We start from the raw sequence: 144,179 nt of genomic DNA, 5'->3' as shown, positions 1-144,179 counted from the left end.
ACCGACCGGGAAAAAGACACGCGTGTGACGTCGTGTTTTACGTGACTTCGGATAGTTAGAATGAGTCTCTAAAGTCACGCTAAACTTTAAGAACAACACGCAGCCCACGCAGGTACGCTAGTTATTTTTATAGCGCTGCTCTTTTCCTTCAATAAACAGACCAGACGGTCCAGTTCGACTGCAGGCGCGCTAACCGGCGCTAAAAGTAGCTAACGGAGCGAACTGGTAAACGGTGCCTGGACTCCGGTGTCGCGGCACGCAAACTTGACGTCATGGGCGTCTTTTTCCGGTCAGTCGTCGCTCATTAACATGCGCTAATGTGTGTTAACGCGCGTTAGCGCACGTTAACCCATTGCACAGCGCTAGTTTTAGCGGTTTAATTTCGTGACAAGGAGTAGCTCGAGGTCGAGAGGCCACTGTGGTGTCTCTGGTCCTTTACTGTAGGAGAGATTGTGTACACCAGTAAACGATCCAGTAATATCCAAAACATATCACTTTATTTAATAGTATATGAGGGAAAACGAATATTAAAAGGATAAAAATCGTGATTCTCAGCTGAAAAGATGTCGTCAAAATCTTGTTTAACTGTCTTTTTATTGTTCTGATGAAGGCACTCGAGGGTTAGGCCTCGTGGGATGTGATGGACCTGCAGGACTCTCTGCATCTCACGACCGGGTGGAGGACGCCGCCGCGGCCGTAATCTCAAAGCCGTTCAAACATCTATACAGTATTCTACAGTTGTGTCTTTGTTTTGTGTGTCTCTCAGATCCGTGGACTTTGGGACGATCGCAGCGATCAATCGCCACAACGCGATTTCCCGGAAATTTTCTCCGGTCGTGGGGCGGGATGAGTTCTGGATCGCGTGGCGAGGTCTCACTGGTGTCTGTAGCCGGCAGATTTCTTCCCGCTGACCATGTAGAGAGGTGGGATGCGGCCCGTGCAGGTCGACGGGTCGCAGAGGCCGGTCGGTCCCGCGGGTCCGCGCGAGCCGGGTGTTCCCGGGACGCCGGGACCTCCCGTCTCGCCGCGCGCTCCGTTTTTGCCGTCTATGCCGACGCCGTTAGCGCCCGGTGCACCTGGGATCGCGACACAAGGTAAAGAATTAGCATTGTTTGTTTTTGTTTTTTAGCTATAAAAGCTTCAGACGGTCTTACCTGGTGCACCAGGTGAGCCCGGGCTGCCTTTGACTCCGACGCCGTCCTCTCCCTTGTCTCCCTGGTCTCCCTTTTCCCCGGCCTCACCTACAAAAACAGGAGAATGTACAAATCAATGCCTTCACATTTATGGAAATTGAATTTAAGGAAGATAATAACTCATATTTTGATTCAGCGTTGTTTAATGTATAATTTATTGGATGATGTTATGCATGTGTGAATCCCTTCTAGTTCTAAATGCTAAAGCTAGCAGCATTAGCGATTTGAAAAAGCTCACTTACCCTTCTTTCCATGTGCACCTGGAAGTCCATAGTAGCCAGGAGGGCCTTTAGGGCCCGCGAGCCCTGGGGTTCCTGGTGCTCCTGCATCTCCAGCTGGTCCCGGGGGTCCAGGAGGTCCTGCCGCTCCACGGGAACCAGGGGCACCAAGCGCCGCCGGTCTCCTCAGCATCTCTTTCTTAAACTCGGCCAGTTGTTCTTTGTGGAAAATTATACATTTTGTACAATTTAAACAACAGCGTGTTGCAGTGCATGCTGGGTAATATGCGAGTCATCTGTCTTTATCATGGGTTAAATATGAGTTAATTTATATGATCACACACCTTCAACCACGGCTGAGCACATTTCCCGAAGTTTGTCATCGCTCACTTTTGGACCCTGTGTTCAGGAAGATTCATACAATTATAGATAGATAGATAGATAGATAGATAGATAGATAGATAGATAGATAGATAGATAGATAGATAGATAAAATGAAAGCTTGTAAGCTAAAACATAGATAGACTTTTCTAGCTAAAAGATAGCTTGCTAGCTAAAAGATAGATAGTTTGCTAGTAAAATAGATAGATATATAGATAGATAGATTACTCGCTACAAGATAGAAAGATAGCTTACTAGCTGAACGATAGATAGCTTGCTAGCTAAAAAAAAGATAGATAGATAGATAGATAGATAGATAGATAGATAGATAGATAGATAGATAGATAGATAGTTTACTCGCTAAAAGATAGAAAGAAGATAGATGGAAACTTTTCAAGCTAAAAGATAGATAGATAGAAAGCTTGCTAGTTGAACGATAGATAGCTTGCTAGCTAAAAGATAGATAGAAAGTTTGCAAGCTAAAAGATAGATAGCTTGCTAGCTAAAGATAGATAGTTTGCTAGTAAAAGATATCAAGATAGCTTCCTAGCTAAAAGATAGATAGAAAGTTTGCAAGCTAAAATATAGATAGCTTGCTGGGAGAAGATAGAAAGATAACTTGCTAGCTAAAAGATAGATAGATAGCTTGCTAGCTAAAAGATAGATAGATAGTTTACTTGCTAAAAGATAGATAGATAGCTTGCTAGCTGAACGATAGATAGCTTGCTAGCTGATAGATAGATAGAAAGTTTGCAAGCTAAAAGATAGATAGCTTGCTAGCTAAAGATAGATAGTTTGCTAGTAAAAGATATCAAGATAGCTTCCTAGCTAAAAGATAGATAGAAAGTTTGCAAGCTAAAATATAGATAGCTTGCTAGGAGAAGATAGAAAGATAACTTGCTAGCTAAAAGATAGATAGATAGCTTGCTAGCTGAACGATAGATAGCTTGCTAGCTGATAGATAGATAGATAGATAGATAGATAGATAGATAGATAGATAGATAGATAGATAGATAGATAGATAGATAGATACTCACAGGTAGACCTCTGGGACCCGGGGTTCCAGGAAGTCCTTGTTCTCCCTCCAGACCTGGAGCTCCCATTGGTCCGCCCAAACCCTCGTGACCGGTCTGACCTGGTCTGCCGTCGATCCCCGATGCTCCTCTTTGACCTTTGTCTCCGCGCTGTTGGAAAAAGAAAATCCAAGAATAAATCGTTGGCGGTTCCATCGTGACACCACACACACACACACACACACACACACACAGGTCTGATTAGACCGCTTTAAAGTCAACGCTGTTGGGACACAGTCGATCTGTTAATACCTCTCCTCTGATTCCAGGTATTCCAGGAGGGCCCTGCAACACACACACAAACACACACATTATTACTTGACCTTTGTTCAAAAACAACAACAAACGTGAATCCGTGTCAACAAACATGATGTGGATCCACAAACCTGGTCTCCCTTCACACCAGGATCTCCGGCGACACCTGGGTCTCCCTGTTCATGCGAATAAACACAGTGAGAGACTGAGACGTTTAAAAACAAATGTTTATTCATGATGGATTATTACGGTTCTTACCTGGTTTCCCTTCACTCCCTCAGGTCCCTCAGGTCCCAGATCTCCTTTGTGTCCAGTGTGACCTTTGATTCCTCGCTCACCAGTTTGACCTCTTTCTCCTTTGTCGCCCTGTGAAGACGGAAACGTTGTTGGTGTCATTTGATCCCGTCATCGGTCATTTTTGAAGGTATTCTGTTCTTCTCTTCTTCTTCCAGTTAATGGTTTGTTGCACCACTTAGGGTGAATTCCAATTCCTTGCTTAACCCTCAATCTCAAAAATGCAAGTACCGATTCTCAGGAAAATTAAGTTGAGGGCCAAGTTTAAGGGCTGTATCGCCCTCAATAGTGAGATTTTTTTCCCGAGACCACCCTTGGGAGCGAGGGCTACCCAGAATGCATTGCGTGTTTCGACATAACAAAGACGGCGTCGAAAGCAGCGAAACGAGTACGATACAAATGAAGTATTTTCTTTGTTAATAGAGATATAAAAATGATGAAAATCCATATTATGGATTACTGACGTCATTGTTGCGTAACATTTATTTTTATTTTACGATCTTTTGTCAATAGATCTTATAACTAACTGACAACCTAATAACTTGACCGACAAACGGATCGTTTGGAGTTGACAGACTGGACGCAGCTTTGGCGTTATTCTGCCCCCTACAGTCTGAAGACGTATCTGCATTTAAGGGGTGTCCCATTTCTAAGTGACAAAATAACCCTCAACACTTGGTTTTGAGGCCATTTAAGATTGAGGGTTAAGATAGGAATTGGAATTGGGCCTAATTATGTCTCTGCCCTATTTGTCTCTCACTTGTGTCCTGATAAAAACTCTCATATTCAGTATATATACAGTCACTTTGAAACCTCAATATTTGCCAGTTTACCAGTATATAATTTACATCGTGTTCCAGTAGAACACTGATTTTTTACATTTGCCTGTTTTAAGCGCTGATTTAATGTCCTTAAAAAACCCTTTTGCATATTCATATCACGTATATCAAGTACTTTTTACTTTCACTTTTAAGTCCATCTCACCTGGATGCCTTGAGGACCTGCAACCCCCACTGGGCCCTGTTTTCCCGTTTCTCCCTGGAAAGTAATCATAGATAAGAGTTAAAGGTGCATTATGTGATAAATATAAATCAATATAAAATATAAAATCCTCTTAATATGTCACAGAGACTCGGGAATATGTTAATATTACATAATATGATAGATAATGTTCATATAACAAACTGAACTCACCAACAACAACAGTACAAACAAAATATTTGCATAAAAAAAAAAAAAAATATTTTGCAGACTGCAAATCCTAAAAAAACCCTTATGTTTTGAAATCACGTTTTGGCGTCACGTGGCGCCACCTACCGCCGTCTACCAATCATCGCAGTCAGTAGAGTCTCAGCTGCCGAGCAACCCACGGGTTGCCAGTTACGTCAGAAAAAAACGAAACCTAAAAGACTTCGGTGTTTTGAATTTGAACGTAGTGACCGCTTTTGGCCACATTCTTACATATGGCGCCTTTAACTCTTGAACCTAGTAACGTCAACTATATAAATAAATATGATGTATAACTTACAGTTGCTCCTTTAATTCCTTGTTTTCCATCTTCTCCATCTTTTCCAGCCTCACCCTGTTAGGAAACATAACATATATATATATAGTTATTCGGTAGAAGCGTCTAAACAGCTGAGCACATACAGAATGTAATAAATGTAATATTATTCATACAGTCTTTCCAGGAAGTCCTACAGGTCCCACAGGTCCCTCAGCACCAGCATCACCCTGTAAAACCACAACAAAGACACACATCATACACTGTAGTGAGTGAGTCATTAAATAAGCTCATTAAATAAGACATGATTCCAATCACCTTTGCACCAGCGGCTCCTGCGACTCCTTGTTTCCCCGGCAGACCCTGGAAATAATAATAATAATAATAACACAGCACATTAAAAATAAGAAATCAAAAATAATGACGTGTCACTGTGGCTCCACACTGCACTGAAACGTCTAATATTCTCTCGTGTCGGCGTTTCATTAAAGATGATTTGCTCCCTTTTTTAATGTCACTTAAAACACTCAATTCAATATGTTTTGTTGTTTTTTTTGTTGCTCAGACGATAAAATACTCCATTTTTTTTCTGAGAAATCTGAAATGACGTGAAACACTAATCTATGTGATCACAGCAGCTAAACGAGCTAACCGCTAATAGCTGAGCAACAATAATATCCACAATATCATTAAAAGACACAGGAGTCAAGATAGATAGATAGATAGATAGATAGATAGATAGATAGATAGATAGATAGATAGATAGATAGATAGATAGATAGATAGATAGATAGATAGATAGATAGATAAAATAAAAGCTTGCTAGCTAAAATAAAGATAGCTTGATAGCTAGCTGATAGATAGATAAAATTAAAGCTTGCTAGCTAAAAAATAGAGATAGAAGGCTTGCTTGCTAAGACAGATAGATAGATAGATAGATAGATAGATAGATAGATAGATAGATAGATAGATAGATAGATAGATAGATAGATAGATAGATAGATAGCTGAACGATAGATAGCTTGCTAGTTAAAAGATAGATGGATAGATTGTTTACTCACTAAAAGATAGAAAGATAGCTTGCTAGCTGAACGATAGATAGCTTGCTAGTTAATAGATAGATAGATAAAATGAAAGCTTGCTAGCTAAAATAGATAAATTGCTTGCTAACCTAAAATATAGATCGATAGCTTGCTCGCTATAGATAGATAGATAGATAGATAGATAGATAGATAGATAGATAGATAGATAGATAGATAGATAGATAGATAGATAGATAGATAGATAAAAAAGAAAGCTTGCTAGCTAAAATATAGATAAATTGCTTGCTAGCTAAGCCATAGATAGATAGCTTGCTAGCTAAATGATAGATAAATAGATAGATAGATAGATAGATAGATAGATAGATAGATAGATAGAGAGCTTGCTCGCTAAAAATGATATATAGCTTGCTAGCTAAAATATAGATAGACAGCTTGTTAGCTAAAAGATAGATAGATAGATAGATAGATAGATAGATAGATAGATAGATAGATAGATAGATAGATAGATAGATAGATAGATAGATTTAAAGATACTTCACTAGATAGATAGATAGATAGATAGATAGATAGATAGATAGATAGATAGATAGATAGATAGATAGATAGATAGATAGATAGATAGATAGATAGATAGATATAAAGATAGATAGATAGATAGATTTAAAGATACTTCACTAGATAGATAGATAGATAGATAGATAGATAGATAGATAGATAGATAGATAGATAGATAGATAGATAGATAGAGCTAAATGCTAAGAGTTAAGCAACAGTACCATCCAGTATATCATTAAAAACCACAGGAGTCAACTTGCCGCAAAATAATCTACGTATGTAGCGTGAACGTCTGTTTTAAAAAAGCCACGGAAATTCACGTATTTTAAAGATTTATTCAGTCTTTTCTTCCGATGCACAAACGTATCAAAATACACAGTTTATATCAACACTGACGAGGAGTTTTAAAAGTTTTTCTCCTGAAGAAAAGACCAAGGATAAGGATATAAATAAAAAAGAAGCTTTCTCTATCTCAGCAGCTTTACTCGCACTGGATTTTCTCTTCCTGCTGCTTTGACTTTATATGTGTGTGTGTGTGTGTGTGTGTTATCACTCTTTGAAGCTACAGAGAAATAATAAAAGACTTTTTCTCTTCTTTCTCCTTCAGCAGCTTCAAAGACTGAGATCTGTCCTCTGTTCATCTTCATGACTCAACCCATAACAGTAACATAGTGAAACAGTCCATAATATGTTATTTATTCACTGATGATGAAATAGAATAGAATATAAATTGACTTACGGGAATACCCACAATCCCTCTGACGCCGGAGGTTCCAGGCGCTCCAGATTCTCCCTGTGGAGCAAATTCACAGTTTATATATATATATATATATATGTGTGTGTGTTAGTGTGATATTAAAGAGATAACGGTCAATGTAAAGTGAATAAATAAGTACAATTATTTATAATGTTGATACGGCGAGTTCTCGGAGGAATTTTGACGACTTCTCACTTCATTTATCGAGTCGGTAAACGCGTTTCCGAAGAGTTAAAGGTCATTTTTTGGTAAGTTTGTTCCCATTTACTGCAAAGAATGAAAACTTATTGACTTAAATTCAGTGAATTTATCCAAACACACCATTTTTTGGGGATTTATTTACTTTTATATATTTACTACCCTAGAACACTATCGCTCAAATTCACCAACGCCGGGTGATTTTTACCCGAGATAATAAATACACCCAATAAAAAGTACTTGAAAATCATACATATATCAAAACGTGACAAAATAAATGAAAGAAAAGCATCATGAGGGGACAAATATAAAATTACCCCAAAATGACTGGAAAATTAGGAATTTGGGAACAAAAAAATTCAAAAAAATAATAATAATAATGAAGATGAAAAATTGGTTTTCATGAAAATCACATACATTTATTTGCAATGGTGTTCTAGGGTTAATAATAATTTAACTTTGACAGTTACGACCAATCGAAAGTGAGTTAAATCACAACTGTCATGACTTTAAAACGGGATTGTTTTGTTTTGCAACTGGAAGTTTTATGTTTATGGAGGATATAAATTATGGAATGTACCATCTATACCATTGGTTCGCAAAGTGCGGCCCGCGGGCCAATGGCGGCCCACAGAAACATTTCTGGCGGCCCCCCGCGATGAATTATAGTTGATAGTTTTAATCCAGGAGCGACTAAGCTTGTTAAATGTTTGTTGGACATTACTGGATACAGACCAATAAGTGTAAACAAAAATACTGGGTATTTACCTGGTTTTCTATATGGTGAATTTTAGTGTATTATTGTGTTATAAGCAGGTAGCTACAGCCCCCAATTAAATTAAATTAAATTAAATTGAATTAAATTAAATTAAATTAAATTAAATTAAATTAAATTAAATTAAATTAAATTAAATTCTGGGTATTTACCTGGTTTCTATATGGTGAATTTTAGTGTATTATTGTGTTATAAGCTGGTAATAAGCAGGTAGCTACAGCCCCCATTACTAGCTATTTACCCAGTAAATATATGGTAACAGAAATGTGTTACTTGGTATTAACCTGTAATTAGAAGGTGAGAACAATGGCCAAAATACTGGGTAATTACCCTGTAAATTATAAAGAGTTATTATATTAACGCTTAAATTACATTATATTAGCGCTTATATTACTTAACGCTTAACTGTAGAACTGCAATCTGGTCATTAAAATTATTACAAATGGGATTTCTTTCTGTTTTTTTTTTCCTTTGGCGGCCCTCAGTCCAATGTTGTGTTCCTAAATTGGCCCCTCAGGTATCAGAACTTTGAGAACCCCTGATCTCTACGTATGTATGCTTTTACAGTATAAGTGCGGTCACCTTAGCACCGTCGACTCCAGGAAGTCCGTTCACGCCGTTTTTGCCGGATTCTCCCTGTGAAGTCGCATCGTTCAGTCACATGATTGTAAACAACAACGACGATGATGATGTTTAAGAACATAAACGTCGTCAGGTCACTCACCGCGTCTCCTTTGTCACCTTTAAGTCCCTGTTCACCTTGTGCTCCCACAGCTCCCTGATCAAAAACAACAACAGCAGCCATTCTTACACCTGAAACTGCTTGTTTTTGCTATAATCTATATATATATATATATATATATATGTCCTTATATACAAGTGGAACTCACGTCGTCGCCCTTCTCTCCCTCCAAACCCTGACGTCCACGGATCCCCTCTGAGCCCTGACAGAGTGGAGTGGATTATACCGACAACGTTATTCAGAAAATGACCTCTGTCTCTTACGTCCCTTAATTTAATTTTAAAAATTAATTTAGAGTCAGGACTCACAGGAGCTCCAGGTGGTCCAGTTGGACCGGGGACACCGTTGAAACCAGGAGGCCCCTGTAAAGAAAGATGTAAATATACATCATTATATCCGCGAGAAATGCGGATATTATGGAATCGGTCTCGTGCGTCCGCAGATTTTAGCCGTTAACGCGATAACTGTAAAAGCATTTGAGATTAAATTTTGGGTCACATACCCCCTGTAGATGATCCCTATTGATTTTGAGCTGTCTACCATTATTATTAATTAGTTAATTAATTAATTAATGATATAAAAAACCATATTTTCGCCTGTATCTTCCAAAGTATTGCAGGTATTGGCTTCAAATTTTGCATGGGCATCACATACCACCTGAGAATTATCCCTATCTTTGTAGCTTTATATATTAATTAGCTAATTAATTAATTTATTATGCTAAAAAACACATTTTCGGGCTTTATCTTCCAGACTGATGGAGATATTGCCTTCAAATTTTGTACAATGATTCATGTAACAACTATCTACAAGTACAATCATTATTACTTTGGCTAGGATTGGTAATAGTTATAATAAGTTAACTTATTAGTGAACACAGAAAAACTAGTTCTTTATTGTTGAGCTCATTTGGACACATTGAGGTTATCATGGGTTTATTTAGCACTTATTCATAATATTTATTACATTATAATATAAATTTAAGCCTCCATTTCTTTATAAATGCATTGAATGGAAAGTTTGAACATATTGTAGCTTTTTCATGAAATGTAATAAACATAGTGTTTGCTTTTTCATGACATTTGGACACTTTGAAGATATGGCAGGTGTGGTTAGCATTTTAATATTCATAATATTTAACAAGGTATAATAGGTTAACTAGTTTTATTAAAAAACTAGAGAGAAATGTATGAGTTATCAGGTATTCAATATGTGTTCAATATGGAGTTTATATGGATACTTTGAACATGTATAAAGTGTAGTCAGCATTATATCATAATATTTAACAGTTATTTTGTTGAATTTATCAATAATTAATTAAAACGGTTAGTGGCAGGTGCGAGTGCGTATACTTTGGGTATGTTGGAAAGTTGAGGAGTCTTAACGTGATTGAACTCACTCTGTCGCCCTTCTCTCCAGAGCTTCCAGTCAGTCCAATGGGCCCTCGTTGACCCTGCAGAAAAGCCAGTAAGTATATGTATATATATATTATATTATAATAATAATAATAATAATAATGTACAATGAGTTTTCTTACATCATCTCCGATGCGACCTGTCGGTCCCTCGGCGCCTTTCGCTCCATCTTCCCCCTGTGGGAAAAAAAAACACACACAAACAGGAATAGAATGATCCAATTAACGAGGAAGAGGAACGATCGCATTAAGCCGCTAACGAGGTTTCATTTAAAGCAATTACCGCATGGGCGTCGATCTCGTTCTATACATGTACAACGCTCACAGTGTCTCACGTACCTTATCTCCGGGCACGCCGTCTTTGCCGGGCTCACCGGGCTGACCTATGTGACCCTGAAGGCAACAGCGAGTGTGCAGTTAGCCACTGTTTTATTTAAAGGTGCATTATGTAATAAATCATAAAATCCTCCTAATATGTCACAGAGACTCAGGAATAATGTTCATATAACAAACTGAACTCACCAACAACAACAGTACAGACAAAAATATTTGCATTAAAAAAACCATTTTGCAGACTGCAAATCGTGTTTTGGCGTCATGTGGCGCCACCTACCGCCGTCTACCAATCGTTGCAGTCGGTTAGAGTCTCAGCTGCCGAGCAACCACGGGTTGCCAGTTACGTCAGAAAACGAAAACCTAAAAGACCTCGGTGTTTTGATGTATTTGAATGTAGTAACCGTTTTTGGCCACATTCTTACATATGGCGCCTTTAACTATAGCAACAAATGGAACATAGGTAAACATTTTATCACACTTGGACACAACTTGTGGTTCAATCAAGGTGGACATTATCTTCAATCTGCAGCTACTTCCACTCGGTAACGCTTTCTTTTACAGTCCCCTAATTACCATGTATTTACCTGGTAAATTCATGCTAACACAAAAGTGTTACTGGGTAATTACCAATGGTAACAAGAAAGTAAATGGAGTGAAACTCTTGCCAAAACACTGGGCATTTACCTGGTAACTATGTAGTAAATTATAGTGTGTTGTTGTGTAATAACTGCTGTTAATAAGAAGGTATGTACAGCGAAACTATGGCCTAAATGCTGGGTATTTACCTGGTATCTATATGGTAAATTTTAGTGTATTATTGAGTTATAAACTGGTAATAAGCAGGTACCTACAGTCCCCTAATTACTAGCTATTTACCCAAGGGGTAACCTAACCCTAACCCAAACTATGGCCTAAATGCTGGGTATTTACCTGGTATCTATATGGTAAATTTTAGTGTATTATTGAGTTATAAACTGGTAATAAGCAGATACCTTCAGTCCCCTAATTACTAGCTATTTACCCAAGGGGTAACCTAACCCTAACCCAAGCTATGGCATAAATGCTGCGTATTTACCTGGTATCTATATGGTAAATTTTAGTGTATTATTGGGTTATAAACTGGTAATAAGCAGGTAGCTACAGTCCCCTAATTACTAGCTATTTACCCAAGGGGTAACCTAACCCTAACCCAAACTATGTGTGTAACAACATGGTAATTACATGGAAACAAGCTTGGCTTTCTTTTACAGTACAGTTTTACTTTACTTTCCGAGTACATTGCCGTGCATTACGCAGTATTTTTGGCAACGGTTTCACTGTATTTACTTTCTTATTACCATTGGTAACACTTTTGTGTTACCATGAATTTACCGGGTAAATTACCTGGTAATTAGGGGACTGTAACAGAAAGCGTTACCGCAACTCTAAATGTGGCTAAAACATGGATGGATTTTACAGAAAGCGTTATTTTCTAACCTTCATCCCCGGTTGTCCGGCGATCCCCCGAGGTCCAACAGGACAGGCGGCAGGACACTGGATACACGGACATTACATCACATCACAGAATTAACGTCTTTAACGGTCAGGGACTCATTTGGGTAAGAGATCCGCTGTCGCCACTCCAAGTTCGCCATTTTTTTAACGCATGCAGGAAACGTTTGGCAGCGCGATAAGACGATAAGACGGTAATAAAAACACTCACAGGGTCCCCACTTCCCTCATTGCTGGCACCAGGCGGTCCCTAAAAAGACATCGAGAAAAAAAACAGCCACCACCGAGAGTTTAGATCATCCACCGACGCAGAAGTAGCATGCAAATAGGTTTTCCACACAGGAATATGAGGCTGAAATGGAACTACGGAGTGTCAGAGAAGGTCATGCAGAACTGAAGTGATGGTACAGTTTGTCTAGAGCAGCCATTCTCAACCTTGGGGTCGCGAGATGATTTCTGGGGGTCGCCAAATTATTTTGGAAAAATATTTTTTTAAAAAACCAAAAAAAATTTTTAGACCGCCATCTGGAGATACATCCGTGACAGCGGAGAGTTTTTCCCATTTTTTTTTACCCCACATTTTCATTATTAGCGCTGCTTCGATGGTCAATATTGGACAGTACAGCCATGTTTTTGAGCTTAAAATGAATTAGTACAGTGAAGAATAGTTTCCACCCCCCGCAAAAAAAAAAAACTAGACAAAATTTGACACCAAACCTCGACGGTCAACTCTCAAAATGCCGTGTGATTCCCGTCCCTAGTTAGCGTTTCATTTCGTTAAAATTGAAAAGGAAAGTTTGCGTTATTTGTTTACATTTTAACCGGCTCAACTACCGGCAATACGATGGGATGTAGCGACAATTGCCGCGGACGGCCGTGCATGTTAAATTTTGGGGGTCGCGACTCAAAAAGGTTGAGAACCACTGGTCTAGAGGATGTTTTTGGTGCATCGAATGTGTACAACGCGGTGTCATCTGCATATACTGTAACCACAAGTTATCAGTATTTGTTGCAGCAAACGACACGAATGGAAACATTATTCCGAGAAGGTCATGCAGAACTTAGCGATGGCACAGTTTGTCCACAGGATGTATTTTTGGGTGCATCGCATGTGCACAACGCGGTGTCATCTGCATATACTGTAACCACACGTTATCAGTATTTGTTGCAGAAAACGACACGAACGGAAACGTTAAAGATTGGAAAATTAGACTCTGTTAACGGACGGTTGGGATGCAACCAATTCGGTGTCTTACCACAGGCCCCGGGGGGCCCGGTGGGCCCGACGGCCCCGAGGAGCCCGGCGTCCCTCTGGGTCCAGGTAGACCCTGTAGGAGGTCGGTAGAGCTAGTATCAGAGTCATTTTTTAGACAGAAAAACACTTTACTGGTGTAGCGCAGCACTTTTTTTGTCAGTACTACGCCAATCTTAGCGACATATTATATGGAAAAATCCTTAAAATCCTCTCATATCTGAGAAGTTTGATGTTGTTACAGCTGTAAAAAAGTACGAAAGGTACAAAAATGATGTCCTAAATGTGACAAAATAGAACAGTAATGTCTGATATGGTGGGAAAACAACTCTAACCTCAGGCCCGATGTTTCCTTCGTCTCCTGGGATTCCCGGTTTTCCAGGTGATCCCTGACACACACACACACACACACACACACACACACACACACACACACACACACAGTCAATATAAGGTGTTTTGCGGACGACCAACGCGTGAATCTGAGTAGATGAGCAGAACCCTGCAGACGTACGGCAGCTCCTTCACTCGCTGGTCCCTGTGAAACGAGAGGCAGAGACGCATATTTCAGTGTTGGTTTTCGTCACCGTCGCAAACTCACAAACTCACAAACTCAGTGTGTTGCTTTAACACTTACAGCAGGACCTGCGGGGCCTGGAAAACCCGGAAGACCCTGAAAAAAACAAATACATGAATTCATGTTTTCTACAAGTCTCTCTGTGTGTGTGTGAGTGTGAAGTGATGTCAGTGTTTACTCACTCTCTCTCCGACAAGTCCGCGGGGACCCATCGGGCCAAGGGCTCCCTGCAGACGACGACAACACAACATTAAAGCCACTTACTAACACTCGTTCGCACAGACACACACACACTATTACAAAATTTGAATGTTGAAATGAAAGGACGTCTCGTACGGGAACTCCTGGTAGACCCGGCAGGCCTCGCTGTCCGGGAAGACCGATCTCGCCCTGCTCGCCTTTGCCGCCCTGAGGAAACAGAGGGAAAAACAACAAGCTTTATCATCTTCCTGTATCCGTTCGCTTCCGCTCTCTGTTGCTAAGAGACACAAAAAGGGCAGCGGCGGCGAGCGTTTAATCGATGGAAGCGAAGGAAGGTAGGCCGAGCTTCTGCTGTTCCTCGGTGTCCGAATGCGTGGAAGAGACGAGAGTGCAGATGATGAATGGAAGAGCGAGATACAGGAGATGCAGCTGTTTAAAGTTGCACGTCTATTATTTCTAACGCCGTGTCTGCACTTCAGTTAGCATCTTCTTGAATGTAGCACACATGTCGCTAACTTTCTCAAGCTGTAATTATACGTTTTTTTTAACTAAATCCAGGAAGCACTCTCGCCTGAGTTTAGACAGGGTATCTGCGGGGTCTTAAAATGTCTTAAATTCTCCTAAAATCTCACAAAAGGACCTTAAATACAATTTTGAAAGATCTTAAAAATCTACGCTTTGAAATGTTTTTTATGTCTGTTTTTGAGGATGCGATAACAACAACAATAACTACAACACGGAACTAAAGTAGGCCACTTGTGCTGCCCGGGGAGAATTTATCGAGCACCACTAGCTAGCGTGCTGTGCGCGCGCGACGCCGCGGTGTGTTACAGCTTAGCTTAGCTTAGCATAGCGGCGGAGAAAACTTAACGAAAGCCCACAGCTTAAGCCGAATTGCAAGTTCAACGATTTGTGGCTCCAATTTTCCTTCATGACTTTTGTACTTTTTTTCCAGTATGGATGTGAAATGGGTCTTAAATTGTATTCAGTATGGACTTGAAAAAAGTCTTAAAAAGTCTGAAATTTGACTTGTTGAAACCTGCAGAGACCCTGATAGAAGACCCAAGTTTCTTCTCCAGTTTTCCAGTTTGCTCCCACAATTCCAAAAAACATCCAGGTAAGAGTGAATGGTTGTTGTGTATCTCTGGAGACCTGTCCAGGATGTGACCACAATCCGTATGTGGAGGATCAAGTGGTCGAAGATGAATGAATGAATGAATGAATTAACTAAATCCAGAAGAGATACATCAAAATCTTCATCTGTGTTTTTGCAAATCACAATAGAGATAAACTAGAAAAGCACTCGGAGAGCGCAGACCTCCGCCAAGGCAGCTCAGTGCCTACAAAATAGCGATAAAAAAAAACGCCGAAAATGTAATCACTTGTTCCCGGTCCCATTGCGGACATTTCCTGAAAATTTCGTCCAAATCCGTCCGTGACTTTTCGAGTTAACGTATACAAAATCAAAAATCTGTCACTTTTCAAACATCATTTCCTGTTTTAATTTGTACCACGCCTTCCACTTCCTGTTTGTTGCATTGCTTGGTCCTGGCCCCTTATTTCCCCACTGAGAAACCCCTTACAAACAAGAGAGAGCGTGATCAGGCTTTTGTTTGTTTCCTTCAGTCGCTCATGAATCCGTACGTTTTCTGGACTCTTTCCTCCGTCGATGACTGAACTGTGAGTAAAAAAATCACTTTGTTCACCTGAGCTTCATGTGCAGTTATGAAGGTAACTTCAGATTTAACTGAATCATGTCAGCAGTTCTAATGTTGACCAACGACTCATCACCACTTCAGTTCAGAATCACATGTGACCAATAAAACATAAACATAAACATAAAGCCTCAAACATGATACAGTTTCTATAATATCAAAGTTAACTGACACAAACATATTAAAACTACCTAACTTTTGGTCGTAAAAATAGTTAATTTTCAGCCAAAAAGGCAAAACTAATCAGTCAGTACTTCAATATAATACAATATTTCTACTTGTGTTTATTTTATAAATCATGTGGAGGATAAAGTGTTTTATTACATGTATGTATGTTTGTATGAATGTATGTATATATACGCATGTACGTATATGTGTGTATAAATATATATATGTATGTATGCGTATATGTATGTGTATATATATATGTATGTGTATATGTATATGTATATATATATGTATGTGTATATGTATATATATATATGTATGTGTATATGTATATGTATATATATATGTATGTGTATATGTATATATATATATGTATGTATGCGTATATGTATGCGTATATATGTATGTGTATATGTATATATATGTATGTATGCGTATATGTATGTGTATATATATATGTATGTATGTGTATATGTTTATATATGTATGTGTATATGTATATATATGTATGTATGCGTATATGTATGTGTATATATATGTATGTATGTATGTGTATATGTTTATATATGTATGTATGTGTATATGTTTATATATGTATGTGTATATGTATATATGTATGTATGCGTATATGTATGTGTATATATATATGTATATGTATGTGTATATATATATATGTATGTGTATATATATATGTATGTATGCGTATATGTATGTGTATATGTATATATATATGTATGTGTATATGTTTATATATGTATGTGTATATGGATATATATGTATATGTATATATATATATATATTTATGTGTATATGTATGTGTATATATATATATATGTGTGTATATGTATGTATGTGTGTACTGTGTATATATATATATGTGTGTATATATGTGTATCTGATATATATATATATATATAAATGTGTATATTTATATATATATAAATGTGTATATTTATATATATATAAATGTGTATATTTATATATATATAAATGTGTATATTTATATATATATATAAATGTGTATTTATATAGTTTGTTGAAAATTTAACATTGTGTTGATGATTGTGAACATGTGCGGTGTAGATTTTTTTTTTTAAAAAGTCAAAGTATTTCAGTTTCCTCCCCAAAACCAAACAGGAAGTAGCAATATATTGACTCGCCACAAGTGGGCGCCATTGCCCAAAAAAAAGCATTCAGTTTGTAAATGTAAATCTAATTTGTATGAAAATGAGCCAATTTACAATGTCAATACAAGCTTTTCCTCGAGAGTTCAGTTGAACGTGATGTTACATTTGAATGATGTTCCGTAACGGAGAGGAAAATGTAGCCTTCAGCGACGTAAAGACTGAAAATAGACGATAGAATACGACATATACGAAGTTTGATTGACAGCTGCTGTCGTCCAATACGAGGCCACGTCGTGAATCCTGAGGCTTTTCAATATTTGTCGTATTTGAACATAACCGTGAAATTAATCGTTCCAGTGTGTGTGTGTGTGTGTGTGTGTATTATGGGATGGATGGCAAAACAAACCCACGACACTGCAGCGAATACAGAGACGGAGAAGATTATTTTATGGGCTTCAGACTTACTGGAGAACCTGTGCTGCCAGGAGAACCCGGGAGACCCTGGAGAGACGGGAACACAACGGTCACACTTTAGTCTGAGAAAGACTTTTGTTTAAAAGAAGAAGAAGAATTAGAATAAAAGAGCAGATACTCACGTCTCTTCCATCCCTGCCGTCCTCTCCAGGGTCTCCTTGAGGGCCCTCGGGTCCAGGGGCTCCTGGGGGGCCTTGGATTGATTTTTCAGGCTGAGAAAGAAAACGTCACTGTCAGCAAATACCACAAAAACTACTTTGATGTTCTTCTAAATCATGGTTCGTATTTGGCTCAACTGATTCACAGCGTATGAAGAGAATTGAACCACCACCGTAAATGAGATGTAAAACAAAGCCAAAGCACCGGCTTCAAATCACACAGCAATAAGAACAAAAGGTAGAGAAGAATGAATAAATACCTCAGCGTTGGCAAACATCTGAAGAAGCAAGAGAAACACAGGTCAGATCAAAGCAGAGTTAGTGAGAGTCGTCACAGCAACCAAACGCCAACCAAACGCCAACGTTCACCAGCAGAAGCAGAGTGATTCATGCCGTCATCTCCACCATCGGCCCAGAGTGAACAGAGGAAAGTGCACCAGCACAGGAAGTGGTTCAGTCCACTGTGGTTTTTAAATGTGATTTGAGACAGAAAAAGAAAAATCCACTCCTGATTCATTCAGACTTTAAATCACACGCTGAGTGAGATGAGAGAGGGATTATATCGTTAATCTCTGCAGAGACACGAGTTCACGCGCTTTTCAGCCCCTGACCTTCAAAATAAGAGACTCTCGATCCACACGTCATCTTTATCTCATACTTTTGACTTTTGACTTTTTAATCTCATAATTTCGATTTTTAATCTCATAATTTTGACTTTTTATCTCATAATTTCAACTTTTAATCTCATAATTTGACTTTTTATCTCATAATTTAAATTTTTAATCTCATACTTTGACTTTGTATCTCATAATTTTGACTTTTAATCTCATAATTTTGACTTTTAATCTCATAATTTTGACTTTTAATCTCATAAATTTGATTTTTTTATCTCATAATTTTTACTTTTATCTCATAAATGACTTTATCTCATAATATTGATTTTTTTTAATCTCATAATTATGACTATTTATCTCATGATTTCCAGTGAATCTAATAATTTCGACTTTTTATTTCATAATTTAAATTTATTATGTCATAATTATGACTTTATCTCATAATTATGACTTTTTAACTCCTAACGATGGCTTTTTAATCTCATAATTTCAATTTTTTTAATCTCATAAAAAAAGAGATTAACTTTTGCTCATAATTTAGACTTTTGACTTTTTATCTTATCATTTCGACTTTTTATCTCATAATTTCAATTTTTAATCTAATAATTTCGATTTTTAATCTCATAATTTGACTTTTTATCTGATAATTAAAAAAAAAAAAATTATCTCATAATTATGACTTTTTATACTTTTTATCTCATAATTTTTCCTTCCTTTGAGGACATTTCCATTATCAGAGCTGTTTTTCCTCTCTTATTACCCTTCCATACTTCTGCCTCCAAGAAAAAACGACCTTAACTCTTAATGAGAAGATTTCATGAGTATAGTTTTTGGATGAATCTGATCGTCTGAACGTTTACAGAAGCTCCAGCTCAGCATTAATTTTATCTTCCCTGTTTTTCTCTTATCTCCATGTTAGCGAGGCTCCATCCTCGCTGATAAAAAAAAACCCGTAGACCACAAACGCCTGCTGAGCAGATCTGAGATCAGATGTTGTTGCTGTACCTCAGTGGCCGGCAGCTCACTGCAGCTCTCTCTCTGCGCTCGCTTTGGGTCGCAGTGAATCAACATCCACTGAAGCTCAAACTGCAAAAGAAGACACAGAGAAAAGTCGTTGTTTTTCTTATTCTGCAGGGATTAGCTTAGGCGTCTCTTCTGCGTCCTCTCTTACCACGACTGAAGTGTCGGGATCGGCGTCCAGTCGGCCGATCAGAGTGTCCCCCTCGGTGTTGACGGGACCTTTGCCCTTGATGGGCCTCCGGTCCACGGGCTGACAGTCCACGTACAGCGTGACCTTCTCGTGCTCCACGCCGATCATCACCTTGTGCCAGCGGGTGTTGAAGAGCACCGAGAGGCCCGGGAAGGTGACGGTCTGCAGGTCGCCGTCGGCGCCCATGAGGAAGTACTCCAGCGCCTGCTGCTCGCCGTTCAGCCTCAGGCCGGCCTGCCTGTTGCCGTCCTCGTCCACGATCTGCCAGACGTTCCACACCTTGTTGACGGTGCTCTTGATCATGCGGAAGGTCACCATGAAGGAGTACTCGTCGGGGAAGCCGCGAGGGAAGTTGAGCCTGAGCGGGGAAAATGGACGTTTAGTTTTTTTGACTGATTCCAGAGGTCAAAGACGTCCCTGAACCTGCAGAACTTCAAAGAGAGACGAAGATCTCGTAGGTTTTCAAACAGACGAGGCCGTAAAAATGAAAGAGCGCATAAATCACTCTTTCATTTTTCACAAGCGTGTTCCTCGTGGCTTCTTAATGAGGCAGCTTCTCGGTAGGTGGTGCCTTCACAGATACAGCTGGACCTCTTGTAAACGATCAAGGTGAAGTCATTAAAAACAAAGAAAAAGAAAGAAAGAGTTTCCTGTAGCCTAGTAAAATAAATATAGACCACGCCCTCACTAGGGTTAAGAAACTCTTAAATATGTGCTGTTTTTGCCCTTCAGAATAAAAGAGAACGAGTGCAGCTTTTTATTTAAAAAATAAAGTACCTTGGGTTTGCTTGTTAGTAGAGATAAGTTTGCTATTCTTTTTTTACACTTTCATTTCTGTATTTTCTGCTTTTGGACTTGTTCAGTTCTTCCAAAAAAGTGGGTGTGACCCATTAGGGAACCCAAAAAAACACAAATCAAAAAAATGCAAACACAACTCAAAAAACGCAAAACAAAAACGCAACTCAAAATGCAAATCAAAAAACAAGAATTGCATATCAAAAAACGCAAATCAAAAAACGCAAATCAAACACCGCAAACACAACTCAAAAAACGCAAAACAAAAAAAACGCAACTCAAAACGCAAAACGCAACTCAAAAAACACAAATCGAAAAACAAAAATTGCAAATCAAAAAACGCAAATCAAACAACGCAACTCAAAAAACACAAAACGCAAATCAAAAAACGCAAGCACAAATCACAAAAAATAAATGCAAATCAAACTAACCCAAAAAAGTGGGTGTGACCCATTAGGGAATTATTATGGTGGCCCTGAGGTGCAAAAACGCAAATCGCAAAACACAAAACGCAAATCTAAAAAAACACAAATCAAAAAAATGCAAACACAACTCAAAAAATGCAAAACAAAAACGCAACTCAAAAAACGCAAACGCAAATCAAAAAACAAAAACGCAACTCAAACAATGCATCTCAAAAAACGCAAATCACAAAACGCAAAACAAAAATTGCAAATCACAAAACGCAACTCATAAAACACAACTCAAAAAACGCAAATCACAAAACGCAAATCAAAAAAACACAAATCAAAAAAATGCAAACACAACTAAAACATGCAAAACAAAAATGCAACTCAAAAAACTCAAATCACAAAACGCAAAACGAACGCAAACGCAACTCAAGAACTGTAAATCACAAAACAAAAACTGCAAGTCAAAAACGCAAGCACAAATCACAAAAAATTAATGCAAATCAAAAAAACACAAAATAAGCAATTTTTTGGGGGATTTGTGTTTTGCGTTTAGTGATTTGCGTTTTTTGTTTTGCATTAGTGTTTTGCGCATCAGGGCCACCGTAAATCATGGTTCGTTCCGCACTGAACCACATGACCACAGCTCATCTCTAATATCAAGAGAACGTCAGAGAGAGAATTGAATGGCTGCCTAAGCTCCTCCCACAAACGCTCAAAAATACTTCTACTCTCCTTTTGTTTCTCAGAAAATGTCAAATACGCTCAGACACGTTTTTTTCTTCTTCTTTGCACCAATTACACGCTGCTGCTGCTGCTGCTGCTGCTGCTGCTGCTGCTGTCGTCCACACAGAAAACACCTGTGACAGACCTGTAATAATCATAATAATAATAATAATAATAACGCAACACCTGCTCGTCCACACACACACACACACGTGTGTGTTTATTACATATCACACACTCACATGGTCGGAATTTGGAAGTTGGCCTCGCGGTCGAGGCGGTAGGCGACCTGCAGAGGAGTGGAACCGTCCACTTTCCTCACGCCTTTCAGAGAAACCACGTCCAGCTGGATCTGCGTGATCAGATCGAAGCCTGCGAACGTGAAGAGAATCACAAACGTTAGCCGCTTCACGTCTGACCTGCAGCTTCGTGGCGAAGCAGAGAACAACGACACGTGAGCAGCGGTTTGAGCAAATTACAAATCTTGCTGAGCTCGATAAACGGAGAACGTCCATAAAAGCTGGAGTGGAACCCGTTTTATTTGCCTGGTTTTGAAATCTAAAGGTGTGTGTATAGGCGTTAATGCAGCAGCCCCCACCCTGTTCAAGATAATTAAACTGCACATCTACGGCTGTTTTCCCTTTAGCGTTGTGGTTTTTCTAACCGCTGCCTCTTAAAGCGTCCGAGGCTTTTAACGATCGTTTCCCAGGAGCTCGAGCTTTGACGCTTTTGTTTTTCTCGTACCTGGAAGGTCGTCTTGTCCGCTTCTGACGGTCGGGCAGACGCTGTCGCCGTCCAGTCGGTTCAGGTCCAGCTCTGATGAGACCAAAAACAAAAACAACGTCATTTCACGAATCACGAACAAAGAACTTTTAATGAATAAGTGAGCGAATGAGTCTCGCGACGCACCGCGGAGCGTTCGCAAACGTTCGCTTTATGACTTTTACGAGGCTCGAGTTGCAGAAATGTAATCCATCATCCGTAACCAAGTGTTTTTACTGCCGAGTTTCAGCGGGGAAAAAAGAGCGCAATCTGCAGTCTGACCACCGGGTGTCACCGTTCCTCACACACTAGACCTTAAACATGCTCCTTTGTGTCGTCGATTGATTATAAAACAAAGGATGACGTTACTAAGCGACTGATGTAAGGGTGAAGTCGTCAGAAACGAGGTCAGTATGGCTTTAGCTTAGCATTTTTGCTTCTTAGCATTTATGATTTATCAAGATGGACGTTTCATTTTGAAGGAAACTATGGCACGGACTATATCAAACTCCATTTTTTATAAATATATGTATTATTTTGATAATCGATTAATGTCTTGTTATTATTTTCTCGATTAATCGGTCGGTAAAATGTCAGAAAATGTCGAAATTACGATGTTCTTCAGCGTCTTATTTCGTCCATGATCCAAAAATTATTGAGTTTGAATGATTTCTTTGTCAAATGGAGCAAAGAAACTAGAGAATATTCACATTTCAGAAGCTGAAAAATCACAGAAACTGGTTTTAATTCTTTAGAAAAAACACTAAAAACAATTAATCGATTATCAAAATAGTCGACGATTCATTTAGTAATCGATTAATCGAGTAATCGTTGCCGCCCGAATAGACTTGTTTCATTTGAATCTGGATAAAAATCTAAAAGATTCTTATGTTTTATGTCATGCTTTTATTATTTTTAAAGGACCAAAGTGTGGGAATTAGTGACATCTAGTGGTGAAGTTGCGTAGTGTAACTAAATACCCAAGAGTCCATTCTTCTGAATTGTTCTGGTGATAACAAATGAATAAAACACAATTAAAAGTGTAAACCTACTATATACTATTTCTTTCCCATGTGCCACAAGAGGGCGCTACGCTCAGGCTGAGCAGATAAAAAAAAGCCTAAGTCTATCTGAAAACTCCTGAGTCGGCTCGTTCACAGCGAACAGCAGCCACATCTGGAAGCCGTTTCCTCGCAGAAGTTGCTGAGAGATGAGATCCAGCCGCGAGACGCGGTCTTTATAATCTCTATAATCTCTATAATCCCCGTATTTACCGCCGCTAAACGCTCGTCCCACTGAGCGCACGCCGACCACAGGTCGTTAAAGCGTGAGTGTGCGGATACCGCGGTGTAGACATCACGTGTCGTGTCGTGTTGTGTGAAAGGTCGTAGGTCACCGTCGTCTTCAGCTAATCGGATTTAATCCGTCATTAAATCAGATTAAAAGGACCAAAGTGTTGGATTTAGTGACATCTAGTGGTGAAGTTGCGTATTGCAACCAGCTGAAGACCCCTAGACGCCGCACTTCTGAATTGTCAAGGTGATAATAAATGATAAATAAAACTCAATAATACTCTTGCAATTTAATTTCTGTTGCCGGATTTCCCCCTAAAAATCCGTAATTAACACGGCGATAAAGACGGTCAACGTTAGCGTTAGCGTTAGCGTTAGCATGTGCTGGAGGCGACTTACGTCCGAGCGCTGGAGCGATGAGGACGAGGAGGACGAAGGACATCGTTGGACGCCGAGGCTTCATTCTGTGGGTGAGAATCGTGGAGAGAATCATCAGTCGCTCATGCGTCAAATCCTCCCTGACAGTTTCCTCAGGAGTCGGAATCGATAGAAAGTCGTCTCGACTGAAGAGACGCTGCTTTATTATTGTTATTATTGTTATTATTATCATGTTTTTGGACATTTGGACAGAAAATACGCGAATATGAATATTTATTGTGTAAATCTGTCATTTCTGAGGCAGACCGACCATTTTCAAGGCCAAACATTTGCATGAAACATGTTGTGGCATCTGCTCGACATCTGCTACACAATACAAAACCACATTTGTGTGTGTGTGTGTGTGTGTGTGTGTGGGTGTGTGTGCGCTGACTAAACCTAACCACATTCATAACCAGGAAATGGTTATTATAATAATAATAATAATAGAAATAATAACCGCACTTATTTCCGTTAAATCCGTTGTCTCTAAACCTTTAAAAATAGAAAGAGATGATTGACTTTTCTGCACTGAAGCTTCAAAACATCGCAGATTCACGTCTGTAGACGCGATAATAACTCAAAAAATAGCGCTAATTATGACCCTTTTCCATCCATGGGCCTAGTTCGCCTCGGGTTTTGTTGGTTTCCCGCTAGAAAAATAGTACCTAGTCAATGTGGGCGGAGTCATCACGGCAGCACGGCTGCATGAAACTGTCGTGACTACGGTTTACGCGCAACTGACGAGTGACTTGTGAAGCAGTTGTTTTAATATTAACATTAGCGTTCGAGTGCGAATTTGCTATTATTATTATTATTACGCGGAATAATAATAATCGCGTTTTTCAGGCCTTTCCAAAGCCCCAAAACTCACGGATTTTTGCAACCGCATCAGATCCGGTGAACGATTACATCTTTGGGGAAAAAGTGTGGGAAATTGGAAGTGGGAGGGGCTAAAAACGGATGCAAAAAAAAGTGCTAGTAGGTCGTCTCCTGTCGGAATTTCACGTACATGAACGAAACTTGGTAAACGCGTTCATTAGGTCGAGCTGTTGATAAAAGTCGATGACGACTGTCCTGTGAATCCTACAGGAAAGCCGCCATCTTGGATTGAACCGCGAAAACGGAGGCTAATTTGCGCCAGTGCTACGAAATCTATCTCGTCCTACGGTTTTTGAGCGAAATAAATAATAGAAGACGATATTCAATATTCGCCGTAACGGAAGAATTTTCAATTAAAACTATTTGTTCGGTACTGTCACGAAAAACACCAGACTCCTGTGTGAAATATTGAGATTGAAGACATTTCCCTGCTAAATGTCGGAGATTAACTCACGTTTTTTTAGGATTCTTAAGTCTTTTTAACTCGTCTACATCTGGCTATGATTCTTATCTCGGTAGTTATGAAACAACACGTATAAATATTGCATATTCGTCCAAAAACAGGAGCCACACTCAACCGTTTACTGTGAATATCTAACCAACGACGATTATGCGAACAGGACCGAGGTGTTTGCTTTGTCTGAGGAGAGAGTGTTTGAGAGATGAGTTGTTGATGTCCTTCACTTTAAAGCAGCGTCTTCACAGTCTCTGAATTCTCTGCATTGCTGCACAATGTTGTTATTTTGGGGACGTAGAATATAAACCATGTCTCGTTTAAGGCCGAACACAACATGAGGGGGAAAATCAGATTTGCAGATTCACAGGATGATATTTTGTTTACTGAGCATTCATTTGTGCACAGATTAATCCAAATTAACGTCCAAATTATGAGTCACGGATCGTTTGCCTGACCTTTGGAACTAGGAGTAGCTTTTATTTTGGATTTTTTGTTCGTAGAAATTAAGAAATGCTTACATTTTTCCGACTTGAAGGAATTAATCTGAACCATAATAGTCCCAACAGACAATTTAACCAAACATACAGCTCATAATAATCTGAATTTAAGTCAAAGATTAGATTAGTTTTTTTTGACATGATTAAAGATGCACTGGCTGAAGGAGAAATTGAAAGTGGTGATTTTTTTTAAAAACAAACCTCATCACACGTGTGTGTTATATAATGTGAAATCTGACTATAAGCCATTTAATTTCAGTTAATCCTGAAAGCAGGTCAGGATTAAGTCCTGTGTTGTCCTGAGAATAATCTGCTGTTGCTCTGCTCCTTTGGTTTATTTGGCACAAATGTATGTGATATATTAATTATTAATATTACATTAGTATAATAAATTATATTCTCCTCCACGTTGATGTAAATATGATCAAATATGCGTCAATAATTCAGTTTTAAAGGTGTTTCAGAGACAAAGAGAGAAAATATCTATCACGTAATCAATCAATCCCATAATGACACGTAATCCACACACAGCACGTGTGATGATGATGATGATGATGATGATGATGATGGGATTTTCCCCTCATGTCGTGATGATGTTTGATCTCTTCTCTCTTTCATTTTGTCTCTCAAACACTTTGAGACGAGTCAGGTTCACTGAAGCAGATCAAACGTAAAGGACAAAGGTTTTTGACGCAGACGCCGTTCTCGAATACGAGTTTGTTGACGTAGAGACGTCGCCGGAAGCCATGTTGTTATTTAAAAATAATCTCACTTTGTTTGAAAAAGATCCATAAATCCAGATTATTAGATAAAGAAACTGGGATATTAACCTGGTCAAAATGCAAAACTATTTCACGAAAAAACACCAGACTCCTGTGTTAAATATTGAGATTTAAGGCGTTTCGCTCACAATCGTTGGAGATTAAACCACGTTTTTAGAGGATTATTAAGTCTTTTTAAGTCGTCTACAGTTCGGCTTTGTTCGGCTATGATTCTTGTAATCTCACAAGTTTAGAAACAACGTGTGTATAATCTGCATATTCGTCTATTATAATCTGTTCAGACACAGTCATTGAATAAGAGTTCGTTGACGTAGAGACGTCTCTGGAAACCGTGTGTTATTTAAAATAATCCCACTTTGTTTAAAAAGAGCATGATCTGAGCTAACGCATCCATAAATCCAGATTATTAGACAGAGATTAAGCGATGAAGATGATGAGATATTTACCTGCTCAAAATGTAAAACTATTTCACGAAAAAACACCAGACTCCTGTGTTAAATATTGAGATTTAAGACGTTTCGCTCACAATCGTTGGAGATTAAACCACGTTTTTGGAGGATTCTTAAGTCATTTTAAGTCGTCTACACTTCGGCTTTGTTCGGCTATGATTTTGAATATGAGTTTATTGATGTAGAGCAGTCTCTGGCAGCCATGGTGTTTAAAAAGATCCTGAAATGAACTAACCGTGCATCCTTAGATCCAGATTATTAGATGAAAAGGACAGAGATTAAGCGATGAAGATGATGAGATATTTACCTGCTCAAAATGTAAAACTACATTTGTTCAGCACTCTCACGAAAAACACCAGACTCCTGTGTGAAATATTGAGATTTAAGGCATTTCGCTCACAATCGTTGGAGATTAAACCACGTTTTTAGAGGATTCTTAAGTCTTTTTAACTCGTCTGCAGTTCGGCTTTGTTTGGCTATGATTCACGCGTAAATACGCTGTATGTTTGTCTCTTATAATGAGTTCTCAGCAGCTCTCTGGAAGCCACGGTGTTGTCGTTTAAAGTCGTCTCGCTTTGTTTAAAAAAGGTCACGATCTGACCCATGAATCCAGATTATTAGATGAAGAAGAAGACGAGATATTTACCTGGTCAAAGTGGTCCAGCGAGAGGCCATGACTGACTCAGATGAGATGCTGTGGTGAGGTTGAAGGTGCGAGCGCAGGAGCTGAAGGAGCCACGGCAGTGAAAAGTCGGTCAGTCTTTACCTGAGCATGTTGACGACTGACTGACCGGGATCAGCAGCAGCAGCAGAAGCAGAAGAAGAAGCAGCAGCGTTTTCTGAGGACACATAAAAGTAGTTTCGTTGTGCTCTCATTGGCTCAGGAGTTCCTCAGGAGGCGGCGACGACGGCTACAACTACTTCTTTTTCTTTTTATTACCGACACTTAAAACCAGCGCAGAAGCCCACGGGCGCTCAGTGTTTTAACTGAGCCTCCTAATGACACGTTCTCCGAGCGCAGGGCGATGAAAAAAATCACAAGTCGACGTGAATTTGGAGCTTGTTATTAGCTGAAGAAGAAGAAGAAGAGCCTCAGGCAGACGTGTTGTTTATGCTCCTGTTATATAATCTGTGTGTTTAGAGGAGGGAGATATTCTAAAATATATATATAAATATATATTATGTGTGTGACTTTGACGTTTCTCACCTTCTAATCCCACCGTCTGTCACCGCTGTGTCGGTTCTTGTGAAGTGAAGACGGGAACAAAGCAGAGTTATTAGAGTTTAGAGAGGAAACGTATGATTATTTTCATCATCGATCAATCGTTTGGTTCAGAAAATGTTAAAAAGAGGTTAATCAGTGTTTCCGAGATACTATTTGTTTTTCAGAAGAAAGTCAGCTCACTGTCAAAGTGCATCAGTGGACTATATCTTGAATTTCAAATATGCAAATATTTCCAACTGATCCTTATTCAGGGCGATGCCGACTATTATGAAGGTAAATTTCAAGTCATTCCGAGATACTTTTTGTTTTTGAGAAGAAATTCAGCTCACTGTCAAAGTGCATCAGAGCAAATGGATCATTTCCTGATTTTCCAAAATTCATGAAAATTATTCCTTAAGACATTTGCAAATATTTTTAACTGATCCTTGTTCAGGGCGATGCCGACTATTATGAAGGTAAATTTCAAGTCTTTATAAGATACTTTTTGTTTTTCAGAAGAAATTCAGCTCACTGTCAAAGTGCATCAGAGCAAATGGATCATTTCCTGATTTTCCAAAATTCATGAAAATTATTCCTTAAGACATTTGCAAATATTTTTAACTGATCCTTGTTCAGGGCGATGCCGACTATTATGAAGGTAAATTTCAAGTCTTTATAAGATACTTTTTGTTTTTCAGAAGAAAGTCAGCTCACTGTCAAAGTGCATCAGAGCAAATGGATCATTTCCTGATTTTCCAAAATTCATGAATATTATTCCTTAAGACATTTGCAAATATTTCCAACTGATCCTTGTTCAGGGCGATGCCGACTATTATGATGGTAAATTTCAAGTCATTCCGAGATACTTTTTGTTTTTGAGAAGAAATTCAGCTCACTGTCAAAGTGCATCAGTGGACTATTTCTTGAATTTCAAAAATTCAAGAAAATTATTCCTTAAGAGATATGCAAATATTTTCAACTGATCCTTATTCAGGGCGATGCCGACTATTATGGTGGTAAATTTCAAGTCATTCCGAGATACTTTTTGTTTTTGAGAAGAAATTCAGCTCACTGTCAAAGTGCATCAGAGCAAATGGATCATTTCCTGATTTTCCAAAATTCATGAAAATTATTCCTTAAGACATTTGCAAATATTTTCAACTGATCCTTGTTCAGGGTGATGCCGACTATTATGAAGGTAAATTTCAAGTCATTCCGAGATACTTTTTGTTTTTGAGAAGAAACTCAGCTCACTGTCAAAGTGCATCAGGGAAAATGGATCATTTCCTGATTTTCAAAAATTCATGAAAATTATTCCTTAAGAGATTTGCAAATATTTTCAACTGATCCTTATTCAGGGCAATGCCGACTATTATGATGGTAAATTTCAAGCCATTCCGAAATACTTTTTGTCTTTGAGAAGAAACTCAGCTCATTGTCATTTGCATCAGGGAAAATGGATCATTTCCTGATTTTCAAAAATTCATGAAAATTATTCCTTAAGACGTTTGCAAATATTTTCAACTGATCCTTGTTCAGGGCGATGCCGACTATTATGATGGTAAATGTCAAGTCTTTCTGAGATACTTTTTGTTTTTCAGAAGAAAGTCAGCTCACTGTCAAAGTGCAACAGAGCAAAATAGACTATATCTTGAATTTCAAAAATTCCTGAAAATTAATCCTTAAGAGCTTTGCAAATATTTTCAACTGATCCTTGTTCAGGGCGATGCCGACTATTATGATGGTAAATTTCAAGTCATTCCGAGATACTTTTTGTTTTTGAGAAGAAACTCAGCTCACTGTCAAAGTGCATCAGTGGAATATTTCTTGAATTTCAAAAATTCATGAAAATTAATCCTTAAGATAGTCAACAAAAAGCTAAGACTAAAACTAAAACTAGCAGTGAAAAAAACAATTTAGTTACCTAAAAATAAATATGGCAATTCAAAATAAATAAATAAATAAAACAAAGTAAAAACTACAACCAGGAAAGCAAAATTCACTAAAACTAAACTGAATTGTAGATCAAGTTCAGCTTCGTTTTAATTGTCTGCCTGGATTACTGCCTGTGTGAATGAATTAAAGGATTATAATCCATAATTTGGTGTCACACATTATTTCGTCCATTTCAGCGTCTACAAGTCGATGCTTTCTCTCAATAGCTGAATAAAAACTAAACTGAAAGTAAAATAAAAAACTACTAAATCGTTTGTTGAATTAACAAAAACTAAACTGAAATAAAAAAGCAAACCTAAATAAACTAAATAAATAAATAAAAAAACGAATGAAAATAACACTTTTAATGTGAATGAAGTGCAGAATAATGACACTTCTGCCACAGCACAGGAGTCCACTCTTTATTTATTTTTCATCTTTTATTCTAATTTCCTGTGTGTGTGTTTTTGTGTGTGTGTGTGTGTGTGTGTGTGTGTAAATCTCAGATTACTGGATTATTGATTCTGGCAGTTTACAGTTACTGGGGAAACAGGAAATCAATAAAACTCACCGCCAACTGCAATCTACAACAACCTGAAGGTCAACAGTGGAGTAATTGTTTCTTATCATGTTACATAAAGTGTTTTTGTAAAAATGTGATACAGTGACTGAGATCAGGATCACGTAATCACGTGACCACGTTGGGTAATCACGTGACAACACTGGTTAATCACGTGACCACGCTGGGTTATCACGTGACCATTTTACCAAGATTTAGCTGTAATCTCAACGCAACCCTGTAGTAAACGCATCTCAATGAAGGCAGCTAAGATTTCTAAGCTTTGACGGCTGACCACTGTGCAAAGAAACCTACAAAATGATGGAAAATTGTGGTTTTACTTTAAAGATCATAGTGTCCACCCGCATACTGGCATTCACCATACTGCCATGGTTCTCAGACTGTGGCGCGTGTACCATCAGTGGTACGCAAAGCTTCGTCTGTTGGTACTTGGGCGGAGAATCCGAATATTTTTTTCTGCTGTTTATACCAAGGTTAGTTATAGAGTCACGTTAATCTAATTTCACTATAGCAGTGTGTGACAGAGGAAATTATGTTATTCCGGGATTAAATCTGCCGTCTGTGAAAAGCTCGGCCTGTTAAAACCTCTGTATTTTAACGTTGTTAACGTTATACGCAGAGCTCAATGTTTTCTCAGGTGGTTCTTGGTATAAAAAGTCTGAAAACTACTGATCTGCTGTATTTTAAAACAGGTTATTTTTATATATATATATATGCATGTATATATATGTACATATATGCATGTGTATATATATGCATATGTATGTATATATATATATATATGTGTATATACATATATATGTATATAAACATAAACATATGTATATGTATGTATGTATATGTATGTGTATGTATATGTATATATATGTATATTTATGTATATGTATATATGTGTATATGTATATGTATGTATGTATGTATATGTATATGTATATGTATATGTATATGTATATGTATTTATATATGTATATGTATATGTATATACATGTATGTATATATATATATATATATGTTTAAACTCACCAACGTTGCTTTTTGCAAAGATTACTTCATTAATCAGACTAAAGTCTTCATAGCGTATGAGCATATTCTTTACAGTTAAGAGTCTCTGTTGAGTACAATTGAAATGTAAAGCATGGGAAGTGAAGAATGCAGGAGCAGTGACCTTGTCAGACATCAACCACAGATAATGACATGTGGTTTTTAATCAATGCACGAAGACTATTTAGTCGTTTTGAACTCTTTCTCCCTGTAAATCTGCATATTTGACGCTTATATCACTCACATAATAAGTTCATCTAGTCGATGTTTATTCTGGTAGTGTTTTATGACATGGTTATTGTTGTGTGCATGGTTCACTTTTAGCTTTTAGGAGGCATGGACTGTGACGTCACACACTGACTGACTGGGTGCTGGGTGATTAATATTCTTAACTAACAACCGTGTGTGTGTGTGTGTGTTCTTGTTCTTGTGCGGCATACTGAGGACCAGTGAGGGTTTTTAACCAACAAAGTGAGGTCATTTTTACGGAGTGAGGACATTTTGGCCGGTCCTCACTTTGTTTTCATTGAAATAACTTCCTTAGGTTGCAATAACATGCTATACTCAATTTGTCAAACGACATGGTATAGTATGACGTTTTTTTCAAATTTTGGACCAATTTTTTTTTCAAATTTTGGACCAATCTTTTTTTCAAATTTTGGACCAAATTTTTTTTCAAATTTTGGACCAATTTTTTTTTCAAATTTTGGACCAATTTTTTTTTCAATTTTTTTTTTTCAATTTTGGACCAATTTTTTTTTCAAATTTTGGACCAAATTTTTTTTCAAATTTTGGTCGACATAGTATAGTATGACTTTATTTCGGTCAAATTTTGGACCCAAAATTTTTGGTCAAATTTTGGACCAATTTTTTTTCAAATTTTGGACCAATTATTTTTTCAAATTTTGGTCGACATAGTATAGTATGAAATTTTTTCTGTCAAATTTTGGACCCAAAATTTTTGGTCAAATTTTTTTCAAATTTTGGTCGACATAGTATAGTATGACTTTATTTCGGTCAAATTTTGGGCCAAATTTTTTTTTCAAATTTTGGACCATTTTTTGTGCAAATTTTGGACCAACATTTTTTTTTTTCGTTTTTTTGTCAAATTTTGGACGACATAGTATAGAATGACGTTTTTGTCAAATTTTGGCCGAAAAATTTTTTGTCAAGATTTTTTCAAATTTTGGACCACATAGTATAGTATGACGTTTCTGTCAAATTTTGGGCCAAAATTTTTTTGTCAAAGATTTTGTCAAATTTTTTTGTCAAAGATTTTGTCAAATTTTGGACCAATTTTTTTGTCAAATTTTGGACCAATTTTTTTTTTTATTTTATGTCAAATTTTGGACGACATAGTATAGTATGTTTTTGTCAAATTTTGGACCAAAATTTTTTGGTCAATTTTTTTTAAAATTTTGGTCGACATAGTATAGTATGACGTTTATGTCAAATTTTGGGCCAACATTTTTTTGTCAAAGATTTTTTCAAATTTTGGACCAATTTTTTTGTCAAATTTTGGACCAAATTTTTTTTTTATTTTATGTCAAATTTTGGACGACATAGTATAGTATTATTTTGTCAAATTTTGGACCAAACATTTTTGGTCAATTTTTTTTTAAATTTTGGTCGACATAGTATCGTATGACGTTTATGTCAAATTTTGAAAAATTAAAAAAAATAAAATAAAAATCGAAAAAGTTTCCCAGCCCTTTTTGCTCTGGGGCTCCACCTGCAGACATTTTATGGTACTGCAACCAGTAGTTCTTTGTAGATGTCATTCATGAAGTAGATATTTGTAATTGTGTTGATTTATAAAGTGGAAATGCTTGTCCTCACTTTGTCAGCAACCCAGTCCTCAGTATGCAGCAAGTACAAGAGTGTGTGTGTGTGTGTGTGTGTGTGCGCAGCTATTGTGTGCAAGACGCGGGGCGGACCCAGAGGACGCGCACATGCACGAACGCGCAAACGCAGCCAGATCCGGCGACTGACGCTGGGATCTGCTGCTGCTGCTGCACTCAAATCCCCATCAGGAGAGAGAGAGAGAGAGAGAGGCAGAGGAAGAGGAAGAGAGAGAGGGGGGACTGCAGAGCGTAGAGGGTCTGGATGAATAACCATGGCAACAGCAGCAGCAGCAGCAGCAGCAGCAGGAGAAGAAGAAGAAGAAGAGCTGTTATAAACATTACAACGCGGCACAAATCATCATCATCGTCGTCGTCGTCGTCGCCTTTGTCCCTCTGCAAGAACAGCGACTCTGTGAGCGGATAAAGGGCTGGAGCAGAGACGGCGAGACGGAGACGGACAGAGACGCCACTCTACATCACTGCTAAGGTGAGGCTGTCTGTGACTGCATGAGAGGGGACATGAGAGAGGACATGAGGGGGGGACATATGAGGGGGGACATGAGGGGACGCTCAGGAAGCTGCTGCTGCTGCTGCAAAAACAGGGCATGGATTTTAATCAAAGTCTTATTTAGTAGACATCACTATTGTGTGTTGTCCCTGAGCCATGTGTCCTTTTCATGAGGAGGACATGAGGACACTCCACAAACAACAACAACAAAAAAAAGCTAAGGGGACGGGGGGACGGGGGGGGGGACGGCCTTTTCAAAATAAAGGAATAATCTAATTCAAGCACTCTCAGCAAGCTGAATGAGACGCGGGTGTAATTAAAGTTACCCCAGGATGTTTTTTATCAAAGCACAGTGTGTCCCATTCATGAACACGGTGTGTGTGTGTGTGTGTGTGTGTCGTACAGTCCCAAAAAAAAAACCGACCCAAAATGAGATTTTGTCTTTATCCGGACGGACGAGCTGCAGAGAAACAAAAAAAACGGAGAGCGAAGGGTAAAAATAGACGTCGGCGATGATGCCGATGAGGTTTAAAAAAGACGAGAGCTGAGGAAACTTGCCGAGGCTCTCGTGACTCGGGTCATAACGTCCGATCGGAGCAGGAAAAACCCACAGAAACTTGGTTGTCGATTCAACGACCGCGCGCCGAAGTAAAAGCAAACAGTCGTGACGTGACTTATTTCACTGCTCGATTCCTCACAAAAACACCCTGATACAACATCACGGAGGGTTTAAGACGATACGGTCACATGGTTCCTGTCAAGGGCGTTGTGTCGTCACAGCCTCCTCCTCATCCTCCTCCTCCTCCAGTCAAGTACAGTCTTAGTCATTTTAATGTGACACTTCCGTGTCTCTGCTCCACTGTTTTTTGCCGCTTCAACATTTTGGCGACAGTTTCTTCTGCTGCAGAGCAAAAGAACGAGCGAACGAGCTGGAAAACAACGAACGGATTATAGTCTGAGGTTAACGCTCTAATGTCTCGACCCTTTGCTTCGGTTTGTCACAGCACACGTGGACACAGACCTGAGAGGCCTCAGTGTCGGCCGTTCATCCTCTACAGGAAAAAACAGGAAGCTGAAAGCCAGATTTTTAGATCGTCCTTTAAGTGATAGTTACAGTTTTTTACGCCTGCACCGAGAACCGTCGTAAAGTCTGCTCCACACAGACACAATGGACTATGTTTCGTTTTTAATCCTGAGAAAGCACAGATGAGATAATCCAGTAGAGACGCACGACCGCGCCAAACAATTCTAGGGATTTGGGATCTGGCGGAAAAACCCAGTGTGATTTAACGTGACGTCAAAATGTAAACAAGCTGTTGGTGTCATCAACTTTGGCTTGTACAATTTGAAATTGGAAAGATATCTGGTAATCTATCAGACTACAGGATAATTTGGCCAGATAATCTGTTCAATTAGCCTAAAACCTGAAGCATGATTGTTGGATTTGGGATCTCACAGAATCTCAGTACGTGTGAATTAAGTCATGGCCGAGAAGACGGAATCAAATATTGGTTCGTACAAGTTATGGTTCCATACGCATATCTAACATTTAATATTTACAATTTGAAGAGAATCGGAAGAACTCTGATGCGTCTAATGTCTTGTAACCTGTCAGACTAAAGTATAATCTGTTCAAAACGGCCTCAAATCTGAAGATAGTGTGTGGATTAAGTCATGGTCATGGCCGAGAAGACGGAATCAAATTGATTCGTACAAGTTATGGTTCCATACGCCCCCCCAATCACTCTTCAATCTTAAATATCTAACATTTAATATTTACAATTTGAAGAGAATCGGGAAAACTCTGATGCGTCTAATGTCTTGTAACCTGTCAGACTACAGGATAATCTGTTCAAATCAGCCTCAAATCTGAAGATAGTGTGGATTAAGTCATGGCCGAGAAGACGGAGTCAAATTGGCTCGTACAAGTTATGGTTCTAAACCAAATTCTCCCGTTCAACTCGATCTCATTAGATATTCCGGGGTGTTTAATTCTAACGATGTGCGTCCATGACTGTTAACCCGTCAGATTACAGGATAATCTGTTCAAATCAGCCTCAAATCTGAAGATGCCCACGATTCTTGGACCAGATCAAGGAAGGAAATCTGTCCTTAAGTCAGACGAGATCTACGCTCACGCAGTAGTAGTTTCCATTCACATGTTTAGCTTTACTTAGCTTATACTTTAGCTTAAATTGGACGACTGGCTTCTTCTATTATGTCATGGCATTTTCAGAGACCACCTTGAGTCCTACTCTGGTCCAGTTGAAGGTCTACAGTAGCTCCACTCCCAATCACATTATCTGGGTGTTTTAGAGACCACCTTGAGTCATATTCTGGTCCAGATGAAGGTCTACAGGAGCTCCACTCCCAATCACATTATCTGGGTGTTTTAGAGACCACCTCGAGTCCTATTCTGGTCCAGTTGAAGGTCTACAGGAGCTCCACTCCCAGTCACATTATCTGGGTGTTTTAGAGACCACCTTGAGTTCTACTCTGGTCCAGTTGAAGGTCTACAGGAGCTCAACTCCCAAACACATTATCTGGGTGTTTTAGAGACCACCTTGAGTCATATTCTGGTCCAGATGAAGGTCTACAGGAGCTCCACTCCCAATCACATTATCTGGGTGTTTTAGAGACCACCTCGAGTCCTACTCTGGTCCAGTTGAAGGTCTACAGGAGCTTAACTCTTATACACAATATCTGGGTGTTTTAGAGACCACCTCGAGTCCTACTCTTGTCCAGTTGAAGGTCTACAGTAGCTCAACTCCCAATCACATTATCTGGGTGTTTTAGAGATCACCTCGAGTCCTACTCTGGTCCAGTTGAAGGTCTACAGTAGCTCCACTCCCAATCACATTATCTGGGTGTTTTAGAGACCACCTTGAGTCATATTCTGGTCCAGATGAAGGTCTACAGGAGCTCCACTCCCAATCACATTATCTGGGTGTTTTAGAGACCACCTCGAGTCCTATTCTGGTCCAGTTGAAGGTCTACAGTAGCTCCACTCCCAATCACATTATCTGGGTGTTTTAGAGACCACCTCGAGTCATATTCTGGTCCAGTTGAAGGTCTACAGGAGCTTGACTCCCAATCACATTATCTGGGTGTTTTAGAGACCACCTCGAGTCCTACTCTGGTCCAGTTGAAGGTCTACAGGAGCTCCACTCTTATACACAATATCTGGGTGTTTTAGAGACCACCTCGAGTCCTACTCTTGTCCAGTTGAAGGTCTACAGTAGCTCCACTCCCAATCACATTATCTGAGTGTTTTAGAGACCACCTTGAGTCCTACTCTGGTCCAGTTGAAGGTCTACAGGAGCTCCACTCCCAGTCACATTATGTGGGTGTTTCAGAGACCACCTTGAGACCTACTCTCGTCCAGTTGAAGGTCTACAGGAGCTCCACTCCCAATCACATTATCTGGGTGTTTCATTAGAGATGTGAAGAGCAGTTGTTAACAAGAGAAGACCAAACAAAGGCTGTTTAATCGCTGGAAAAGCAGCAAATTGTGTGTTCTAAAGATGTCGTAGATGAAAGCAGACGTGACGATTTGCCAGTAGCTCACAAAAAAACAAACTTTTGCAGCTTCAAACGAGAATTAAAAAGCACTTTTAATTCTCATTTGAAGCGACAAACTCTACTCAACCGAGAAGGCCAGCATGGTTTAGTGTGTGTGTGTGTCCGTGTGTGTGTGTGTGTGTGTGTGTGTGTGTGTGTGTGGGTGTGCATTAAAAAGTAATCAGACAGCAGATGGCTGTTTTGTAATGATTAGTGTTTAATGACTCGGAGCCAGTAGGAAAATGTGTGAGTTTGCAAAAAGTGCACAAACGGCAAAAATCTAAGTATTGGATCGAGTTGTGCACAGATACTACTGTACTGTACTTTAGTGTAGTGTGTGTGTGTGTGTGTGTGTGCAGTGGTGAACCAAGTACAGGGGAATTGGTCCCTTTTAATTGGCTGTAGGTTTGAGTGTAGAGTGGTCGATTGTCTCAATGTGTGTCCCGATGATGGACATGTCCAGGTTGTAGCCCACCTTTCGTGGAGGATGAAGCAGTAAAAGAACGGATGGATGGCTTTTAATTTAATTAAACCACTGAAATAGTCGTCACCAGGAAAATGTTGTTGTATCAGTTGTGAAATGTGCCTTTGAAGCAAGCTTTCATTATAGCCAGCAAGTGCTCTATCTTTTAGCTAGCAATCTTTCATTTTAGCTAGCAAGCGCTCTATCGTTTAGCTAGCAAGTTTTCATTTTAGCTTGCAAGATGTGTTGAGCTAGCATACTTTTATTTTAGCTAGCAAGCGCTCTATCTTTAAGCTAGCAAGCTCTCATTTTAGCTAGCAAACTCTCTGTCTTTTAGCTAGCAAGTTTTCATTACAGCTGGCAAGAGCTCTATCTTTTAGCTAGCAAGCTTTCATTATAGCCAGCAAGCGCTCTATCTTTTAGCTAGCAAGTTTTCATTTTTCGCTTGCAAGATGTGTTTAGCTAGCAAGTTCTAATTTTAGCTAGAACGCTCTCTATCTTTTAGCTAGCACGCTTTCGTGTTTTAATCATAATAATAACAACCTTCTCTTGTTTTAAAAGGAAGTGCATGCTGTATATTTTGCCATAAATCGTCCTATTTTTCGATTTTTTTTGGGGGGGGGGGATAAGGAGACCTCATCGTCTCATCGTACGATTTTCTCGAAATACTTCTGACAGTAAAAGTCTCCCCTCAAACACAAAGAAACCTAGAGGATAATGTGGAAAATAAGAACTGTGCGTTTTTGTGATCCTTGTCAACATCAAAGTTCTTGCAGTTTCTCCCACTTAGCTAAACAACAGTCATGCGCCTTTGAAGCCTTTGAAGTTATCGGCGTGGTTGCTCTGATCTGTATTTGATTTAATTCAAACTTATTGATGAATGTTCAGCAGCAGCTGACGTTCAGCGTCCGTCACTCTGTCGCTGCAGCATGTTTTTGACGGGAAAGAGAGAATATATTAAGTCGAGCTCACATCGCTCAGTCTCCTCCTTATCGGGTTATCGGGTAACCGGGATGTTAGCGTTCGTCTCTGTGTGGGAAAAAACAGTGAGGCAGCGTTTTTGTTTTTCCGCTGATTTCAACAGCTCCTGTGATCAACTCGTGACGTTCGTCATGTGTTAGCTGTTGTCGCGACACACACACAACAAAGAATGTTTTACTGTGTGTGTGTGTGTGTGTCTTCAGGCCGTTTGCAGCTAATGTACCACACAACACGAGAGGACACGGTTTGTCAGCTGTGTTTGGACACGTGTGCATTTCTGTGGTTATTGATTTAGACAAAACAAAGAAACATCTGATTAGGGCAGCGGAGAAGATTGTGCTTTCATTATGGACGTCCTCTTTCACGTAAACACCAACTGTGGTCTGCAGCTTGATGGACATCTGACAGGAATCTCCCCCTCACAACGTCAAGATGTCCTCATCTTCTTCTTCTTCTTCTTTTGGCTTCTGCCTCATAACATTATTAAATCAGTAAAAAGTCTGTGTTGCAGAGTAAAAACACACCGTTGTGTCCTTCTTCTGCTTCTTCTTGATGACCTTCTGTATTCATCTTGGGTTTTCAGTCACTCTCGACCTCTCCAGGTTGCTCTCTCTCTGGCCTCAGGAGGTCGTATCTTTGTATATTTCACTTTTGGCAACGTCCAATCACAAACATGAGTTGCCAAAGCATGTCAGGAAGTGCGACCCCATGGTCACTGCAGTCTCCTGCCCATAAGGTCTGGACCTTGTCTGGACCTTGAAGGTTCATGAGGTACGAACGATGCAGCAGACTTGTGTAGCTTTGTTTTGTTTTTTTCATATTGTTTGTCCTCTGAAGTGTTGGCTCGGAAAGGCAGGCACCTTCTCTCTCGCTCTGTCCATATGCAGTACATTTGGCACGGTTCTTCAAATACATCTTATCAGCATAAGTGAGGCTGCCCGTGCCAAGTGTGAGGACACCGGACACGCCCTGTTTGCACAAATTAAATTCTGTTGTTTGGAAAGGACACGGGAGAACCATTAGAATTATTTCTCTGCCCAAAGAAGAACAGAAAGAGTGCGAGTGAGTGTTTTTTTAAGAGGTCCATTCAGCAAATATACATACGTAAATAAATGAAATGCTTACTTTGTACCAAGGTTATTTTCGAAAAAGCTGCTGCGGTTGTGACATAAAACGTGTTTTTGTGTCTGTGCTGCGCTTCGTAGCACGACTGTCGGACGCAAAGGCATTTTATCTATCTATCTATCTATCTATCTATCTATCTATCTATCTATCTATCTATCTATCTATCTATCTATCTATCTATCTATCTATCTATCTATCTATCTATCTATCTATGCTAGCAAGCTTTTATTTTAGCTCGTAAGCTTTCATTTTAGCTCGGAAACTTTCATTTTAGCTAGTAAGCTAATCTTTTAGCGAGCAGCTTTCAGTCTGTCTGTCTGTCTATCTATCTATAAGCTAGCAAGCTTTCATTTTATTCTATCTATCTATATATCTAAGCTAGCAAGCTTTTATTTCAGCTAGTAAGCTTTCATTTTAGCTCGCAAACTTTCATTTTAGCTAGCAAGCTCTATCTTTTAGCAAGCAGCTTTCAGTCTGTCTCTCTGTCTATCTATAAGCTAGCAAGCTTTCATTCTATCTATCTATCTATCTATCTATCTATCTATCTATCTATCTATCTATCTATCTATCTATCTATCTATCTATCTATCTATCTATCTATCTATCTATCTATCTATCTATCTATCTATCTATCTATCTAAGATAGCAAGCTTTTAATCTATCTATCTATCTATCTATCTATCTATCTATCTATCTATCTATCTATCTATCTATCTATCTATCTATCTATCTATCTATCTAAGATAGCAAGCTTTCATTTTATCTATCTATCTATCTATCTATCTATCTATCTATCTATCTATCTATCTATCTATCTATCTATCTATCTATCTATCTAAGATAGCAAACATTTATTATAGCTAGTAAGCTTTCATTTTAGCTAGCAAGCTCTATAGCGAGCAGCCTTCTATCTATCTATCTATCTATCTATCTATCTATCTATCTATCTATCTATCTATCTATCTATCTATCTATCTATCTATCTATCTATCTATCTATCTATCGAAAACTAGCATTGTTTTTGACGTAAGAAGGAAAACTCTTCACAAAGTGATCACTCACAGAAATATCCAGTGAATATTCTCACGGGTCAGGATTCCGTTTCAGAGCACTTCATTAGACGGTTATTTGAGACACTTTACTGTAAACACTGTCAGTGTTTTATGTGTTTTGCGGTTGGTGGACGCTCAAAGGATTTTTTTACTGTGTTTCAGGTCTCGGTTAACGTTTCATGAAAGCACCAGAGAACGTATCGCTTCTCCCTTAACGACTTCCGTCATGTGGAGTCAAAGTGAAATTAGAGAGCCGGCGTTTGAAGCTTTTGGGGAAACTCTGCAGCTTTTGAGTGTCGTCAAAGGAAGGAGAACATCCATCGCTCGGTTAAGAAGCGAGATTTAGCGAATGTCGATCACAGGTTCTTGTACGGACGCTAATTTGTACGGTTTGATGTGTCGAGGCGCACGCCTCCTTTAAAGATAACGCACATATCGGTCATCTGTAAATGTGTTTTCAGCCGTATTAGCCAGGTTCACCGCACTGACTTTCATCTGCAGGTTGTTGTTAAAATGTCATTCCAGATTTCTGTCCGTCTTTAGCTCGTCTCTTCACGCGAGTACGGACAGATAACGCTGGTTTCAAACGTGACGGATGACATGGAAATCTCTATGTCCCTTATTAAATAAAGAGATACAACTGAGATACAATATCTCTTTTTCCAGGGATTTCTGATGGCAGCATAGATGGTACAAATAGTTACAGAAGTTTCAGATATGAAACTCACAACAGAATATAAACGTTAAATGGAGGTAACTAAAAGATTTAACACAGATATATATCTATCTATCTATCTATCTAGCTATCTATACGCTAGCAAGCTTGCATTTTAGCTAGCAAGCTTTCATTTTATCTATCTAAGCTAGCAAATTTTATTTTAGCTAGTAAGCATTTATCTTAGGTAGCAAACTTTCATTTTAGCTAGCAAACTCTCATTTTAGCTAGCAAGCTCTATCTTTTAGCGAGCAGCTATATATCTATCTATCTATCTATCTATCTATCTATCTATCTATCTATCTATCTATCTATCTATCTATCTATCTATCTATCTATCTATCTATCTAAGCTAACAAGGTTTTATTTTAGCTAGCAAGCTTTCATTTTAGCTATCTATCTAAGCTAGCAACTTTTATTTTAGCTAGTAAGCGTTTATCTTAGCTAGCAAACTTTCATTTTAGCTAGCAAACTATCTTTTAGCAAGCAGCTGTCTATCTATCTATCTATCTATCTATCTATCTATCTATCTATCTATCTATCTATCTATCTATCTATCTATCTATCTATCTATCTAGCTAGCTAGCTAGCTAGCTATCTATAAGCTAGCAAGCTTTCATTTTAGCTAGCAAGCTTTCATTTTATGGGGTCGTACCTATGTTCTATCTAAGCTAGCAAGCTATCTATCTAAGCTAGTAAGCTTTCATTTTAGCTCGCAAACTTTCATTTTATCTATCTATCTAGCTCTATCTGTATATATATCTTCCACAACATCATGGCTTTTAATCATCATAATAATAATCCTCTCTTGTTTTAAAGGGAACTGTAAATTCTTCCTCTTTTTAATATACATTTTCCCTTTTTGGATAAGAGACCTTCATCGTCTCATCGTACAGTTTTCTCAAAATACTTGTGAGACAATAAAAGTTTCCCCTCAAACACAAAGAAACCTCCAGGAAACATCAGGCCTTTACATAAAAAGACATCAGGCTGCACATAATTGTGCCATAAAAGTGGAGTTCGAATGAACTGCTGATGTGCACGGATCATTGTGTACGCAGGTGTTTTACATTTAATTAAAGGGCGAGAGCGACGCAGTTCATAAAGATTTAATTCCACCTATTAGGTTATGATAAAAACACGTACTGGAGCTGACATTTACAAGAACAGACTCAAATCACTTCCACGTATTATCCTATTGTTATTCTGCTCTTACGGCGCGGCGGCTGCACACGTCACTGATTTTATTCTCAAATTATCACAGCATTTATTATTATTTTCTGACATTTACACGAACGGCGATGATGATCTAAATGTCCGTCTGACACGTCGGCCTGGATGATGAGTCACATAATCCCAGCAGACAGACGGAGGAAGAGGGGGGAGAGCTGGTTTTAGAAAATGTTCTCTGTCTTATTATTATTATTGTTGATTTATGTCAGATTATGTCAGATTATGTCCCGTCTAACGTGGCGTTCTTGTCTCCCCGCAGGTGATGAGTGGGATTATACCATGTCTGAAGTACAGGGGACACTGGAGTTTTCTGTCGAGCTGCACAAGTTTCACAACGTGGATCTGTTTCAGCGCGGGTGAGTGATTCGTGTCCACGGAAGAAGAAATCACATTTTGACTGTTAGCGTAAAAAGTCAGCAAATGATAGCACTGTGCGAGCAGTTTAGCCCGTGTAATCCGTGACAAAGCATTTCATTATGTAGAATATTCATGACCGCTTTATGCCCCAAAAGGTATAAAATAGAGAAACTACAACCTGTAATCCACATGTGTCAAACCCGAGGCATCATATTTGTAACTTTAGCTAGCAAGCTCTATCTTTTAGCGAGCAGCTTTCAGTCTGTCTGTCTATCTATAAGCAAGGAAGCTTTCATTTTAGCTAGCAAACTTTCATTTTACCTATCTAGCTATATATCTATCTATATATGTATATCCAAGCTAGCAAGCTTTTATTTTAGCTAGCAAGCTTTTATTTTAGCTAGTAAGCTTTCATTTTAGCTAGCAAGCTCTATCTTTTAGCGAGCAGCTTTCAGTCTCTGTCTATTTATCTATAAACTAGCAAGCTTTCATCTATCCATCTATCTATCTATCTATCTATCTATCTATCTATCTATCTATCTATCTATCTATCTATCTATCTATCTATCTATCTATCTATCTTTTAGCTATATATCTATCTAAGATAGCAAGCTTTCATTTTAGCTAGCAAACTTTCATTTTATCTATCTAGCTATATATCTATATATATCCAAGCTAGCAACCTTTTATTTTAGCTCGTAAGCTTTCATTTTAGCTAGCAAGGGTCTATCATCGCGGACCGGGTTACATCTATAATGCGTCATATTTGTAACTTGAATAAGTAATAAATAGAGAAAGTTATTTAGCCATATGTTACCTTTTTTTTTTTACAATATACAATATTTCACAATAAGAAACCCAAAAATGCCAGTGCTTTTACTTTGAAATTGGTACAGGACGTTGCAAAAGTCTTAATTTTGAGGCCGTGTTTATCCTGTCATGATGTAAATCCTCTCATGAGCTCACTGAAACCAGCTTTAATGACTTTTCTTCCTGAAATGGGCCGAGTTTAATCTTTATAACGGTAATCTCTTCAGCCGAGTGCACTTAGATGTTCGTTGGTCTTTTACCACTATGTTTCTTTTAGTCTCTGTGATGTGAACACCAAACAGAATGTGAAGCTGAGGCACGAGGGAACGACAACTTGTTTAGTTACTACACGACACACACACACACATTCAGAGAAGACCACACAGCTGCACACTTCAGGACCCACTCGTCCACTGATTGCATTAAAATAAAGACGAAAATCTGCATTTGGTTTGCGAATGAAGCGAGAAACACTTTCAAAAGACGCACAAAAGAGTGCGTCTTCAGACTTAATCACAAAAAACACACATTCAGAGGTGATTTTAGGACACGTGAGGACACGTTAGAGACGCCGTGTCCTCAGCTGACGTCCTCTGACCATCTGCACTTTCCTTTTGTTTTCCCACTTTTACCAGCATTTCTATTTGTAATGATTTAAAGGGACACTGTGTAGTATTTATGGGTTTATATAACCCAAAATCCACTTTTGTATACATATTATGTGCTCCTGCATTGTCTAGTCGCTGTATAATATTCTTTGTTTCATTTTCGTAGTGTTTCAAAAAGTCATGTAAAATAACATGGTCGCGGGCCGCTACTGGATTGCCACGACGCCATGTTTCTACGGGAGCCTGTATAGAAATAGAAATAAAATATTTTGCAGACTGCAAATCATGTTTATGTTTTGAAATCACATTTTGGCGTCATGTGGCGCCACCTACCGCCGTCTACCAATCATTACAGTCAGTAGAGTCTCAGCTGCTGAGCGACCACGGGTTGCCAGTTACGTCAGGAAAACGAAACCTAAAAGACCTCGGAGTTTTGAATTTGAATGTAGTAACCGTTTTTGGCCACATTCTTACATATGGCGCCTTTAAAGCTTCTTGTTTCATGCTACAGCAGCACGAGCAGAGCCTTGAGTCGCTCAGGTTTCTCCCACCTACAGCAGCTGCGTTCTCTTTTGTCTTTGTAAATAATAATCCATACGCAAATCTATGGAAGCGAATGTGTACCGTTATCCAAATTAAAACGCATTAACAGAAATGCTTTTTCATTTTCAAAATGCAGCTGCATTTAGTGACTCTGAAATAAAATTAATAATCAATATTTCAAAATGAAATTTCATTTTCAACTTCTCGACTGCTCATTCTGTGACTTAATTAAAAGACAAAGCAAACAGAGAACTTCCTTTAAACAGAGATACAGGACAATGTCTATTGTAATTGTTCAACAAATGGGATTTTAATGTTAATTTTTTTTAGATTTTGGTCGTCAAAGATTAGAATATGGGGACATTTGGGGCCATAACTCCAGCTAATCATAGCTGACGGTCAATTTAGAGTGTCCAATTTGACCCAATCCCCAAATCTGCATGTTTTTTGGACTGTGTTTGAATGAACTACATTTAATATAATTCATTAAATTGTTTTTAAGAGTTGTAAGTGTGACTGTTGTGTGTGTTTGTGTGTTTGTGTGTGTATCCTCCCGCTCAGGTTCTACCAAGTTCGAGCAGGGTTGAAGGTCTCGCCTCGAGTGCCTCACAGGCTAATCGCGACGACTCAAGACAACGCAGGTAAGAGGAAGTCGCGTTTATACTCGCGCTGGGCACGTTAGCGGCGGTTAACGGCGTCAACGGTAACGCACGACACATTTGACGTGACGCATGACGTCATGTTTTACGTGCCGCGGCACCGGAGTCCAGGCACCGTTTACCAGTTAGCTGCGTAAGCTCCTCTAGCGCACCGTTAGCACACCTACAGTGCAACTGGAGCGGTCTGTTTACTAAAGGAAAATAGCAGCGCTAAAACGACTGACCGTAAAAAACACGCACGTCACGTCATGTCTACGTGCCGAGGTCCCGGAGTCCAGGCACTGTTTACCAGTTAGCTCCTTTAGCTGCGTTAGCTCCCTTAGCGCCGTTAGCGCGCCTAGAGTTGAACTGTAGCGGTCTGTTTATTGTTAAAGGAAAAGAGCAGCGCTACAAATAACTAGCGTACCTGTGTACTGCGTATGTGCGCCTCTGTTTTTAAAGTTTAGCGTTACTTTAGAGGACGACGTTGCGTGTGTCTTTTTCCGGTCAGTCGTCATGGAAACGCGCCATGCGTTAACGTGCGCTAACGTTGACGCCGTTAGCGTGTTAACGTGCCCAGCACTAACACACAAACGTGTATAAAATAGATCTTTACTACTTTCAGGTCTTTATTATTTTGTGTTTTTGTTGTTTTTCAAATACCAAACTTTTTGATTATTTTTCTCCTCAGTCTAATCTTTTACACGTGATTTAACGTTTCTACGTCTCAGCTGCTACGTTAATTGGGCTGTGATAAAATAACTGAATCAGACTAAAATACTTCCAGTGTGTATCTGTAGAGGTTTTATTCCTCTATGTTCCTGTGTCGTTATTAAACGCTTGTTGTCGCGAACACTTATCTCTGTTATAACCGACTCCGTCTGCGAGCGCTTAGTCCTTCTTCTTTATCCAGTTTGCTCTTCTTTTCGTCCTGCTGCATAATCTCTCTCGTGGTAATAATCCTCCTGTCGCTTTGTTGAGTCTCTTTGGTGTCTTTGGTGTCGGAAACGTTAACAGAGTCAGAACCTCGGCGTTGTGAGAGTTTAATCATCTGTCCGTGTGCTCTGTCCTGACCATAAATGGTGTTTGACGGAAACAAACAAACAATACTGAGTGTCCGACAGCTGATATTAGATAAAAAACCTCTTTGTCTTTGATTCTGACTGTTTTAAATACGTTTTAAATACGTTTTAAATATGTTTTAGTGTGAGAACACAAAGATACACCATCCTGACTTATCTTATCTTATCTAACCTAGTTTATCTTATCTAACCTAAACTATCTTATCATATTTTGTCTTATCTAACATAACCTAGTTTATCTTATTTTATCTATTCTAACCTAACCTATATTATTTGGTTTTATCTAATCTAATCTAGTCTAGCCTAGCTTAGCCTAACCTAACCTCACCTCACCTTTCTTATCTCATCTCATTTTATCTTATCTAACCTAACCTAGTTTATCTTATTTTATCTAATCTAACCTAACCTATTTTATTTGATATTATCTAATCTAATCTAGCCTAGCCTAGCTTAGCCTAACCTAACCTTTCTTATCTCATCTCATTTAATCTTATCTTATCTAACCTAACCTAGTTTATCTTATCTTATCTAACCTAACCTAGTTAATCTTATTTTATCTAATCTAACCTAGCCTAGCCTAGCTTAGCCTAACCTAACCGCACCTTTCTTATCTCATCTCATTTTATTTTATCTTATCTAACCTAACCTAGTTTATCTTATTTTATCTAATCTAATCTAGCCTAGCTTAGCCTAACCTTACCTAACCTAACCTAACCTCACCTCACCTTTCTTACCTCATCTCATTTTATCTTATCTTATCTAACCTAGTTTATCTTATTTTATCTAATCTAATCTAGCCTAGCTTAGTTTAGCTTAGCTTAGCCTAACCTACCCTAACCTAACCTAACCTCACCTGTCTTATCTGATCTCATTTTATCTTATCTTATCTAACCTAACCTAGTTTATCTTATTTTATCTAATCTAGCCTAGCCTAGCTTAGCCTAACCTAACCTAACCTAACCTAACCTCACCTTACTTATCTCATCTCATTTTATCTTATCTTATCTAACCTAACCTAGTTTATCTTATTTTATCTAATCTAGCCTAGCCTAGCTTAGCTTAGCTTAGCCTAACCTAACCTAACCTAACCTAACCTAACCTCACCTTTCTTATCTCATCTCATTTTATCTTATCTAACCTAACCTAGTTTATCTTATCTAACCTAACCTAGTTTATCTTATTTTATCTAATCTAATCTAGCCTAGCTTAGTTTAGCTTAGCTTAGCTTAGCTTAGCCTAACCTAACCTAACCTCACCTGTCTTATCTGATCTCATTTTATCTTATCTTATCTAACCTAACCTGGCCTAACCTAGCTTATCTTATTTTATCTAATCTAACTTAACCTAGTTTATCTTATGTTATCTAATCTAATCTAATCTAATCTAATGCATCTATTTGATCTAACTTATCTTATCAGTTGTTCCTCAGCAGAGAATCAGAGCTTCACTGTTTCACTGTTTCACTGTCTTTTGTGATTTGGGTCATTTTTCCTCTCAGGATTGATGGACTCTCTCTCTCTCTCTCTCTCTCTCTCTCTCTCTCTCTCTCTCTCTCTCTCTCTCTCTCTCTCTCTCTCTCTCTCCTTCCATTTATAGCTTCCATAATAACCGTGGTTTCATTTCATTTGGTCTTACTCAGGTTTCGTCTTTTTCTTCCTGATTGGTCCGTGACCATGGAATCATTAACGAGCGTTGATTGGCTTTGGCTCCGCCCACCACGACAGCACAATATAATCACAGTTGTTGGTCGTTAAGTAGCTGAAAAAAAGGTCTTAAAAAAACCCAGAGAAAACAAAAGCTCTCGGCTCCCGTGTGCATTTTCAGCCTCATAATTGCAGCCATTAATGTTGAGCACCGTGGTTTGAGTTCATCTGCGGACGAAACATTTCACTTTAATTATTTTCTCCTCTTTTTTTAACTTAATTGAAATTCCTGTGGCCGACCCTCACCGACGAGGTAGAGCGAACCTCGCGTGCTCTGCCTTTTATATAATCGTTTAATTTCAGCTGTAATCACTCGCAGATCTTTCGCTGCAGTCATGTGTTCACGCACCGCTGTTTAAAAAAATAAAAAGAATAATCTGGATTCCTGGCAACACAGGAAGCCGTTTGAGTGGCAAATCCTTAATAGCGGCTATTTTTAGCAATCGCTTCGACAGGAGCGCAGCGGTGGTGTGATCTCGCCGCACGTGTCGAGATCACACGTTCCTGTTTTTTAATCGTACGAGGACGAGGACGAGGTCCCCGGCTCTTCTTCGCAGGGTCTCGGCCGAGGTTAATACGTCACTTTCGGCGCGTTCAGAGTTTACGGCTCTTTGGAAGGCGATAAATCGCAGCGTGGTCGTGACGTTGGGATTAATGTCGTTCTGAGCGTTTCCTGCTCAGAACGCAGTGAAAGGACTCGTAATGGCAGCAGCAGCTCATTTTAGAAACACGGAAAATGATGAACATAACAGTGTTTCTCTGTGTGTGTTTTTAATATATTTTAATATGAAGTGTGATAAATCCCAGAGATTCTTCCAGATGGACGAGGCTCGCGTTCAGCTTGTCGATTTACTGCTATAGCCAACGAGAGCTAATCGCCGCAGCTGATTGGCTTTCCTTTTACAGGAGTGTGATTGATAAGAAGATTGGAATCAATATACGACGTTTGTGTTGAAGTAGCCTGCACGTCGATGTTGCTATGCTAATGGATCGCGCGACCGCTTGTACGTCGGACATGTAGCATCACCTTCATCTAGTACAGTATTTGTAGACATAGCGTTTTTATGTTTTGGCATGGCTAAATGCAAATAGATTTTTTAAATTAATTAATTCATTCATTAATTATATTAAATAATTAATGAATTCATTAAATAAATAATTAAATAAATAAATAAATAAATAATTAAATAATTAATTAAATAAATAAATAGTTAAATAAATAGTTAAATAATTAAATAAATAAATAAATAAATAGTTAAATAATTAAATAAATAAATAAATAATTAATTAATTAATTAATTAATTAAATAAATCCAGGTCTGATACATAATATCAGGGTTTCTCTGACTCTGACTGAATATTGAACAGTATATGCATTCTATTCTGTCATTTGGTAAATACATAACATATACACACAAATCGACCTCTGTCACTTCTCCTTATGAATCCTCTGATGCTTCAGACTTCAGAAATAATTCAGCATCTAGGGAATAAACCTTCGAAAGGCACCTATAGTTTGTGTTTTATCGTCAATTATGGCTGTTTTTAATTGTACGCCAGGTCTGGTTATAAGAATATGTGAGTAATTAGAATTTCCTCTCACCTTAGTAAACATATATATATATATATATATACATAGTAAATGAGGAACACTATAGCTCTGTGTTGCGCTGAATCCCCTTCATAATTCCACTGTAAATCAGCAGAAATGCATTCATCATATACAGACGTTGGGGGAATAATCCCTTACTATAATCCCTACTTCACTGTGGAAGTGGGTGCTTGACTCGTCTGCAACCTTCGCACTTAATGAATTTCCACGTGTGAGTGAATCACGTTCCTGCACTGAATCGTTTAATGACGCCGACGTGATAATAATTAATGCACAATAACGCATGATGATGTTCAAGTTAGGGAGGTAACGGGTGGAAGGGGATTGAATCGGTGTTTGGTTACTACTCAAAATGTGTGTGTGATTGAAACACACACACACATGCAGCAGATGTGGAGCACCAGAGGCTAAAAGCAGATTATTTCCAGCACTCTGTGGACTAAAGCTTAATGGAATTTCTGCAGGTTTTTTTTTTATGTGCAGGATGTGATAACTCACCTACACCCCCGACACATGTAAAAAAAAAATGCATTTTAGTCAGAAAGGGGATGGTTTTGATGTTTTCCTGTATACAAAAAAAATATCTTCGTCTTTATTTATATCCATATCTCTGCACACTTTAGTTAAAAAAGAGGTGAATGTTTCTTTAGCTGCCAGGTACAGAGGGAACATCGTCTATATATTCTATAGTGTAATCGTGTTTAGTCACAGGGGCAGAAACTCGGGTCAACACAAATATAAACGTGTGAAATCCAAAGCAGAGGAGGTGTGCGGCGCTAACGCCGAGCTGCTACTCCGTCAGTTCCCTGTTCGGTGGGAGGGGGGGGGGGGTATTGTAGCGTCTGCGACACATCCAGACAGCCTTTGACAGCAAACCCCACGAGTCTGTCAGAAAAGAGCAGCAAGCTCAGCAGGAGATCGCAAAGACTTCTCATCGCTCGCAGCTGGACGCCGCATCAGCCTCGGTCGTCGCGACTGTCCTGTACCTGGTAAAGAAAGAAAAAGAAAGACTAGAGGCACTGTAGTGGCAAAGAGATGAAGAAATAACTGAAGTGTGCGGCCTATGATGCAGCCGCCTTATATCTTATGGAATAATATATAAGGAAAATAACAGGCAGGAGAATTAGTCCTGTAGGTGAATGGAGTTGAGATGTCCACATATTGACCTACGCTCTGTTTTTCAACAATCGTTTATTCCAGGGATGTCAAACTCATCTAGTGTCTAGTCTGGTCAAGAGGGGGCGACGTAGAGAAATAAAAACCAACTCGTCTGTCGCTTAAAATAATAACACAATCCATATTTCATTATTGCACTTCATATTCATGCAAAAATAAATCGTAATTATTAAATAAATAAAGTCAATAACTACGTTGACGACTGCGTTAAAACGTCAAAAACTATTTTTTTTTATTGTTACTATTATTATTAATATTTTTTTTTTCTAAAGGGCTGTAACGTGATCTTGAGTCGACCGGCTGCATTTAATCCACTTATCAGAATTATATTTTTAGGGTTAACGGTACGTCAGCAAAGTGAGTTGACCTAACGGGAGCAGAGCTACGAGGTGGATTCAAGGAACCTAGTAAATTTAGTCAGTCCACTGCTGCCACATTGTGGTCATCGATGCATATATTAATCCTTTTTTTTTTTCAGTTTTTCACTCATAATATCGCTCAGGCTTCTCTTTCTACGAGGATTTTGCTGCTAAAACTCATTCCACAGGTTTGAGGAAAACAAACTCAACAGATTCTGCGTTTAAATTTGCCGTTTGGCACCGAAAATTCTGAAAAAAAAGTGCGAGATCACCAAAGAAAATTTGAAATACAAAAAAAATGACATTTTTATTAAAGATTTTCTTGAAAGACTGTGACAATGATATAATTTGTTCATTCTATGAGCTATCATCAATATATTGATCCGCTTTGCTGCAGGCCTCATCTCACCTTGGATTATCCCATCTCCGCCTACTTCTCCGGTGCCTCCGCCACGAGCAGACGAGGTGAAAACGAGGCCTCTCCCACGTCCTCCCTCACCTCCCACTGGTCCTTGTACTTGTCGATCAGTTCCACCACTCGTTTTTCGAGGGGCTTGGTTGCGATGGAGTTGCTGACGTGGGGCTTGGGTCTCTTCATGTACGCCTTGGTGGCCATTCCCGCCGTCAGCTTCAGCAGCTCCTCGTGCGATTCTTCGTAGTGGCTTTGCAGCTCGTCGTCGTAGATGCTCATGACGAACGTGCCGATGTGGGCCGAGCCGTACGCCTGGAAGTCCGTGGCGTCCTGCGTACGTTGCTCTATTTTCCCGTCCATGTTTTTCCTCTTCGCTTCCAGTAAACTCAGCTTCCTGACAAAGTCGTCTTGGATCCTCTGGAGCCTGACCTCTTTGTCTCTCAGGAGCTTCAAGTGCTTTTGTTTCAGTTTGTCCTTGATGACCTCGTGGTGGTCCTTGTTCTGCTGTATCACCAGGTCCTTCAGCCGGGCCAGCTGGCTGTCCTGCATGCTCTGGATTTCTTCTCGTATGAAATCCCACTCTTGGGCCTCCTTCTCCTCCATCATGCGCTTCCTCATGGCGAGCTGAGCGGGGTCGTTTTCCGACGGAAGGGTGGCCTCCCACGCTCGCTTTTCGCGGGCGCGCTCGATCATCTGCACCTCGGCCAGGCCTGCGGGCAAACCCCGACCCCAGGTCAGAGTGGCCACTTGCAGGAGCTCTGGTTGGGTAATCCCACGCTCCGTCACATACTGGGGGGTGTACGGGTCCGTCTGGGTTTCACTTTCCCTGTAGTCCGTCTGCACCCCCACCGTGAGGAAGGTTGGCTGCTTAGCTCGGTGCTCCTTAACGGCCACGTCATGCCAGAGCTCTTTGTACTTCCCCCATTTGTCCATAAACACAGCTAACAGAGGGTTCCTTTGGTCTCTTCTTCAATCCTTGAATGTTAAGAGTTCTTGAACACACTTGTTCTTCTGTGACGCTGCCCTCCACAGATCGACGTTCTTACTTTGTCAAAGGCGGCAAAGGGATTTTGTGATGTCATGACGTCATCATCAACAGTTCCTTTGAAATGCGGGGTTTGCGTAGTTTGTGACGCTATTCTACAGAAGAAGGCGCTCGTGCTAAAGTCCATAAAACACGGATTCCATTAGGAATTCTAAAATAATTGTATGGCATAACAATCGCCGGTCACATCACAGTCAACTAAAGTTGCATCAAACCACTTCTCGTTGCCTGTTTTTATTTGAGTACCCATGAGTTCAAAGGTGAAATTTGATTTGGATGAAAATCCCTTGGCAGAGGTTTCATTGCTTTCCAACTTGAAGGTTAAAAAAGGTGTGAGTTGTGTTTCTGCTTTGACATCACCCGGGTTACCCACTGACGGTTATAGATAGTTAAAGGTTTCCTCGCACGCTTTTGGCTGGTTTCACCTCCTCGGGCTGGTGGTGAACATTGAGCGGCGGTGTGTTAAAGTAAAGGCGAGGTCGGCCGTAGAGCTGGAAGTCCTCGTGGCGCCAGCACCAAAGCAGTCTGTCCCGGGACAGCGTGGGCTTCATCACGTTGGTGTGAAGAACGTTCTCTCGCCACGGCCTCCTCAGCTCTTCCACGCGAGCGTCGTCTGGCCGTTTGGGATGCCGTCTGTCGTTGTCGCATCTAAAGTTCGTGAACCAAACCACGGAGGCGGCCGCGGGGTTGCCGCCGTCGTTTTTCGGCGTCACGTCTCTGAGCTCCACGGTGGCGCTGTGGTACTGCTGACTGTACGTGAACCTCCGCCCCGGCGCCTTGGCCATCTCCTTCTGCAGCAGCTCCATGGCGAGCACGTTGGAGTTGAAGGTCTGCAGGCTGTAGTTGTGCGCCGCCTTGGTTGCGTCGCGATCGATCGTCAGCAGCGCGGGCTTCGGTTTGTGCAGCTGCACGCTCCTGTCTTTCACCAGCTGAACATGCTCCTGGTTGAAGTCCCTGTCGTGTTGGAACGGCATCTGCTGCCACTTGTGTTTCCACCGGATGTATTCTTTGTTGTAGTTGTCGAGTGCCGTTTTTCTTTTCATCCTCGCAGGCCGAGGAGGCGCGTCCGTCTTGGCGTTCGCCGTGGCCTTTTGCATCCAGTCCGCGGCGGACAGGCCACACGTTTTGTTAACGCTGAAAATCATGTCCGCTGTCGGGAAGAGGTTGTACTGCACCACGTGTTTCAGTTGCCTCACTTGACACAACTGGCTTAGCATCGACAACGCTTGAAAGCAGGGTTCGGGCACCTTGGCTCTGTTGTAGACCAGGGGTTTTCTCATGATGCTCTGCAGCGAGAGATACAAGTAAATGGGACTCAGGCTCATATCCAACGAGTCGTAGATGCGCTGAAAGAAGCGCAAATTTGAGTTGTAGAGGACGATCACCTGCTCCTCCTCACTCCCACTTAGCTTGATGGAAACCGCCTCCCTGAGCCTCATCACTGCTTTATTTTTCAGCCCCTCGAGAACAAAGATGTGCTTCCTTTTATCCAGCACATGGAAACCGGTAACGTAATCCAGGTCCTTGCCGCTGTCCCGCTTGAAACGCGCCAGGTATTTCGCGTCCGATAGCGACTTCTCAACGTCTTCCATCGACTGCGAGTCCAGGTGAAAGGCCGATGCGTTGATTCGCAGGATCTCCGATCGTAGCGCGATCATTGCCGGAATGTTGTTGATGTGGAACAGGAAGGTGATGCGCCCGAACGGACCGCCGTACGACTCGCTGCCGTCGTCCTTCAGCGGGCAAGCGATCTCGACCTTGACTTTGAGTTGCGAGTTGGCAGCATAGTAGTGTCCCTGAGGCATGGGGTGACGGGGAGGTTTGTCCGTCGTCCTCCCTGCGCTCGTCTTTTTGCCAAACTTTGAGAACGCGGGGCCACATTTGATCGGCAAGTTCACCTTCAGACTTCTCCGACCAAGCAGTATATCGGACAGCGTGAGACTAGCGATACCGTAGGAATGAGAAACTGCGTCGACGCGGATTTTTGGTCTTTCCTCCAACTTCCGGTCGCGGTCATGAACCTCGATCTGCAGAGGCGCACTGGTCAGGAAAGTTTGCAGCTCGTGAGGACTCATCAACCCCGTCAAGACGACATTGACGTCTCCGAAGTGGATTTTGGTGCCGTGCTTGTGTTTTGTGGTTTTGTGCAAACTCAAGTTCTGGAACTTGTACTGGCAATAGACGGGTCTGCATTGTTCCTGCAGGACATGGAGAGGGACCGGGGATGACGGCATGGAGGTCGCAGACACAATCGTGATGACGAGCGGATTCAGTTCAGCGCTCAGTTGGTCCGACAGCAAAGCTCTGTCCAGGGTGATGTTGCACATTACCTCAAAAATGCTTGTGGTGCAAACCGGGAAGCGCTCGGTCACCGAAGTCTCACCTGCCAGAAAACACATGGGATTCATTTCAAATGATGGGGCACCATAATTTTTTATTTCCTCATGGTCACAAGCACCCGTTTTGGGTTTCTGAGAACCTGCCGTCACTGGCGGAGCCGAGTTCTTGTCCATTTCTGCGCTCGCGTCTAAATCGGATTTAAAAACTAGATCGCTTTTGTGTTTCTTAGACATGTTAACCCTATTCTCGCACGACTCTCTTAGCTTGTTTATCAACGTCTTGATGTCGTCGCACGCGTTTACGGCGTTCTCGGAGAACTTGGGTTTCTCGCAAAAGGCCTTGAAGCACACTTTGTTCTCTCGGTTCCAGATCTTCAGCTGAATCTTGTACGGGAGTAAGCTGATCAGGAAGTCTCTGTTGACTCTGACGCTGAAACTGTGAGTCCACGTCACCCACGTCTGGTCTCCTTCGTTCAGCGTTTGCAGGATCTTGAAGTCGTTGTCTTTGTAGACCTTTGCCACCGGCCCACACAGCAGCAGATCCACGTTGGTCGTCTTCGTGTCGCCCGGTAGTAACTTGTATTCGATGTGGTAGCACCTCTGTCGCCTTTGACCTTTCACCAAAGGAGCCGGTGCTTTATCGGGAACCGGAGGGACGTCGGTCTCCTCTCTCGGAACGGCGAGAGCGATGCCCACCGTCCATGTGACGCAGTACGAGGCGCCGCCTGCGCGCGGCGACCCATCGGTCGCGGTCTTCGTCTGGAACTCCTGCATCGCAAAGTCACGCTGTGGACGTGTCGTCGGCCACGAGCTCTACTGTAAAAATCTGCCTCTGGTGTTTAAAAAAAAAACCTCCAGATCAAAGTCGTCGCTTCATCATGACATCATCGAGACGTCACAGGGTTTTGGGCCTGGTGTCATAGTGATTCAGATGTCGTCATGGGGAGAAAGAACTGGATATTATGGATGTAAACTTCCACAAAACACGGCCAACCATGTGCCAACTGTCATAAAACACTAAAGGGAGAACGTTATGAAGATGAGGGAAGATTAAATCTAGAAGGAGGACGTTGCTGCCAACTGCCGTATAACAACAAAGACGAATAAGAACGGTGTCATTACTTTTTAATAAATTCTATGATTCGACGTGCATCTTTTTCTTTTTTTTTGCCTTTTATGCTCTCCAAAGCTAGCTAAACGCTCGGCAACGATAATAACCATGTATTATGTGACACGTTATGTCATGACGGTAGCTAGCGCGAGTGTTTGCTAACAGAGGGTGAGCGTCATGGTGGAATAAAGGAAAACTGTTGACCACAGTAGTCCAAAAAATGCCATGAAATGGGACGTGAGACGATAAATAACCGCGTCGTGTGGTCAGTGACGTCACTTTTAAGAATCCGGACTCTAACAGAATGTCAGTAATGTCGTAAATCAAGCGGAAAGTTGGATAATTTTTCCGTAGACTTCCATTCAAGCTAGCTGAAATCCGCTAAAGTTGCCCCCATGTGGCTGTTCAGTGTAGTTGTACTTCCTGGTTTAGCTTCCAACGTTAAACTGGTAGAGTGCAATTGTATTGTCTCTTTGTAGGAAAGTGGTGTTTTATAAGATTTTGGATGTTTTTTCCGTCACTGAATCTTCTCAAATCTATTAATTGTGATGATTATCGCATATTGCCCATTCTCCCTATGTGTAAATCCCTGTAATCTGGCAGTGTAAGCATCTAAGTCTCAAAATATGCACTTATGTACTTCATAAATGTATTGTTTTGTTAATTTATACATGCAAATGTCAGGTCAGGACTGTACTATAATTATTGGGTTAAATATCCTCTCTTACTGTTGCAGTTCAGTCAGTCAGTGAAGCTGCTGCGTTGCTCTAAGCCGACAGTTGTTGTGTTTCCCTCTATCAGGAGAATGCAGCTTCAGCTCCGCGGGGGTTTACGACGGCGGCGTCGTGTTCAGCCGGATATTTCAGATCCTGTACCGGAACGAGGAGATTTCGGTGAACGACTGCATGGTCTTCAGAGTCCACCTGCTGCTGGACGGAGAGAGGGTGAGTCACGCTGGGGACATTTACCACACAAAAGACACACAAAACACAACAACAAAACACAGCAAAACACGGAGTAGAGAGAAGATCATTTTTATGGAGGACCAGACATGACGTATCAATAAATAAATAAATGTAGGTAACAGAAATGTAGAATAAATGTAAAGCATTTATTTATTTATTTATTTATTTACTTATTTATTTATGTATTTATGTATTTATGCATTTATGTATTACTGTATGTATTTATTTATTTATTTATTTATTTATTTATTTATTCATTCATTTATTTATTAATGTCAGGTTTGGTCCTCCATACATTTGTCTGGTTGTAAAGGTCATTTCAGTCAAATCAGCTGTACATAGAGCTTTTTGTTTCATAGCCCCAGCTTATGTCTTTACAACCTATTAAAAAGTCATTAGTTAATGCATTTTTATCATTCTCTGCTCACACACACACACACACACACACGCACACACACACACACACACACACACAAACACACACAACTGCATACTAACACCGAGCCAAATATGTGCAGGATAAATAACGCCATTACGCTGAATAATGAAATGGTAAAAAAAGTGCCGTGTCGTGCAGAAAGTGCTCGCTGAAGCTTTTTGCTGAATGTGTGACTGTGACGTTTAGTTTAGTTTTAGTCAAACTGAAGACGGTATAATTTATGCTTTTTATTGTTTGCTGCAGCAAACGTTGACACAAATATCATCATATTTTCCCCCCGTCATTACAGAGAGAAAATAAGCAAATAAAGTCTGGCCACCAGGGGGCAAATTTAGGACGAGTTTATGAGAAAATGACCGCGCTTATCACACAATATCTTTTTACAAAACATAGTATATTATGGAAAAGTAATTGTTTTCAGATCTAAATTGAAGCTGATAATAAAAGACTGAGACCATTTAATCCTCAGGATATATGTTTATTTTATTATTATTTAACAGAAGTTGGCTTAGTTATTGTTGCACCCCCTGCTGACTAAATATATCAGTACTTTATCTCTCGTTTTTTAGTGTGTGAAACTTGTCTTTAGATTTAAAATTGGGAGTTTGCCACATTCCTTACACTTTTATTTTTAGCCCTGGTTTTCTATTCTCTTCTTTCTCACATCGCTCACCGGTCCAGTGCAGAACTCTCAGGAAAATTGTTCATGTGCAGGTATATGGACACAAAAGTGTTTCCAAATCAATCAGAACATCAGCGCCGGGCAGATCTTGACACATACGTCTTCAAAAGACTCATTTACATGCTCCGTGTTCCTGCTCCGCCTTTGTTTGATCCTAGCCTTTTATTTCCGTTCATATTTAAATCAGCTCTCACTGTGGTCTCTGTGAACACGAGACAGGTCGAAGCGTCTGAGCACAAAGAAAAGCAGAAACAGAGTACCAAGTACCAAATACACAAATATAAAACACACCGTTTGCTTCAATAAGAGATCTTTCCATCATTTCCTCCCTGTCTCTTCTCACAGGTGGAGGAAGCCCTGAGCGAGGTGGACTTCCAGTTGAGGCTGGATCTTCACTTCACTGACAATGAGCAGCAGTAAGTTCTCAATTCATTAAAATTATTCCTTAAGAGCTTTAAGAGCAAATATTTTCAACGGATCCTTGTTCAGGGCGATGACGACTATTATGATGGTAAATTTCAAGTAATTCCAATATACTTTTTTTTTTTGAGAAGAAAGTCAGCTCACTGTCAAAGCGCATTTTCTGATTTTCAAAAATTCTTTAAAATTATTCCATAAGAGGTTTGCAAATATTTTCAACAGATCCTTGTTCAGGGCGATGCCGACTATTATGATGGTAAATTTCAAGTCATTCCGAGATACTTTTCTTTTTCGAGAAGAAACTCAGCTCACTGTCAAAGTGCATCAGGCAAAATGAATAATTTCCTGATTTTCAAAAATTCATTAAAATTATTCCTTGAGAGGTTTGCAAATATTTTCAACAGATCCTTGTTCAGGGCGATGTCGACTATTATGATGGTAAATTTCAAGTCATTTTGTGATACTTTTTTTTTCCGAGAAGAAACTCAGCTCACTGTCAAAGTGCATCAGGGCAAATGGATGATTTCCTGATTTTCAAAAATTCATTAAAATTATACTTTAAGAGGTTTGCAAATATTTTCAACAGATCCTTGTTCAGGGCGATGCCGACTATTATGAAGGTAAATTTCAAGTCATTCCGAGATACTTTCTGTTTTTTTGAAGAAAGTCAGCTCACTGTCAAAGTGCATCAGAGAGAATCGATCATTTTCTGAATTTCAAAGATTCATTAAAATTATTCCTTAAGAGGTTTGCAAATATTTTAAGTGGATCCTTGTTCAGGGCGATGCCGACTATTATGATGGTAAATTTCAAGTCATTCCGAGATACTTTTTGTTTTTCGAGAAGAAACTCAGTTCACTGTCAAAGTGCATCAGAACAAATGGATCATCAAGAGGTTTGCAAATATTTTCAACAGATCCTTGTTCAGGGCGATGCCGACTATTATGAAGGTAAATTTCAAGTCATTCCGAGATACTTTTTTTTTCGAGAAGAAAGCTCACTGTCAAAGTGCATTTTCTGATTTCCAAAATTTTTTATAAAATTATTCCTTAAGAGGTTTGCAAATATTTTAAGTGGATCCTTGTTCAGGGTGATGCCGACTATTATGATGGTAAATTTCAAGTCATTCTGAGATACTTTTCTTTTTTTTCGAGAAGAAACTCAGCTCACTGTCAAAGTGCATCAGGGCAAATGGATGATTTCCTGATTTTCAAAAATTCATTAAAATTATACTTTAAGAGGTTTGCAAATATTTTCAACAGATCCTTGTTCAGGGCGATGCCGACTATTATGAAGGTAAATTTCATGTCATTCCGAGGTTCTTTTTTTTTTTTCGAGAAGAAAGTCAGCTCACTGTCAAAGTGCATCAGAGCAAATGGTTCATTTTCTGAATTACAAAAATTCATGAAAATTATTCCTTAAGAGGTTTGAAAATATTTTTAAGACATCCTTGTTCAGGGCGATGCCGACTATTATGATGGTAAATTTCAAGTCATTCCGAGATATTTTTTTTTTCGAGAAGAAAGCTCACTGTCAAAGTGCATTTTCTGATTTTCAAAAAATTTTATAAAATTATTCCTTAAGAAGTTTGCAAATATTTTAAGTGGATCCTTGTTCAGGCCGATGCCGACTATTATGAGGGTAAATTTCAAGTCATTCCGAGATACTTTTTGTTTTTCGAGAAGAAACTCAGTTCACTGTCAAAGTGCATCAGAGCAAATGGATCATTTTATGATTTTCAAAAATTCATTAAAATTATTCCTTAAGAGTTTTGCAAATATTTTCAACGGATCCTTGTTCAGGGCGATGCCGACTATTATGAAGGTAAATTTCAAGTCATTCCGAGATACTTTTTTTTTTCGAGAAGAAACTCAGCTCACTGTCAAAGTGCATCAGGGAAAATGGATGATTTCCTGATTTTCAAAAATGCATTAAAATTATACTTTAAGAGGTTTGCAAATATTTTCAACAGATCCTTGTTCAGGGCGATGCCGACTATTATGATGGTAAATTTCAAGTCATTCCGAGATACTTTTTTTTTCGAGAAGAAACTCAGTTCACTGTCAAAGTGCATCAGAGCAAATGGATCATTTTATGATTTTCAAAAATTCATTAAAATTATTCCTTAAGAGGTTTGCAAATATTTTCAACAGATCCTTGTTCAGGGCGATGCCGACTATTATGAAAGTAAATTTCAAGTCATTCCGAGATACTTTTCTTTTTCGAGAAGAAACTCAGCTCACTGTCAAAGTGCATCAGGCAAAATGAATAATTTCCTGATTTTCAAAAATTCTTTAAAATTATTCCTTGAGAGGTTTGCAAATATTTTCAACAGATCCTTGTTCAGGGCGATGCCGACTATTATGATGGTAAATTTCAAGTCATTCCGAGATACTTTTTTTTTCGAGAAGAAAGCTCACTGTCAAAGTGCATTTTCTGATTTTCAAAAATTTTTATAAAATTATTCCTTAAGAGGTTTGCAAATATTTTAAGTGGATCCTTGTTCAGGCCGATGCCGACTATTATGATGGTAAATTTCAAGTCATTCCGAGATACTTTTCTTTTTCGAGAAGAAACTCAGCTCACTGTCAAAGTGCATCAGGCAAAATGAATAATTTCCTGATTTTCAAAAATTCTTAAAAATTATTCCTTAAGAGGTTTGCAAATATTTTCAACAGATCCTTGTTCAGGGCGATGTCGACTATTATGATGGTGAATTTCAAGTCATTCTGAGATACTTTTTTTTTTCGAGAAGAAACTCAGCTCACTGTCAAAGTGCATCAGGCAAAATGAATAATTTCCTGATTTTCAAAAATTCATTAAAATTATACTTTAAGAGGTTTGCAAATATTTTCAACAGATCCTTGTTCAGGGCGATGCCGACTATTATGAAGGTAAATTTCATGTCATTCCGAGTTTCTTTTTTTTGTTTTGGAGAAGAAAGTCAGCTCACTGTCAAAGTGCATCAGAGCAAATGGTTCATTTTCTGAATTACAAAAATTCATGAAAATTATTCCTTAAGAGGTTTGAAAATATTTTTAAGACATCCTTGTTCAGGGCGATGCCGACTATTATGAAGGTAAATTTCAAGTCATTCTGAGATACTTTCTGTTTTTTTGAAGAAACTCAGCTCACTGTCAAAGTGCATCAGAGAGAATGGATCATTTTCTGAATTTCAAAGATTCATTAAAATTATTCCTTAAGAGGTTTGCAAATATTTTAAGTGGATCCTTGTTAAGGGCGATGCCGACTATTATGATGGTAAATTTCAAGTCATTCCGAGATACTTTTTTTTTCGAGAAGAAATTCAGCTCACTGTCAAAGTGCATCAGAACAAATGGATCATCAAGAGGTTTGCAAATATTTTCAACAGATCCTTGTTCAGGGCGATGCCGACTATTATGAAGGTAAATTTCAAGTCATTCCGAGATACTTTTTTTTTCGAGAAGAAAGCTCACTGTCAAAGTGCATTTTCTGATTTCCAAAATTTTTTATAAAATTATTCCTTAAGAGGTTTGCAAATATTTTAAGTGGATCCTTGTTCAGGGTGATGCCGACTATTATGATGGTAAATTTCAAGTCATTCTGAGATACTTTTCTTTTTTTTCGAGAAGAAACTCAGCTCACTGTCAAAGTGCATCAGGGCAAATGGATGATTTCCTGATTTTCAAAAATTCATTAAAATTATACTTTAAGAGGTTTGCAAATATTTTCAACAGATCCTTGTTCAGGGCGATGCCGACTATTATGAAGGTAAATTTCATGTCATTCCGAGGTTCTTTTTTTTTTTTCGAGAAGAAAGTCAGCTCACTGTCAAAGTGCATCAGAGCAAATGGTTCATTTTCTGAATTACAAAAATTCATGAAAATTATTCCTTAAGAGGTTTGAAAATATTTTTAAGACATCCTTGTTCAGGGCGATGCCGACTATTATGATGGTAAATTTCAAGTCATTCCGAGATATTTTTTTTTTCGAGAAGAAAGCTCACTGTCAAAGTGCATTTTCTGATTTTCAAAAAATTTTATAAAATTATTCCTTAAGAAGTTTGCAAATATTTTAAGTGGATCCTTGTTCAGGCCGATGCCGACTATTATGAGGGTAAATTTCAAGTCATTCCGAGATACTTTTTGTTTTTCGAGAAGAAACTCAGTTCACTGTCAAAGTGCATCAGAGCAAATGGATCATTTTATGATTTTCAAAAATTCATTAAAATTATTCCTTAAGAGTTTTGCAAATATTTTCAACGGATCCTTGTTCAGGGTGATGCCGACTATTATGAAGGTAAATTTCAAGTCATTCCGAGATACTTTTTTTTTTCGAGAAGAAACTCAGCTCACTGTCAAAGTGCATCAGGGCAAATGGATGATTTCCTGATTTTCAAAAATGCATTAAAATTATACTTTAAGAGGTTTGCAAATATTTTCAACAGATCCTTGTTCAGGGCGATGCCGACTATTATGATGGTAAATTTCAAGTCATTCCGAGATACTTTTTTTTTCGAGAAGAAACTCAGTTCACTGTCAAAGTGCATCAGAGCAAATGGATCATTTTATGATTTTCAAAAATTCATTAAAATTATTCCTTAAGAGGTTTGCAAATATTTTCAACAGATCCTTGTTCAGGGCGATGCCGACTATTATGAAAGTAAATTTCAAGTCATTCCGAGATACTTTTCTTTTTCGAGAAGAAACTCAGCTCACTGTCAAAGTGCATCAGGCAAAATGAATAATTTCCTGATTTTCAAAAATTCTTTAAAATTATTCCTTGAGAGGTTTGCAAATATTTTCAACAGATCCTTGTTCAGGGCGATGCCGACTATTATGATGGTAAATTTCAAGTCATTCCGAGATACTTTTTTTTTCGAGAAGAAAGCTCACTGTCAAAGTGCATTTTCTGATTTTCAAAAATTTTTATAAAATTATTCCTTAAGAGGTTTGCAAATATTTTAAGTGGATCCTTGTTCAGGCCGATGCCGACTATTATGATGGTAAATTTCAAGTCATTCCGAGATACTTTTCTTTTTCGAGAAGAAACTCAGCTCACTGTCAAAGTGCATCAGGCAAAATGAATAATTTCCTGATTTTCAAAAATTCTTTAAAATTATTCCTTAAGAGGTTTGCAAATATTTTCAACAGATCCTTGTTCAGGGCGATGTCGACTATTATGATGGTGAATTTCAAGTCATTCTGAGATACTTTTTTTTTTCGAGAAGAAACTCAGCTCACTGTCAAAGTGCATCAGGCAAAATGAATAATTTCCTGATTTTCAAAAATTCATTAAAATTATACTTTAAGAGGTTTGCAAATATTTTCAACAGATCCTTGTTCAGGGCGATGCCGACTATTATGAAGGTAAATTTCATGTCATTCCGAGTTTCTTTTTTTTGTTTTGGAGAAGAAAGTCAGCTCACTGTCAAAGTGCATCAGAGCAAATGGTTCATTTTCTGAATTACAAAAATTCATGAAAATTATTCCTTAAGAGGTTTGAAAATATTTTTAAGACATCCTTGTTCAGGGCGATGCCGACTATTATGAAGGTAAATTTCAAGTCATTCTGAGATACTTTCTGTTTTTTTGAAGAAACTCAGCTCACTGTCAAAGTGCATCAGAGAGAATGGATCATTTTCTGAATTTCAAAGATTCATTAAAATTATTCCTTAAGAGGTTTGCAAATATTTTAAGTGGATCCTTGTTAAGGGCGATGCCGACTATTATGATGGTAAATTTCAAGTCATTCCGAGATACTTTTTTTTTCGAGAAGAAAGCTCACTGTCAAAGTGCATTTTCTGATTTTCAAAAAATTTTATAAAATTATTCCTTAAGAGGTTTGCAAATATTTTAAGTGGATCCTTGTTCAGGCCGATGCCGACTATTATGATGGTAAATTTCAAGTTATTCCGAGATACTTTTTGTTTTTCGAGAAGAAACTCAGCTCACTGTCAAAGTGCATCAGAGCAAATGGATCATTTTATGATTTTCAAAAATTCATTAAAATTATTCCTTAAGAGGTTTGTAAATATTTTCAACAGATCCTTGTTCAGGGCGATGCCGACTATTATGAAAGTAAATTTCAAGTCATTCCGAGATACTTTTTCTTTTCGAGAAGAAACTCAGTTCACTGTCAAAGTGCATCAGAGCAAATGGATAATTTCCTGATTTTCAAAAATTCTCCTCCTCCTCCTCCTCCTCAGATTGGCAGAGATCCTGACGGTGCCTCTGATCAGCAGTCGAACCCTCAGCCTTCACTTCCACCCTCGTAAAGGCCTCCATCACCACGTCCCCGTCATGTTCGACTACTTCCACCTGTCGGTCATCTCCGTCTCCGTGCACGCCTCACTGGTTGCCTTACATCAGCCGCTCATCAGGTAAAGACGAAGCATATGATGATGATGATGATTATTACTGTACACTCAGCACTCGGCTGATTGGATTCCCCCTCTCTCTCTCTCTCTTTTTGTCTCTGCAGCTTTGCACGGACAGGAAAAGGCTCTTGGCTCGGTAAGAGTTCACCGGAGAGTGACCCATCTGCCATGTCTGTGGAGAACCTGGTGTTTGGAGCTGGCTACTGTAAGCCTGTCGTCTCTGAGGTACGGTATACTGTATTATGTCAACATGGAGCTGCGACAGCTCCTTCACAAATCTTAATAACAAGCACTTTATCCTCCACATGAGGGCTGCAGGGGGCGCTGGTGCCAAATATCCAGTGCACGCTGGACACCTACAGTCCATCACGGACTGTAGGTCAACATTCAACATTTAATTATATACTTGTATATACGATTAAATGCTTAGATTTGATTATTTATCTATCACAATCGTGGTTTTACTTTGAAATGGTGTGCGATATCATCCATAATATGTTTTATAGCAACAATTTTAATTTTTAATTAATTTTTGATGACTATACAGTTAATTTTTCACTCGTTTTTAGGTCTATTGGCTCTTATGTTTCTAAAGTGCTTTATAAACAAAGCTGGATTGGATTGGATTTGAGCTTGACCCCTGACCCCTTCTGGACCAGACTAGAAGTTCACTGCTCATTTTGAGGTTTGAGGCCCCTGATTTAGAGTCTCCAATCCCCGAAACTGTGTCAGGAAACCCAGATTCACCCAGGTTATAGTATAAGGAACCCAGGTTCCTTATATAAGGAACCCAACGTAAAAATATTAGGGTTCCTTATATAAGGAACCCAACGTAACAATAAAAGGGTTCCTTATATAAGGAACCCAACGTAACAATATAGGGGTTCCTTATATAAGGAATCCAACGTAACAATATAAGGTTCCGTATATAAGGAACCCAACGTTAAAATATAAGGGTTCCTTATATAAGGAACCCAACGTAACAATATAAGGGTTCCTTATATAAGGAACCCAACGTAACAATATAGGGGTTCCTTATATAAGGAACCCAACGTAACAATATAAGGTTCCTTATATAAGGAACCCAACGTAAAAATATAAGGGTTCCTTATATAAGGAACCCAACGTAACAATATAGGGGTTCCTTATATAAGGAACCCAACGTAACAATATAAGGGTTCCTTATATAAGGAACCCAACGTAAACATATAATCTGGGTTTATCCGCTGCTGGATTCAGCCTCAGAGCTGTACCTACAGACTTAAACACACACACACACACACACACAGATTATTACTGTGCAGTTCTGTGCTGTAGCTTTTAATAATATCTGAATAACTCACCTGCCCGGGCTTGTAGCCTCCGGTCTCAGCATCTGGAAGTGATAGACGCTCACTCTGGAAGACGATTGTCCAGCCAAATCCCTTTAAAAGTGATAAAAATATCATTTCTGCTCTCTGTGATGTTTTTACAGAATATTACTGTCATGTAATTGTCCAGTAACATGTAAAAAAAAGCGTAATTTTCAGCATTTTGCTGCTAGTTTCACAACATAATTGCACCAGTGGCCTGCTCTCTGCTTCCTGCTCTTATTCTACACTTCGTTTCTACATATTTAGGATTTTAGAATTAAGTGTCAGATGCTTTTCTGTGTTTATTCTTTTTGATTCTTATTATTATTATTTTTCTTTATTTGGTCCCGAGTGAAAAACACATATCAAAAAGTATTTTTTTTTTTTTTTTTTTTTTACATAGTATAATTTTTTTTTTTTAAATAAAAAAAATATTTTCATCAATTTTGTAATTTTACATCCTTTTTTTACTCAGTTTTGTCAAATTAGATCAATTTTTCCATCACAATTCAATCGTTTTTTTTTATAATTTATTTATTTAAATTCATATTTTTTAGTGATAATTAAAAAAAAATTAACAATTGTAATCATTCAAATTTCAGCAAATAAAATAAAGTAAAATACTCTATTCCATTTTTTCCATATATATATATATCTATAGATATATACACACAGAAAGGAGAATTCATAAGCTACACTTCTACATATTATATTATACTGTAACAGGAGGAGGAGGAGGAACTGTGTATTTGCCCGACAGACGTTCATAACGAGAAACGTGAAACCATCTCACATAATTATTAATCAGCTTGTGTTTACTTGAGGGCTTTATTATTCTATTACACTTTTATTACCTCGACAAACTGCAGCAGGCGGAAGAATCTGATCGCTCTCTCTCTGGTTGTTCACATGACGACAGACTGTTTGCTCTGACTGGTGTAAAAGATTAACGTGAAATGAATTTAAAAAGGACGCTTAAAACGCTAGAGTCTCACTATTTGGCAGGATCCCGTTACCGCTTACTTAGAGACAATTTCACGAGAAATCGATCGTTATTGAATGCATTCAAACGCACGATCACACACAATGACATCATCCACATGTATTATTTACAAAAATAGTTGTTTTTTAAAAGTGATGCTCAGTGAAACTTTTAATAAATATGACGATCCAATTCAATCCAACTTTATTTATAAAGCACAACAGCTGAAACAAAGTGTCGTACATCAGAGATACAGTAAAAACAAATCAAGTATAAAAATGTGAGACCTAAGAGACGTAAGAACAAACGATAAAATACCGTAGAACGTATAAAAACAACAGAAATAAACAAAGTCATGTAATAAAACTATATAAAAAAGATAAAACCAACGTCTCATACTATGCAGATTCAGACCCAGTGACCTTCATGTGGAGGATGATGAAGCTGTAGACGATGAGTGAGTGAGTGACTAATCAGCCTTTAAGTATTTGAATTTAAATGCATTTTCTGTCCTTTCACTTGTCAAAAAAGGAGTTTTCCACGTGTGTGATATGAAATATTAATAATGACTTGAACACCCTGAGATAATAACCTCAGTCTAAACGCATTTTAAAGGCTACCATGAAGAATATTCCATGGTAAAGTATGCACCATATATCACTGTGCAGTGTCAAACGAGGCTGGATTTGAACGTATTTGTGCTTTAACCTCAGCACGTTGTGATGTTTGTGTTGAGTCAGAGTCAGACGTGAGTGAAAAGCAGACGTTTCTCTTTATTAAAACGGTCGAATATCGTCGTGTTCAGTCTTTTCTAACACGTGCGTCTCTGCAGACGTCACCGTCTTCACTGTAAATCTTAATGAGCGCCACAAGTTTTTCCTCCTCCCACTGGTTTTTAACTCGCGCCCCTGACTGAGCTCTTTTCTGAAGCTCTGTGTTTGATCACAGTAATGAGCTCTGCTCACCACTGCCACGTTTACCACGTTATGTCGAGGTGAGACTGCACTCGACAAAGACGCCTTCACCTTTTATTTATTTATTCAGTCTCAGGTTGTTATTTATGTAAAAAAGAAGACGTGTGTGTGTTGATGTAACTCCTTAAATTCACCTGTAAAGGTGATTCTGAAGTTCATTTTGAGGGAAATCATACGGTGGCTGGTAACGGCAAAACAAAATTACAAAAATTAAACACTTTACAAACTCTGAAACAAATTTACAAACTCTGAAACACTTTAAAAAAAAATGTAAACCCTTTTACCTCTGTTATTTTGATTCAGAGTTTGTAAATTTGTTTCAGAGTTTGCACATTTGTTTCAAACGCTGAATCAAATTTACAAACTTTGAAACACTTTTACAAAATTTGAAACAAATTTACAAATTCTGAATCAAATTAAAACTCTGAAAAAAACAAATTTACAAACTCTGAAAAAAACAAATTTACAAACTCTGAATCAAATTTACAAACTTTGAAACAAATTTACAAACTCTGAAACATTGTCAACCACACTGTAAAAAAGTTGTGAAAACTCAAAATTTCTAATTTTTGAGTTTACAGGCCAACTCAAAATGGTCTTTTCAAAAAGTTTGGCTTACCAATCTTGTTCAGATAATGTAAAAAATAATTTTTGAATTTTGGGTTGGCACAACTCAAAGTTACAAGTTTGTCTCACAAAATAATTTTAGTTGATGGAACTTTTTCAAAACTCTCATAAGATGTTTTCGTCCGGCTGTAAACTCAAACATTGATTGCATCAAGTTGCCTTAAAATTTTGGGTTTTCTTTTTTTACAGTGCATACATTCTGGCCTGGCACGAACATGAACCACACTGTAAAAAATAAAAGGTTGAGAAAACTCAAAAATTCTAGGCAACTTACTGCAGACAATGTTTGAGTTTACAGCCCAACGCTTTTACAAACTGAAACAAATTTACTAACTGAAACAAATTTACAAACTCTGAAAAAACAAATTTACAAACTTTGAAACACTTTTACAAACTTTGAAACAAATTTATAAACTCTGAAACAAATTTACAAACGCTGAATCAAATTTACAAACTTTGAAACAAATTTACAAACTTTGAAACACTTTTACAAACTTTGAAACAAATTTACAAACTTTGAAACAAATTTACAAACTCTGAAACATTGTCAATCCACTGTAAAAAAAATAAATAATAAAAACTCAAAATTTCAAAACAACTTGATGCAATAATCTTTTGAGTTTACAGCCCAACAAAAGATCTCAAGTTTTTTGAAAAAGTTCCGTTAATTAATATTATTCTGTTAGACAAACTTGAAAGTTAGAGTTGTGCCAATTCAGGATTCAAAATTGTATTTTTTAATTTAATTTTTAAATTATGTGAACAAGATTATTTGGCTAAACGGTTTGAAAACAGAATTTTGAGTTGGCACAACTCTAACTTACAAGTTTGTCTCACAAAATAATATGAGTTGATGGAACTTTTCAAAAACTTGAGATAAACTCAAACATCGATTGCACTAAGTTGCCCTGAAATGTTGAGTTTTCTCACCGTTTTCTTTTTACAGTGCAGAGTTCTTCTCTGGCTCACACAGGGGAAAATCATAGCTGTTTCTTCTTAGTCGGGGCCTCTCTGTAAAAACGCTGCTGCTGAATTATGAAAGTAAACATACAGATGTTCCTTCCTGGATGGCGCTCTGCTGCACCGCTGCAATTACAGAGCGCTCACAGGTGTGATGATAGGGCCCGGCGTGGTCGGGGGGGGTGGGTGTTTCGGGGGGGGCCCCCGAGGCAGCTTTTTTTTTTCAAAACATCCTCAGATATTCGTCTGCTGCATGCCTTTCCAAACGCTCCAGAGAGCCTGAGCGGCGCTGCACAAACACGGTCTGCAGAGACCGGTGATGTGATGACTGATGTGCACCGTGATTATTGTTTGGCTTTAGAAGAAGAAGATCAATGAAGAGAGAGGCTGCAGATGTGAAGTGTGTGTTGTTATTATTTATCTCCAGCACACAGTTAGAGGGCCCTCTGCTGGAGACACCCGACACATTACACTCAGATGCTGATGAATCCTTTCACTCAGATGCTGTGAAAGCAGGAATTGACACTGAGGTCGCGCAGTTTCTGTATCTGGAAAACACAGATTAAATCCTCAGAAGGTTTTTTTTTGCTCGCTGAGGGATTAAAACGACCTTTATTTTGTAGTAATCCACCCACAGAGGCTGAGAAGTTGCACGTCAAAGCTAACGCGTGTGGTTATTACGGTAATTTCACTCGCGCCGGCGAATCGGCGTCTTCGTCGCCAGAGAGTTGGTAATAATGTCTTTGAGACAAAGACTCAAACAAAATACTACTTTACTTTAAATATTGTTTCATACCAGGGGCCTCAAACTCAAAATGTCCTGGGGGCCGGTGAACTTCTAGTCTGTTTGGGAGTTTGTTTGGAAAAAATGAACGTTTTAGTGAGTAGAAATTAAGATTATATTATCGTGATAATCCATCATGTTGATGTTGCAATTACAAATATTGAGGATGACACAAGTGCACACCCTTTCAAAGTAAAAGAGTTTGTTTTGATGTATAACTCAAGAAAAGCAACGTTTATCTGCAAATAACAAAAACAGACAGAAATATACATGTACTGCAGTAACACTTGTAGTTAAAACACTATGCAAGCTTATATATATAATTAAATGTTGAATTTAAATAATTTCAAAATAAGTGTAGGGCCGCAGGAAGTGGACTGGCGGGCCACGTTCGGCCCGCGCACCGCAAGTTTGAGACCCCTGTTTTACACTGTTCAACTTTAACAAGCAAAATCTAGTTTTCATATCACAACTACAGTGTTTTTCTCCGTTTTCTTCATTTTAAATTGTCGATAACTGCCGGATATTGAAAGTTATTCTGGGAAAATGGGCAAAAAAAACTTCCTCGCAGGACATTTTCTGGCCCTTTTATGGTTAAAAACAGTCCGTTTGCTGAGGTGTTGAAGGGTTAACGCGCAGTGAACTGTAAATAACTGTCAGATGTTGAAAGTGAAGTCCGGGCAAAAGTACTTTCTGGCCATTTTTATGGTTAAAAATGACCTTTATTTTGTAGTAATCCACCCACAGAGGCTGAGAAGTTGCACGTCAAAGCTAACGCGTGTGGTTATTACGGTAATTTCACTCGCGCCGGCGAATCTGCGTCTTCGTCGCCAGAGAGTTGGTAATAATGTCTTTGAGACAAAGACTCAAACAAAATACTACTTTACTTTAAATATTGTTTCATACCAGGGGCCTCGAACTCAAAATGTCCTGAGGGCCGGTGAACTTCTAGTCTGTTTGAAAAGAAAAATTCGAAAATTTCAGGGGGAAAAAATGAACGTTTTAGTGAGTAGAAATTAAGATTATATCCTGATAATCCATCATGATGATGTTGCAATTACAAATATTGAGGATGACGCAAGTGCACACCCTTTCAAAGTAAAATAGTTTGTTTTGATATATAACTCACATACAAAGAAAAACCCATTTATGACGCAAGGTTAATCTGCAAATAACAAAAACGGACAGAAATATACATGTACTGTAGTAACACTTGTAATTAAATGTGGAATTTCATAATTTCAAAATAAGTGTCGGGCCGCAGGAAGTGGACTGGCGGGCCACGTTCGGCCCGCGCACCGCAAGTTTGAGACCCCTGTTTTACACTGTTCAACTTTAACGAGCAAAATCTAGCTTTCACATCCAACTACAGTGTTTTTCTCCGTTTTCTTCATTTTAAATTGTCGATAACTGCCGGATATTGAAAGTTATTCTGGGAAAATGGGCAAAAAAAACTTCCTCGCAGGACATTTTCTGGCCCTTTTATGGTTAAAAACAGTCCGTTTGCTGAGGTGTTGAAGGGTTAACGCGCAGTGAACTGTAAATAACTGTCAGATGTTGAAAGTTAAGTCCGGGCAAAAGTACTTTCTGGCAATTTTTATGGTTAAAAGCGACCTTTATTTTGTAGTAATCCACCCACAGAAGCTGAGAAGTTGCACGTCAAAGCTAACGCGTGTGGTTATTACGGTAATTTCACTCGCGCCGGCGAATCGGCGTCTTCGTCGCCAGAGAGTTGGGAATAATGTCTTTGAGACAAAGACTCAAACAAAATACTACTTTACTTTAAATATTGTTTCATACCAGGGGCCTCGAACTCAAAATGTCCTGGGGGCCGGTGAACTTCTAGTCTGTTTCAGAGGGAAAAAAAAAATCAAACAATTCGGGGAAAAAATGAACGTTTTAGTGAGTAGAAATTAAGATTATATTATCGTGATAATCCATCATGATGATGTTGCAATTACAAATATTGAGGATGACACAAGTGCACACCCTTTCAAAGTAAAAGAGTTTGTTTTGATATATAACTCAAAAAAAGCAAGGTTTATCTGCAAACAACAAAAACTGACAGAAATATACATGTACTGCAGTAACACTTGTAATTAAAACACTATGCAAGCTTATATATATAATTAAATGTTGAATTTAAATAATTTCAAAATAAGTGTAGGGCCGCAGGAAGTGGACTGGCGGGCCACGTTCGGCCCGCGCACCGCAAGTTTGAAACCCCTGTTTTACACTGTTCAACTTTAACAAGCAAAATCTAGTTTTCATATCACAACTACAGTGTTTTTCTCCGTTTTCTTCATTTTAAATTGTCGATAACTGCCAGATATTGAAAGTTATTCTGGGAAAATGGGCAAAAAAAACTTCCTCGCAGGACATTTTCTGGCCCTTTTATGGTTAAAAACAGTCCGTTTGCTGAGGTGTTGAAGGGTTAACGCGCAGTGAACTGTAAATAACTGTCAGATGTTGAAAGTTAAGTCCGGGCAAAAGTACTTTCTGGCAATTTTTATGGTTAAAAGCGACCTTTATTTTGTAGTAATCCACCCACAGAGGCTGAGAAGTTGCACGTCAAAGCTAACGCGTGTGGTTATTACGGTAATTTCACTCGCGCCGGCGAATCTGCGTCTTCGTCGCCAGAGAGTTGGTAATAATGTCTTTGAGACAAAGACTCAAACAAAATACTACTTTACTTTAAATATTATTTCATACCAGGGGCCTCGAACTCAAAATGTCCTGGGGGCTGGTGAACTTCTAGTCTGTTTGGGAGTTTGTTTGGAAAAAACGTTTTAGTGAGTAGAAATTAAGATTATATCGTGATAATCCATCATGATGATGTTGAAATTACAAATATTGAGGATGACACAAGTGCACACCCTTTCAAAGTAAAAGAGTTTGTTTTGATATATAACTCAAAAAAAGCAACGTTTATCTGCAAACAACAAAAACCGACAGAAATATACATGTACTGCAGTAACACTTGTAATTAAAACACTACACAAGCTTATATATATAATTAAATGTTGAATTTAAATAATTTCAAAATAAGTGTAGGGCCGCAGGAAGTGGACTGGCGGGCCACGTTTGGCCCGCGCACCTCAAGTTTGAGACCCCTGTTTTATACTGTTGAAATTTAACACACAAAATTTAGTTTTCATATCACAACTACAGTGTTTTTCTCCGTTTTCTTCATTTTAAATTGTCAATACACTATTTTAACAAGCAGTGAATTGTCGATAACTGCCGGTTATTGAAAGTTATTCTGGAAAAATGGGCAAAATAACTTCCTCGCAGGACATTTTCTGGCCCTTTTATGGTTAAAAACAGTCCGTTTGCTGAGGTGTTGAAGGGTTAACGCGTAGTAAACTGTCAGATATTGAAAGTTAAGTCCATGCAAAAGTACTTTCTGGCCATTTTTATGCTTAAAATAAGCATTTTTCTTCTATATTCTATGTAGCACCTTTTAGTTTGATGTGTTTTTATTCTCTAGTCAACCAACGCTCACGTTTCCCTCACTCTGAGCGTCTTTGTGCTGTTAAACGTCACGACGTCGACGCGTTACATCCTCTCTTCGCGTCGTACTTCCACTTCACTTTTTACAGCTCTTCGCAGCACGCGGTGTTTACGGCGCACTAACTTTTGAGCATTTGATCTTCAGACTTTACCGACGCAGAGCCTCTGCTTTTTAAGAGGCGACGTGTCTGCACATCTGCAGGCTGTAAAGTTTTAAACGTGTTGTTATTAAAGGCAGGTCGTTCTGTTTGTGTCAGAGATGAGCAGTGACCTACATACAGAGGAGATGTCAGCTGATGTCTCTCTGTCTCTCTGTGTCTCTGCAGGGAAGCTTTTATGTGCCCAGTGAAAACTGTCTGCAGAGAGCTCACACGTGGCATCGGAGGCTCTGTCGCCTCCTGCTGGTGGCTTTCAGAGGTCTGCACGCGTACTACACTGCACTGATGAAGGAGATCCCACAGCTGCAGAAGACTGTCATCCATGCAGGTCAGTTATATTATATTATATTATATTATATTATATTATATTATATGATATGATATTATATGATATGATATGATATGATATGATATGATATGATATGATATGATATGATATGATATGATATTATATTATATTATATTACATTATATTACATTCCATTCCATTATATTATATTATAGTATATTATATTATATTATATTATATTATATTATATTATATTATATTATATTATATTACATTACATTACATTACATTTTATTATATTATATTATATTATATTATATTACATTAAATTACATCCATTACATTATATTGTATTATATTACATTACATGTACATTACGTTCTATTCCATTGCATTACGTTATATTATATTACATTACCATATATTGTATTCTATTATAATAGAATAGAATAGAATGTATGGTAATATAATATAATGTAATGTAATACATTACATTATATTATATTGCATTATATACTATTTCATTCTATTATATTGCATTCTATTATATTCTATTATATTATAATAGAATAGAATGTAATGTAATATAATATAATATATTACATTATATTATATTACATTCTATTCTATTGCATTACATCACATTACATTATATTATATTATATTATATTATATTATATTATATTATATTATATTATGTTCTATTATATTATATTACATTCTATTCTATTGTTATATTTTATTATATTGCACATTAAATTATATTATAATACAATATATTACATTATATTATGTTATGTTATGTTATGTTATATTCTTTCTTTTTCCAGGTCTTTTAGAATTCCTGTCAAAGTCTCACATTTAAACTAAATATTAGCTTTATTTTCTACAAAGAGTTGAAGTTTACTTCAATAAAAGCACCATGAAAATGAATAAATTAGTTTATTTTAAATGGAAATGAAGTGAACTGAATGCAGTCATAGTTCATTTTCACTTTTATAGCTGATTTAGTTTAGTTATAGTTTTGGTCAGAGCGTGAAATTAGTAGTTTGTTTAATTTTAGCCGGTAAATTAAAGGTAACCCTGTCCTTACACAGTGTAATAAAACCAATCATCTTCTGTCTTATTTACAGACGTTCTGCCGGTGGAAGAAACTCTCAATCAGCTCACAATAGAACTACAGGTAATGTTTAAGTGCACTTTCCTATAATAAAAAATTATTAGTTGTTGGACTGCTTTGGATTTCTCCATTATTAGGTTTTTGATATATTATTCATTTTGTGGCCTCTTGGGTTTTGTGTAATTAGTAAATGCAAATGGCGCCTGTGTTACTCTACTGCCGATTTGAACTTATATTTTGGGTACATAAAGTTGCCGAACCTTGACCTGATCAACCGAGGCGACCCTAGATCCAAACACTGCCCCCGCAGGTGTGTACGGGAGGTACAAACGTGAAATATTAGCGTGTATGTAACGTATATTATGTTGTTGTATCTCAGCTGCAGGAGGGCCACGAGAAGGTGGCCGAGCAGATCAGCAGAGACGTGAGTCAGCTCTGCTCGCAGCTGGCCGCTCTGTGGAGACGCTTCCTGGACGCCGCCGTGCTCAACCCCCACATCCTGTCCCATCTGGTCCAGGAGCACCACACGCTCAGGGTGACCGTTTACAACACGACGCTAACACAACCTTCTCGTTTACAGCCTATTCTGTGACTCTCAGACACTGAGATATATACACATATCTGTGCTCTGTTGTCTGAAAATCATTTGCATGATGTTTTTTACCCTGAGGGGATTCACTGCTGCTGCTGCTGCTGCTGCTGCTGCTGCCACCCACCAGCAGCAGCAGCATTACGGGGGAAGATTTACCAGAAACAATGTGATGTTGTGGTGATTTGCACGTCTGACGTTTTTATTATGTTAACGTTAACGTTTTACTTTTGATTTAATCAATCAAAATTGTTTGTTTGGACCCTAATTCCATCAATCTAAATGTGTGTCATTGCTTAAAGGTGTAGGGGTTGGAGAGCCTGCTGAAACACTTGGAGCAGTTAGCAGCTACGTTTTCACCAGGGCCGTTTCTAGCTGTTTGGGGGCCCTATGCTAAATACTATTTGGGGGCCCCTATTTTTTTTCAAATTCAAGGTACTTTTAATTCTCAAAAAATATAATAAGTTATGAGTCTGAACTTGCAGTTTGGGGGCCCCCTGGTGGCTGTGGGGCCCTACGCAGCTGCATCGTCCGCATATAGCAAGAACCGGCTCTGATTTTCACGCCTCCAGAGCACAGTCGCACTTTTTGGATACATAAACGACAAATACTCTCAAAAGATCACAAAGATATATAGTGTAGTATACAAAGACCCAAAAACTCTCTTTCGTTTGCGACCGATGCCTGTTTCGTTGCTGCAACGCTGGATTTAGCTAGCTAGCTAGCATTAGCTCTGGCGTTGTCTTCTGAGCGTGGGGCCGTTCATTATGATTGGATGGTGTTTTTAGTGGCCTGTCCGCTCCACAGGTGATTTAATTATTTTATTTCTGTGACAAGTTCATTAATTAATTGGTAAAAAACAGTAAAAAAAAAAATGCTTCAGAACATAATTTCCAATCCCAACTTTAGCAATGTGCAATATCGTCTTCTACCCTCATCCAGGGTAGACACAGTAAATACACGAATGGCAGTGTATATACGTGAACATACATGGATAAACATAATGGTTAAAGGCGCCATATGTAAGAATGTGGCCAAAAACGGTTACTACATTCAAATTCAAAACACCGAGGTCTTTAAGGTTTCGTTTTCTGACGTAACTGGCAACCCGTGGTTGCTCGGCAGCTGAGACTCTACTGACTGCAATGATTGGTAGACGGCGGTAGGTGGCGCCACATGACGCTAAAACATGATTTCAAAACATAAACATGATTTGCAGTCTGCAAAAAATAATTTTTTTTTAATGCAAATATTGTGTCTGTACTGTTGTTGTTGGTGAGTTCAGTTTGTTATATGAACATTATTCCTGAGTCTCTGTGACATATTAGGAGGATTTTATGGCCAGTTGCTTTAGATTTGTTACATAATGCACCTTTAAGATAAGATCAGGTTGATAATCTACCGATATTTTCTTTGTCTGACCCTGAAAACTCCAGGTCAGGAGGTTCTCGGAGGCTTACTTCTTCACGGAACACTCCAAAGAGATATCTCTTACTTTCCAAGAGGAATTGTGAGTATATAAGTAAAAGAAAAAGCAATAATTTATGATATGAATGAGAGAAAAAAAGAGTATTAATATCATTACTGTCTAAATGCAGAATCAACAGACACGGACAGATCGCTGCAGAAGTGCGGAACTCGGACTACCTGACCAAGATGCCTCCTTTACCGGTCGAGTGCCTGGACATCGATGGAGACTGGAACAGCCTGCCCATCATCTTTGAGGACAGATATGTGAAGTCTCCACAAACAGGTACCAGCTGTTGACCTTATTTACACCCGATCTCATCGAACAAAAGCTGTACTACAGTACTCTAAAGTCTCTATTTGTATTATTCCAGAGAGGGTATCACGCGTGCCTGCAACCTCTGAGAAGCAGACCACTTCAGAACCAATCGGTATGTTTTCCAAAAAGACTTCTAAGACCAGCCAGGGAGCCAGATCACCAGCGTCGCACTCGGATCCCTTGGACAGCGACGATTGTATTGACCTGCCCGCGTACGTCTCCTACATAGCAGAGCAGAGTAAAACCCACGCAAACATCAGACGCGTCCAGATCCCTCAGTCGGACCCGAAACCTTTGAAGGAACCCGCGGAAAACCAGGGCCTGAGATACATCACGGTCGAGCCTTGCGAGGCGGATCCCTGTCGAACAGGCGAAACGGAGTCGTCTTATCGCGATGCCAAAAACCAGAGAAACGCAAGAGAGAGCCAACTCGTCGCCAAGCCCTTAAGTCCCTCCTTGAACGGCGACGGTGAGGATGCTCCCGTCCTCGGCCTGCCCACGGTGCACGTGCACCCGGTCGTCTCCGCCTTACCGGGCGATCTCAGAAAAGGAGGCCCGGTCAACTCCAAGGTCATGAAGCGCTCGTCCTCGGTCATTTCCGACTCGGGTATAGAGAGCGAGCCCAGCTCGGTGGCGTGGCCCGCGGACGCCGCGGCGCGCGGCGGACGACCTCCGCTGGACTTCGGCAACGAGCGGGACTTCTCGCTGCGGATCGTCCGCCGCCGCCCGGTCCACCGCAGCTCCCTGGAAGGCCTGCAGATGGAGAGCAACGGCAGCCTCCCGAGCGCGGGCATCCAGGCCTCGCTCACCTCCATCAGCTCGCTGCCCTACGAGGAGGACCAGCAGCTGAGGCAGCTCAGCAAACTCACCAAGTCGGTCTCGGCGCCGCAGATAAGCAGCCCAGAAGACGCCGAGGAGGACCACGCGTTGCTGAACCAGGAAGAAGATCCGAAGAGCTTGATGGAACACAAGGAACTGCTGTGTAAGAACAGCTCTTCTCTGATCAGCAACCTCGATTCAGAGCGATCGGAATCGTCCCTGTTAGAAACGAGTTCGGCCACAAACATCGCCGAGGAGGACGGACCCAAGACCTTGTCTGGAGAAGGACCTCGTGCGACGGAACATGCCGTTATCGGCAAGGACGGTAATCATCAAACTGTGTCAGCGGAGGACGTCCATCTCACTGAATCTCACCGTTTCCAGGAGTCTTTAGTGGATGCTGTTGAGGACCAGGAGCAGCGTCTGGATTCATCTGGAACGCCACTCGAGCTTTCTAACAATCTACACAACATCAGCACCACCACAACAACAACAACAACAACAACTCAGAGGCCCAGCGACCTCGCGATCGTATCGCCCTTTGACCTCGGTGAGAAAGAGCCGTCGGACGCCCAGACGAAGTCCTCCAAGATCCCCAACTCGGGCCTGGCCTTCGTGAACAAAAAGATGGTGGAGGTGGTGAACATGTCGGTGTCCTGTGCGCCGACCTGCCTGCCCTTTTCTTCTGCTCTGAGAGACTCTCCGTCCATCAGCGGAATGTCGACGCGCCAGGCCACCTCGCCGATCACCAACCAGCCGCTCGGCTCCTTCGGCATCATCTCCTCGTCTTCGCTCAACCCGCTGAACGCCGACGAGGAGACAAACGAGCGGATGCTGAAGTGAGTACGATAAGTGAACTTGTCGGTAAAGGACAAGTTGTGCTGCGATTGCAATTTTAAGCCCAAATTATGGCACAGGTTTCTATCTAGCTTCAAGTCTGTTATGTGGAATCACATTAGCATTAGCTCTCTAGCTTCTTTGTTAGCTTAAACTGGGACGGTATCTATGTTCCCCGGGTCCTATGTTCCCCGCTTTGTATGTGACCGGGAACATAGGACCCTTTCTCTAACCCTAACCCTTACCCTTACCCTAACCTTACCCTTTTTCAGGGTCCCATGTTCCCCTGTCACATACAAAGTGTGGAACATAGGACCTTTTCTGGGAAAAACGGGGAACATCGGACCCTTTTTTTAAAAAAAGATTCGATGCTCCCCGATCGGGAACATAGGTACGACCCCCTTAAAGTCAGGATCCATGTCTTTTGTTATACCTGAATTTGCTGTTGGAGCTAATTTGTTTGTTAAAAATGTAAGATGGTCACTTTTAGGTGCTCTAGCCATCCAGTTGGTTAGCATTACTAAGCTAACGACCGTAGCTCAACGCTCAAGTGATACGTTTCGGTGAATTTTGTTGTTTTTGTTCGTCTGCTTCCGAATAGAAGCCAAGTTTGAAAAAAGTCGTGTTTGTATTTTGTACAGTTTATCCGTCAAACTGTTGATCGACTGGGGTTTTTGAGCAGCGCAACTCTTTTTGTGAGCGCCTCCAGCTCACTTTACTGATGCAATGTTGCTGTTGCATCCATCTCTCTTGGAGTCTCGGCATAAGACGAATAGATTTCTGTGTGCAACACAAAATCAGTGATATCTAAACATTTAGTATAGCTGATAGGGTTAGTCAACAATGGTTTGGATGTAAAATTTGAAAGTTACACACGACAGATTTAACGGACTTGATTTCAACATATAGTTGAGTTGCTCTGACACTTCAGCGACAGTTGAAATTCACTTGTCTTTGTTAAAATGATTAAACCCATGTTTGAAAGTTGCTTTTGCCATCATTTTTTGACCTCAAATATAAACGGTTAGTATTCCAGTCGAACTCGACGCATCAGGCATGTTCAAAACGTGTTAAAACTTTCCCCGCAGGCGAGAGTGCTTTATTCTTCACCTTTCCTGTCAATAAATCAGTTTTTTGAAAATGCAAAATTGGAAAATGAAGGCTTTCCTCTCTACCGAGGAAAACTTCACAGGAGTTGCATTATAATCCGAAACCAGCTACTGGAAACAAGGTCAAAACACAAGGTTTTATGGATGCGCAGAGACGGCGGCAGACATCTGGGGAGGGAGCTGGCACTTACTCATGCTTGGAAAGCGAAGCATAACAAAATTGCGGGCAAAATTTTGCAGCGAGGGAGCGGAGAGGAGGTGAAACGCCTCCTGAATGTATTAAATCACATCAAAGAGTGTGCAGACAAATCCGTCATGATAGCCCAGAGTTCAGGGACTGGAACGGGATTTGTTTTGACTCCTGCACAGCGGAGGATCTCTAACCTGGCTGCATGACGGGATAATAGCATGTAGAGAAGCTACTTTACAACTGTGAGATCCTCTTTTTCTGGGCTGTAGCCACTGAGAGGCGGCAGAAGTGAGTGAGTGAAATCAAACTGAGAAACTCACTGAAGGCTGAGGATTTATCTTTATGGAATGACGACTCAGAGCAACATGAGGTTTTTTTTAACACACGATTTCCTTCTCCTTTTGTCTCCAGTTTCTACAAAGCCAAAGAGGATCTGTTCAGAGAGCTGAGCTTCCCGGCCTCTCTCTACAGTGACCTCCCTGTCCTCGCCTCAGATCTGCCCTACTTCCCCCCCGAGGAGGACGACGAGGAGTTTGACGACGGCATTCACCTGGTGGTGTGTGTCCACGGGCTGGACGGTGAGTCTGACTTTGAGAGTTTGATGTTCGATAACACAATGTAGTCTCTGACTGAGCAAATATGATGACTTAGTGTCTCATAATTATGAGTTAGCATCTTGTAATTATGACTTAGTATCTCATAATTATGACTAAGTATCTCATAATTATGAGTTAGCATCTCGTAATTATGACTAAGTATCTCATAATTATGAGTTAGTATCTCGTAATTATGACTTAGTATCTCATAATTATGACTAAGTATCTCATAATTATGAGTTAGCATCTCGTAATTATGACTTAGTATCTCATAATTATGAGTTAGTATCTCGTAAATATGACTTAGTATCTCATAATTATGAGTTAGTATCTCATAATTATGACTAAGTATCTCATAATTATGACTTACTATCTCGTAATTATGAGTTAGCATCTCGTAATTATGACTTAGTATCTCATAATTATGAGTTAGTATCTCGTAAATATGACTTAGTATCTCGTAATTATGACTTAGTATCTCGTAATTGTGACTTAGTGTCTCATTATTATGACTTAATATCTCATAATTATGACTTAATATCTCACAATTATGACTTAATATCTCATAATTATGACTTAATATCTCATAATGATGACTTAATATCTCATAATGATGACTTAGTATCTTGTAAATATGACTTACTTTCTCATAATTATGACTTAGTATCTCATAATTATGACTTAGTATCTCATAATTATGACTTAGTATCTCGTAATTATGAGTTAGCATCTCATAATTATGACTTAGTATCTCATAATTATGAGTTAGTATCTCGTAAATATGACTTAGTATCTCATAATTATGAGTTAGTATCTCATAATTATGACTAAGTCTCTCATAATTATGACTTAGTATCTCGTAATTATGAGTTAGCATCTCGTAATTATGACTTAGTATCTCATAATTATGAGTTAGTATCTCGTAAATATGACTTAGTATCTCGTAATTATGACTTAGTATCTCGTAATTGTGACTTAGTGTCTCATTATTATGACTTAATATCTCATAATTATGACTTAATATCTCACAATTATGACTTAATATCTCATAATTATGACTTAATATCTCATAATGATGACTTAGTATCTTGTAATGATGACTTAGTATCTCATGATTATGACTTAGTATCTCATAATTATAACCTAGTATCTTGTAAATATGACTTAGTATGTGATAATAATGACTTACTTTCTCATAATTATGACTTAGTATCTCATAATTATGACTTAGTACCTCGTAATTATGATGAGTATCTCGTAATTACGACTTAGTAGCTCGTAAATATGACAGAATCCAATAATTATCACTTGGTATCTAATGATTACGACTAGTATCCCATAATTATGACTTAGTATCTTATGATTACGACTTAGTATCCCATTATTATGACTTAATATCTTATAATAATGACTTAGCATCTCATAATTATGACTTAGTATCCCATAATTATGACTCCATCATTATGACTTAATATCTTATGATAATGACTTAGTATCTCATAATTATGACTCAGTATTCCATGATTATGACTTAGTATCTCTTAATAACAACTTTGTATCTCATAATTACGACTAGTATCCCATAATTATGACTTAGTATCTTATGATTACGACTTAGTATCCCATTATTATGACTTAATATCTTATAATAATGACTTAGCATCTCATAATTATGACTTAGTATCCCATAATTATGACTTAGTATCTTATGATTACGACTTAGTATCCCATTATTATGACTTAATATCTTATAATAATGACTTAGCATCTCATAATTATGACTTAGTATCCCATAATTATGACTCCATCATTATGACTTAATATCTTATGATAATGACTTAGTATCTCATAATTATGACTCAGTATTCCATGATTATGACTTAGTATCTCTTAATAACAACTTTGTATCTCATAATTACGACTTAGCATTCCATAATTATGACTTTGTTTCTCATAATTATGACAGTATCTCATAATTACGAGTTAGTATCTCATATCACAATAACATCAAAGCTGAGGTTGTATAATAATAATGTCATTCTCTCTCACAGGAAACAGCGCAGATCTTCGTCTGGTGAAGACGTTTATCGAGTTAGGACTGCCAGGATCCAGACTGGACTTCCTCATGTCTGAGAGGAACCAGGTACATTTCTTTATCCTTTTTTTTAGACGACCTGAGAACACGTCACACTCTGTTGGAAGAGGTAATTTCCCCCCCGAGTGCTGACAAACGTGCTTTCCTTTCTCGCAGACTGACACGTTTGCAGATTTCGACACCATGACGGACCGACTGCTGGACGAGATCATTCAACACATCCAGCTGTACAACCTCACCATAGGCAGGATCAGGTCAGTCACACCACTGTGACACAGCAGTCTTTACCTGACGTAAACTACGGTTCAAAAGTTTGGGGTCACCTATACCATTTTTGTAGTGTTTTCCACTAAAACTCACACTTTCCTTCAAAAAATAAGGACATTTCTAAGTGACCCCAAACTTTCACTTTCAGCAAAGTCAGGAGCAGTCAACTTCAGCAGCATGTCTTTTGGCCAGTAGATGGCAGCACAGTCTGTGCATTGATTCATGTGAAACTTGGAGGACTCAGAGTTAATATTTAAAAAGGATAAGTGGCACAAAATTGATGAAAAGGTCTTATCATGCAGTGCCAATAAGTTTCTGACTTTGACTTGATAGACGATGCTCCTTTACGCAGCGCTGCCTGCTTTCCCGTCAAATTAAGCCATTTATCTTCCCACATAATTGCCCTCAATGTGCCAATTTATGTTTGTTTTCGCGCCCCCCCCCCCCCCCCAAGTTTGTTAACTTTCTTTATTATCGTGGGCCGTATTCTCCAGAGAGTTACGACTTAAACACAGAAGCGATGGCCTGCGACAACAGCATCTGGCTCTTTCTATGTTATCCCTAAATTTACTTTGATAGGAGACAGATGAGAAGGAGCAGGGGATGCTGGGTAATGTGGGGATTCTTGAGTAGAGCTGCGGCAGCGGCTCAGTAATTAAACTGAAGTGACAGATATCGCCTCTTGAAACTAATCCATCCCAGTGCTGAGGAGACGTTAATTTGTCATTTGTAATTTGTATGGTACAGTATTATTATTATTATGTCCTCTGTGTTAGCATCATTGACTTTGAGGATGTTTAATATTGATATTTTCCATAATTTACTAATAATATGTAATTGAATAACATTAACATAATCATTTTAACAACACTTTTTTGCCTACTTTTACCAACATTAACTAGCTTCTCTACCTTTACCAGAAAATGACAACTCAACCGTTTGGTAGAGCACATTTAAAAAATAAAATATTTGACTCCTATAAAACTTATTTTTGTTGAATTAAGTTACATAATTCTGTATAACAACTCTGAAATGATAATATGTCAACAAAATAGTCTTACCTGTCCTGCCAATATGCATCATCAAAGGACAAGTGAACTTAGTATCCCATAATTGACTTAGTATCCCATAATAATGACTTAGTATCCCATAATAATGACTTAGTATCCCATAATAATGACTTAGTATCCCATAATTGACTTAGTATCCCATGATTATGACTTAGTATCCCATAATTAACTTAGTATCCCACAATTATGACTTAGTATCCCATAATTATAACTTTGTATCCCACAATTATGACTTAGTATCCCATAATTGACTTAGTACTCCATAATTATGACTTAGTATCTCATAATTATGACTTAGGATCCCATAATTATGACTTTGTATCCGATAATTATTACTTAGTATCCCATAATTATGACTTAATATCCCATATTTGACTTAGTATCCCATAATTATGACTTAATATCCCATAATTGACTTAGTATCCCATGATTATGACTTAGTATCCCATAATTAACTTAGTATCCCACAATTATGACTTAGTATCCCATAATTATAACTTTGTATCCCACAATTATGACTTAGTATCCCATAATTGAGTTGGTATCCCATAATTATGACTTAGTATCCCATAATTGACTTAGTACTCCATAATTATGACTTAGTATCTCATAATTATGACTTAGGATCCCATAATTATGACTTTGTATCCGATAATTATTACTTAGTATCCCATAATTATGACTTAATATCCCATATTTGACTTAGTATCCCATAATTATGACTTAATATCCCATATTTGACTTAGTATCCCATAATTATGACTTAATATCCCATATTTGACTTAGTATCCCATAATTATGACTTAATATCCCATATTTGACTTAGTATCCCATAATTATGACTTAATATCCCATATTTGACTTAGTATCCCATAATTATGACTTATTATCTCATAATTATGACTTAGTATTCCATAATTATGACTTAGTATCCCATAATTGACTTATTATCCCATAATTGACTTATTATCCCATAATTGACTTAGTATCCCATAATTATGACTTAGTATCTCATAATTATGACTTAGTATTCCATAATTATGACTTAGTATCCCATAATTGACTTATTATCCCATAATTGACTTAGTATCCCATAATTATGACTTAGTATCCCATAATTGACTTAGTATCCCATAATTGACTTAGTATCCCATGATTATGACTTAGTATCCCATAATTAACTTAGTATCCCACAATTATGACTTAGTATCCCATAATTGACTTAGTATCCCATGATTATGACTTAGTATCCCATAATTAACTTAGTATCCCACAATTATGACTTAGTATCCCATAATTATAACTTTGTATCCCACAATTATGACTTAGTATCCCATAATTATAACTTTGTATCCCATAATTATGACTTAGTATCCCATACTTATGACTTAGTATCCCATAATTGAGTTGGTATCCCATAATTATGACTTAGTATCCCATAATTGACTTAGTACTCCATAATTATGACTTAGTATCTCATAATTATGACTTAGGATCCCATAATTATGACTTTGTATCCGATAATTATTACTTAGTATCCCATAATTATGACTTAATATCCCATATTTGACTTAGTATCCCATAATTATGACTTAATATCCCATATTTGACTTAGTATCCCATAATTATGACTTAATATCCCATATTTGACTTAGTATCCCATAATTATGACTTAATATCCCATATTTGACTTAGTATCCCATAATTATGACTTATTATCTCATAATTATGACTTAGTATTCCATAATTATGACTTAGTATCCCATAATTGACTTAGTATCCCATAATTATGACTTAGTATCTCATAATTATGACTTAGTATTCCATAATTATGACTTAGTATCCCATAATTGACTTATTATCCCATAATTGACTTATTATCCCATAATTGACTTAGTATCCCATAATTGACTTAGTATCCCATAATTATGACTTAGTATCCCATAATATAATAATATGTAATTGAATAACATTTTTCCTAATTTTACCAACATTAGCTAGGAACACTAAAAAGTCATATTGCTCACAGACACAGTGCCATCTAGTGGATTTTTTTTAACATTACACAACTACACCAAACGGTAGAGATGGCTCATTCAGGTTTGAGTTGAAGCTTGATGCATTTTTCAATGAGATATAGTGACTTAAAGTGTGCAGTCGAGTACCTTAAAGGCTTAAACAGTTACCGACTTAATGAATTCCCTTTAATTATTGCAGCCAAACTCTCCAGACAGCAGCCATAGAAACCGCGGCTACGCTTCTTTCTCCTCGCAGCAATCGTCTAAAAATAAGATATTGCCGTGTCAGAGGTCAGCAGCAGCAGCAGCAGCAGCGCTGGAGGCACTGTGTTTTCTTTTTTTTTTTTTCCCAGCCGCCCACTCCTCCAGTTGCAAGTTGCAAGGTTTATCTCTCTGTGTGAAAAGTTGTTTTGTCTGCGGCCCGACAGCTTCATCGGCCACTCTCTGGGGAACGTCATCATCCGCTCGGTGCTGACGAGGCCTCGCTTCCGCTGCTATCTGCCCAGGCTGCACACCTTCCTCTCGCTGTCGGGACCGCACTTGGGAACGCTGTACAACAGCAGCACGCTGGTCAGCACAGGTGAGGAGGGGGGGTGGGATAATAATGCTGCATATCAATGAAATAGTGCTTGGTCTTGCGTCTAAGATACAAACGTGCGTTTGCTCAGGTCTGTGGTTGATGCAGAAGCTGAAGAAATCGGGCTCGCTGCTGCAGCTCACCTTCAGAGACCACGTGGACCCGCGGAAAACGTTCCTCTACCTCCTGAGCCAGAAACCAGGTACGACGATACAGCAGAGGCGGTTCTAGAGTCTGTAGGGGCCCTGAGCAGAAATTCCCAGGGGGCCCCTATCCTTCCAACCAGTGTACATCACCATTATGTTATAAAAAATCTGACACCAACGAAAAATGTATGAGTTGAAAAGATTTTATTTTTTTTTCTAAATGAATGAAATAATCCTTGTAATTAAAAAGTATGTGAAAATATATAAACGTAAAGAACAATAAAATACTTTAAATAGCTTTTAAAAAAACTATATAAATGTAGTAAAAAAAAAAAATACATTACACGGTAAATAACCCATATTAAAAACAATATAAATATATAGAACAATAAAATACTTTAAATAACTGAAAAAAACACATGAACTGAGTAAAAAAGATATGCATTACACCAGGGATTCTCAAAGTGTTGATACCTGAGGGCCAATTTAGGAACCCAACATTGGACTGAGGACCGCCAAAGGAAAAAAAAGGAAAAAAAAACATAAAGAAATCCCATTTGTAATCATTTTAATGACCAGATTGCAGTTCTACAGTTTAGCGTTAAGTAATATAAGCGTTAATATAATAACACTTTATAATTTACTGGGTAATTACCCAGTATTTTGGCCATTGTTCTTACCTTCTAATTACAGGTTAATACCAAGTAACACATTTTTGTTACCATCTATTTACTGGGGAAATAGCTAGTAATTGGGGGCTGTAGCTACCTGCTTATTACCAGCTTATAACACAATAATACACTAAAATTCACCATATAGAAACCAGGTAAATACCCAGTGTTTTTGTTTACACTTATTGGTCTGTATCCAGTAATGTCCAATAAACATTTAACAAGCTTAGTCGCTCCTGGATTAAAACTATCAACTGTAATTCATTGAGGGGCCGCCAGAAATGTTTCTGCGGGCCGCCATTGGCCCCTGGGCCGCACTTTGAGAACCAATGCATTACACTGTAAATAATCCTCTCCATTTTCCAACTTGCAGAACGATAACTTCACACAGGTTAAAGTGAGGTGGGGCCCCTTTAGGGGGGGTTTCCTACTGAGATGTCATTGCAAATCGCCCATTGTTGTTTAAGGGGGACGGGGAGGCGGCTGCTCACTGCACATTTCAGTAAAAAACAGGCCTCAGGCTACGAGTGTCAGGGGTCCCCTATTTGCTCGGGGGGCCCCAAGCAGTTGCCTGCCCTGCCTGTTCACAAGCTGCGCCTCTGGGTGACAGAGCGACCGTTTTCATCGACTGCTCTCACTTTACTCACGATTTTACTCGAAAGTCTGTCTGTTGTTGTCACAGCGTCTCTGTAACGCTTCCCTCTGTCTGAGTGGAACAAAGCAGTCGTTTGTCACTGAAGAAGAAGATAAGCTTGAAAAATGCTCTCTCTCCTCCTCCTCCATCCTCCTCCTCTTTAGAGCTGTAGCCGGCTGACAAAATGATCCAAACCCTGTCATTGGAAGCCCACCCGTACACTCTCTTAAAAGCACACTTGACAGGAGACGAGAGAAAACAAACACCGTTTTATCAAGCCTGTCGTCGTATTTCCTGACTGTACCTGGTGTTTTACCACCGCGTGCTCTCCAGTGCCGTCGACTCATTGGCTGCGTGTCCTCCCGTAGGTCTGCAGTTCTTCAAGAACGTGGTGTTGGTGGCGTCGCCGCAGGACCGATACGTCCCTTTCCACTCGGCCAGAATAGAAATGTGCAAAACGGCTCTGAAAGACAAAACCACAGGTAAGGAGTGAACGAAGGAGACTGTAGAACTGGGGACTGCTGTAACTCAACGTATGCCAAAGTCATAAGGCACTTCCTGTTTCGTGGCCAATGGTCGACATTTGCCAAAAACGATGCGCCGTTTTGAATTACTTTTCACCTTTGATGTGTCTAGTACAATTTGGCAAATTGTCAGTTCGCTCGTTTACTTAGGGTGCAAATCACCAAAATGGACGCCAAAATTCAAAATGGCCAACTTCCTGTTTCGTTGAGGCCATGGTTACGGTCGACTTTTTTGCTCGTCTTGGTCTATAACATCTTCCCACCAAGTTTCGGGAAATTTGGTGGAACTCGATGTATGCCGAAGTCATAGGTCACTTCCTGTTTCGTGGCCAATGGTCGAAATACGCCAAAGCGCCGAGGGTTGCCGTGGCCACGCCGCTTGAATCCGCAAAACCTTTTGATAACTTTTCACCGTTGATGTGTCTAGTATAAATTGGCTCGTATTTTTAATATCGGTACGACGAACGCGCTCAGACAAGTTCGATCATTTACATTTAAGGGCGCAAATTACCAAAATGGACACCAAAATGGCCAACTTCCTGTTGAGTTGAGGCCATGGTTACGGTCGACTTTTTTGCTCGTCTTGGTCTATAACATCTTCCCACCAAGTTTCAGGAAATTCAGTGGAACTCAACTTATGCCAAAGAAAATTCACCAAAAAGCAGAGGGTTGCCGTGGCCACGCTTTTTGAATCTGCAAAACCTTTTGATAACTTTTCACTTTTGACGTGTTGAGTACAAAATGGCGAATTGTCAGTACGACAAACTCATTTACGTAGGGTGCAAATCACCAAAATACACGGCAAAATTCAAAATAGTTGACTTCCTGTTGAGTTGAAGCCATGGTTACGGTCGACTTTTTTGTTCTTCTTGGTCTATAACATCTTCCCACCAAGTTTGGGGAAATTCGGTGGAACTCAATTTTGCCTTTGTTTTCACCTTAGAGGGCGCTATCGAGCCCTTGAGCAATGCACGAGTCCAGGACCTATGCTAATATCGTATTTTCGCCCAAACCTGACCTCCATGCCATAATTCAAGAGTTTTTATGCATGTTAACGCCCGCAAAAATGACCCCAAAGACACAGATATTATAATAATAATCTGAAGGATACGTACCAGGAGCCGCCCTAACTATAATTATGATATATTTTGATGCTCCACCTGTTCTACGCCACCCTAAAAACTATTCATATATTCAAAAATATAGCCTACAAATGCCCCCACTGTTGTCTGAACTTTGCCTCTGAAGGACCCGTTTACACCGAGATGATCAACAACCTCCTGCAGCCGCTGGTGGAAGCGAGAGAATGCCAGCTCATCCGGCAGAACGTGTTCCACGCCCTGCCCAACACGGCCAACACGCTGATCGGCCGCGCCGCCCACATCGCCGTCCTGGACTCTGAGCTCTTCCTGGAGAAGTTCTTCTTGGTGGCAGGACTGGACTACTTCAAGTGAAAGGCGCTCGTCCTGCAGGCTGCGGAGCCAAGACTTTGTAAAGTACATTATATTGACGTGTATATAATGTCCGGATATGCCGAGCGGTAAGGCAATGTATATGTCCAAAAAAGAAAAAGAAGAAGTAATGTATGTAATTGTGACTGTTTTAATGAACTCAAACGTCTTGAGTTTAATGTGTAGCCATGCGAAAACAAAACATCCGACTGTAGATGTTTTTGTTGGCCTTACGGACTCGACGATAGCATTTTAGCGACTTACCGAGGCGAGCTCTTGGCGGTCGATGGAAGTCCTGCGACACCTTACGATGCAAAGCATTTATTCCTTTTGATTGTACATGATTTTGTTGTACAAAAACAAAGACGGTCCTTTATACAGAAGATAGTATATTGTTTAAACGTATTTATTTTTTAATCTGCTAACGTGTCTCTCTCTCTACAGTGTAAGTATTTCATCCCGAGTGTGACTCTTGTGTGCGTCGTGTTATTATCCTATGTAGCCTAGGATTCAGTGTCGATAAAAGATATATATTTTTTCATACATTTACTTTGATTTGTTTATAATTAACGACATTCACCCCGATTGGCCGTCGTATATTTGATACCAACGCCATTATCAGTTATCAACACTTTTTTGGACTGTTTTTAGCGACGGCTAATGAGCGTTAGCCCGCACTTTCATGCAGCACCTGTCAAACGTGGCCAAAAAAATATCACCTGACACCAGTTTACAGCCAAATATTATTGGACAACTCAATGTAAGCCGAAGTCATAGGGCACTTCCTGTTTCGTGGCCAATGGTCGAAATATGCCAAAACACTTTTCACCTTTGATGCGTCTAGTACAAATTGGCGAATTGTCAGTATGAGGAAACGCGCTCGGACGAGTTTGCTCATTTACTTGGGGTGCAAATCGCAAAAATGGACGCCAAAATTAAAAATGGTTGACTTCCTGTTGAGTTGAGACCATGGTTACGGTCGACTTTTTTGTTCGTCATGGTCTATAACATCTTCCCACCAAGTTTTGGGAAATTTTTGGAACTCAATGTATGCCGAAGTCATAGGGCACTTCCTGTTACGTGGCCAATGGTCAAAATACGCCAAAACACAGAGGGTTGCCGTGGCCACGCCATTTTGAATCTGCAAAACCTTTCGATAACTTTTCACCTTTGATGCATCTAGTACAAATTGGCAATTGTCAGTACGAAAAAACGCGCTCGGACGAGTTCGCTCATTTACTTGGGGTGCAATACGCAAAAATGGACTGTAAAATTCAAAATGATTGACTTCCTGTTGAGTTGAGGCCATGGTTACGGTCGACTTTTTTCTTCGTCTTGGTCTATAACATCTTACCACCAAGTTTCGGGAAATTTGGTCGAGCTCATTGTATGCCGAAGTCATAGGGCACTTCCTGTTTCGTGGCCAATGGTCGAAATACGCCAAACACAGTGTCTAAAAAACGATAAAAGATATATATTTTTTCATACATTTACTTTGATTTGTTTATAATTAACATCATTCACACGATTGGCCGCCGTATATTTGATACCAACGCCATGTTATCACCACTTTTACCGACTTTTACCGTTTTTAGCGACGGCTAATGAGCGTTAGCCCGCACTTTCATGCTGCACCTGTCAAACGTGGCCAAAAAAAATATCACCTGACACCAGTTTACCGCCAAATATTTGCCGGTTTTTTTTTGTAAATCTGAAATGAAATTGCAAGATTAGATTATGCTTTTGCAAAACGCTGCAGGCAAAGGTGAAGGATTTAGAGGAATATATGACCACGATATAATATACAATAACGTTTTCATTCTCTTTTTATCCGTGTGTATTCGTCAACTTAGAATGAACCCTTTATATTCATGAGAAGAAGTCGTACCAGCCCAGAATGGACCAAATGCTGCCTCCAGGGAGGGATTTTTTAGGTTTTCAACTTCAATTTCCCCCCATATATTTACAGTATATACACTGGAGAGTGTGAAGAAATGGACGTTTAGATGACGCCAGAGCAACTGGAGTCGGTCTAACACTGTTCAGGGGTTTGATTTGACAAAAAGAAAAACGGATGAAATTGGTGTTAATTTCAAATTTAAGTTGAATTTGACCCCAAGACGACGTTTAATGAACGTTTAGATCCTTTATTGCACTAACGCCGTCTCAGTGACAGGACGTAATCAACGCAAAAGTATACTTTAGGGACCGTCTAGGGACCGTCATGTTTTTATTGCACCGTATTAAAAAAAAATTTCTCTTATTTAAGGCACATTCTAGATGTTTATTTATTTAAGTATTTATTTAATTTAATTGAATTTAAAAGCGTAAATCAGGGTGACATTGTGGGAGTTTGTAGCAGTCGTATACGATGCCACGTTTTGATGATTTTAAGCCGGATCACAACGTTTACATCCCGTCGTCGCCGTCAGAGAAAACTCTTATCACATACGCGTCGTTTTTCAACTTTGCACTGGTTTGATGGTAAAGTGCACTTTATTCACAACCTTGAATCCACCTCCGCTCGCTTTACCAAGCCCCCCCCCCCAAACAAACACTAAAGCTTGTTTGTTTTTGTTGACTTACACGCTCTATTATACTCTACGTATACAGACGTAGAATACGGCAGAAAAACGCTCCCTGGTCTGTAAACACAGCGTCAGTGCGATCGACTCTGAATCAAACAAACAATCAAAAAACTCCTTTAGGACGACGGGATGCTTCTGCATAAACTGCATCATTTTATTTACGTGCACGGACGAGGCTTAAGATTGTTTGCAAAATGTACATTTTAGGGATTTTAGTGTGTGTGTTTGACCCTCGAGGTCAAACGCGGGGTCATGAGTCGGATGACGTTTTTTTTTTTTTTTTTTTTTTTTTATGAGCGTTAAGTGTACGAAAAACGCTGCTGCCGTCATCACAGAGCGACATCCGTATGTGCTACAGATCTGTGGAAATCTTCAAAACTGGCTGACTTGAACCTTTTTTTGTATTTGATTGCCCTTTACTGCAAGTCATTTAGTGTGTGTGTGTGTGTGTGTGTGTGTGTGTGTGTGTGTGTGTGTGTGTGTGTGTGTGTGTGTGTGTGTGTGTGTGTGTGTGTGTGTGTGTGTTCTTGTACTTGCGGCATACTGAGGACCAGTGAGGGTTTTTAACCAACAAAGTGAGGACATTTTTACGAAATGAGGACATTTTGACCCGGTCCTCACTTTGTTTCCATTCAAATCACTTCCTTAGGTTGTAAACATGCTATATTATGTTTTTAATGTCCTCAATTTGGTACAATAACCTGTTTTCCAGCCCCTGGTGTTTCACACACGTTTTGCTCTGGGGCTCCACCTGCAGACATTTTATGGTACTGCACCCAGTAGTTCTTTGTAGATGTCATTCATGAGGTAGATATTTGTAATTGTGTTGATTTATAAAGTGGAAATGCTGGTCCTCACTTTGTCAACAACCCAGTCCTCAGTATGCAGCAAGTACAAGAGTGTGTGTGTGTGTGTGTGTGTGTGTGTGTGTGTGTGTGTGTGTGTGTGTGTGTGTGTGTCTGATCTGAATTTAAAAAAAAAAAATAATAATAAACATTTTACTTCACAATGTTTATTTTAGATACGATCATTCTGCGTTTATTTGATTTATATGTTCAGTAAAGACGACGTCATCCGTGCCAATATACTAATATTTTTCTATGTGGTTGACTTGTACTTGTATGTAGCCCTTACTATAGCTCGTGTTCCATGTAAAATTATAAATACAAGTATATATATATATACTGTATATATATATATATATATATCATAGTATTATTATTATAATAATAACAGATATGTTGCAAATTAAAATCTTTCTTTTTGCATAATTTGTGTATTTCCTGGTGTTTCTGGTGTTGCTTTACTTTGAAAATCATTGTGCTGTAACTCTGTGTAACTATACTTTTATCTTTTAAGATCTTCACAAACATGGTCACATAATGACTTTTACCACCCAAAAAACAGAAGATGTGTCTCTGTGTAGTGGAGATGATAATGATATGAAGAAGCAGATCCACAGTGAGGAAGTTCAGCAACGAGACGACAAAACGTATACGTTTGTAATTCTGTCTGGAAATGAATGATGTGAAGAAACTGGAAAGGACAGGTGAACTCAGGAGGTGAGTATTTGTACTGCACTGGTAAGAAAGTGACTTACTGTAAGTACTTAACTAGATAGATATATATTTAAACTAGATACTTAGCTAAAACTAAAGCTTGCTATCTAAAGGATGGTTAGATAGATACTTAACTAGATTTAAAGATAATTAACAAGATCGAGAGCTTCCAAGCTAAAACGAAAGCTTGCTAGCTAAAACATAGATAGATAGATAGATAGATAGATAGATAGATAGATAGATAGATAGATAGATAGATAGATAGATAGATAGATAGATAGATAGATAGATAGATAGATAACTTGCTAGCTAAAGTGAGTCTGCTAGCTGAAGTGAAAGCTTGCTAGCTAAAAGATAGATAGTAAATGGAGAGATACTTCACTAGATAGAGAGCTTACTAGCTAAAACTAAAGCTTGCTAGCTAAAAGATGATTAGATAGATACTTAACTAGATCGAGAGCTTCCTAGCTAAAACGAAAGCTTGCTACCTAAAACATAGATAGATAGATAGATAGATAGATAGATAGATAGATAGATAGATAGATAGATAGATAGATAGATAGATACTTCACTAGATAGAGAGCTTGCTAGCTAAAATTAAAGCGTGCTAGCTAAAACATAAATAGATAAATGGATAGATACTTCACTAGATAGAGCGCTTGCTAGCTAAAATTAAAGCTTGCTAGCTAAAAGATGGTTAATAGATACTTAACTAGATTTAAAGATACTTAACTAGATCGAGAGCTTCGTAGCTAAAACGAAAGCTTGCTAGCTAAAAGATAGATAGATAGATAGATAGATAGATAGATAGATAGATAGATAGATAGATAGATAGATAGATAGATAGATAGATAGATAGATAGATAGATAGATAGATAGATACTTCACTAGATAGAGAGCTTGCTAGCTAAAATTAAAGCGTGCTAGCCAAAACATAGATAGATACATGGGGAGATACTTCACTAGATAGAGAGCTTGCTAGCTAAAATTAAAGCTTGCTAGCTAAAAGATGGTTAGATAGATACTTGACTAGATTTAAAGATACTTAACTAGATCGAGAGCTTCCTAGCTAAAACGAAAGCTTGCTTGCTAAAACATAGATAGATAGATAGATAGATAGATAGATAGATAGATAGATAGATAGATAGATAGATAGATAGATAGATAGATAGATAGATAGATAGATTACTAGCTTAAAGATAGAGATAGACCCTTAATTGGATAGATAGCTAGCTAAAACGAAAGCTTGCTAGCTTATAGGTGGATAGATAAATGGAAATATACTTAACTAGATAGATAGATAGATAGATAGATAGATAGATAGATAGATAGATAGATAGATAGCGATCTTGTCACAATATCTTTTTATAAGATCATCTAGAAACTGAAAGACTGAATGTTTTGATGCCATTATCTTTGTTAAAGAGTTTGTATTATAGTCATTAACTGTGCATTGTAAATGTCATTGTCTCTGTTTAACCTGACTCATGCACTGCTGTGACTGTGCTGTCATGTGATATCACAGACACTGACACCGTGGGTGAACTGCAGGTGTGCAGCTGTTATTTCTGCAGCCTCAGTCCACAGAGGCAGATTTGTCACGGCCTTTAACTTCTGCCTGTCTGTGTGTATTCTATTAGCCAGAAGCTGTTGTGGGACGACGATGATTCACCGTTTGTGTTGTGTCGTCCTGCCGTCGGTGACACGGCGCGCGGTAAACGAATCATGGCGGCAAATCCCCCGATGATGATGATGCCCCCGTTGCTACTGCATCAATTTATGGCTTCCAGGTCTGCGATTACAGGCCCCCCCCCCCGAGCTATAAATCCAGGCCACAACAATCCATACTCCATTTGATTTCAGGTTGCTCTTTCTCATTCCACCATCCATTTGTCACTGCATGTTGAACTCATGATCCAACTGAGGCTAGTCGGAGTCCCTCTACTTCCTTTTTTCCCCTTCTCGCTGCCCTGGAATCAATAATACTCATTTCCCTCCCCCCCCCCCCCCCCCCCACCTCTCTCTCCGGCTCTAAAGACATTGCAACGAGCCGTGGTTCATGGTAATGCACTTCATTTGCAGCGAGTTAACGCCAATAGGTCGCTCACTTCCACTTATCGTCAAATCCAATGAATTGGCGGCAAATAAAAGGAGCATTCTTGTTTACAGCACCGACGCGTCCCCCAAACCCCCCCAGAGACCTATCATATTCTGTTTGCGTCGCTCCCCCTCAGCCGCAAAGTGAAGGAAAAATGACTTTGTCGTTAAATCTATCACTCTGACTTGATTGAGGCGGTGTTCATTGCATTGTTTTGCCTCGCGAAGGAGCGAAGGAGCGAAAAGCATCGTTCCCACGGCGAGTGGGAGTCACCAGTGGGAGTAATTACTGCTGCGGCGTGAAAACCGCAGTGATCTCACGTGGTCTTGTTATCTCACGTGGTCTTATCTCGCGTGGTCTTGTTATCTTGCGTGGTCTTATTATCTCGCGTGGTCTTGTTATCTCGCGTGGTCTTATGATCTCACGTGGTCTTATTATCTAGCGTAGTCTTGTTATCTCGTGTGGTATGTTATCTCGCGTGGTCTTGTTATCTCACGTGGTCTTATTGTGTGGTCTTATGATCTTACGTGGTCTTATCTCGCGTGGTCTTGTTATCTCACGTGGTCTTGTTATCTCGCGTGGTCTTATGATCTTGCGTAATCTTGTTATCTCATGTGGTCTTATTATCTCGCGTGCTCTAGTTATCTCGCATGGTCTTGTTATCTCACGTGGTCTTATTATCTCACGTGGTCTTGTTATCTCACGTGGTCTTATGATCTTACGTGGTCTTATCTCGTGTGGTCTTGTTATCTCGTGTGGTCTTATGATCTCACGTGGTCTTGTTATCTTGCGTGGTCTTATTATCTTGCGTTGTCTTGTTATCTCGCGTGGTCTTATTATCTCGCGTGGTCTTATGATCTTACGTGGTCTTATGATCTCGCATGGTCTTATTATCTCGCGTGGTCTTGTTTTCTCGCATGGTCTTATTATCTCGCGTGGTCTTGTTATCTCACGTGGTCTTGTTATCTCACGTGGTCTTATTATCTCATGTGGTCTTATGATCTCACATGATCTTATTAACCGCGCGTGGTCTTATTATCTCACGTGGTCTTATGATCTCACGTGATCTTGTTATCTCGCGTGGTCTTATTATCTCACGTGGTCTTGTTATCCCTCGTGACACTGTTGAGGCAAATATCGGGAACGTTAAGCGACACCGATGTGCAGGGCCGGCCCAAGCTATGAGCGAACCAAGCCACTGCTTAGGGCCCTGTGACCGCGAGGGCCCCCAAGAGCAATTAACTAAGAAAATAAAAGTTTGCATTGCTGTAGTTTAATTAGAATTTTCTCCCCATTTTTACCAAAGCTTTTTCACATAGTTTTAACATAGTTGTCAGATGTGATTATTTAACTTTATATTTTATTTATAAACCATATTCATTACCTTGTTCCGGGTGCCTCTGTTGATTTATACTATTATTTAAGTATTTGTTTGATATTTATTTTATTCAATACTGTGTTTTTTTTACATATAAAAGTCAAATCCGCAAAGATTGTGCACATTTTTAGATTTTCTTAATATTTTATTTATAAACCGTTTATGTATTGATTCTCTGTGTCGCCTGTAGGGGGACTAATTTTGCTTAGGGCCCCACGGAGGATTGGGCCGGCCCTGTCAATGTGGCAGTAGAGGACTTTCAGGACTGCTTTGACTGATGTGTGTTTGGGGGGTTTGTAGGAAAGAGGACAAGCTGCTACCGCATTGTTAGAAAGCGTTATTATTATTATTCACACTGAAAATCAAAGTTAATGTGAGCAGCAGACGGTGAAAAGTCGACAAATTTTACTATATAACGCATCGTTCCGTTAAAACAAAGCTGCCGTAACGGAGATTGACAAGGCTGTTAATCAAAGTCAGTGGCTGTTTTTAAACTGTTAAAACTTTTTAAAGCCACTCCTACTGTCTTGTCACTGGGATGTCATATTTCCAAGAATACATTCTTATTTTGCAAAAACCTCAACCCGCAATCCGGCAATGGAAGTTAGTTTGTGGTAACGTCAGTACAGTGCTGCTTGGAGAAAAAAACATCATTAAGCTAACTAATAATCACCAAAATCACTTTTATGGGTAAAGGGCAAAGATTTCACTGCAAAAAATGAAAATATCTACTCGTGCAATTGACTTAAATTCAGTGTATTTATCTCCTCACACCATTTTTTTGGACTTATTTACTTTACAGTATTAAGGCTGAAGATTTACTAAGATAATTCGGGAAAACCGTGCCGTTTTCTTGCTGCACTGATGGATCATTTTACCCTAATATTGGTTATATTTTCTTTACTATTCTAATTTCAATCACATTTTGAACACCACAGAAACACTTTGACTCATTGTCTTTCAAACACACCGTTGAGATACTCAAAAATAGGTCAAGCTCCAGATTCAGCGATACTTCACACTCTCCGTGCTTAAAAGAAAGAAAAGGTTGAGGTTGCCGCGAATAAAAAGTCAAACCTAAATGTAAAAACGCTGTCCTTTCACCCTGTTCTGAGAGAACTAACTGTGTCCTGTGTCCACTGCTGCTGACTCATATCTAGAGTGTGAGTCAGTCACATCACAAAGTGCACTTTTCTCCTTTAAAAATAAATAAAAAAATCCCTCTTCATTCTATTACCGGTGGATTTACGTCCTCTCTGAATTTAATCCAACATCAAATCCACGTTAAAATGTGTCTTTTGACAAAGGAGTAAAACAAAAGAAGACATTTATGTTCTTTATCATTATTAAGGAATAATTCACTCCACTTTTGTGTGTTTACCACAGTCTGTACTGTTTCTTTTGCCCTCCAGCAGATGGCGCTACTGCTCTCTATTCCCGCTCCGTTTATGTGATTCAGTCCAGCTCTTATTTGTCAGTAGATGGTGATCAATTATCTTACTGCTTTCTGCTTTGGTTGATCCACTTTTGTGCCATTTTTAGGGCCTGAACTGATTTCATTTATTATTTATTATTTATTTTCCAGATTAATCGAGTAATCGTTTGGTCCATAAATGTTAAAAAATGTTAATCAGTGTTTGTCAAACCTGGATATAATGATGTCTTGAATCACCAAAATGACAAATTTTTGTGATTTCTTTGTTTTATGAAGCAAAGAAATCACATTTTGATTTAAGAATCTTTGTTTAATCATGAAAAAAAGCTTGAAAACCGTTTTAATCGCGTGTTATTGTTTCAGCTCCAATGTGTTACACCTCTTTTCTGGCATTAACTCTTCTCTATCATTATAGGGGATCATGAGTAGACCTGGAGACCAAAACCTGGTCCCAATGAGGCAGAAGCTCGACCTCTGAGGACCTGGTTAAGGGGGGTAAGATTTGAGATGTGGGATTAGGAATGAACTGGGATTAAGATTTGTTTACCCTGTTCAGACGAATGCAGAGTCCTAAGAAGAATATCTTTGCAAACTCGCACATATGTGTGCGTGTGTGCGTGCGTGTGTGTGTGTGTGTGTGTGTGTGTGTGCGTGTGCAGGTATTGCCGGCTGTCAGTAAACCTATAGGTCAGACACGTCTCTAATGAGCACCACTGTAGAGCTATAGGCAACCGTCCATCGATCCACAGATATTTAACATTTACTGTAGCGCGTGTTGCGCTGACAGTGAAGTGTCCGGCCGCCTCCCTCATCTCCTCTGCAACGGCTTAGAATTCAGATGAACAGAAATAACGTCTAAAAATACTGACTCCATTTATCCTGCATGGACGGAGGAGGAGGAGGAGGAGGAGGAGGAGGAGGAGGATGAAGGTGGAGGAGGAGGAGGAAGGAAGAGGCCGCGCACAAAGTGAACTTTTTCCTTTCACCTTTCTTCAAGGTTGACCAACTGTGTCTGAGTCGAGTCGGCCTTAAAGTGATTCTGGCGATAGCCGCCACTTTAGCACCAGCATCACTACACTTTGTGTAGTGTCTACACGTCATTTCTCAGACGACAACTGCAGAGGTCAGTGAAACAGGAAACGCTGGATCTCTGGCTGACGAGGAAGGAAAGAGGATCAGAGAGGAGAGAGGACGTGAGTTAGCTTGTAAAAATACGGTATAAATATGGGATTTATGTAGAAGAAGCTGAATCATCTTCTTGTTCACACACACGTGTGTTTTGTTTTGTTTTATCAGGACGTTTTCACGACTTGTTCAACACCAAGGACACGGATGTGGACGTTGGGTAAGTGTCAATCAAATGCTCGGTTACACACTGGTGTTCAGAAAGCCCTACAGAATACAGAATGCTAACCCTAACCCTAACAGACGTCCGTCGGGAACATTGCGCTGGGGATAAATCCGCGCTTCCCCCAACGCGTATGGCTCTTTTTGCGCCCTGCGAAACACGTACCGCGACACGTCAGCGCCGCGAAATCGCCCTCCACTGAAAGGCCGGGCCGGTATTTGAAATGTGGAGGTTTCTACGTTGTAATCTCAAAGCTCAAAGCGCTGGTCGGAACAGGGTAAGGAGGTCAAACCTCGTAGGGCTTTCAGAACATAGGGCTGTCCCCCAAATTCTCAACCTCAAACCTCAAATTCTGTGGATTTAGTTCGAGTAGAGAAAGAGTCAGTGAGTGCATGTCACAGAGTCTTTTTTATTGAGGTATATGTTGCCAGAATTGGTAGCGTTAGCATGTTTGTGGGCTTTTTCCCGCGTTCTCCGGTTCCCTCACAGTCCAAAAACATGCAGATTTGGGGATTAAACAGATTGGACGCTCTGAATTGACCATAGCAACATCATCATCATCATCATCATCCCCCTCCTCAGCAACATCACTCGGCTTCATGCACTCTTGGATATAAGGGTTCTACCAGGCCTGAGGTTCTACCTGGAACCATTTGCTTCCGAAAAATCCTTTCCCGAAGAAAGGGTTTTTCAAGGGTTCTTGGTAACACTAATGGTTCCAGTTAGAACCATTTTGATCCAGAGAACCCTTTAAAACCCCTTTCCTGGATAAAGGGTTTTAAAAGGGTTCTTGCTGGAACCTTTATAAAAAGGTTCTACATGGAGCCAAAAAGGGTAGTATTACAAATTATGTAAAAATACAGAAGCTACTCACTCCAAGAGCCACATTATGGTGACTTCAGTACCTTCCTATAGTCCAGAACCTGGCCTGATTGTACTGTACTTTGGAGCTCTGACTCAGTGCTAACTGTTAGCATATTCAGTTAGGCGTACGTAAGAGTCTAGAAGTCTAGCAGATCGCCAAAATTGCTATATTTTTATTGAGGTGTATGTTGCTTGACATGGCCCAGAGTTAGCATGTTCTCCCCGTTTGTTTATGGGCTTTTTCTGTATTCTCCGGTTTCCTCACAGTCGAAAAACATGCAGATTTGGGGATTAAGCAGATTGGACGCTCTGAATTGACCATAGTAACATTACTCAGTTTCCTAGTCCAGGTTCTCCCCCAACAGAGAGTACGCTTTCTTCCAAACAGAGTCAGTGTTCTCATAGCTGGGGATTATACTGTACAGTGGAGCTCTTACTGACTCTGACTCAGTGCTAAGTGTTAGCATATTCATGGATGGTGTTCTGGTAGAGACAGAAAGTGCTCGTAGCATTACAGACATTTGCATATGACTCACAGACCAGCGACACCGTCGACTGCGATGCACTGATTCACAAAGACAGAGATTCACAAAGCTGAAATGGTGTTTATGTCGGTTTAGCGTAATCGTGTCCAACAGGACGAGAGTCATGCGCCCCCCAGTGGTCAGATACAGTCTGTCCGTTAACTTTCTTGCTCAGAGAGACATTAGCAAGTCGATGAGAAGAGCAAGAGACTGGTTTAACGTTAGGAGACGACGTCTATCGTTTTAGATCCTGTGTGTGATTTTACACCAAATCCTAACAATATCATTCCTATAATGACGGCGACATCCAAATTGGACTTTTAACATTGACCCGTTAGCGCTTGCTAATGCACCACATGTGCAGAAGTGTTTGTTTTCCCATCCTGCAAAGCCTGAGGAAGAGGCCTCAAATTGTCTGACTTTTGACTTTAAAAAAATGTGTGCTTTTGTCCATTTTTCCAGTTATTTCCAGTTTACGGCATGTTGAAATAGTGTACGAACAATTTAAAATATAAGAAAAAACACTGTAGTTGTACACGACCAACAGATTTTGTGTGTTAAATTTGAAATTTGAAGAGTAGAAAACATATTTAAAATAACATAATAATGTTTGAGTTTTTGTCTCAGTGTTGCAAAAACAGGCCAAAAACTGGAAACTAATAAAGACGCTAATTCGCCAACAGCGCTAGTTAAATTACCGTAATAACCACACATTGGCTTTGGTGTTCTTAATGTGTCGACATCGAAGTCCAGGCACCGTTTACCAGTTAGCTCCGTTAGCTGCATTAGCTCCTTTTAGTGCCGTTAGTGTTCGCCTACAGTGGAACTGGAGCGGTCTGTTTATTAAACGAAAAGAGCAGCGTTACTTTACAGACTCGTAAACGTGACGTCACGCGTGTCTTTTTGTCCATTTTCCAGTTATTTACAGCTTACGGCATGTTGAAATAGTGTACGAACAATTAAAAATATAAGAAAAAACACTGTTAACGTCAGTCGTCACGGAAACGCGTCGTGCGTTAACGTTGACACGTTAACGTTTGACAGCACCAATGCAAACGTGTCGTCTGCGATACGCTCGGTGTTCAAGGGTTGCGGTGAGAGTGTTTTTTTAAAGGCGCCATATGTAAGAATGTGGCCAAAAACGGTTACTACATTCACATTCAAAACACCGAAGTCTTTTAGGTTTAGTTTTCCGACGTAACTGGCAACCTGTGGTCGCTCGGCAGCTGAGACTCTACTGACTGCAATGATTGGTAGACGGCGGTAGGTGGCGCCACATGACGCCAAAACATGATTTCAAAACATAAACATGATTTGCAGTCTGCAAAATATATTTTTTAATGCAAATATTTTGTCTGTACTGTTGTTGTTGGTGAGTTCAGTTTGTTATATGAACATTATTCCTGATTGTATTTCATTTTCAGTGTATTGATTTATTTAATCTATCCATCTTTAAGCTAGCAAGCTTTCATTTTAGCTAGCAAGCGTTCATTGTATTTATTTAATCTATCCATCTTTAAGCTAGCAAGCTCTCATTTTAGCTAGCAAGCATCTATCTATCTATCTATCTATCTATCTATCTATCTATCTATCTATCTATCTATCTATCTATCTATCTATCTATCTATCTATCTATCTATCTATCTATCTATCTATCTATCTTTGTTTTAGCTAGCAAGCTTTCATTTTAGCTAGGAAGCTATCTATCTATCTATCTATAATATTTTGTCTGTACTGTTGTTGTTGGTGAGTTCAGTTTGTTATATGAACATTATTCCTGAGTCTCTGTGACACATCAGGAGGATTTTATGGCCAGTTGCTTTAGATTTATTACATAATGCACCTTTAAATAAATAGTTTAAACTCAAACATTTCCTCTAAGCAAACTCGGACATGCTGCGACGTACCGAAAATCTGCCGGATGGAAAAAGATAGAGAGTCGACGCTGGCACACGTGGGGTTTTTAGAAAATATGAAGTAATCTCCCTGTAATCCCAAGAGATCCCGTCATGCAAAGAAACGGTAATCCCGTGTAATGACAGATGATCCTTCACAAAGGTCCGCTCTATTATGCAAAGGAAAGTATATAGATAATAAAATATCCACAGAGTTCTTTTCTGCGTGGACTCTTGAGTAAGTCATCGTGACCTTTGCCCTTTTAAATAAAATAAAAATACGCTGCACTGACACAATATGCTGACTCTTGATACGACGCTCTGAATCCGGCTCGTTTTTTTAACGACAGATTAACCTCGATCCCGCGTATCTCAGGGATTATCCACTCAGTGACGAGTGCATATGGTGTGTGTGTGTGTGTGTGTGTGTGTGTGTGTGTTTTCCTCAGAGTCACATTTATTTACTGTATATGTTTTATTCTCCGCCGCCAGCATCCGTCTCCTCGTGCGCGAGGACCGCGGGGAAATCGACCGACGCCACCGTCAGATGTCGGGCGCCGCCGTGATCCTCCTCCGAACATCACACCGCTGCTGCGAGGCAGAATCACATCCTCCTTCTTCTTCTTCTTCTTCTTCTTCTTTTTCTCCTCCAGACACATTTCCTGTTTACCTGTGTTTGTGGTTTTTCCTCGCCTCGTCACCGGCGTCCGAGCGTTGTCGTCCAGGCCCCCGAGGCGTCGGACGTCGGTGCAAAGAGTGGAAAAAGAGATTTAAGCCGAGGAAGTAACAAGCGGCTTGAGTCGCTCTCTTCATTCCGCCCTTTAGTTTAGAAAGTTATTAACGCGCAGAGAGAGCTGAGCGGTGTCGAGCGCTGCATGGGTTCAAACTTCAAAAAGCACATCAAAAACAAAAATCCCTGCCTCGCCTGGTTTTTCTTCACATTTCATATTTTATACAATGACAGCGAGGTTAAAATAGACACACGGATGTAATGTCTTTTCTTTTTCTTTTTTTTGGGCCTATGGCTGCATAAATCAGCTTTTTAATAAGACGTCAGTGTGGATGTAGACACAAGGTGCAAGAGTGTGGATTCTCTTCATATATGAGATATTTACATGCATTGATTTTTTTTTTGTATTTGCTTTGTAGCATATAGGCTTTATTGTTGAGTTATTCTGAAATATGGGTCTTATTTCGTGAATTCGCCGTGGTTCAGATGGACCTCAGTGTCACCAAGTGACCACCAGAGGCAGCAGTGTGTCCCCGCACAAGCTTAAATCAGTGATTTTCTCTATGGGGTTTGGTGTGGGGAGAGTGGGTGGTTTTAGAAACTTCAGTTTCCTGTTGGAAAATCTATCTATCTATCTATCTATCTATCTATCTATCTATCTATCTATCTATCTATCTATCTATCTATCTATCTATCTATCTATCTATCTATCTATCTATCTATCTATCTATCTATCTATCTATCTATCTATTAGCTAGCAAGCTTTAATTTTAGCTAGCAAGCTTTTAATTTTAGCTTGCAAGCTTTCATTTTAGTTAGCAAAGCTGTCTGTCTATCTAGCTATCTATCTGCTAGCAAGCTCTCATTTTAGCTAGCAAGCTTTCATTTTAGCTAGCAAGCTTTCATTGTATTTATTTAATCTATCCATCTTTACGCTAGCAAGCGCTCATTTTAGCTAGCAAGCTTTCATTTTATTTATTTAATCTATCCATCTTTAAGCTAGCAAGATTTCATTTTAGCTAGCAAGCTTTCATTGTATTTATTTAATCTATCTTTTTAAACGAGCAAGCTCTCATTTTAGCTAGCAAGCATCTATCTATCTATCTATCTATCTATCTATCTATCTATCTATCTATCTATCTATCTATCTATCTATCTATCTATCTATCTGTAAGCTAGCACCTCTTTTTTTTAGCTAGCAAACAAAAATCTATCTATCTATCTATCTATCTATCTATCTATCTATCTATTAGCTAGCAAGCTTTAATTTTAGCTAGCAAGCTTTTAATTTTAGCTTGCAAGCTTTCATTTTAGTTAGCAAAGCTGTCTGTCTATCTAGCTATCTATCTGCTAGCAAGCTCTCATTTTAGCTAGCAAGCTTTCATTTTAGCTAGCAAGCTTTCATTGTATTTATTTAATCTATCCATCTTTACGCTAGCAAGCGCTCATTTTAGCTAGCAAGCTTTCATTTTATTTATTTAATCTATCCATCTTTAAGCTAGCAAGATTTCATTTTAGCTAGCAAGCTTTCATTGTATTTATTTAATCTATCTTTTTAAACGAGCAAGCTCTCATTTTAGCTAGCAAGCATCTATCTATCTATCTATCTATCTATCTATCTATCTATCTATCTATCTATCTATCTATCTATCTATCTATCTATCTATCTGTAAGCTAGCACCTCTTTTTTTTAGCTAGCAAACAAAAATCTATCTATCTATCTATCTATCTATCTATCTATCTATCTATTAGCTAGCAAGCTTTAATTTTAGCTAGCAAGCTTTTAATTTTAGCTTGCAAGCTTTCATTTTAGTTAGCAAAGCTGTCTGTCTATCTAGCTATCTATCTGCTAGCAAGCTCTCATTTTAGCTAGCAAGCTTTCATTTTAGCTAGCAAGCTTTCATTGTATTTATTTAATCTATCCATCTTTACGCTAGCAAGCGCTCATTTTAGCTAGCAAGCTTTCATTTTATTTATTTAATCTATCCATCTTTAAGCTAGCAAGATTTCATTTTAGCTAGCAAGCTTTCATTGTATTTATTTAATCTATCTTTTTAAACGAGCAAGCTCTCATTTTAGCTAGCAAGCATCTATCTATCTATCTATCTATCTATCTATCTATCTATCTATCTATCTATCTATCTATCTATCTATCTATCTATCTATCTATCTATCTATCTATCTATCTATCTATCTAGATCCTGTTTACCTCTGTCTGCTTTACTCACGCAATGTTGCCGTTGCCCCGTCTTTGATGAGGGGAGAGTGAGCGGTTTTACAAACTTCCTGAATATGATATCGTAGACTTAAAGTGACTTTTTTTGTTGTTTTTTTCCCCATGTTTTCTCATGTGTTTCAGGGAAAAAAAGAAGAAGAAACAATTCCAATACGTCCACGTACATAATTTAAGAAAACTTTTATTAATAATGAAAGCGTGCACCTTGTAAATCAACGTCAAACTATAAACATAATAAAGACTTGAATCTGAAATGTAAGGATGAGGATGAGCAAATATTATTTATACATCCCTATTTGTCATTTAAGACGATTAAATGTGTATTTATGCATAAAGTAAATAAGACGACTCACTCCAGTTCTCAGTGGAAAACCAAAATGTCACTTTATCATGACTTAATTTTTTTTTCTTCTCCTCCTCCTCGTGAAACAGAGGCTGCGTCGGGGAGTGAACGGAGGACGGGTGGATTGAGATGGATGCAACGACAGATGAGGGAGGACGAGTGGAACAGCTGTGCCGGGGGGGGGGGGTCGTCATTTCTGCAGGACCTCAGAAGACATGGTAGACAAATCCACTCAGCTTTTTATTTCATATTATCCTCCTCTTCCCCTGCCTCATATATATATATATATTCTGTGAATATAACTGTACATGTTCAGGTAAATAATTAAGCATCAAAGTTATATGGGAGTTAATTAGCAGATTAGCAGATGAAGGTCATCCTCAGAAGATTTAATTTGCCGTTACACGAGCGACGAGCTACCGGGATCCATCAATTCTAAACATGTAGCCTCCCCTGCTAATGCACTTAATTGGCATTTTGATTAAATTTCAGAAGCGAGAATTGAGAAGTCGGGCGCTGTTCATTCTTTTCTTTTCATTTTTTTTTTTTTTTTTACAGCAATATGGTTTTCTCCGTGCAGACGATGACGGAGAAGTCCATTAATAAGAAGTAATACGCCGCTGCTTTTAAAGCTACTCGGCCATATAATCGATGTCCACGTGTGGATCCCGGCTTTCCTTTTTTTTTCCCGCAGGTGTGCGACGTTAGCTTACAGGACGCGGCAGTTTGCGGCGCTTACAAGAGGATCGTCCAAGAGCGACGTTAGCTTTGATGATTATGACTTTTAAACACGAAGCTTTCAGTCAACCTCAGCGGAGACGACCAGCAGGGATGTGAGAGCGAGAGAGAAATAAAGGCCCTTAAATTAGAAGGAGGAAATTATGCAAATGTGAAAAAAAAAAAAAACCTGGAATATCTGATATCCACCAGTGTAGTTTGTGCATATTGTATGAGGTGGAGCGTTGGATGTGGACAACAGTTGGGACCGATCCCACTGTTTCATTATCATTTGAACCTACTGTGGGATGTCAGGTAACAGAGAGGAAGACGTAGAGTATACCCCGAGAACCCGGAGAGATTAATTAGGGAAGAAGGTGATGAAAGGGTGAAACCAACAGAGGGAAAAAAGAACCCCTACAAAGAATAGTCAGGGAGTGGGTTGTAATTGATAGGAAGTCTCTTCTCTACTCGGGTAGAAGAAGCTTTGATGTCGGAGCGTCAAACCGCGGCTAACCAGGTAAAGACGACGGGAAAAATGACATCAAATATGAAAGCAAAAGTTTGTTCAGCCGAGTCGACGTCATCCGCTAGCAAGTTTTCATTTTAGCTAGTGAGCTTTCATTTGATCTATCTATCTAGTTAGGTATCTAGCTATCAATCTATCTATGTTTTAGCTAGCAAGCTTTCATTTTAGCTAGGAAACGCTCGATCTAGTCAAGTTTCTTTAAATCTAGTTAAGTATCTATCTATCCATCTTTTAGCTGGCAAGCTTTCATTTTATCTATCTATCTATTTATAAGCTAGCAACCTTTCATTTTAGCTAGCAAGCTTTGATTTGATCTATCTTTAAGCTAGCAAGCTTTAATTTGATCTATCTATCTATCTATCTATCTTTAAGCTAGCAAGCTTTCATTCTATCTATCTATCTATCTATCTATCTATCTATCTATCTATCTATCTATCTATCTATCTATCTATCTATCTATCTATAAGCTAGCAAGCTTTCATTTGATCTATCTATCTATCTATCTATCTATCTATCTATCTATCTATCTATCTATCTTTCTATCTATCTATCTATCTATCTATCTATCTATCTATAGCTAGCAAGTTTTAATTTGATCTATCTATCTATCTATCTATCTATCTATCTATCTATCTATCTATCTATCTATCTATCTATCTATCTATCTATCTATCTTTTAGCTAGCAAGCTTTCATTTGATCTATCTATCCATCCATCTTTCTTTAACTTAGCAAGCTTTCATTTTAGCTAGCAAACTTTCATTCGATCTATCTATCTATCTATCTATCTATCTATCTATCTATCTATCTATCTATCTATCTATCTATCTATCTATCTATCTATCTATCTATCTATCTATCTATCTATCTATCTATCCCAACCTGTTTGCGTTCGTCTCGCTTTACTCACGCAGTGTTGCCGTTGCCCCGTCTGTCCTGACATAAAACCATAAAACCAGGTCATTGTGAAGCTGAACGGCCAAATCTTTGCAGTGTGCGATTTGAGTGCGACTTGTTAATATTTGTTAATTTGCGCTTTACAAAGTCTGCGTTTGGGCCGAACAACAGAGAAAACCTTCACGTGTCGACTGAACATGGAGCAGGAGAGAGTTGTAAATGATACGGCTTCATTTCTGTGTATCCTCATACACTCCCGTGTACTTTCCTTCAGATATTTGTCTTATGGCGCTATTTTATCGATCCCCTCGCACGCGGTAAGTAACTCGCGGGCAGCATTTCTGATGATAAATGTGATAACACAGTGTGTGTGTGCGTGTGTGTGTGGAGGCACGATGACCATCATTACCGCTGTACAGTGCCCACGGCGCCTGTAGCCACACATTTGGGAGTCATCTGAGGCTAATGCTGTGGCAGCACAGTTCAGATTTACTGAGGCTGCAATGTGATCCACTGTGATGACCAAAATCAATCCTGTGTGGGCGTATCTTTGCCCTTCCACGGGGGAATATTGCACAGCGGTGGAGCAACGGGGAGGAAATATTACTTACTTCTCACTCTCTTTTTCCCTCTCGCGCAGACGTTAACGGCCGGCCGTCGGCAGGAGGAAGAGGACGACGAGGAGGAGGAAACTCTCTCCAAACAAACTCCTGCTCAGTAACGATGGATCAAGACTGTGGTGAGAACGATTTGGGTTGGTTACATGAGAAATAACATGGATTAGATGTTATTATGCTCATATATATATATATATACGCTCTTCACTTGTCAAAAACAATCATAAAAGCCCTCAGGAGAAAAAAGAACAAAACAAAATCCACTTGGAAATCTTTAAAATACAACATCCATCTCATAAAAGAGGTTATGAACCGGCAAATATTCTTTTTATCCTTTTGTTTCTAAAGATTTTAAAAGCTGAAAATGTAAAATACACCTATACTTTTGTAAAATGGATAATAATAACCCTATGGCTACAAACAGTCATTTAAAAGTGTGTCGTGGAAAGGGTTTATTACAGTTTTTGGTGTCACATTCATATAAAAATTCAACATAAAGTGAAAATAAATACACAATTATGACAATAACCATTATTACTGTTGCCTGAATCCTGAAAATCAGAAAAGTAGAGAAAACCCATAAAACAATTCATCATTAGAATCATAATAATAGACCTTCACTTTGCATTGACAGCTGTAATTATTATTATTTTGAACCCCGAAAAGAGTTTTAACGCAATTTCATCTCATCACTGAGCTTGTTTAATATCAATTGGTTACATGAGAAATAACATGGATTAGATGTTATTGGACCATATTATGCTCATATATACGTTCTTCACTTCTCAAAAACAATCATAAAAGCTCTCAGGAGAAAAAAGAACAAAACCAAATCCACTTGGAAATCCTTAAAATACGACATACATCTCATAAAAGAAGTTATAAACGGGCAAATATTCTTTATATTCTTTTGTTTCTAAAGCTGGAAATGTAAAATACACCTTTGCTTTGTTTCAATTTAAGTATTTAAATGAATGAATCATTTAATAATTCACTCTTTTATTACAGTTTTGGCATAATTACGCAATTATGCCAATAAGCATTATTATTTTTGCGTGAAATACAAGGAAAAACCAAGAAAATTAGAAATGTAGAGAAAACGCTATCTATCTATCTATCTATCTATCTATCTATCTATCTATCTATCTATCTATCTATCTATCTATCTATCTATCTATCTATCTATCTATCTATCTATCTATCTATCTATAAGCTAGCTAGCTTTCATTTTAGCTAGCAAGCTTGAATTTGATCGATCTATCTATCTATCTATCTATCTATCTATCTATCTATCTATCTATCTATCTATCTATCTATCTATCTATCTATCTATCTATCTATCTATCTATCGCAATTATGCCAATAACCATTATTATTTTTGCCTGAAATACAAGGAAAAACCAAGAAAATTAGAAATGTAGCGAAAACGCTATCTATCTATCTATCTATCTATCTATCTATCTATCTATCTATCTATCTATCTATCTATCTATCTATCTATCTATCTATCTATCTATCTATAAGCTAGCTAGCTTTTATTTTAGCTAGCAACCTTGAATTTGATCTATCTATCTATCTATCTATCTATCTATCTATCTATCTATCTATCTATCTATCTATCTATCTATCTATCTATCTATCTATCTATCTATCTATCTATCTATCTATCGCAATTATGCCAATAACCATTATTATTTTTGCCTGAAATACAAGGAAAATACAAGAAAATCAGCAATGTAGAGAAAACCCATAAAACAATTAACTTACAATCATAATAATAGACCCCTTACTTTGCATTGTAAGCATTAATTATTATTATTTTGAACCCCGAAAAGAGTTTTGACGCAATTTCATCTCATCACTGAGCTTGTTCCACATCTACGTTTTACGTCAATCCTCGCTTTGATAGTTTCAGACATAAATAATCCTTGTAAATGACAATTTCCTTCTCTTAATTTAAAGAATATCTGAATACAATATCAATAAAGGCAGTTTTTATTCAATAAATCCTACATGTTTTATAAAGAATAGCGATAGTTCACGTTTAATCGAGTTCTATGTGCTCTGTAATGACTCCGACTTTCACTTAATGAGTAAGTTATTGTGGTCAAACCATATTTCCAACTCTTTATATTTACAGACATATCATTCGATTGCTTATTTACTCCGTCAACAACCGCAGCGTGACGTTGAAAGGTTTCCGCCTCACGCAGGACGACATTCGTTTGTCTCCTTCAGCTTCATCGGCTTCATTATCCAGAGAGTCCAGAAATAACACGCCATTAAAAAATAAAAATAAAAACTCTATAACATGGGATCATTAGTACGACCGCGATGTCTGATTGGAGTCGGCGGAGACGCCGATTGATTCGATTACTACGGTCTGACTGACGCGCGCCGATCTGTGCACAAATATCTTATTAGATCATGATGAATCGCAGAGTCTTTCCTGCTAAAACAAACCGTACGGCCTCTTGATTATGTTTGCCGTGAATTTAAAGAGCTAAATAACGACGTGAGTTTTTTTTTTTTTTTTTGGCCTCTCGTTGCCCGTTTGAGACTGAGCTCTCCCCCCCCGAGTCATCATCTCTCATTAAATAATGAACAGTGATTGGCATGAAATTACTTCACCGCCACTCTGCTGCCTGTCCATTAGTCTGTTAATCAACAGCATATGACTGAAGAAAAAAAAAAAAAAAAAATCCTCCTCCTGCAAAAAACAAATCACCTTCTGCCTCTCGTCCCTTCCCTCAAATACAATCCCTCATTTGCATAATGAGGGCCAAAGCAGGGCAATGTTTGCTCATAATCAAAATCCACTTATTCGCAGGAAGAGGATCCTGTTGCAGCTGCTTAATTCGCACCTGCTCGTCGCTGTAATCACAGGTGGGAGCGTCGGGGGTCGTGTTTGTAATGCGTTTGCACGACGAAGCCCCAGAGTCTTTGAACCGACACAAGAACAAAAGAAGGATGTTTGGGATTCACAGGGTTGCACCAGCCAGAGGGAGGGGGTCGGAAATTATACTGCAATACACCGACGATGGGAATGTTCACCTTGTGCGAACATAAAAAAATCATCATGGTAGAGGAGCAGAGGCCTGACAACAAAAAACACACTATAGTGATTTCAATTCAAGCCAAGAATCCATTTTTAAACAGAGGCAAAAACTTTGACCCGAAAGTCTCACGGAGAGTTTAAAAGGCGGGAAAATCACTGTGCGAAATACAGGGGGGTCTGTATTTGAGGCGGGTCGAAACATGTTATAATGTAATTGGAAAACATGTTTTTTTTTTTACCTAAAGATTTTTGTAAATTCAGTTTTACGTACAGTATATGATCTACAAATGCTTTCTTATCCCTCAAAACCAGACAAAATGTAAAATATTTTATTTGTAATTTTGTATTTTTAATGTTTTAATGAATTGCTTTCCAAATGGCGCTGTGGAAAAGTGGAAAAATAAAAGAATCGTGAATGAAGGAAAAAGTGTCCGGAAAATTCAAATCCGGACGATTTCCATGTCAAATTTCGCCCGAATTTGACATGGAATTAAAAGCTTATTTTCCATAAAAAGTCCAAGATTCATACGCTACTGAACTAAGTACTTCCTAGACTACGTGTATGAATGATATGAAGTACTTTTACTGTGTACATTTTGAGTACTATTTTGTCAAAATCCTTAACAGAGGCCAAGATTATGCGCGGCCATAATAAGTTAGGACACCCCTGTACTACTATATTATAAATGTTTAAACCAAGTTTCAAACACAAATAAAAGCAAACATAATCATAGATTAGTCACTTGTAACAACCCTGCAAATCATATTTTGGTTTAATCCGACTTGTTTGACGTGACATTGACAGGAAAATTCAAGATTTATCCTCTCTGCGATGTCTCTGACCTCCGTGAGTGCCAAAAAAATGATATTAAAACACATTTTTCCACTCGTATATTCTCAATTATTTCGATAATCTGCATTTTTTGGTCAGGATAATCGTGACACGCCTCGTGTAGTGTAACCTTGGCAGTGAAGATTCACTGGTTTACCTCGTGATTTGACGGCTCATGTTTACACTATGTTTCAAACACAAATAAAAGATAGCTTAGTCATAGATTAGTCACTTTTAACAACCCCGCAAATCATATTTTGGTATAATCCGACTTGTTTGACGTGACATTGACAGGAAAATTCAAGATTTATCCTCTCTGACCTCCGTAAGTGGCAAAAAAATTATATTAAAACACACTTTTTCACTCGTGTATTCTCAATTATTTCGATAATCTGCATTATTTTGGTCAGGATAATAGTGACTGAACACACTTTTACCTCGTGATTTGGTCAAAAACATCACGACATGACTGAAGTTGTGTGAGATGCTGTGATGGATAACTGGGTCATATTTCCATCGTGTTATCACACCATTGTCTAAACACGTAGACAGTGAAAGTACTTCATATTATTCATACACATAGTCTAGGAAGTACTTAGTTCAGTAGTGTATGAATCTTGGACTACTTATTAAAAATACGCTTTTTATTCCATGTCAAAGTTTGGCGAAATATCGTTAATCTTGGCCTCTGTTAATGATTTTGACAAAATAGTACTCAAAATGTACACAGTAAAAGTACTTCATATTATTCATACACGTAGTCTAGGAAGTAATTAGTTCAGTAGCATATGAATCTTGGACTACTTATGGAAAATGAGCTTTTAATTCCATGTCAAATTTGGGCGAAATATACTTAATCTTGTCCTCGATAAGGATTTTGACAAAATAGTACTCAAAAAGTACACAGTAAAAGTACCTCATAATATGCATACACATAGTCTAGGAAGTACTTGGTTCAGTAGTGTATGAGTATTGGACTATGAATGGAAAATAAGTTTTTTATACCGTGTCAAAGTTGGACAAAATATACTTAATCTTGTCCTCGCTAAGGATTTTGACAGCGGATTGCTCAAAAAGTACACAGTAAAAATACTTAATATTGTTCATACACGTAGTCTATGAAGTACTTAGTTCAGTAGCGTATGAATCTTGGACTACTTATGGAAAATGAGCTTTTAATTCCATGTCAAATTTGGGCGAAATATACTTAATCTTGTCCTCGATAAGGATTTTGACAAAATAGTACTCAAAAAGTACACAGTAAAAGTACCTCATAATATGCATACACATAGTCTAGGAAGTACTTGGTTCAGTAGTGTATGAGTATTGGACTATGAATGGAAAATAAGTTTTTTATACTGTGTCAAAGTTGGACAAAATATACTTAATCTTGTCCTCGTTAAGGATTTTGACAGCGGATTGCTCAAAAAGTACACAGTAAAAATACTTCATATTGTTCATACACGTAGTCTATGAAGTACTTAGTTCAGTAGCGTATTAATCTTGGACTACTTATGGAAAATTAGCTTTTAATTCCATGTCAAATTTGGGCGAAATATACTTAATCTTGTCCTCGATAAGGATTTTGACAAAATAGTACTCAAAAAGTACACAGTAAAAGTGCCTCATAATATGCATACACATAGTCTAGGAAGTACTTGGTTCAGTAGTGTATGAGTATTGGACTATAAATGGAAAATACGTTTTTTATACTGTGTCAAAGTTGGACAAAATATACTTAATCTTCTCCTCGTTAAGGATTTTGACAGCGGATTGCTCAAAAAGTACACAGTAAAAATACTTTATATTGTTCATACACGTAGTCTATGAAGTACTTAGTTCAGTAGCGTATGAATCTTGGACTACTTATGGAAAATGAGCTTTTAATTCCATGTCAAATTTGGACAAAATATACTTAATCTTGTCTGCGCTATGGATTTTGACAGAGGATTACTCAAAAGGTACACAGTAATAGTACTTCATATTTTTCATACACGTAGTCTACGAAGTACTTGGTTCAGTAGTGTATGAGTATTGGACTATGAATGGAAAATACGTTTTTTATACTGTGTCGAGTTTTGGACTAAATATACTTAATCTTGTCCTTGTTAAGGATTTTGACAGCGGATGGCTCAAAAAGTACACAGTAAAAATACTTCATATTGTTCATACACGTAGTCTATGAAGTACTTAGTTCAGTAGCGTATGAATCTTGGACTACTTATGGAAAATGAGCTTTTAATTCCATGTCAAATTTGGGCGAAATATACTTAATCTTGTCATCGATAAGGATTTTGACAAAATAGTACTCAAATAGTACACAGTAAAAGTACCTCATAATATGCATACACATAGTCTAGGAAGTACTTGGTTCAGTAGTGTATGAGTATTGGACTATGAATGGAAAATAAGTTTTTTATACCGTGTCAAAGTTGGACAAAATATACTCAATCTTGTCCTCGTTAAGGATTTTGACAGCGGATTGCTCAAAAAGTACACAGTAAAAGTACTTCATATTGTTCATACACGTAGTCTATGAAGTACTTAGTTCAGTAGCGTATGAATCTTGGACTACTTATGGAAAATAAGCTTTTAATTTCATGTCAAATTTAGACGAAATATACTTAATCTTGTCCTCGATAAGGATTTTGACAAAATTGTACTCAAAAAGTACACAGTAAAAGTACTTCATATTATTCATACACGTAGTCTAGGAAGTACTTGGTTCAGTAGTGTATGAGTATCGGACTATGAATGGAAAATACGTTTTTTATACTGTGTCAAAGTTGGACAAAATATACTTATCTTGTCCTCGTTAAGGATTTTGACAGCGGATTGCTCAAAAAGTACACAGTAAAAATACTTCATGTTGTTCATACACGTAGTCTATGAAGTACTTAGTTCAGTAGCGTATGAATCTTGGACTACTTATGGAAAATGAGCTTTTAATTCCATGTCAAATTTGGGCGAAATATACTTAATCTTGTCCTCGATAAGGATTTTGACAAAATAGTACTCAAAAAGTACACAGTAAAAGTACCTCATAATATGCATACACATAGTCTAGGAAGTACTTGGTTCAGTAGTGTATGAGTATTGGACTATGAATGGAAAATACGTTTTTTATACTGTGTCAAAGTTGGACAAAATATACTTAATCTTGTCCTCGTTAAGGATTTTGACTGCAGATTGCTCAAAAAGTACACAGTAAAAATACTTCATATTGTTCATACACGTAGTCTATGAAGTACTTAGTTCAGTAGCGTATGAATCTTGGACTACTTATGGAAAATAAGCTTTTAATTTCATGTCAAATTTAGACGAAATATACTTAATCTTGTCCTCGATAAGGATTTTGACAAAATAGTACTCAAAAAGTACACAGTAAAAGTACTTCATATTATTCATACACGTAGTCTAGGAAGTACTTGGTTCAGTAGTGTATGAGTATTGGACTATGAATGGAAAATACGTTTTTTATACTGTGTCAAAGTTGGACAAAATATACTTAATCTTGTCCTCGTTAAGGATTTTGACAGCGGATTGCTCAAAAAGTACACAGTAAAAATACTTCATATTGTTCATACACGTAGTCTATGAAGTACTCAGTTCAGTAGCGTATGAATCTTGGACTACTTATGGAAAATGAGCTTTTAATTCCATGTCAAATTTGGGCGAAATATACTTAATCTTGTCCTCGATAAGGATTTTGACAAAATAGTACTCAAAAAGTACACAGTAAAAGTACCTCATAATATGCATACACATAGTCTAGGAAGTACTTGGTTCAGTAGTGTATGAGTATTGGACTATGAATGGAAAATACGTTTTTTATACTGTGTCAAAGTTGGACAAAATATACTTAATCTTGTCCTTGTTAAGGATTTTGACAGCGGATTGCTCAAAAAGTACACAGTAAAAATACTTCATATTGTTCATACACGTAGTCTATGAAGTACTTAGTTCAGTAGCGTATGAATCTTGGACTACTTATGGAAAATAAGCTTTTTATTTCATGTCAAATTTAGACGAAATATACTTAATCTTGTCCTCGATAAGGATTTTGACAAAATAGTACTCAAAAAGTACACAGTAAAAGTACCTCATAATATGCATACACATAGTCTAGGAAGTACTTGGTTCAGTAGTGTATGAGTATTGGACTATGAATGGAAAATACGTTTTTTATACTGTGTCAAAGTTGGACAAAATATACTTAATCTTCTCCTCGTTAAGGATTTTGACTGCAGATTGCTCAAAAAGTACACAGTAAAAGTACTTCATATTGTTCATACACGTAGTCTATGAAGTACTTAGTTCAGTAGCGTATGAATCTTGGACTACTTATGGAAAATGAGCTTTTAAATCCATGTCAAATTTGGACAAAATATACTTAATCTTGTCTGCGCTATGGATTTTGACAGAGGATTACTCAAAAGGTACACAGTAATAGTACTTCATATTTTTCATACACGTAGTCTAGGAAGTACTTGGTTCAGTAGTGTATGAGTATTGGACTATGAATGGAAAATACGTTTTTTATACTGTGTCAAAGTTGGACAAAATATACTTAATCTTGTCCTAGGTTAAGGATTTTGACTGCAGATTGCTCAAAAAGTACACAGTAAAAATACTTCATATTGTTCATACACGTAGTCTATGAAGTACTTAGTTCAGTAGCGTATGAATCTTGGACTACTTGTGGAAAATAAGCTTTTTATTTCATGTCAAATTCAGACGAAATATCCTGTATTTATCTTAATTCTCGCAGACAACGATTGTCTGTTTAATTTACAAAAACTTAATTGTTAAAAACTCCGTCTCATCTTCACTATCGATAACGCCCATCGTGCTCTAACACCATCGTCTGCCACTGGAGGCCACAAATCCCAGGTTGCCGATCCCGATTTGCATCTCGCCGCGTCACAGTGTTTTTGAAAAAAACCTTCTCTGAAATTTGACATCTTCGGACGCGATCGGTGGATAGTTTTTTGTCTGTTAAATGTCACTTTAAATGAGTCTACGTAATAAAAATAGAAGTTGACACAGTTTTCTAATGGCCTCCTTGTTTCAGAGCAGCAGCAGCAGCAGCTCGTGTTCATTACGCGCTCACCTCGGCGGCGGCGACAGTCCCAGTGAAACATGTAAATGTGAACATGCTTTGACCTAACAAGGACACCCTTGTTAACCAGCATCATTCTATATGATGAAATGAGGGGAAAAAAAAAAAAACAGCAAACCCCTTATCCGTCTCTGTCAGGAAAACAAGCCGCCTAATAGACGGGATAAGGTCACCGCTAAAATGTCAAACTTGTTTACCCTCCAGTGGCAGACAGATTGGCTTGGAATTCATCATAAACACAACAGGTTCCTATTAACGGGCGAAAAGCGTTTTCCCTTCGTTCCCGCGTCGAGCTCCTTCGCCGCCTTTTGTTTAATTGTGTGAGAGTGAAAAACGCCGCGCGCGCCGCGCTCCGGGGACACGAAAGGTTATCTTTTTTCCGTGAATGATGACACATTGTGAGGCTCGCAAAGTGGGAATTTTCCCCAATTATCGTCCACGATTGTGCACAAAACCGAGAAGATGGAAAGCAAAGTGAGATGGATTCACTCGCTTCTCCTTCTCCCCGTCAGGGGAACGTACAGTAAATCACGTCCACTGTAACTGCGTTTCTAGCGTGATAAAGATTCATGCCGCGGTGTTTTGTTTCACGTAGTGTCGAACGCGAAGATAAATAAATGTCGAAAAAGAGAGATTTATTTATGATCCTCTGGCAGGCCCAAAGTGCCCGCGGATCGATGGAACAGGAGTTAGGAGAGGTCCACGGCTGCAGCGTGTCATCGTTTTAATGAAATATAGATTTGGGACTATTAAACAGCGTCGCAGGGTAAAAAATGGCTCACTTTTTTTCCCCGCTAAACAAAGCCATCCATTTTGACTGGAGAGAGAGAGAGGAATCGATAGCAGGCTGTGACCAATATGTACCTTTCAAAATAAGGGTACAGTTACATTGAGCAGAAGCTAATAAATCAAAGGCAGGAGTATCACATCTTTCATGGTCGTTATGTCTACACACACACACACATTCTTGTACTTGCTGCATACTGAGGACTGGGTTGCTGACAGTGAGGACCAGCATTTCCACTTTATAAATCAACACAATTACAAATATCTACTTCATGAATGACATCTATATAGAACTACTGGTTGCAGTACCATAAAATGTCTGCAGGTGGAGCCCCAGAGCAAAAAGGGCTGGAAAACTTTTTTTTCATTTTTTTATTTTTGGTCAAAATTTTTACAAACACATCATACTATACTGTCGTCCAAAATTTGGAAAAAAATTTGACCCAAAAATTTGAAAAAAAATTTGACCCAAAAATTTGAAAAAAAAATTGACCCAAAATTTGAAAAAAAAAATTGACCCAAAATTTGAAAAAAAAATTGACCAAAATGTAAAAAAAATGTCTCTTTTTTTAACATTTTGGGTCAATTTTTTTTTTCAAATATTTGGAAAAAAAATTTACCCACAAATTGTTAGTCCAAAATTTGACCCAAAATGTTTGGTCCAAATTTTTGACAAATTGAGTATAGCATGTTATAGCAACCTAAGGAAGTGAATTTGAAAAAAATGTTTTACCCAAAATTTGAAAAAAAATGACCCAAAATTGTTGGTCCAAATTTTTGACAAACTGAGTATAGCATGTTATAGCAACCTAAGGAGGTGGTTTCAATGAAAACAAAGTGAAGACCGGCCAAAATGTCCTCACTCCGTAAAAATGACCTCACTTTGTTGGATAAAAACCCACACTGGTCTTCAGTATGCCGCAAGTACAAGAACACACACACACACACACACACAGTCTTTCATTATGTGGCAGCCGCTCTGACAATAAATTGCATCATATAGCACTTGTACGTCATGTTTTACACTTTTATTACTAAAAAAAAGTCACTTTTATTATTAAAAAGTGACTTTTTGATGTATATAAATGTCAAAAAAATATCAAAAATAAAACCTGTATTTCTCTTGATTCTCGCAGACAAAGTCGTTAGTTTGAGTTTGATTTACAAAAACCTTAATCTTAATTGTGTGACGACTCTGAGACTAAATCTCTTATTTTAACCAAACTATAATATATACAGTGCTGAACAAATTATATGTACCCAATGTAATATTGTGTTTATAGGTCACATATTCAGCAATAATTGTGCAGAAGTCACAGAATTAGACCAATTTTTCTTTAGTTTTTGTTCCTAAAAAGGAGCCGTGTGAACTTTGAACTCCAAATTCCACAAATTAAATTGGATTTTAAGCATTTTGAGGACTTTTTGCTAGGTTTTGCTGAAAATAAAAAGGATATAAGACGCTCTATATTGCATATTCTTATAGCCTCTCTATATATACTGCATGTTTAAACATGATAATGGGTAAAACGCAACCAAAACGCTCTGTTTTCTAAGGGTTAATATTGTTTGTTGTTGACATTTTCTCTTCTTGTTGTTTGTGTGCGACCCTTGTCCATGAGATTTGGTTCTCCACCGACTTACCTGGTTAAATAAAGGTAAATAAATCAATGAAATCTGTATTCTGTAGTCTTTTCCTCGTCATATTAGCGTCGATTCTACACGACCTGAACGTACAGACGGAGGGAAAAAAAAACACACAAAAAGCTGCGGCATGTCTTGTCTTTGTGAGGAATGGAAATGAGAAGAGAACGGCAAATTAGAATATACAATTAGAACGTGTGCACGAACGCACAGCAGGGCCTCGGTGTCGGGGTTTATAATGAAGCGAGACCCCACTTAATAATAACAAGCTGTTGAATTCAAGGAGAGGAAAACACACGTGTTTTTTTATATCTGGGAAACGTTCTAATTAAACCACCAGTAAAAAATGTTTGTTTTGGGTGTGAAGCGCTGTATTTACACAGAAGGATGAAAACCCAGACGAGCTCTCTGGATCAAGTGCTGCTCTCCTCGCCGCACGAGAGGTCGTCGCCCCGTCGTCGCTAATGGACGCTTTCAAGGCGCGACCTGCGTGACCCACACGAGCGCGGGGCTGCGTCTGAATTGCGATAAACGCTTCCATAAAAGCTGTTTTTTGTGTCATTTCTCTGTCACTTTTGTCTCACAAACACACAAACGCACACAACCTATACTTTACTTCCTGGCTTTCATATAAGCATCCAGGCCTGTTTTTCGCCTGAATCCTGTTTTTTCCATTTTGCATAAAATTGACAACTATGGGGGTGTTGGGGGGGGGGGGGGGGGGCTTTGGAAAATTGCCTCACGCTGAATAAGTCATGAAGAGATAAGTCTATACTGTCACTTTTAATCACGTGGTTGCTTTAAATGCACTCAGAGGCGCGGCTTGTGAACAGGCAGGGCAGGCAACTGCTTGGGGGGGGTCGTACCTATGTTCCCCGGGTCCTATGTTCCCCGTTTTTCACCAAAAAAGGTCCCATGTTCCCCACTTTGTATGTGACAGGGGAACATGGAACCCTTTTTTTGAAAAAGGGTAGGGATAGGGTTAGGGTTAGGGTTAGAGAAAGGTTTCCTATGTTCCCCGGTCACATACAAAGCGGGGAACATAGGACCGGGGGAACATACATAGGTACGGTCCCCTGCTTGGGCCCCCCGAGCTGATAGGGGGCCCCCGAAACTCGGAGTCTGAGGGCTGTTTTTACTGAAATGTGCAGTGAGCAGCCGCCTCCCCGTCCCCCTTAAACAACAATAGGCGATTTGCAATGACATCTCAGTAGGAAACCCCCCCTAAAGGGGCCCCATCTCCCTAAAGGGGCCCCACCTCACTTTAACCTGTGTGAAGTTATCGTTCTGCAAGTTGGAAAATGAAGAGGATTATTTACAGTGTAATGAATATGTTTTTTACTCAGTTTATACATGTTTTTTTCATTTATTTACAGTATTTTATTGTTCTTTACATTTATATTTTCACATACTTTTTAATTTCAAGGTTTTTCCAATGTTATTTCATTCATTTCGAATTTTTATTTTTATTTTGAAGTCAAACATTTTTCGTTGGTGTCAGATTATTTATAACATAATGGTGATGAACACATGGTTGGAAAAAAAGGGCCCCCTGGGAGTTTTTGCCTAGGGCCCCTGTAGACTCTAGAATCGGCTCTGGATGCACTGGCTCTGCTGTGTGGTGCAGAATTACCACATCTCTGTATCTGTATATCATGACAAATAAAAAATAAAAAAACACAACTGGGCTTTTCATGAGTGATGTATACGTCCTTTTGATATTTATTTATTCTGAAGACATCACAGAGATAAATAAAAAAAGGGACATCCCATTAAATAAATCTCTTATTTTACCCAAACTATAATATATACAGTGCTTAACAAATTATATGTACCCAATGTATTATTTATGTCACAGATGCCCTACATTAACAGCATTGATTATTAACAAAATTTTTGTAATGTAATTTTTTTTTTTGTTATCCATGAATTTTCACCGTAAAAAAAAAAAAAAAAAAAAAAATAGTAAAACACATGATTAATTATTGATTAAAATGTCAAATTATAGTTGTTTACATACTAAAAAAAATAGTTTTAGTGGTTTAATGTTATGTTTGATTAATTTCCCGGCTCAAATGTGGTTATAAAATGGTGAATTTATTTCATAATTGCCAAATAAATGACTATAACATGTTTAGTTTGAACTCAATTTCTAGAATATTTACGTTTTTCTCGTTTTTAAGACGTAATTATGGAACCAGGTCAACCGGATGCGACTGGATTGTGACGCTGTCCCTTTAAGACTCTCTCTCGTCAGCGTTGATCGCTGTTCTCGCGAGACTTCACCGAGAAGGAAATATACCTGTGCCGTGAGCACGCGACGCGTCGCGTGACAACCGTTGATGCTACGCAGATTTCTCGTGTGTGTGAGCAGCAGCAGAACAACACCGTAAGTTAGCATGAACAACACTGACGTTCTTTTACGTATTAATGCTTCTTTTTTGTGCTAATTTAGCATGTTTTACATCCGTTTGACAGCTGTGTGTGTATGTGTGTGTGTGTGACTTAATTAATTAGCACGCACCTGTTTTGTGAGCGACTTAATTATGTTGTGATTCAGGCGAATGAACTGTGACGTTCGTGTGGAAACGTGTTGATAAAACTGTTGTGTGATGAAATTCAGTAGCATCTTTAGTTGCGGGAACGTTCCCTGAAGGTTCCTCCTGTGGTTGACACGGCAAAGTTTTCCCTAACGTTCGTTTTTGGTTCCCAGAACGTTCACTGCGGTCAAATCAGACGCACGTTTTTTTTTTTTCCTAGTGCGCGAATCTACTATCATTTACGGTAATTGTAATGAAGATTCATTTTCTGCTGTACGAAGTACTTCTTAGACTACCTGCATGCATAATATGAAGTACTTTTACTGTGTACTTTTAGAGTAATACTTTATCAAAATCCTGACCAGACCAAAAACTTAAAGATCATTAATCTTGTCCTCTGTGATGGATTTTGACAAAATATTACTCAAAAAGTACACAGTAAAAGTACTTCATATTATTCATACATGTAGTCTAGGAAGTACGTAGTTCAATAGTGTATGAATCCTGGACTACTTATAGAAAATAAGCTTTTAATTCCACATCAAATTTAGACAAAATATATTTAATATTGTCCTGTTAAGGATTTTGACTGAGCATTACTCAAAAAGTACACAGTAAAGGTACCTCATATTATGCATGCACCTAGTCTAGGAAGTACTCAGTTGAGTAGTGTATTAATGTTGGACTACTAATGGAAAATAAGCTTTTTATTCCATGTCAAAGTTGAGCAAAATATACTTAATCTTGTCTGCACTAAGGATTTTGACAGAGGATTACTCAAAAAGTACACAGTAATAGTACTTCATATTATTCATACACATAGTCTAGGAAGTACTTAGTTCAGTAGCGTATGAATCTTGGACTACTTATGGAAAATTCGTTTTTTATTGCATGTCAAAGTTGGGCAAAATATCCTCAATCTTGTCCTGTTAAGGATTTTGACACAGGATTCCTCAAAAAGTACACAGTAAAAGTACTTCATATAATTCATACATGTGGTCTAGGAAGTACTTAGTTGCGTAGTGTATGAATCTTGGACTACTTATGGAAAATAAGCTTTTAATTCCATGTCAAAGTTGGGTGAAATATACTTAATCTTGTCCTTGTTAAGGATTTTGACAAAATAGTGCTCAAAAAGTACACAGTAAATGTACTTCATATTATTCATGCACGTAGTCTAGGAAGTACTAAGTCCAGCAGTATATATATTTTTTTCGTTATTTTCTTGATTATTCGAGTAATAGTTTAGTCCATAAAATGTCAGTGTTTGTCAAACCTGGAAATTATGATTTTAGTCAACGTCTTGTTTTTGTCCACAACAAAAATGACTCAGTTTGAATGATGTCTTTGTTTTATGGAACAAAGAAACCAGAAAATATTCACATTAAATAACAAGAAACTGGTTTAAATCCTTTAAAAAAAAAAACACTTTTGACGAAAAATATGAAACCACTTTTATTTATCACCTTCATCCCTGAATATGACAAGTGTTCACTATAAAATGAGTCATAAAAATAAACATAGACGTTTTATTTCAAAGCTGCAGATCCACAGGTTGCAGACCCGTGGTATTTCACCACTGTTGACGCACAGGGACGAATGATTCTTCTTCTGTTAACGCTGTGATTTATGTTAACCTCCCTCTGTTGTAATAGCAGAGCTAATGCTGCTTGACTTTTAAACGCAGTCTGGGAATGAAAGAGAAAAACCCACAGAATGTTGCCTTCATGTCCGCTCCATTAAGTCTTGGCCGGGCCACCGTTAGTGATGCTGTTAGTGATGATCAGAGAAAGAAGAGGACGTTTTAATAATTAATAGTCGTGGAGACTTATAATGATAACCTTGAGATGTGGAAACTGGACAAAAACAACAACAACTATTCAACAAAACAAACACAGGAAAATATAAATTATATAATTAGAATGTCAGGAGCAGCGCTTATTCTGAACGTCACCATATTCCTGCTGCAATTATATAATATTAAATAATAATTTCTATGTTCTGGTCAACAGAGGAGACTAAATCTATCTGTTTTCTGCCGTGTTTCTTGGGCAAAGTCGATGATGTTTGCACTTGGTAGAGAAACTTGATGTCGTTCTGAATTAGAGCTGCAACTATCTTTGTTTTCTTGATTAATCAAGTAATTGTTTGGTCATAAAATGTTGATTTGTGTTTACCAAACCTGGAAAATACGATGTTTTCGAATGTCTTGCATTGTCCACAAACAAAAAATGATTCACTTTAATGATCTCTTTGGAGTCATATGGAGCAAAGAAACGAAGAAAATAGTCACATTTAAGAAGCTGAAAAATCTGAAAACTTGTTTTGATTATTGAAATCGAAAGGTTAGCTTAGCTCGGTCATGGTCATGCAAGTAAATGGAGTAAGATGTTTGTTGTGCAGGTATTTATCCGATGATATTTCATTACAGGAACATGGAGGAGGAGGAGGAGGAGGTGATGTGCGACTGTCTCGAGGTAAGTTCTGCACAAATCCTTTTGTATCTTCACAGTTAGTTCATTCAGCAAACCCAAAAACAATGCTGTTGTATTGTAAACAAAGCATCGGAAAGTGGCGAGAGTTCATCGCCAGAATCTCTACTGTACGCTAAGTTGGTTTTGAGATAGTTTGCAATGGCTTTCGCAACATTCTGTGTCCCTGTTTTTAAGATATTAGCTTGATTGCACGATGATGTTATTTCTGTGACGTAGCTTGGTGAAATCGCCATTTGTTTCTAAGATGGCGTCTAAGGTCTCAGATGTCTGTTACTAGATATACCGTATTTTCTGGACTATAAGTCACGCGTTTTGTCGTAGTTTGGCTGGCCGTGCGACCTTTATTTCGAAGAGACCTGTATTATCAAAAAATATTTGCTATGTCATCTATGGCCACAAGAGGGCACCGTCCACATTTGTGAAAATTGAGCGCTGCTGCTGCACCACCACCGAAAGAATTACACCGATTAAACCGTAAACACGAAAAGAAAAAGTTATAACTGCAAATGATAAACTCGTTTATCGTTAGCCTAGCATAGTTGCCCAAGTCATATTTGAATGTTTTCGGAAAACGAGATAAAACATATTTGTTAGCAAGCACATTGGTAAAGTTAGGCCGATATCACTATTACAAAAAAAAGTGACTTAGGCAACTATGCTATTAGGCTAACGATATGTTTTTTTCCTCATTCGTGACTTATTTTTTGACAGATGCGGCTAATACTCCGGTGCGACATATAGTCCGTAAAAAATGTGGTAGTTTTTGTCCTGGTAAAGCGTTAAAGACCTAAGTATCACAGTCATATTCATACCGTTTTCCGTCTCTCTGCTCATATTTCTGTGCAATTAGATCAAATTAGCCTAATGCATTTTTATTTGTTTGTAATTGGTTAAATTAACGACGTTGACCTTTTCATCTTTTGCGTGAATCAATATTTAATTTCCGACTCTAACGTCCGCTGTAAGGTTTTATCATTGAAAAAGCACAGATGCACAGAAGTGTGTGTGTTTTTTAAACTGAAGGAAGAAGCACGGAGATAAAGCTAGCTGCTTGAATAATGCCTCATGGAGTGTTGATAACCTTTCAGCTTATTATCCCAATTAGAGTACACAGCTGGAGGAGGAAATTAATTCAACACCGGGCCATTTTGTTTGTTTATTTACTGATGTGTGTGAACTGGAATGAGGGTAAACAGAGCCCTGATAATCACGGCTCCTGGTCGGTCATCAGTTTCCTCTCCGTGTGCACAGAGCAGCCGTTTAATTTCCACAGCTACTTTCACAGGAGAAAAAAAAAAAAGAAATGCACAAGGTCTAGTAAACAGCATCCATTCACAGACACGTGCAGGGACCCTTCAGCCAATCACCAGCCAGCTCATATAATTAGAGTTAATGGCGGGGGCTGGGGTTTTTATGGCCCCGCCGTCGTAAAAGATGTGACAATTAAACGCGAGTAAGACGACGCTAACCACCGAGGACGAATGGAGAGTGCCACAGTCAGATGGCTGACAGCACTAACTGTAAAGTAAAGAGAGAGGACGGGGGATTCGTAATCGAGCGGCAGATGGAATTTATTCTTCTGAGAACGCACGCGTTTGGAACGACGTAACGCAAGCCAAGAGGAAACGCCGCCTTCCTCGCCCGCGCCATAATGTGGGTTTCCTCTGGACGGGGTGTGTAATTCCCCTCCCGAGAGGCCAAGGTTGTTCCACATGAGCTGCTTCCCTAATAACCAACCCAAGCCTCCCAGTGAAAAATCCATTAAGGTCAAGTCATGCATAGTTGATTGAACATCTCGCGTTGGTGGTCTGCTAAGGAGAGCCATGAGCCTAAGAATACCACATTAATCAGAGGCAAAAAAAACCGTTTTTTTAATGCTTATGAAACCGCAGATGTTCTTCCGCGGGACATTTTTGGCACGTTCCGAAACCGTGAGTGCACAGGTCGGTATGTGGCGGCATGTTTTTAAGCTCTGAGCTGACGAGGAACCTAGCGTTTATCATTATTATTATGTCTGCGTCTCATTTTATAGGATGTTTACGAGCATATAAACACTTGAAATTTGGCATGGAGGTCAGGTCTGCCAAAAATGCAATATTTGCATATAGGTCCTGGACTTGTGCGTTGCTCAAGGGCTCTATAGCGCCCCCTAAGGTGAAAACAGGCAAAATTGGCATGAAAAAAACATGCCAATTTGTACTAGAAACATCAAAGTTGAAAAGTTATCGTAAAAGGTTTTGCGGATTCAAAACAGCGTGGCCACGGCAACCCTCTGCTTTTTTGGAGAATTTCGACTATTCGCCACAAAACAGGAAGTGCCCTATGACTCTTCGGCATACGTCGAGTTCCACCGAATTTGCCGAAACTTGGCGGGAAGATGTAATAGACCAAGACTAACACAAAAGTCGACCATAACCATGGCCTCAACTCAACAGGAAGTTGGCCATTTTTAAATTTGGCGTCCATTTTTGCACACTACGTTAATGAGCTAACTGAGTGCGTTTGTCATACCGATGTAAAAGATAAAAAAAAAAAACAAACCTGCTAATTTATACTAGACGCATCAAAGATGAAAAGGTTATTGAAAGATTTTGCTGATTTAAAAAGGTGTGGCCACGGCAACCCTCTGCGATTTTCGACCATTCTCCACTAAACAGGAAGTGTCCTATGACTTTGACATACATTGAACATACACCGAATTTCCCTGAAACTTGGTGGGAAGATGTTGTAGACCAAGATGAACAAAAAAGTCCACCGTATCCATGGCCTCAACTCAACAGGAAGTCAGCCATTTTTAATTTTGGCGGCCACGGCAACCCTCTGCGTTCTGGCGAATTTACTACCATTTGCCACGAAACAGGAAGTGCCCTATGACTTCTGCATACGTTGAGTTCCACCGAATTTGCTGAAACTTGGTGGGTAGGTGTTATAGACCAAGACGAAAAAACCATGTAACCATGGCCTCAACTCGACAGGTCTGCAATTTTAAATTTTGGCGTCCATTTTTGCAGCCTACATAAATGAGCTGACTCGTCTGAGCTCGTTTGTCGTAATGATGTATAAAAAACAAAAAAACACGCCAATTTGTACTAGACACGTCAAAGATGAAAAGGTTATTGAGAGAAAACCACGGCCACGGCAACCCTCTGCGTTTTGGCTAATTTTGACCATTTGCCACACCACGGAACAGGAAGTGACAAGTGACCTATGACTTAGGCATACGTTGAGTTCCACCAAATTTCCCGTAACTTGGTGGGAAGATGTTGTAGACCAAGACGAACAAAAAAGTCGACCGTAACCATGGCCTCAGCGCAACAGGAAGTCAGCCATTTTGAATGCTGGCATCCTATTTTTGCACCCTACATAAATGAGGATTCAAAAACTGCTGCACTCCCCTATTTACTTGGTGACGCTAGGACCCTGTAATGACTGCGTGCAGTATTTATTACTTTTTAATTGCGGCCCAAACAATCCAGCGCCGGCGTCCCTGCTCCCCATCTCAGCAGCCGCTAAATATTATTAACTCTGCTTTTTAGCACCGCGATAGGCGATGACCTGCTATTGTTCGAGTGCAAAAAGGTGCTCCAAGAGCACCGTGATCTCTCCTCCACCTCCTTCTATTCACAGCCAGCCCGTGTTCTCCACGCTCCATTAGTTTAGACACCACATCCATCCCCGCTGAGCGCTGCACGGGGGAGGCAGGACCAAGGACGTCAGCGTCTGATGCTGCGTCTCTCTCTCTGTGTGTGTGTGTGTGTTGTATTGTGGTGGTGGTGGTGGTGGTGGTGGAGTATAGCACCTTTTTTAGAATTGATGCAGCCAAGCGTGAAATCACCTCTCTTCAGCTTTTAAAGGGCTTACATGGATTTTTAATGATGAGCCTGTATCTTTTATGTGCCAAATATACTCAATGACTCCATTCTTTTTAATGCATATTTAACAGTAAGAAAGGGGGGGGGGGTGGTCGCCGCTGTAACAAGATTAATGGGATGTGCGTAGACGCAGGTGTCTCTTTCTCTGTGTGTGTGTTCAGGTTAACGTTGAACCCGCGTTTTCTCGCGTAATTTTAATCCGCAGATTGATGCGGGGTTAAGCCAAGCGGCCGTCGGGCGGACAGAGGACGCGTCCTGATAGGGCACAGCGTCGACGTTTGCTCAATAACGCGATGAAGTTTAAACAATAACGCCATGTGGATGGAACTCCGTGGGTAAATAGTCGTTAACCTAAGAAGATTTGACTAATCTTTGTTTTTTTTTTACCTCACTGAATCGTAGGATTAGGAATGTGAATTACTCTCAAGGAGTGCACCTTTTTTGACATTGATTATTTATACACCAAAGTCAATCTACACACTCTCTCACTGTATATTTAGAAGCAGTTTTTAACTAAATCCAATTTAAAACCAGCGCAAAAATGGAGCATAATTAAATTTTTTGCACCGTCCAATTGGACTTGGACTTAGATTTGACTTTATTGATCCCTTGGGATGTGGTGAGGACATAGAGCAGCAATATATATAAAGAAAAGAAAATTAACAGTAATTTCTTAGGCACAAATTATACAAATATAGATATAGAATTAAATAAGATGACTATATTGGATGAAATTGAAATGCTTATTGAAAGATTTTGACGCGTGGCCACGCCAACCCTCTGCGTTTTGGCTAATTTTGACCATTTGCCACACCTCTAAACAGGAAGTGACCCATGACTTCGGCATACGTCCAGTTCCACCGAATTTCACGAAACTTGGAGGAAAGATGTTGTAGACGAACAAAAAAGTAGACCGTAACAATGGCCTCAACTCAATAAAAAATGTTTTTCATTTTGGCGATTTGCACCCTACGTGAATGAGCAAACTCGTCCAAGCGTGTTTGTCGTACATACGTAAAATACGCACCAATTTGTGCTAGATACATCAAAGATGTAAAGCTATCAAAAGGTTTCGGATATTGAAAAACGAGGTGGCAACCCTCGGGATGTTGGCGTATTTCGACCATTAGCCACGAAACAAGAAGTGACTATGACTTGGGCATACGTCGAGTTCCACCGTATTTCCCGAAACTCGGTGGGAAGATGTTATAGACAAAGACGACCAAAAAAGTCGACCGTAACCACGGCCTCAGCTCAACCGGAAGTCTGCCATTTGGAAATTTGGTGTCCATTTTTGCCATTTTTACCTTACGTAATGAGCTAGCTTGCCTGAGCACGTTTGTCGTACCGACATAGGAAAACACGCCAATTTGTACTAGACACATCAAAGATGAAAATAGTTATTGTAAAAAGGTTTTGCGGATTCAAAATGGCGTGGCCACGGCAACCCTCTGCTTTTTGGCAATTTACGACCAAATTTATGACTTCGGCAAACATCGACTTCCACCGCACTTTTTTGACATTGATTATTCATACACCAAAGTCAACGTGCACACACACTCTCCCTGTATATTTAGAAGTATTTAGACACAAATTATACAAATAAAGATATGATAAAATAAGATAAATATATTGGATGAAATTTAGTCTGTAAACTCATAATTGTCCTCTGTTATTGCAATAAAATGGAGATATTTCCTCCTCTATATTCACCAAGTAATGATTCACAAATACATCTGTTTATATTTAATGATCTTAATGAAAAGCTGTCACTTATTGCAGAGATACAGGTTTATTTCCTGGTAAATCATCATGACACTTGGTTGCCTTGTACTAATTGTGACTCGCATCGGCCTCATGTCGTGTTAAAATGATGAAATATCATATATTTATATTTATATAATGTATAAAACGGTTCTAATAACCTGACATGTATGTAGCATGTGTTTGAAAACACACAACTGAATGGTTTATACTAATTAAACACCACTATTTAGCACGGAAACACGTTTTTTGTTTAAAAAAAGGGTAAAATAACACAAAATGATCATGTTTAACCGCATCCAATTAACTATCTGGGTATTAGTTTAATCACAAGTGACACCGTTTGGATTAAACTTGACCACGAGGGCAGTCGCTGCTCTCCTCCTCGTCATTTCATAATAAAAAAAACGTCTGACGCTGCGCTGCTCGAGGGGAAGTCAATCAAATTAATCACTTATTCCTCCTTAGTCCTACTGGGAAACGGCCTGTGTGCGCACGAACAGAGAAAAGTGTATTTATTATGGAGCGTGACCTGGTGATAAGTACTTCTGCCAAAGTGTATGAATAAATGGGAGTCGCTCGGTCAGTGGTTGCTTTGCTTGTAAGGGACGAGAAGGTAAAAAGAAATATGTCAAAGTGAATGAAGGGGGGGTGGGGGGGGGGTGGAAAAGGCTTCAGGGCGAGGGCTTTGTCGACGAATGTGGGGAAAAAAAATTAAAATCATAATGACACGATATTCAAATAAGTTGGACGCCTGAGGAGTTTAACTTCAGGTTCTAATTGTGTCAAGAAGAGATGGAGGGCAGTGGCCGTCACTGGCCCATTTTTCATTTGTGTGTGTGTGTGTGTGTGTGTGTGTTCCCTTTTTTTATTATACTCCACTGCTGCACCTGAGCAGGACGTGGCTGTGCAGTCGGTAACGAGACGATCTGCATGACATTTTCCCCCGCGTTTTGGCCATTTTTCCACCATTCGCCACGAAATAGGAAGTGCTCTATGACTCTTCGGCATACCCTGAGTGACACCATATTTCCCAAAACTTGGTGGGAACACGTTATAGACCAAGACGAACACAAAAGTCGACCGTAACCATGGCCTCACCTCAACAGGAAGTCAGCCATTTTTAATTTTGCCATCCATTTTTTGCACCCTACGTAAATGAGCGAACTCGTCTGATCGCGTTTGTCGCACTGACATAAAAAAAATGCCAATTTGTACTAGACATGTAAAAGGTGAACATTTATCGTCAAAGGTTTTGCGGATTCAAAACAGTGTGGCCACGGCAACCCTCTGCGTTTTGCCGGATTTCTACCGTTCACCACGAAACAGGAAGTGCCCTATGACTCTTCGGCATACGTTGAGTTCCACCGGATTTCCCGAAACTTGGTAAGAAGATGTTATAGACGAAGACGAACAAAAAAGTCTACGGTAACTATGGCCTCACCTCAACAGGAAGTCAGTCATTTTAAATTTTGCCATCCATTTTTGCACCCTACGTAAATGAGCAAACTCGCCTGAGCGCTTTTGTCGTACTGACAAAAAAAACAAAAAAACATGCCAATTTGTACTGGACACGTAAAAGGTGAAAATTTATCAAATGGTTTTGCGGATTCAAAATATCGTGGCCACGGCAACCCTCTGCGTTTTGGCGAATTTCGACCATTCGCCACTAAACCGGAAGTGCCCTATGACTCTTCGGCATACGTCGAGTTCCACCGAATTTCCCGAAACTTTGTAAGAAGATGTTATAGACGAAGACGAACAAAAAAGTCGACCGTAACTATGGCCTCACCTCAACAGGAAGTCAGTCATTTTTAATTTTGGCATCCATTTTTGCACCCTACGTAAATGAGCAAACTAATCTGAGCGCGTTTGTCGCACCGACAAAAAAAAAGGTGCCTATTTGTACAAGACATGTCAAAGCTGAAAATGTATTGTAAAAGGTTTTTGGATTCAAAACAGCGTGGCCACGGCAACCCTCTGTGTTTTGGCGAATTTCGACTATTCGTCACAAAACAGGAAGTGCCCTATGACTCTTCGGCATACGTTGAGTTACACCGAATTTGCCGAAACTTGGTGAGGTACATGTTATAGACCAAGATGAACAAAAAAGTCGACGGTAACTATGGCCTCAACTCAACCGGAAGACAGTCATTTTTAATTTTGGCATCCATTATTGCACCCTACGTAAATGAGCAAACTCGTCTGAGCGCATTTGTCGTACCGACATAAAAAAAACCATGCCAATTTGTACTGGACACGTAAAAGGTGAAAATTTATCAAATGGTTTTGCGGATTCAAAACAGCGTGGCCACGGCAACCCTCAGCGTTTTGCCGGATTTCTACCGTTCGCCACGAAACAGGAAGTGCCCTATGACTCTTCGGGATACGTCCAGTACCACCGAATTTCCCGAAACTTTGTAAGAAGATGTTATAGACGAAGACGAACAAAAAAGTCGAACGTAACTATGGCCTCAACTCAACAGGAAGTTGGCCATTTGACGAAACAATCTGCACGACATTTCCCCACCAAAGGCACTTTTTTGTCATTGTTGTTGCGTTGTCTGCAGGGATCTTCAGCATGTGTGACAAACACTTTAGCAGGAGTCTTTACACAGCCCAGAGGCTTCTTCTTTTCTTCAGCGCTACTCGAGCATGTTGCTGCTGTCAGGGGAGGAGGAGGAGGAGGAGGAGGAGGAGGAACGACGGAGTCTCCACTCTGTGCAGGTTACAAGTCAATGGAGGGAAATTGTATGCAAATGTGACCTTCAGTGAAGTTGCTTATCCGTCTTGCGATTTTAGACCGTTTTTTTTCTCTATTTAAGTAACTCAATAATTGCTCGGCTTTCTGGACTCGGAGTGAGAATCGCAGACGTGTGTTTTTTTAAAAATGGTAACAAGAAGGAATGCAGTGAAGAATATTACGTAGAGTAGAGAACCCGTTTAAATTCCGTTATTATCCATTTTTATGTGCGACGCTAAGTCATAAATTGCAACTTTCTCAGTGCATTTTACAGATAAAGTTTAGCACCATGGTAATACAACTCTTCAGACATGGAATGACATGGAGAAAGTGGTTTGACAAGTTGTTATAAAACCAACAGTTATACTGATGCTAATTAATGACGTTTAAGTCGGGCTGTATCATGCATTATCATTTTTAAACACCACGTGCAAAATTGAGGACCGTTACCTAGAGCTAAAACAATTAATCGATTAATCGATGATTATTTGAAGCTTATTATTTTTCGTGATTAAAACAGGATTTCTGATTGTTTTAGCTTCTTAAATGTGAATATTTTCTTTGTTTCTTTGCTCCACATAAACAAAGAAATCATTAAAACTGAATCATTTTGATTTGCGGACAAAACATTCGAGAACATCGTCATTTCCACGTTTGACAAAAACTGATCAACAGCCACAATGATAAGAATGCAGTGATTTAATACAAGATAACCCACATTACGATATCATCACGGTATTGCGATATACAGAGTATTTGCACCATCTAGTGGACTGAAACATAAATGATTTATTTATTCTGCTAATCCACTAATTAAAAACAAGATTTCTGATTGTTTTAGCTTCTTAAATGTGAATGTTTCTTTGTTTCTTTGTGCCACATAACAACGAAATCTCCAAGACATTCGAGAACATTGTCATTTCCACAGTTTCACAAACACATTTTAACATTTTGTGGACCAAACCATTAATCGAGACAATAACCCACAGAAAATAAATGCGTTAGTTGCAGCTTTAGCGATACGACACGCCGTCATGCGCTAGCATAAACCCTGAGTGCTGTACCGCGATGGGAACATGCAGGCTTTGTATGAGCTGTAGCTGAAGGTCCGGCCTCGTAGACTCATCGTTATCAAACTCTGCACTTTGAGGTTCTACTAATCTCATGTAGCTTGATCATTAAGAGCTTTGGTTGCTCCACTTGCTTTTGTGGCCGTGATCTCTCACGAACGCCTTGAGGGAATCATTTTAAATTTGCTCCCTTGGATTCATTGACCACAGGTCAAGGTCATTTTGACCTCCAGGAGTCACATTTCTTGCTAATGAAGATAAAAATCGCGGTCGACGAGGTCTAAACGGTTTGGATTTGGATGGTCAAAGGTCAAGGTCGTGGTGGCGTTTCCTCTAGTTACCTCAACTGAATCAACTGGAGCTGCTTTTTTTCCCCCCCTTCTCTCAGACTAATTGGAACATCCTGATGATAATGAAGTGATGAATGCATGGACCTAGTTTTTCCAGCATAGTTTCTGAGACAGTTTCCATGACATTGTGCAGGTGAAAGAAAGTCAAAGCTCTCGTTCCTGGTCAGAAATAACTCCACCGTTCTTTACGGGGGGAAGTAAATAATAATGATTTAAGACCTCATTTCGTATGATTTCTGTATTTATGAGCGTATCGGCTTAATAAGTGTGCAAATAGTCGAATGAATGATGCTGTGTGAAGCATGAGAAATATAGGATTTGACTTTTTTTATTTGTAAGATGTCCGGTACAAACACTTAATTATTACTCTTTCACATTGAGCTGTAATAACAGTGATTTTGCTATGACTAACGCCTTGTATGATTTAGTTTTTCCCCCCAAAATGAAATGCAAACTTCCCCAAGTGAGCGGTAGGAAGAGGCGTGTTCATATTTGCGACTTAATCGCTTTGAAAGATGCCAAAAATGCTGCCCGTTAAGGAGTATATTTCATCGTTGGAGTGTATTTATACCAATGAATAACCCATGAAACGTCTCATACTGAGCGTTACAAGTGTAAGGACTGAAGTGAGGGAAAGCAGCAATAATATAAGACTCATCACTCACGTGAAACTCATTAAAGACTTGTTGACGTGTTCAAGGTCTCGGCGTAAAGTAAAAAATTAGCCATTTTCAAGTCTCTCGCTGTCCTTTTTTGGGCAATTTGACAGTTTGACAGGAAGTCGTGTCGTTTGAGACCAATGGTAATGGACGGCTATCAACTACTAGAAGATGTTCTAGTTGCTTGAGTTTGTATTTTTAAGAATATTCCTTCTTTTGACCTTTGACTTTCTCTCCAGATTAGTGGGTAGTTTCCTGGAATTCCTTCAAAAAAAAAAAAATCCGTCCAAACAGAAAAGATCACTTCCTTTTGTTAGGATTCGTGACCTCGTCGGTTTATGATGAAATAATCTGCAAAGTCCTTGCACAGAAGGTTCTCCTACCTTCCAACTCAGTCGCTCGCCAAGGGCTGTCATTTATTCTGATTAGGAAATTAACATTTGAGCAAGAGAAAATCACACGTTTAAGAGTTTTAAAGTGGCCCGATGATGATTGCGGTGCTGTATTTTAGGTTTATCGCACACGGGGGGGGGGGGGGGGGGAACAAATATAGATTACAGATTACGGCTTCTCAGAAAGACGTTATTTATTACTGTATTTACGACCGTATTTCACAGATGTGCTACTTTTGCGATTAGAATAATGGCCTCAGAGTCACTTTTAGTACTGATATTTGGGACTCAGTGGGCCATACCAGTCCCCAAAATGTGAAAAAACAAGACTCAGTCATGTTTTAGTGGTTCCACTTTGTGTAAGTATAGGCGATAAAACACGAGATGTTTACACCTCCCGACCAAATGACGACAGTGCGGACATTTCACCGTGAATGTTGGCACCCCGCCAGGCAGAGTACTTCACAGCTCCACCGTAGCTCCCCCTTGTCCCTGTGAAATACGAGAGTGCAGGCGAGGGAGGAAGAGTGGCTGCACAGCGGAGCACAGTGTTTTACACAAACTTCTAGCCTCAGAGGATTTTTGTGTCCAGAGGATATATTTTATTTCTGAAAAAAATGTTCACAAGCTTCACAAGCCCTTTGTTGTTGATCGTGTGTGTAAATTCCTATGCTAGAAAAACACCGTTGCAGTTAGCGAGTGGCGTGTGTGGATCGGTGATATGAGGAGCACGCGTTTGAAAGCACTGCAGAAAGATGTAGATGTTGTCCCACATTTCTTCTCAACCAAAGGCTGCCTTTCTGTCGTGTTTCCACGTTCTCTCCTCGTGTTGTTGATCCACACGTCAGTTGGCGCTGAAGTTACACTGGTGCGTTCAGGATCTTTTTCTAGCATGGGAATTTACATACACGCCGCGCTGCGCTGCGCATTAATCGTTTTTCTTCGATTTTAATGTTTTTATGATCGCGAGAAGCCAAAATCGTGGTCACTCTATGCATTACGGTGAAACTCAGTAACAACGGGTAAACGGACATTACTATGGGGTATATGGAGCGGGGGTTGTGACGACGCTGCATGACAATAGGTGATAAGTGGCGACAGTTAGATCGACACTCCGCTGGAAGCAGTGGATGTGTATTTACCTGGGTCTCATTCACATGTAAATGACCAGGCACAAAACCGAGCGTTCTGAAAAAGGCTGTTTTGGCAGAGTTATTGAACTGCTATTGTGCTTCATCCTTATGACATTTTGACTAAAGCATGACACAGACATGTTCATTAGGGCACCAGGACCTAGTTTAACTTGGGTTAATAGGGTATAATATGGGACCTTTAAGATTATATTATCAGTTCAGCTCATGTGTTGCGAAAATACCGTTCTTGGGCTTCGGTTTTCGTTCACGGTGCAGAGAAAAGTCAGTCGTAGCCGCTCGGAGTTCTGTAACTGCTTCTTTGACCAGCGCTTCGCTGTGTGTGACCAGCTGAATCTGCGGCTGCCTGCTTAGTGTCAGACGAAAATGAACAGACAAAGATGTTCTCCACAGCTTAGGATAATCACGGAGCCCTTGGGTGTAAGAGAGAGAGGTGGGGGGGGGGGGAGAAAACCACAGTCAAATGTCTCATTTATTCATATTCAGGGAGGTCGTGGCAAGGTTTTTTGCCTCCGTGGCACTGACGTTTTAATCAGAACTTCGACCAAGTCTCTATTAATAGAATAATGGAAATGATGATACCTAATAACACCTGAGCGAGTTTGAATCCGTGTGATATCGTTAGCATGGCTCGCCGCTCTCCGCTACGATACCCGCGAGGAATGTCTCTGCTCGCTGTGCTTCGGAAATTCTCATAATCGCTTTATATTCTTGTTTCATTCCTACTTTTTTTTTTTTTTTGCTTTATTCTCAGTATTTTGACATTTCCACTTTCCTACATTCTACACACAGTCGTCGTTATGACTTTTAATCTCAGGATTTCCACCCACTTTGTGTTATTTTGACCTTATTTTGGCATTTCTACTTTACTCATATAAATTGCCGTTTAATCTCAACACAGTTTGTAATCTTGAAATTGAGAAAATGAAGTGATTAAGTACAAAAAAAGTATTATTCTATACATTTCATGATCATTATCCTCATCCTTTTGCCTTTTATTCTTGGCATTTCTACATATATTCTGTATTTTTGCTGTATTATCATGTCAGTTTTATTATATTGTGTCTTTAATCTCATAATTTTGACTTTATTCTTGTCAGTTTTTTTACTCGTATCAATATGCCGCGTCCTAGTATGCTATGTTTTATGATCTGGTCCTCATAATGCCTCTCGCCAGAGATTATATCGATATTCTCGCGATATATTGCGTATTTGTGACTTGCGATATAGTCACAGCAGCTCTAGTGAGCACTTGGCACCATCTAGTGGACTGAAACATCAATTTATTTATTTGTTTATGCTAATCCACAAGAAATGTGTTAAATATGCTAAAAAAAAGAAGGAATATTCACTGTTTTAAAAGCGATATATCGTTATTGGCATTTCTACTTTACACATTTAAATTGCAGCCTTAATCCCAACAGTTTGTAATCTGGAAGTCAAGAGCATAACGATGATGAATAAATAACAATAAGTGACAATGTACAAAGCAATAATTATTTTTTTGCCTTTTTTTCTTGGCATTTTATAAATAAATTCTGTATTTTTCCTCTATTATCATGTCGGTTTATTGTGTCTTTATTCTCATAATTTTGATATTATATAATTATTTTTGTCATATTTTTTTGAAGCCACGTCCTAATATGCTTTCATAGAAATAATGCCACTTGCAAGAGACCCCACATTGCGATATTATCACGATATTGCGATATACGGAGTATTTGTGATGTAACTTGGCACCATCTAGTGGTCTGAAACGTATTTTTTATGGTAATCCCCAAGAATTTTAATGTTTAATTGTTAAATATGCTAAGAAAAAAAGTGGATATTCAGTGAGTGATGTTGACACTATTCCACTTCCACACAGCATCGCTATGTGTAAAACAGCGTCAGGTACGATCTGATCTAATGTGTCACAACACGGCATAAGGGAGGAAAGAGTGAAAAGTCACGAGTGAGACTGATGTGTTGGTTAAGATCACAGCTCCAAAGTAATTAGCGAGAAACCAAAGAGGGCAACGCATTAAAGAGCTGTGTAAATATCTCAAATGAAGACGTCTCCAAAGACATCGCATGAAAAGGAGTATTTATTTTTTTAAAGAATCGGGTGAAATTCCGCTCCGCGCAGAGTAAACGGTGAAAGATAATTGCCAAAGTGCGCCGTCGAGTGTGTGTCTGTGTCTGTGTGTGTGTGTGTGTGTGCGTTTTTAATTAACAACTTTAAACACGACTGGTGTTGACTTTGTGAAACGCAACTTGGCTGAGCGCAAAGGTTGAATAATGTGTCTTACATGCATCCAAATGAGTCGGGGCAAATATGGAAGAGATTAGAATTAAAAAAAAAAATAAAATGTCCAGGATTATCCCTGAACAACCCCAACGGAACCGTCATTCGGTGTCATTTTTAATGCCGTTTTGTTGATTCTCGTGCGGCTGCCTGCTTAATTTCTGATGCTCTTTATAACATTTAAAGTATTTGAAAAGTAAAAGTGGAAAATCTGCTGCTTTGTAGTTATTTAATAAGTTGTGTGAGGTTTTGAAGGGATTGGAAAATGCAGGTAAACATAAATGGTTGTTGATATGGCGGTCATTTGGTTAAAGAAAGTATTGCAGAAACTGTGAATATTGATGTTTAAAGTGTAAAATATCAGAATTCGTGTAGAAGTAACACAAAATTAAGCATAGATGAACTTTTATCTATTGTTTAATCTCTAAGTGCTGTGTCTAAAAATAGTCAAGGAACAGAAATGTGCTTTTTAAAAGCAAGCGATAATAAAACATTATATTCTGTTTTCATTGAACTGATTATTGTTATCAAATACTAGGGGTTTTTTTTAGATGGAAAAAAATCTTTATATATTATGAATTATTTTCAATATACTACATGCAAAGTAATTGTTTTGTCAATGATAAGCAGCCACACTTTTGACAGTGCCATCTAGTGGAAGTAGCATGTTCTTCATGGCCAAAATGACGCCATCTGGTGGAGAGTAGCAATAGAAAAAGTCCAGCTTGACACCCGGATGTAATAAAATGTGTTTTATTATGAGATCAAAAATGCAGTTTTGAATGAGTTTCAATGGGACATTTTTGGCACCAAACGTCGTGAGTGTTACACTTGTTTAAACACGGTGTATTTTAGCTGTAACTGTCGGAGTTGAGCTGGAAAAAAAACTAAAATCAGAGACGGGTCTTTTAAAAGCGATATATTGTCAAGAGAATCTCAGCATTTCCATTAAATTCTTGTTTTTTTTTACCTTATTTTGCCATTTCTACTTTACTCTTTCAAATTGCAGCTTTAATCTCAACAGCTTGTAATCTGGAAGTCAAGAGAATAAACATGATAAGATGAAGTGATAATGTACAAAACACAAAAGTACAAAAGTAATTATTCTAATTTTTTTTGCTTTTTTTCTTGGCATTTTATAAATGAATTCTGTATTTTTGATCATGTCAGTTTTATTGTGTCTTCATTCTCATAATTTTGATATGATATAATTATTTTTGTCATTTTTTTTTTACTCTTATCAATATGTCACCTCCTAATATGCTTCCATAGAAATAATGCCACTTGCCAGAGACCCCACATTGCGATATTATCACGATATTGCGATTTGTGTGTTTAACAAACATTGCGATGTCCTCGCACACAGCGGCGCTAGTGAATGCTTGGCACCATCTAGTGGACGGGAACATCTTTTTATTTAT

The 144,179-nt window shown here is 38.8% G+C and overlaps 2 protein-coding genes across 2 annotated transcripts; one reads left to right on the top strand and one right to left on the bottom strand.

The window, feature by feature from the left end:
- Nucleotides 1-873: 873 nt before the first annotated feature.
- Nucleotides 874-22,464, bottom strand: col9a1c (collagen, type IX, alpha 1c; the record flags this gene model as incomplete). The annotated part of the gene is made up of 35 exons (XM_083899615.1): nucleotides 22,401-22,464; nucleotides 21,899-22,028; nucleotides 19,687-20,083; nucleotides 19,521-19,601; nucleotides 18,162-18,179; nucleotides 17,866-17,955; nucleotides 17,735-17,770; nucleotides 14,395-14,466; nucleotides 14,241-14,285; nucleotides 14,119-14,154; nucleotides 13,996-14,019; nucleotides 13,817-13,870; nucleotides 13,486-13,557; nucleotides 12,441-12,479; nucleotides 12,215-12,271; nucleotides 10,742-10,795; nucleotides 10,526-10,579; nucleotides 10,388-10,441; nucleotides 9,297-9,350; nucleotides 9,137-9,190; nucleotides 8,971-9,024; nucleotides 8,829-8,882; nucleotides 7,256-7,309; nucleotides 5,237-5,281; nucleotides 5,095-5,148; nucleotides 4,943-4,996; nucleotides 4,399-4,452; nucleotides 3,379-3,486; nucleotides 3,252-3,296; nucleotides 3,118-3,150; nucleotides 2,830-2,976; nucleotides 1,756-1,810; nucleotides 1,436-1,630; nucleotides 1,155-1,241; nucleotides 874-1,076 (listed from the first exon to the last, which is right to left on the bottom strand). Coding segments are annotated over exons 2-35 (2,535 nt in total). The 5' UTR covers nucleotides 21,901-22,028; nucleotides 22,401-22,464.
- A 21,251-nt stretch (nucleotides 22,465-43,715) lies between these two features.
- fam135b (family with sequence similarity 135 member B) lies at nucleotides 43,716-92,239 on the top strand (the record flags this gene model as incomplete). Its single annotated transcript, XM_083899614.1, has 19 exons — nucleotides 43,716-43,792; nucleotides 46,316-46,395; nucleotides 58,033-58,175; nucleotides 59,663-59,733; nucleotides 65,928-66,101; nucleotides 66,203-66,323; nucleotides 75,617-75,776; nucleotides 76,871-76,920; nucleotides 77,237-77,392; nucleotides 78,883-78,956; nucleotides 79,045-79,199; nucleotides 79,288-80,890; nucleotides 82,599-82,765; nucleotides 84,835-84,926; nucleotides 85,035-85,132; nucleotides 88,662-88,813; nucleotides 88,902-89,012; nucleotides 90,630-90,743; nucleotides 92,034-92,239. The coding sequence occupies 19 exons, from the start codon at nucleotides 43,716-43,718 to the stop codon at nucleotides 92,237-92,239; spliced, it is 3,804 nt and encodes a 1,267-aa protein (XP_083755740.1).
- Between the last annotated feature and the right edge of the window lie 51,940 nt (nucleotides 92,240-144,179).

Source organism: Microchirus variegatus, assembly GCF_963457635.1.
Source record: "Microchirus variegatus genome assembly, chromosome: 13".
Classification (NCBI taxonomy): Eukaryota; Metazoa; Chordata; class Actinopteri; order Pleuronectiformes; family Soleidae; genus Microchirus; species Microchirus variegatus.
This window is presented reverse-complemented; position numbering and strand designations above follow the sequence as displayed.